The sequence below is a fragment of the Dendropsophus ebraccatus genome, chromosome 4 (genome assembly GCF_027789765.1).
Source record: "Dendropsophus ebraccatus isolate aDenEbr1 chromosome 4, aDenEbr1.pat, whole genome shotgun sequence".
NCBI lineage: Eukaryota > Metazoa > Chordata > Amphibia > Anura > Hylidae > Dendropsophus > Dendropsophus ebraccatus.
The window spans coordinates 148387394-148517922 of NC_091457.1; the positions used below are offsets into that span (position 1 = coordinate 148387394).

Consider the following 130529-nt stretch of genomic DNA (forward strand, 5'->3'; position numbering starts at 1 on the left):
CAGCGTCCTTTTGCATGCACTTACTAGTCATTGCTCCCACTAGCCAGAAACCTACTCCACACTGATGAGGGGCAAAAACCCCGAAACGGCTGTCTGTGGATGGATACCTTGCTGAGGTGGTTTCCTTGACTGGAGAACGCTTTGGCTTGGTTGTTCCTTCCCGGAGGGAAGGTCTGGCTAGTTCACTGACGTCGAGACATGTGATGGTGTCTCTGCAGTGTTCTTTTGCATATTCGATTTCCCAGGGGGCAATGTTCTAGAATACACTGACGTTGAGACACGTGATGGTGTCTCTGCGGTGTTTTGGTTGATCTCCCTGAGGTCAACCAGCGTCCTTTTGCATGCACTTACTAGTCATTGCTCCCACTAGCCAGAAACCTACTCCACACTGATGAGGGGCAAAAACCCCGAAACGGCTGTCTGTGGATGGATACCTTGCTGAGGTGGTTTCCTTGACTGGAGAACGCTTTGGCTTGGTTGTTCCTTCCCGGAGGGAAGGTCTGGCTAGTTCACTGACGTCGAGACATGTGATGGTGTCTCTGCAGTGTTCTTTTGCATATTCGATTTCCCAGGGGGCAATGTTCTAGAATACACTGACGTTGAGACACGTGATGGTGTCTCTGCGGTGTTTTGGTTGATCTCCCTGAGGTCAACCAGCGTCCTTTTGCATGCACTTACTAGTCATTGCTCCCACTAGCCAGAAACCTACTCCACACTGATGAGGGGCAAAAACCCCGAAACGGCTGTCTGTGGATGGATACCTTGCTGAGGTGGTTTCCTTGACTGGAGAACGCTTTGGCTTGGTTGTTCCTTCCCGGAGGGAAGGTCTGGCTAGTTCACTGACGTCGAGACATGTGATGGTGTCTCTGCAGTGTTCTTTTGCATATTCGATTTCCCAGGGGGCAATGTTCTAGAATACACTGACGTTGAGACACGTGATGGTGTCTCTGCGGTGTTTTGGTTGATCTCCCTGAGGTCAACCAGCGTCCTTTTGCATGCACTTACTAGTCATTGCTCCCACTAGCCAGAAACCTACTCCACACTGATGAGGGGCAAAAACCCCGAAACGGCTGTCTGTGGATGGATACCTTGCTGAGGTGGTTTCCTTGACTGGAGAACGCTTTGGCTTGGTTGTTCCTTCCCGGAGGGAAGGTCTGGCTAGTTCACTGACGTCGAGACATGTGATGGTGTCTCTGCAGTGTTCTTTTGCATATTCGATTTCCCAGGGGGCAATGTTCTAGAATACACTGACGTTGAGACACGTGATGGTGTCTCTGCGGTGTTTTGGTTGATCTCCCTGAGGTCAACCAGCGTCCTTTTGCATGCACTTACTAGTCATTGCTCCCACTAGCCAGAAACCTACTCCACACTGATGAGGGGCAAAAACCCCGAAACGGCTGTCTGTGGATGGATACCTTGCTGAGGTGGTTTCCTTGACTGGAGAACGCTTTGGCTTGGTTGTTCCTTCCCGGAGGGAAGGTCTGGCTAGTTCACTGACGTCGAGACATGTGATGGTGTCTCTGCAGTGTTCTTTTGCATATTCGATTTCCCAGGGGGCAATGTTCTAGAATACACTGACGTTGAGACACGTGATGGTGTCTCTGCGGTGTTTTGGTTGATCTCCCTGAGGTCAACCAGCGTCCTTTTGCATGCACTTACTAGTCATTGCTCCCACTAGCCAGAAACCTACTCCACACTGATGAGGGGCAAAAACCCCGAAACGGCTGTCTGTGGATGGATACCTTGCTGAGGTGGTTTCCTTGACTGGAGAACGCTTTGGCTTGGTTGTTCCTTCCCGAAGGGAAGGTCTGGCTAGTTCACTGACGTCGAGACATGTGATGGTGTCTCTGCAGTGTTCTTTTGCATATTCGATTTCCCAGGGGGCAATGTTCTAGAATACACTGACGTTGAGACACGTGATGGTGTCTCTGCGGTGTTTTGGTTGATCTCCCTGAGGTCAACCAGCGTCCTTTTCCTATGTGTGTATGACATGTCCTATGTGTGCGATGTGTCCTATGTGTGTATGATGTGTCCTATGTGTGTATGACGTGTGTCCTATGTGTGTATGACATGTGTCCTATGTGTGTGACATGTGTCCTATGTGTGTATGATGTGTCCTATGTGTGTATGACATGTGTCCTATGTGTGTGACGTGTCCTATGTGTGTATGACGTGTGTCCTATGTGTGTATGATGTGTCCTATGTGTGTGTGACATGTGTCCTATGTGTGTGTGACATATGTCCTGTGTGTATGACATGTGTCCTGTGTGTATGACATGTGTCCTATGTATATGACATGTGTCCTATGTGTGTGACATGTGTCCTATGTGTGTATGATGTGTCCTATGTGTGTGTGACATGTGTCCTATGTGTGTGTGACATGTGTCCTATGTGTGTATGACATGTGTCCTGTGTGTGTGTGACATGTGTCCTATGTGTGTGTGACATGTGTCCTATGTGTGTATGACATGTGTCATATGTGTGTGTGACATGTGTCCTATGTGTGTATGACATGTGTCCTATGTGTGTGACATGTGTCCTATGTGTGTATGATGTGTCCTATGTGTGTGTGACATGTGTCCTATGTGTGTGTGACATGTGTCCTATGTGTGTATGACATGTGTCCTATGTGTGTGTGACATGTGTCCTATGTGTGTATGACATGTGTCCTATGTGTGTGACATGTGTCCTATGTGTGTATGATGTGTCCTATGTGTGTATGATGTGTCCTGTGTGTATGACATGTGTCCTATGTGTGTATGATGTGTCCTATGTGTGTGATGTGTCCTATGTGTGTATGACATGTGTCCTGTGTGTATATGTGTCCTGTGTGTATGACATGTGTCCTATGTGTGTATGATGTGTCCTATGTGTGTATGACATGTGTCCTATGTGTGTGACGTGTCCTATGTGTGTATGATGTGTCCTATGTGTGTATGACTTGTCCTATGTGTGAATGACGTGTGTCCTATGTGTGTATGATGTGTCCTATGTGTGTATGACATGTGTCCTATGTGTGTATGATGTGTCCTATGTGTGTATGATGTGTCCTATGTGTGTATGACATGTGTCCTATGTGTATGTGACATGTGTCCTATGTGTGTATGATGTGTCCTATGTGTGTATGATGTGTCCAATGTGTATGACATGTGTCCTATGTGTGTATGACATGTGTCCTGTGTGTGTGACATGTGTCCTATGTGTGTGTGACATGTGTCCTATGTGTGTATGACATGTGTCCTATGTATGTATGATGTGTCCTGTGTGTATATGTGTCCTGTGTGTATATGTGTCCTGTGTGTATGACATGTGTCCTATGTGTGTATGACATGTGTCCTATGTGTGTATGACATGTGTCCTATGTGTGTATGACATGTGTCCTATGTGTGTGACATGTGTCCTATGTGTGTATGACATGTGTCCTATGTGTGCGATGTGTCCTATGTGTGTGTGATGTGTCCTATGTGTGTATGACATGTGTCCTATGTGTGTATGACATCTGTCCTATGTGTGTATGATGTGTCCTATGTGTGTATGATGTGTCCTATGTGTGTATGACGTGTGTCCTATGTGTGTATGACATGTGTCCTATGTGTGTATGACGTGTCCTATGTGTGCGATGTGTCCTATGTGTGTATGATGTGTCCTATGTGTGTATGACATGTGTCCTATGTGTGTATGACGTGTGTCCTATGTGTGTATGACGTGTGTCCTATGTGTGTATGACATGTGTCCTATGTGTGTGACATGTGTCCTATGTGTGTATGATGTGTCCTATGTGTGTATGACATGTGTCCTATGTGTGTATGACGTGTCCTATGTGTGTGACATGTGTCCTATGTGTGTGACATGTGTTCAGCATGTATTTGACACAACATGTTGTGTGCTGCTGACTATATAGCTTCATTGTGTACAATCTGCCTCATATACATGAATATGGATCTTTAGGCCGAGAATACAGTTACAGTTCATCTATAATTCATGTTGTTTAATAAAATTCTGTTTGACTTCAAAGTTTCCATGTCAAATGATATCATTGTTCTCTAACGTGTGTAAAGTGTGCCATGAAAACACATACAAAGTGTTTTTCCGACATCAATGACTATGCCATACACCTTACCTAAATAGTGTCCAATCTAAGAGACTTTAGCTGATGTTTGGAGAAAGAAGTGCAGTGTCCAACAGCGGTCGTGTCACTGCTGTTTCTAGCACATCTGTAGCTCGGTACTATTGTCTGGTATGCTCTGGGATGAAGGTCCTGTAATCTGTTCTCCCACCACTAGATGTCTCACTTTTGCCTTATGCACTTAGCACAGCTGAAGAGAAGCTTATCAAGGGTTAACTGTGAAGGTGTTTATTCTTATGTGTATGCCACTGTATGTTGTTAAACTGAGAGCCAATCCCTGAGCTGGGTGCTTCACAGCTTTCCTACCTTCCTGTGAACTATCACAGCACAGCTGTTTAGCCTTCCTACCCAATCAAGTAGCCCCTGGGGGTATAAGATGTGAGGTGAAGCCAGTTTGAGTTAGTCTAGTACTGTGTTCTAGTCGGTACTGTGTTTGGTAGTCGGTACTGTGTTCTAGTCGGCACTGTGTTTTAGTCGGTACTGTGTTCTAGTCGGTACTGTGTTTAATAGTAGGTACTGTGTTCTAGTAGGTACTGTGTTCGGTAGTCGGTACTGTGTTCTAGTAGGTACTGTGTTCGGTAGTCGGTACTGTATTCTAGTTGGCACTGTGTTCTAGTGGGTACTGTGTTCTAGTCAGTACTGTTCTCTAGTAGGTATGCGATGCCCTGGCCCCTGGGGGCCACTTCCGCAGTGCTGGTGTTATGAGCGGGCAATGACCGGGGCAGCTGCAGGGGTTATACTTGTCACGGTATAGGCCTGAGGGCGGCACAGCTGTAGGGCCGGTCTGTGGAATCTGCGGGTGATGATGGGCATGCGATTCTTCGCTGCACCTAGTCAGGGCACCAGTTAGTGGACACCAATGCCGGGGTTCAGTAACAGCGGTTTTATTATAGATGAGGTAACTAGTAGCAACAGTTCTGTCCGGATGCAACCGGGTATATAGCAGGCTTTGGCAAATAAAACAGGAGTGGTGCTGCATAGGCTGTGAGAATACGTGCCGGATGATGGGAGTAGGAGTATGAGAGGAATAGCGTTGCTGGGTGGATTAGCTTGAAAGTAATACTTGCTGTGAATCCTTGCAGCGATGAGGAGAGATAACGGAATGACACCCAGATGAGAGAGAAGACTCCGGACACTTGAGCAGGCAGACACAGCCGAAGACTTGAATATAGCAGAGCACCTGATCCACACTTCTAGTGGTGAAGTGGGAGCTGCAGAGAAGAAGCCCAACTCCTCTGAGGCAGGAGAGGGACGACACACATCCTCCTTGCTTGGAAGCAGGGGGAAGACTCACTTGTTAGGAGGAAGTGGGAGGTCACATGGTTGCTCCTGGCCAGAGCTAGTCGGCCATTGGAGGAACCATGGTTACAGGGCACTGGCACGGTCACGTGATCAACAGCCTTGCATACCACTGTACAATGTAATAATACACAGGAATACATGAGAATACACATGAGAATGCACATTACCAGAGAATACTAGGGGAAAACCAGCAGCAGTTGCAGTGCAAACACTTACCAGAACAGGCATTGACACAGCAAGAGAAATGGCCATAATACGAGTAGTAGTCTGCATGTTCTGGGACACTGCATACCTCCCTAGCAAATTTGAGCCAACCTCGGCGAATCTAGAAGGCAGCAAACATGGATAGACTGGACAATCAAACAACAGGAATGAATGATGAGAGTGAGTGTGATGAGGTGTGTGTTTCCCACGCCCAAGGCACAGGTGAGAAGAGAGAGAGAATGAGAAACCCTAGTGGCAGGACTTCACCTAGGGGTGCCTAACGTACTCTGGCGACCAGGTAGCTAGTGCGTGAACCATCTGACGTGTAAGCCAGGACAACTTAACTGCTGGCGGGTGACCCTCCATATTCCAGCCAGTTAGACAGTAGGTTTTCTGTTAAATGTGTTACCCTACTGGAAAAGAGAACTGTGAAGACCTGTGTACTACCTTGGTGTGTCTGAGTAGTGTCTTGGATACCTGGAAGAGAAAAGAACAAAATAATAAAAGCAAACATACATGGGGGCCCCTTACATACCGGTCAATCATACAACACAATTATCCAATAGGCCAAACACACGAAAGGGTATCCAAGGTGCAATATGTATGGACAAGTGTGAATGTTAGGTATGACTATGTGTGATAACTACTGTGTTGGGACAAGACAGAGGCGAACAAATACTGGAAACAAAAGGAAGGGAAACACAAGGGACAACAAATACTGCAAGGTCTTGAGGAGAACTGGCTCACATGAATCTGAATGAAACCTGAGAGAAATCTGAATGAAAATCTGAGAAAAATCTGCATACGAACTGGCTCAACTAAATCTTTCCAGCTATAGATATGATAATAATACACAATACTGAGACTGGATGAGAAAATACACTCCTACATAAACTGGACTTTCTCTGAGGTATATGTGAACTGACTTCTCTTACTCAGAGGAGGAGCTATCTGACTTAGTGTAACGCCCGGAGTAGTGGATCCACTGGACCGGCACCAGCGATGGCACAAACCTCACCAGGGAGCGGAGTCTAAGGGGCCGCTGGTTTTCACCAGAGCCCGCCGCAAGGCGGGATGGACTTGCTGCGGCAGGCGACCCCCAGGTCGCTACCCCTGGCTTGGTTGCTGGTGTCGGCAGGCGAGGCGTGGCAGGAGATGGCACAGGCAATAGTCTGCAGATGAGAGAGCACGTGACAGGCTGGACACGGGAACAGGTGGAGTGACAGGGGAACAGGAACCAGGAACGGGGACTTGGGACCAGGTAACGGACAGGACTCAGGAACAGGGACTTGGGACCAGGTAACGGACAGGACACAGGAACAACAGGGAGCTGGGCCAAACGCTATGGGAAGCATGTAGAGGCTCCAACACAGGGGACAGGGCATGCTGGGATTTATAGGGGAGTGATTGGGTGCAACTACCAATTAGGAGCGCACTGCCCCTTTAAATCTGAGACAGCCGGCGCGCGCGCGCCCTAGGAGGCGGGGACGCGCGCGCCGGCCGGCACAGCGAGAGACAGGAGCGTGGAGAGGTGAGGCGCCCCCCGGGGCCGAACGTGTAGCAGCGCCGGGTCCCTGCACAGGGACCCCGGCAGCTGCATGAGATGGAGGGAGGTCGCGGCGGCGGCCCGGAGCACGGGACGCCGCCGCGGCCGTGACACTTAGACACTGGAAAATATACTGTTTTACAAAAGAGGCGCTCTACTCTGAGGCAATCTATGTAACCTTTTGCTCACTCAGAGGAGGAAATACAAAGACTTCGATAACACTGGAATGCAATAGTAGAAAAAAAATGCAATAATGAAATAAGTGCAATAATACCCTGTGTGGAACACACAATCACAGGAAAGTGCATTAGGAATGGGTTAAGTGTCTCTGTTAGTTAGAGTCTCTTTTAGGCAATTAGACATCGTCCATGTAAAAGGCTCTGGGACAGGCACTAGAGAACCTTTTGTTATGGTAAGTGTCCATCAGCTCATGGCTGGTTAGTACAGGGAACTTGGTCAGGAGGACCAGGCACGAACCTTAAACGTTGCAGGAACTGGAACAAAACAGTTAGACAACAAAAACAGTTTAAGGGCTCTGGTCTCTGTAGCGAAGTGGAGGAATTCCTCTGGTAGAGCGCTCAGACCGTCTCAGCGGAGGATCCTCTTCAACAGTGATTGGTGCAGGTACAGGTCGAAGATCACCCCCAACGTCTGGTTGTAGAGATGGAGTTGTTGGAGGCACAATTGGAAGTGGAGGGGCCACTGGAATGGGTACAGGGACCGCTGGATAGCCTATGGCCATGAGGAACGGTTCAATTTGGAACATTTCTTCCAGAGAGAGAGGTTTAGCTGGAGCTGCTAGGGGAACCGGAGGCGTGGATGCAGGTACCAGACACGGTGCTGTAAGGCCCTGTAGGTCCTCCTTAGTGCAACGTTTTATCCTATTCCGGTGCACCGTCTGTGGGGCTAGCCCAGGCTTTTTGACTTCATACACATCAGTCTCTGGGTAAGGGATAGAAGAGATGACATAGGGCTCAGGCTCCCAAAGGCTTTCAAGTTTGTGAGAGCGATGATATTTCTTTAGCCAAACTTTATCTCCCACTTGTAGTGGTGTGGCATTCGCCCTTTGGTTGTAGGCATCCTCTTGGCGCTGTTGAGCCTCCCCCATCCTCCGGTCAACAATTTCCCGGGCATCCTGGATTCTCCTCTGATGCTCCCGAACCCAGTCAGTTTCAGGTAGGGGGTTGAAGGTGTCAGGAGCTTGGACTCCAAGAGCACAGTCCTGAGGAAGTTGGCCTTGGCGGCCGAACATCAGGTAGAACGGGGAGTAGCCAGTGGAACAATGAGTGGTATTGTAATAGATCTCCACCAGTTCATCCAACAAGTGGGGCCACTCTACTCTCTTCGTCACTGAAGCCGTTCGGAGCATGTTGATAAAGACCTGGTTAACTTTTTCACACAGACCATTCCCTTGAGGGTGATAGGCCGTGGTACGGAGCTTCTTACATTCGTGGTAGGCACACAGCTCCTGGAAAAGTTGCGACTCGAAGGCCGGACCCCGGTCCGTCAGCAGAGACTCTGGGCACCCATAGTGCTTTACATACTCCTTGTAAAAAGTAAGGGCGGTGGTCTTGGCGGTCAAGTCTCTGACAGGTACCACGACTACCCACTTGGAGTAATGGTCGACCATGGTGAGGGCGTAGGTATACCCGCATCTTGTAGGAGCCAGCTTCACATGGTCCAGGGCGACTAGCTGATTCGGCCGGTGGGAGGTGATTGGATGCAAAGGGGCCCTGACTTCTCTTCCCCCAGCTTTGGAGATATTACAGGCAGGGCACTCAGCACACCAGTTCTCGATGTCAGCCCTCATCCCGATCCAGTAGAACCGCTGTCGGATAGTGGCCTCCGTCTTGTGTACCCCGAAATGACCGGACCGGTCATGGTAGGCATCTAGCACCATCTTAGCGTCTCGTCGGGGAATGAGGATCTGGTGGCACCTCTCCCCAGAGACCGGGTCAAGAGAGTTCCGCAGGATCAGTCCCTTCTGTAGGAAGAGCCTCTTTCTTTGCCTCCAGAGTCGCCTTAGCTCGACATCAGGATAGGGCCTCTTTATCCGCATGGGGACCCGACCAGTAGAGAGGTAGTCATAGATCTCCCCCAGGACACGGGACTCTTCCTGGATGGTCTGCCACCTGGCCAAGTCTTGCGGGGCCCTAGGTGGAGGCGAAGGCGTTTCAGGCCTAGCTGCATCAATAGCACTCTGGGTAGCGAACCTTTGATAGAAGGGAGGCATTTCTACATCTTCCCAATCGCTGTCCTCTGGGGCCTCTTCGCCCTTGGGTAGTCGGGACAGGAGGTCTGCATTGACGTTAGCCTTGCCACTGCGGTACTTAATTTCAAACTGGAAATTGGCCAGTCGAGAAACCCACCGCTGTTCCAGGGCGCCCAGCCGAGCAGTGTTGAGATGCGCCAACGGGTTGTTATCCGTATAGATGGTAACAGGGGTGGCAGCCAGGTAGTCCTTGAACTTTTCGGTGACAGCCCACACTAGGGCTAGTAACTCCAACTTGAAGGAGCTATAATTGTTGTCGTTCTTTTCAGCGCCCCGAAGACTCCGGCTGGCATAAGCTACAACTCTCTCTTGGCCATCTTGAACCTGGGACAGCACAGCTCCCAGGCCTTGGAAGCTGGCGTCCGTGTAGAGCCGGAAAGGAAGGTTATAGTCCGGGTAGGCCAGGATAGGAGGCGTGGTCAACAGACGTTTCAGGGTTTGAAAGGCAACCTCCTGCCGTTCGGACCACTCGACGGGGAGTCGTCGGTTGTAGCTTTCTCGAGGGCAACCCCGGAGTAACTCATTGAGGGGCTCGGCCACTTGGGCAAAGTGGGGAATGAAGCGGCGGTAATAGCCGGCAAATCCCAGAAAGCTTCTCACCTCCTTGACGGTCTTAGGGGTATCCCAGTGTTCCACAGCCGAGATCTTCTCTGGATCGGGTCGTATCCCCTCAGCACTCACAACATGCCCCAGATAGTTCACTTGGGGTTTGAGAAGGTGGCACTTGGAAGGCTTGATTTTCAGGCCGTGATCGATTAGGACCTGGAACACTTCAGCCAGATGATGGACGTGATCTTCGTAGGTACGTGAATAGACAATCACATCATCTAGGTATAGCAGGACACTCTGAAAGTTGAGATGGCCGAGACACCTTTCCATCAACCGCTGGAAGGTAGCGGGGGCATTGCACAGACCAAAGGGCATGCTGGTGAATTCAAAGAGCCCCATAGGGGTGGTGAAGGCCGTCTTCTCACGGTCTTCGGGTGCCATGGGCACCTGCCAGTACCCACTGGTGAGGTCCAAGGTGGAGAAGTAGGCGGCTGACCCCAAAGCAGCAATAGACTCTTCGATCCGGGGCAAAGGATAGGCATCCTTGTGGGTGATTGTGTTTATCTTCCTATAATCCACACAGAACCGGATGTTACCGTCTTTCTTTTTCACGAGGACAATAGGGGCAGCCCACGGACTCTGACTTTCTTGGATAACGTTAGAGTCTTTCATCTCCTTGAGCAGTTTCTTGACCTGCTGATAGCTGGCAGGAGGGATTGGCCGATGTTTCTCTTTGATAGGCAAATGGCCCCCAGTGTTGATCCGATGCTGGACCAGATTGGTCTTCCCGAAATCGAGGGAGTGTTTGCTGAAGGCCTCGTGATACCTTTTGGCCACCTTGAGGATGCCGTGGAGGTATTCAAGTGGGGTATTGGCATCGCCAATATGGAGTTCGTCCCACCAAGGGGCGAGAGCCCTGTTTGAGTCCCTTTGAGTGCCACGGATGGATCTCTGATAGGCAATGGTTTCCTCACAGACGATGTCCTCAGGATCGAGTTGGTATAGCATGGCCACGGTGGTGAACTTGGGTAGGTCAGCTGGGGAGTCTCCAAGGTTCACCAGACGGACAGGGACCTGACCATTGGAGACGGTCACCAGGCTTCTAGCGGCCCTGACAAGAGGTTGCCCCTCAATTTCAATAGCATCCAGAAGGGCCACATAGTCAGCATTGTTGAGGCCCGGACGGACCCTGCACCAGATGAGGAACTCACTGTTAGCTGGGATGGTGATCGGACGAGCATCTCGAGGATTGGCAAACTTCCGCTGAGCGGTGAGCACTTTAATGGTCTTCTGGACGGCTTGCCTGTACTGAGGAGAAGCACAAGACATAGAGGCATTCAAGGCATCCAACACTTCAGTGAATACATGACGGATAATATTCATGCCTAATACCACGGTCCCACTATCTCCCTGAGCCTCAGTAACAATGATACCCTGACGTGCTAGCTCTCGCTTCCCTATGCAGACAGTGGGTTCCCAGTAACCTAGTTGCACAATAGGACGACCATTACTAGCAATAAGTTTCAGACGGTATTTCTCAACCGGACCTAGGGTTCTCAGATCCCAATGTTCTTCAAACACATGCCTCGGGATAGTGGTAACCTGGGAACCTGTATCTACCAGAGCCTCCAGGGGGACTCCGTCGTCCACCCAGAGAGTCACATGCGGGCATTGTGAGAGGAACCTTGAGAACCACTGTGCTTCCTGCGGGCCTGGATCTCGACCTCCTGGGTGTTGGCCCTCGGACCCAGGGGTTAGCCCGTTTAACTGATAGCACTGAGAGCGGTAGTGTCCATGTCGCCTACAGTGGCGGCAATAGGGGCGCTCAGGGGATCTAAGTCTCTGTGGAGGAGGCCGATCAGGAACTGAATACTCAGGGCAGGGGTCCTGTGGTGGTGGAGGTGTTGGATAGGCCCCTTGTAGCCCCCTTAGGGCTTGGCAGATGGAGTCAACCACTTGCGTAAGGAGAGCAGGGATCGCTGGTGAGCTAGCCGGGATAGACTGTTGGGCAGCTTGTATAGCGGAAACCGGCGGAACCATAGTGGGCACTGGAGGTGAGGGTATAGGTCCCACCGGGTCCGGGGAATCTGAACCCGGAGTACGGCCGGCACAGGGATTGTCAATGCCAACCACCCTTAGAGCCAGAGTCTTGAAGTCCAGGAAAGACATTGTAGGGTTTTGGGCAGCCAGCATACGCAGTTAGCTCTGGATGAGTCTAGAGTCCACCCCCTCTATGAAGCGATCAGTGATCATACTCTCCACGGCCGAGGGGTCTATGGTATCAACCTGTCTCAGGGCCCGGTAGGCAGATTGGAGTGCTAGTGCATAGTCTCTGAGGTTCTCACCTGGCCTTTGTCGTCGGTCATAAAACTTAAGGCGGACCTCCGTGGGTGACTGTACCTCAAATTCTTTACTCAGCCGGGCCAGGATCTGTTGTACATTAGCTTTCTCCGTAGCTGGCCAGGATCGCACCTCCTCTGCAGCGGGACCCTCAAGTTGTCCTAGCAGCAACTGCACCTGCTGAGTGGGAGAGAGTGAGACAAGTTCAAGGGTGCGGGAAATTTTTTCCTTGAAAGCAGCCAACGTGTGGGGTTCCCCTTTATAGCTGGGGAGATTGTTGGGCCCAATGAAGAACGGAACCGCTGTGGTAGCCATAGCAACGGGAGACGCGGGTGACGCCCGGGCCATCGGCGGACTGCCGGACCCGTCAGAGTCACTGTGATGGCCAGTGGACATGATGAGGGGTTCCGGTGTAAGGCGCCTGGAAGGGAGCAGAGACGAGGAGAACTCGCGGGAACAGCAGGCACCGATAGGCAGGGTGTCCGGGACCAGAGAGGGATAGGGCGGAAGTCAGCACCAACACTTCCGGCAGTCCGGGCACAATCTTCTTCCCTCCTGCAACAGAGGCTTGGGTACTGCAGGGCCGGGGCGGAGCTTGAGCGGAGCGCGCGCACTTGACCCCTTAGCAGGCCGCAGCGCGGCAATAGCAGAGTCTCTGAGGATGATGAGTGGTAGCAAATATGAACACCGCGGGGTGTACGTGATCCTGTTCGTGACGCCAAAAATGCAATGCCCTGGCCCCTGGGGGCCACTTCCGCAGTGCTGGTGTTATGAGCGGGCAATGACCGGGGCAGCTGCAGGGGTTATACTTGTCACGGTATAGGCCTGAGGGCGGCACAGCTGTAGGGCCGGTCTGTGGAATCTGCGGGTGATGATGGGCATGCGATTCTTCGCTGCACTTAGTCAGGGCACCAGTTAGTGGACACCAATGCCAGGGTTCAGTAACAGCGGTTTTATTATAGATGAGGTAACTAGTAGCAACAGTTCTGTCCGGATACAACCGGGTATATAGCAGGCTTTGACAAATAAAGCAGGAGTGGTGCTGCATAGGCTGTGAGAATACGTGCCGGATGATGGGAGTAGGAGTATGAGAGAAATAGCGTTGCTGGGTGGATTAGCTTGAAAGTAATACTTGCTGTGAATCCTTGCAGCGATGAGGAGAGATAACGGAATGACACCCAGATGAGAGAGAAGACTCCGAACACTTGAGCAGGCAGATACAGCCGAAGACTTGAATATAGCAGAGCACCTGATCCACACTTCTAGTGGCGAAGTGGGAGCTGCAGAGAAGAAGCCCAGCTCCTCTGAGGCAGGAGAGGGACGACACACATCCTCCTTGCTTGGAAGCAGGGGGAAGACTCACTTGTTAGGAGGAAGTGGGAGGTCACATGGTTGCTCCTGGCCAGAGCTAGTCGGCCATTGGAGGAACCATGGTTACAGGGCACTGGCACGGTCACGTGATCAACAGCCTTGCATACCACTGTACAATGTAATAATACACAGGAATACATGAGAATACACATGAGAATGCACATTACTAGAGAATACTAGGGGAAAACCAGCAGCAGTTGCAGTGCAAACACTTACCAGAACAGACATTGACACAGCAAGAGAAATGGCCATAATAGGAGTAGTAGTCTGCATGTTCTGGGACACTGCAGGTACTGTGTTCGGTAGTCGGTACTGTGTTCTAGTCGGTACTGTGTTCGGTAGTCGGTACTGTGTTCGATAGTCAGTACTGTGTTCGTTAGTCTGTACTGTGTTCTAGTCGGTACTGTGTTCGATAGTCGATACTGTGTTCTAGTCAGTACTGTGTTCGGTAGTCGGTACTGTGTTCTAGTCGGTACTGTGTTCGATAGTCGATACTGTGTTTGGTAGTCTGTACTGTGTTCTAGTCGGTACTGTGTTCTAGTCGGTACTGTGTTCGATAGTCGATACTGTGTTTGGTAGTCTGTACTGTGTTCTAGTCGGTACTGTGTTCTAGGCTGCACTAGAATGGGAAACCCTATACACACTGGGCGGACACCTTTTTTAAACCTGAAAACTGAGATGAAACAGTCAGTAGTTAGGTAATCACAACTAAAGCCAAAAACTCTACTGCTACTGTTTCATCAGTCGACGTTTTGCTGGTTGATTGCTGGACTCTGTGGTTCCTCACACTACACCTGCACCTCCAGCTGCTCTACGTTGGCTTCTTTGTAGCTTCTTTGTAATGCTGGTAGAATTAATCACAGTGAGTTCATCAGTAACTTGCCCTCAGAATAATCCTCACAGTATTACAAAGAAGATACAATGTGGCAGATACAGCCAGTCAGGGACTTGTTTACAAGCCGCCTGAGGGGGGAGGAGGGGGAGACAGAGATTAAAAGCTCATTCACATATTTTTGTGTTTTCAGCAGAAAGCAGCAGCTCAGAACTGGGGCAGGAGACTGAATAGATAATAGCAAGTATGGAATGAATTTTGAACTTTGTAATGTATGTTATGTTAGTGAATGGCCCCCTTCCCAGTGTTTCCCCCCACCCACGCTAGACCCGGAAGTGTGATGCACTATACTCATACTCATTAGCTGCTCAGCCGCGATTGGCTGAGCACAACTGTGCTCAGCCAATCGCGGCTGAGCAGCTGATGATGCGGCATAGGGGGGCCGGCATGAGGGACGGATGGAGCGGTTCAGCCGGCCCCCCGAAGATGACATCATTGTCCCAAGATGGCGGACGGGGGTCGACATGAATCAGGTGAGTATAGTGCATCACACATTTACTTCAATTGAGCAAAACAACTAAACCCCACACCTAAATTGAGGACAGGAGAGCTGCTGCTTCCATCAGAAGGTGGCCATTTTTTTCCCTAAGCCCGGACAACCCCTTTAAGATGTAACACTGCGACAGTTTTCTGCATGGGACAATAAAGTTCTCCCTTTTCTGTCCTCCATAAATCGGGAGGCATTCAGAGGTACAATATGGCTTTAATAGACTATATGGATCTGTACTACGGGTGTCTGCACCAGCTCTTAAAGGGGGGTAGTTCACCAAAAAGTGTTTTCTTTCAAATCAACTGGTGCCAGAAAGTGCCAGAGATTTGTAATTTACTTCTGTTAAAAAATCTCAAGTCTACCAGTACTTGTCAGCTGCTGTATGTCCTGCAGGAAGTGGTGTATTCTCTCCCGTCTGACACAGTGCTCTCTGCTGCTACCTCTGTCCATGTCAGGAACTGTCCAGAGCAGTAGCAAATCCCCATAAAAAAACTGATATTTTGGCGAACAACCCCTTTAAGGCAATAGGTCGCAGATTGTTTAAAACTAAATTTGGGCTCATGTTATAGAGTGAATGAAGGTAGAAAAAGGAATATCTTGCACTGTTCACCTCTGGTTATTACCAGTTTTTCCATGTGGAAATATCTGTTCATTTCCAGGCTTTGTATTTGTTTAATGTAATGAACCTTCGGACATGATTGGTCATTGGCAGGAAAGGCTTCTCACATCTGATCACGGCTTCTCACAGCCTAAGTGCCATAAAACGCTGTCTGCTGTGAAGCGCTTCCATTTACAGCTCTCTTAACGTCCCCTTAAAGCCTCTTAAGCTCCTTTAGAAGTGATGGACAATCGCTCTTTAAAATAGTTTCTAAATTGTGGCTTTATTTTCTCTATTCTTCTGTTTTTCCCCCTTTTTTTATTCTTAGGAAGAAGGAAAGAATAAATTAGAATATAAAGATTTTATCTGGGGGATTATGTACGGCTGAAATATTCGGCAGCAGAATACTGAGAATTTAATAATCCCCGTCAGTCTGTGTTGAAAAGGAGTTTACAATGTAAAGAGGAAATACTTTTAATAATGCTCCTCTATGAGGCCTCATTCACATGTCCTGTGTTTTTCACGGAGCGTGATTTTGTCCGATCCGTAAAAAACAGTCTTGCATACATTTGGATGTGCTGGGTTGGGGGGTCGGGGGAGCGGTGACAGGAGCAGTGACCGGAGCGGTGACAGGATCTGGGAAGACAGGAGTGGGGGAGATGGGAGCAGGTGACAAGAATGGGGAGAGATAGAAACTGGGGAGATGGGAGCGGGTGACAGGAGCTGGGGAGACAGGAGTGGTGGCAGGAATGGGGGAGACAGGGGCAGTGACAGGAGCTGGGGAGACAGGAGTGGTGGCAGGAATGGGGGAGACAGGGGCAGTGACAGGAGCGGGGGAGACCGGAGCGGTGACAGGATCTGGGAAGACAGGAGTGGGGGAGATGGGAGCGGGTGACAGGAATGGGGGAGAAATAGGAGCGGCGACAGGAACGAGGAGAGACAGGAGCGGTGACAGAAGCGGGGAGAGACAGGAACTGGGGAGATGGGAGCGGGTGACAGGAGCTGGGGAGACAGGAGTGGTGTCAGGAATGGGGGAGACAGGGGCAGTGACAGGAGCAGGGGAGACGGGAGCGGTGTCAGGAGCGGGGGAGACGGGGCAGTGACAGGAGCTGGGGAGACGGGAGCAGTGACAGGATCTGGGGAGACAGGAGTGGTGGCAGGAATGGGGGAGACAGGGGCAGTGACAGGAGCTGGGGAGACGGGAGCGGTGTCAGGAGTGGGGGAGACAGAGCTGGGGAGATGGGAGCAGTGACAGGATCTAGGGAGACAGGAGTGGTGGCAGGAATGGGGGAGATAGGGGCAGTGACAGGAGCTGGGGAGACGGGAGCGGTGTCAGGAGTGGGGGAAACGGGGAGCTGGGAGCAGTGACAGGATCTGGGGAGACAGGAGTGGGGGAGATGGGAGATGGTGACAGGAACAGGGGAGAGATAGGAGTGGCAACAGGAACGAGGAGAGACAGGAGTGGTGACAGAAGCGGGAGAGACAGGAGCGGGTGACAGGAATTGGGGAGATGGGAGCGGGTGACAGGAGCTGGGGAGACAGGGGTAGTGACAGGAGCTTGGGAGACAGGAGCGGTGACAGGAGCTGGGGAAACGGGGCAGTGACAGGAGCTGGGGAGACAGGAGCGGTGACAGGAGTGGGGGAGACGGGAGCGGTGACAGGAGTGGGGGAGACGGGGCAGTGACAGGAGCTGGGGAGACGGGAGCAGTGACAGGATCTGGGGAGACAGGAACGGGGGAGAGATAGGAGTGGCGACAGGAAGGAGGAGAGACAGGAGCAATGACACAAGCGGGGAGAGATAGGTGACAGAAGCGGCGAGAGACAGGAGCGGGTGACAGGAACTGGGGAGATGGGAGCGAGTGACAGGAACTGGGGAGACAGGAGCGGTGACCGGAGTGGGGGAGATGGGGCAGTGACAGGAGCTGGGGAGACGGGAGCGGTGACAGGAGTGGGGGAGATGGGGCAGTGACAGGAGCTGGGGAGACGGGAGAGGTGACAGGAGTGGGGGAGATGGGGCAGTGACAGGAGCTGGGGAGACGGGAGCGGTGACAGGAGTGGGGGAGACGGGAGTGGTGACAGGAGTGGGGGAGACGGGGCAGTGACAGGAGCTGGGGAGACAGGAGCGGTGATAGGAGCGGAGGGAGATGGGAGCGGTGACAGGAGCAGGGAGAGGCATCTGTGCACAAGCGGAGTCCTGTCTCGGGACGGGAGTACAGGGCGGCGCGATCCGGGAGGTGGCGCTGGAACTGGGGAGGTAAGTCACCGCCCTCCCCGGACAGATACGGATTACACAGGTGGCCCGGAGTACCCTTTTAATGCTGTTAGATTTAAACAGCAACAGCAATTAAAATGCTGCAGCTACGTACCCCTCCTCCATCTACATTGCTGTGTTATTGTTAGCAAACTTTTAGCTGAATGAAATCAGCTGGCAAGGAAGATACTGTAAAGCCTGGGCCCTAAATGTGGCTCCCAGTACTCAGTACCAGAAGGACATACAGGCTGAACTGTATGACATGTCAGTAGGAAGAAAAAACCTACAAAGCACGTAATAATACTGACATACAACATAGAACAACAATAGTGACTTACCGAGAGATGACAGGAAATGAGTGATGATGGAATGAATAAGATGATGGTAGAAATGGATGAAACTGATGAATAGGAACAAACTATAAAAGAACAAACCCTAGATTGCTATCCCTAAGCCTTTCCCTTCATCTATCACTGAACACTTAACACCAAACACCACTAAGTCATAATGTCCCTGCAATATCCCTATATTAATCTGCTTATGTTGCTGCTCATGGTGAGACTAACAATTCCTTCCATACTTGTTATTATCTATTCTGTCTCCTTCCTCCAGTTCTGAGCTGCTGCTTTCCGCTGAAGACACAAATATCTATGTGTGAGCTTTTCTCTCTGTCTCTCCCTCCTCCCCCTCCCTTCTGAGACAGCTAATGTAAACAAGTCCCAGACAGGCTTTATCTGCAACATTTTAGCTTCTTTGTAATGCTGGGAGGGTTATTCTGAGGTCAAGTTGCTGATAGGGACTTGTTACATCAGCAGTCTCAAAAGAGAGGGGGAGGAGGGGGAGACAGAGAGAAAAGCTCACACACAGATTTTTGTGTCTTCAGCAGAAAGCAGCAGCTGAGAACTGGGGGAAGGAGAGTGAATAGATAATAAAAAGTATGGAAGGAATTGTTAGTCTCATCATGGGCAGCAACATATGAAAAGTTATGTTTGAGTGGAATACCCCTTTAAATGATCCTATCAGAGAAGGCACTATGATCCAGAGACTAAAACAAAGCTGGGCATAAACTAAGCAAAAGGTAACAGCGACTTCACAATACAAATACAAGGACAACATGGAAACAAATAAGGATTTCCTGGCCTGATGATGTTTGGAGTCGTACTCCTCCTACATCTCATTCATCTATGTGGTTCCAGTTGTTTCCCCTCCTCAGAAGCTGCTAAAGGAGGAAATCACAATCCTTATAGAGAAGACTAAGATCTGAAAAAATACGGCAGGATTTGACATTGATTTAAAACTGACTGCAAAATCTTTTGAATGAGCTCATTGCTTCCTTACCCGATGATCATTGACAAAGTTGGGTTTACTGCAGGAAAGGAAAGTAAGGACAGAAATCTCAATTACTTCCTATTATTCAGAATGTCAAACAAATCTCATCCCCATGAGTCCTGCTGGGCACAGATGCATCAGAATCATAGAGGAAGGCGAAGTACAACGCTCTGTCTGCAGCTCTGTTTGATTTATATTTCATCTTTGCAACAGAGAACTTCAGAGCAGATAGATAGATAGATAGATAGATAGATAGATAGATGATAGATAGATAGATAGATAGATAGATAGGAGATAGATAGGAGATAGATAGATAGATAGATAGATAGACACAGGGGCGCCGCAATCATGAGGCGACCTGAGTCGTCTGCCTCAGGCGGCGCCACCAGCTATCTTCATGGGGGCGGCATTCAGGGCCGCTTTAACCAGAGGGCACATGGTGCACGTGCACCGGGCCCGCTGGTTAAAGGGGCCCCCCCGAGCAGGCCGGCCGTTGCTATGTGCGACCAATGCGGTCGCACAGGGCTCCGGCCACCAGCCTGTCAGGGGGGAGCGCCATGGATGGGTAATCTACTTACCCCTCCATGGCGCCCCCTGCAGGGCCCCCCCCGTCCGCCGCTGCCCCCGTCCGCTGCTGCTGCGGCGCGTCAGCGCTGCAGCAGCAGCGACACTGACAGAGAGAGAGCCATTGGCTCCCTCCCTGTCAGTCACTCTTGTGGCCGCACTTCCTGCAGTCACAAGAGGCCGCGCTCTCCCTCTAGCGGCCGACGTCACTGGAGCGTCGGCGCGAGGGTAAGGGGAGTGCAGCCTCTTGTGACCGGAGGAAGTGCGGCCACAGGAGGGAAGAGAAGAGGAACGCGTGGACCTAGGTGAGTAACAGTGTTTGTTTTTTTCAATGTTATATAGCAGGGGGAGCTATATACTACTGGGGAGCACAGGGGGCTATATACTATGGGGGAGCATAGGGGACTATATACTACTGGGGAGCACAGGGGGCTATATACTATTGGGGAGCACAGGGGGCTATATACTATGGGGGAGCACAGGGGGCTATATACTATGGGGGAGCATAGGGGACTATATACTACTGGGGAGCACAGGGGTCTATATACTATGGGGAGCACAGGGAAGCTATATACTATGGGGGAGCACAGGGGAGCTATATACTACTGGGGAGCACAGGGGAGCTATATACTACTGGGGAGCACAGGGGGCTATATACTACTGGGGAGCACAGGGGGCTATATACTATGGGGGAGCACAGGGGGCTATATACTATGGGGGAGCACAGGGGAGCTATATACTACGGGGGAGCACAGGGGACTATATACTACTGGGGAGCACAGGGGTCTATATACTATGGGGAGCACAGGGAAGCTATATACTATGGGGGAGCACAGGGGAGCTATATACTACTGGGGAGCACAGGGGAGCTATATACTACTGGGGAGCACAGGGGGCTATATACTACTGGGGAGCACAGGGGGCTATATACTATGGGGAGCACAGGGAAGCTATATACTATGGGGGAGCACAGGGGGCTATATACTATGGGGGAGCACAGGGGGCTATATACTATGGGGGAGCACAGGGGAGCTATATACTACTGGGGAGCACAGGGGAGCTATATACTATGGGGGAGGACAGGGGGCTATATACTATGGGGGAGCACAGGGGAGCTATATACTATGGGGGAGCACAGGGGGCTATATACTATGGGGAAGGACAGGGGGCTATATACTATTGGGGAGCACAGGGGAGCTATATACTATGGGGGAGCACAGGGGACTATATACTACTGGGGAGCACAGGGGTCTATATACTACTGGGGAGCACAGGGGTCTATATACTATTGGGGAGCACAGGGGGTCTATATACTATGGGGAGCACAGGGGAGCTATATACTATGGGGGAGCACAGGGGAGCTATATACTACTTGGGAGCACAGGGGACTATATACTACTGGGGAGCACAGGGGTCTATATACTATGGGGAGCACAGGGAAGCTATATACTATGGGGGAGCACAGGGGAGCTATATATTACTGGGGAGCACAGGGGAGCTATATACTACTGGGGAGCACAGGGGGCTATATACTACTGGGGAGCACAGGGGAGCTATATACTATGGGGGAGCACAGGGGGCTATATACTATGGGGGAGCACAGGGGGCTATATACTATGGGGGAGCACAGGGGGCTATATACTATGGGGGAGCACAGGGGAGCTATATACTATTGTGGGAGAGCACAGGGGGGGGCTATATACTACTGGGGAGAGTGCACAGGGGGGCTATATACTAATGGGGGAGCGGACAGGAGGGCTGTATATAACTGGAGGAGCACATGAGGGGCTATATACTACAGGGACACCTTAAAACTATGGAGGCACAGAGGGGTGTAACTACTGTATAGAGGTACAAGGGACCTAACTACTGTATGTGTTGGAGCCTAAAATATTTGTCTGGCAGATTCTGGAGAGAAGATTCACAGCCAGGGGAAGACTTCAAGGTGGCCCAGGCTGGATGGAGAGAAAAAGAAAAGGTGACAGACTCTGATTGGAGAAGACGCCCCCGGTGAGTCACTGGATGTAACTGCACTCTGTTATAGGATTGTAGTGTTAGGGGTCATGATGTGGCGGTATTATGTAATGGTATCATTGGTGATAACTTTCTGTTTTGTTTAGTGCAGTTTTTATGTAATATGTAATCACTGTATGGTGGAAATAGTGTTATAAGGTAACTACTGTATGTACTGGGGCTCTTGATACAGTGTGGGGGCAAATTCAGTACATTATACAATGTGCCGAAAGGGAAGGGGGGGCCCACTCTTGAGGGCTGTGCACTGGGCCCACCAATGTATTAAAACGGCCCTGCGGCATTCAGTGGCAGACTATAATATGAGAGGTTCGGCGGCCGCCCACATTACAATCCGCCACTGACTGTACCATGTACCGGAGCCCCCCCGCCCCCGGGCAGTATCTGTAATGAGATGCTGTGAGCGGGGGGGACTGTATTCATAAGCGCCGCGCTGTAATGAATCAGCCGCGCGGTGCTGTTACTACAGCGCGGCGCTTATGAACACAGTCTCCCCCGCTCACAGCATCTCATTACAGATGCTGTCCGGGCGCGGGGGGACTCCGGTAAATGCATTCCACGTCCGTGATCCGTCAGGATCACGGAACGTGGGAATGCAGCCTTAGTCCCCCGGCTGATGTGCGGCTGCCGGAGGTGTCCCATCCTGTCCCCGGCAGCGCGCGCATCAGAGAGATCCCCGTGCGCCGGAAGTCACAGCCACAGGCACACGGGGAGCTCTGTGATGCGCGCGCTGCCGGGGACAGGACGGGACACCCCGGGCAGCCGCACATCAGCCGGGACCAGACCAGAGAGGCTCGACGGGGGAACGGAGGGCAGGTGAGTTGTGTGCTGTTTTTTGTTTTTGTTTTATCTGCTGTGCAGGGGGGGGGGGAGAGGGGGACCATATATAAGGTAGGGGGGGGAAGAGGGGGACCATCTATAAGGTAGGGGGGGGAAGAGGGGGACCATCTATAAGGGAGGGGGAAAAGAGGGGGACCATCTATAAGGTAGGGGGGGAAGAGGGGGACGATCTATAAGGGGGGACCATCTATAAGGGAGGGGGAGAGGGAAGAGGGGGACCATCTATAAGGGGGGGCCATCTATAAGGGAGGGGGGAAAGAGGGGGACCATCTATAAGGGGGGGACCATCTATAAGGGAGGGGGACTGTCTATAAGGGGGGGGGAAGAGGGGGACCATCTATAAGGGGGGGGGAAGAGGGGGACCATCTATAAGGGGGCATCTATAAGGGAGGGGGGAGAGGGGGACCATGTATAAGGGGGGGAGGGGGACCATCTTTAAGGGAGAGGGGACCATCTATAAGGGAGGGGGAGAGGGGGACCATCTATAAGGGGGGGGGGAGAGGGGGACCATCTATAAGGGGGGGAGAGAGGGAAGAGGGGGACCATCTATAAGGGGGGGGAGAGGGGGACCATCTATAAGGGGGGGGGAGAGGGGGACCAACTATAAGGGGGGGGGAGAGGGGGACCATCTATAAGAGGGGGACCATCTATAAGGGGGGGGGAGAGGGGGACCATCTATAAGGGGGGGGGAGAGAGGGAAGAGGGGGACCATCTATAAGGGGGGGGGGGAAGAGGGGGACCATCTATAAGGGAGGGGAAAGAGGGGGACCATCTATAAGGGGGAAAGAGGGGAGAGGGGGACCATCTATAAGGGGGAAAGAGGGGGGAGGGGGACCATCTATAAGGGAGGGGAAAGAGGGGGACCATCTATAAGGGAGGGGGGAGAGGGGGACCATCTATAAGGGGGGGGGGACCATCTATAAGGGGGGGAAGAAGGGGACCATCTATAAGGGGGGAGGAGGGGGACCATCTCCTAAAAGATCAGCACCCTCCTCTCCTGACATTCTCTGTGCTGCTGTGACCTGTCCTAAAAGATCAGCACCCTCCTCTCCTGACATCCTCTGTGCTGCTGGGACTTCTCCTATAGGATTAGCACCCTCCTCTCCTGACATCCTCTGTGCTGCTGGGACCTCTCCTATAGGATTAGCACCCTCATCTCCTGACATCCTCTGTGCTGCTGGGACCTCTCCTATAGGATTAGCCCCCTCCTCTCCTGACATCCTCTGTGCTGCTGGGACCTCTCCTATAGGATTAGCCCCCTCCTCTCCTGACATCCTCTGTGCTGCTGGGACCTCTCCTATAGGATCAGCCCCCTCCTCTCCTGACATCCTCTGTGCAGGAAGGGACCAAACATTATGTTTATTGGGGACAGCAGTGGGGGGGGGGGGCAGTAGTGGATTATAATGTGGGCGGATTGACGGGGGGGGGGGGGGGGGGGGGGCGTCATTCTATAGTTCGCCTCGGGCAGCAGAGAGGCTAGAATCACCCCTGGATAGACAGGTAGGTGGATAGATAGATAGGAGATAGATAGATAGATAGATAGATAGATAGATAGATAGATAGATAGGAGATAGATAGATAGATAGATAGATAGATAGATAGATAGGAGATAGATAGATAGATAGATAGATAGATAGATAGATAGATAGATAGATAGATAGACAGACAGATAGATAGACAGGTAGGTGGATAGATAGATAGGAGATAGATAGATAGATAGATAGATAGATAGATAGATAGATAGATAGATAGATAGGAGATAGATAGATAGATAGATAGATAGATAGAGATAATAGATAGATAGATAGATAGATAGATAGATAGATAGATAGATAGATAGATAGATAGATAGATAGACAGACAGATAGATAGACAGGTAGGTGGATAGATAGATAGGAGATAGATAGATAGATAGATAGATAGATAGGAGATAGATAGATAGATAGATAGATAGATAGATAGATAGATAGAGAGGAGATAGATAGATAGATAGGAGATAGATAGATAGATAGGAGATAGATAGGAGATAGATAGATAGATAGATAGATAGATAGATAGATAGATAGATAGGAGATAGATAGATAGATAGATAGATAGATAGATAGATAGATAGGAGATAGATAGGAGATAGATAGAAGATAGATAAATAGATAGATAGATAGATAGATAGATAGATAGATAGATAGATAGATAGATAGATAGGAGATAGATAGGAGATAGATAGATAGATAGGAGATAGATAGATAGATAGATAGATAGATAGATAGATAGATAGATAGATAGATAGATAGATAGGAGATAGATAGATACTCCAAAGGATCGCACACAGCAGGTAAGTAGCAAAAAAAGATTTGGTGGAGACCACCTGCGGGCACCCAAAATTTATTGCTATTATTACTACATAGTCCTTCTCAAAGATACAAAGACTTGATACATATGTATATATATATATATATATTATATATATATATATATATATATATATATATATATATATATATGATAGGATATAGATAGAGGAGATGGATAGATATCAAATAAATAGGAGATAGAAAGAAAGATAGATAGATAGATAGATAGATAGATAGATAGATAGATAGATAGATAGATAGGAGATAGATAGATAAATAGGAGATAGATAGATAGATAGGAGATAGATAGATAGATAGGAGATAGATAGATAGATAGATAGATAGATAGATAGATAGATAGATAGATAGATAGGAGATAGATAGATAAATAGATAGGAGATAGATAGATAGGAGATAGATAGATAGATAGATAGATAGATAGATAGATAGATAGATAGTAGAAGAGAGTTCACGGCACACAAGATGATGGTGAAGAAAACTGTGATTTATTCAATTCATCAAAGTGCAGCAATTCATAGACGCAACGCTTTGATGGCTTTACGCCACCATTTTCAAGCATGAAATCTGCGACGTTTCGCTTTCACAATAAGAGCATGAAAAAGCTTTTGTGATGATGATGATGATGATAGCAGTCAGGAATGAAGAAGACTGACTCTCCTTAGTTGTCACTAATATTTTCCTAGATGTTTTTCTAAACCTTAAGCTAAAACCAGAACCACAAAGCCTTACTGTCCCTGCAAATAACCCTATGGAAACCCTGGACCAACTTACCCTAGCAGAAATAATAAAGCAGGCCCTAGGACCCAGAGACAAAAGACTGTGTAGTAGTACTAAGCAAGGAGAAAAGCAAAAAAAGGGGAAAGAAGAGAAGAAACCATAGCAACCTCAGAAACTAGAACTACTCAATAATAAACTAGAACCAATTGAACTGACTAGGAACAAGACTAGACTGGAGCAAAGTACTGGAGAAGCAAATGCGTAGATTAGATGTTACAATCTATAGCTAAGTGAACGCACCAGGGGATTTAAACTAAAGGTTAATGGGAGACAATTAAGAACTCTGCTTTAAGATGCACTGTCACAAATTTTTTTTTTTTTTTTTTTAGTTAAGAAATCAACAGGGTTTGTGATTGAGAGCACATTCACATTTATATTTGCTTATATACAGGGTGGTCCAAAAGTAGGTGGACAGTATGTGTAATAAGGTTATGAAGGGGGAGATTTATCAACATGGTGTAAAGTGAAACTGGCTCAGTTGCCCCTAGTAACCAATCAGATTCCACCTTTCATTTTCCAAAGAGTCTTTGAGGAATAAAAGGTGGAATCTGATTGGGGCAACTGAGCCAGTTTCACTTTACACAATGTTTGATAAATCTGCCCCTTCATAACCTTATTACACATACTGTCCACTTCTTTTGGACCACCCTGTATAAATATATATATATATATATATATATATATATATATATATATATATATAAAGCGATGTGAACAGCGATTGTTTTGTATCCTAATATCTCAATAACAGATATAGAATACATGAATGGCTAAACTTGCACTCACTACACTGTGGTTTATAGTAATAACTGTGATTATAGTCACAGACAAGATGAATACCTGTATTTTTTGCCTCCATCGCTTCTCCAGTAATGTGTGGATGCCATGCAGTTATCCCGTCCTTTATAAGCCTTATATGTTATATTACGCTGCCACTTACTATTCCCAGCAGTATTGCTGTGTTCCTTTATTCCGCATTGAACATTTCTGTGTGGTATATTACCAGCTTTACTGATGTTTTTAAGCAGAAGGCCGCAGAGAATAAAGCATTTGTCCTTTGGCTGAGCGGCGGCCGGTGCTGGCTTTATATACTCAAGGTTTTACTACAATGACAACAAACCTCAAAAAAGATTGTTTTGAGCTTGCGATATGGATAAAACACGCTTTTATTACAGTTATTGAAAATGAGAGGTAGTGCATCAAGGTCTGCAAACCGAAGCTGGCCATGCACAGAGAAGGCCGCCGAGTTCCATGGCATGAGCTGACGTCCTATGTTTATAGGGAGCAGCTTGTTCATGTGTATGTGTCAGTGATATAGTCCTCTCTTCTTGGCTACCATAACATATATATTTCATCACAAAACCAGTAGACACGTTTTGTCTACCTTCATCAGGGTCGGTTACCCCCTGATGAAGGTAGACGAAACACATGTCGGGACTTGGCAGCATCCCAGTCAGATGGCACATCACTTGATTGGTATGTAAGACTGTTGTTTACAATTGCACAAGCCTCTTTATGCAGGGCTGTGATTATCATCACGTGACATATAGAGCAGGATCGCTCTGCTAATGATATATAGTGTTTAGTATGTGGTCACTTTGGAGTGACATAGTTGGTCGAGGTTTGACTCCAGGGATAATTCTTGTGGGCTGATAATTAAAGAAGAGCGAGCTTAGAGCACACTCGGATTCATCCAAACCCCTATGCTCTGTATTGGATTACTGGTGGCTGCAGAAGTCCTGATGCAGTCCTAGGGAGTCCTGAAAAGCATTGATATAACCTATGGCCTATGGCTGTATCCATGTTTTTTCCAGGCAACCTTAGGGCTGCATCCAACTTGTTCAGCCACCGATATTGAAATGCAAAGCGTCTGCGTTCAGGTGAAGGTTCTCCGGGGGCGGATTAACTTTACCATAGGCCCCAGGCTGTTCACCAAGCCTGGGCCTCCTCAACCCACTGTAACAATGGCAGCAGTAGCCTGGTGTTCATAGCACAGGATAGATAATGTCATGATGCCCTGATTTGTGCAAAATTGAAGTAAAAAAGCAGCAATTGTTTGCAAATCATGGCAGTATTGTAGCCAGGAAACAATATACTACTGAAAGTATAAGTCTATTTGGGTGGCTATGGGCCCCCCAGGAGCTCTGGGCCCCAGGCTACCACCCGAAACGGACCTGTTATAATCCGCTACTGAGGTTTGCTCATCTATACAGATAAGGTACAAGAAGGTATAGGAAAAAAAAAACTTTTGGTCAGCTCTCCTTCAACACCATTCACACTAGGCAGGGGAACGTCTATGGCTGAAAATGCAGACACACAAAAACACAAAAGAATGCAAGAGCTCACCGCTAATGGCAAGGTACAGACACAATATAGATATGAAGATAACGAAAAGCAGCCATCTCCATAAAAATAATGAGGCTCTTGGTATACCATTTGCAAATGTTATGTACCATCCCACTACAGTAAGGTGGTCTCATGCACGGGATGGAACCAGCACTGTACTCTGGCCTCTCCTGGACTAAAAATAATACTGTATTGTACTGTACTGTAGGGTGGATCTCTCCATCATTCAGTTTCTACCATTTATTGGAGAGTTTCTATTGCTCTTGTTACCTGTTTGCATAGACACATTCATATACTTCTTCCTGTGATTGCTAGTTTTTGCCCTTTGTTAAAACCTGTGGCCAAATAATTTTTTTTTACACACTCTACCTTGAACCTCTGAGGACAGACTGAAGCTGCCACGAGTCCTGGAGTCTTTACCACGTCCTATTATATAACATTTTATATATATATATATATATATATATATATATAAAATATATTTTATATTCCCATTCTCTCTGCTGTTTAATGTAAGGGCCGGCAGCAGCAGGGACGACGCAATAATCGCTAACACTGACAGATTTATCAGCAATGCAGGAACGGCTACAACTTCTGGAGAGCTCAGCAGTGAGAACATTTCCATTCTTGGTTTTCTAAAATATCATTACCACCAGAGCCTTCCCTCGAAGAGAGTCTCATCAGGGGGTGGAATTATTACGGCCACACTTCTGTCGTATGGCTGGAGGCATCATCTTTTAGACCTGTGGATTTGATCACACAAGAGATTGCACCGCCTAAGCTTTCCTATGATCCACTTAGTCGCTTTGCTTTATTATTATTATTTTTTTCTCCTTTTATATTTTCTTTTTTTATTTATCTCCAGTTGCATCTTGTTTTGTTGCCAGGAGCTCAGCTAGTCTCATTTTCCAAGTTCTGGCCCTGTGATACATCATTCACTACAGTTCAGCTGGTTTTTAAAGGGAATGTCCACCTATTACCTCCAGTATAAACAGTATGCAGGATGCGCTATATATCCCCCTAGTGGTCGCTGCAGGGAGTGACAGTAACTCAATGGTGTTGCAGTTTTAAGACCTAATATTCTGTTTAACAATATCCTAATACCTTCTTTGCGGACAGGGTGAACACTGATACAATCTGCACAAGGGTTATAAATCTGTAAGGTAGTGGAGTAGGACCTTTGGCGTCAGACTGCTGCCATGACTATGACCATGTGCGCAGGCGCAAAGGTCTTACACCAAATTACACAGACTTCAGGAACACGGTGAGTATGCCGGACACGCCGCGCACCTACTAAAGAGGTAAGGGCCTTGAAACGCTTTATATCTTTGGACTTTTAAAAAAAAATGACTGGAGCATAGAGCCTGCGCTGACAGTGAGCATTTTTGGTTTATTTGGATTTCTACTTTATACCTTGTTGGTGTATAAACCTTGTTTCCCCAAAAATAAGACCTCCTCAGAAAATAAGTCATAGTGTAGGATTTACAGGATAGCTTAAAATAAGGCATCCCCCAAAAGTAAGACCCCCGCCGCCACCCTCAGCGACCATGACCCTAAGTGGAGGGGGTGGGTTGTCTGGTTATGATGGTTTGTGATGACAACTTCTATTATGTATATATATAAATATATATATATATATATATATATATATATATATACTGTATATATATATATATATATAATGTTCACTTTTTCTTCTTCATGGCGTATCTTAGGGAGCAAAAATTTATATAAGACACTGTCTTATTTTGGGGGAAACACTGTAGCATTGTGGAGCTGCGGCCTATATCCTTATGTTGTGGGTGGTCACAACCACACAAGTCGAGCCTTAATCTATAGACCTTGCCAATTACATCCAATTAATGCTCAAATATACTATTCCATGAGGAGCTCTGTCTGTCTTTTTTCTGTCTTTCCATTACTGTACACCGGGGAAGGCAGAGAAGCGAAGTCCAAGAAAGGCAAGAGGGCTGAGGCAGGCCCCACAGGTTCTGGTCAGCAATCCAGGTCAGGTACAGGAATGTCCATTTGGTGCACAAAATCAGGAGAGACAAGCACAGGTCATACAGAGACAACAGGGTCAGAGTCGGCACACATTTGCTATGGACACAATGGAACCACAATAATGCTCGGGCGATAAATAGGAGGAGTGATATCTTTAAAGTGATAGGGCCCTACCTAAGGTGCTGACAGTGTGCTGTAGCTGGCAGTCCCCTAGTGAGCATTACCTTTTGGTAATTTTCTGTGGAGTGGATTATGTACAATCTTAGGTCGTCTACTGTAATGAAGAGTCAAATAGGAGCTGCTTGTATATAAAAACCTAACCTTCATTTCTATCAGGGGATTTGAACCAGAGAATGAACTGTTGGTGGTCTCTAGAGTTACCCCTAGACCACAGCTCCAACACATTTGGGTTCAGAGATTCAACTATAAGTGTTTCTTTCAGACATAACCAGCCTAAAGAGTACTGATCTGCAATCAGAGACACTGGCTGACAGCTGAGCAGAGCAGGAGGCCGGGCAGCATTGATTATTCATGAAGAAGAGAGAGGAGGAAGGAGTGGTAGGGTGTGCCAGATTGCGGCACAAACAATTCTTCTTTGACTCTTCATTACAGTAGGAGATGTGAGATTGTACATAATCCACTGCACGGACAAATTACCAAAAGTCACCATGCTCACTAGGGGGATGCCAGCTACCGCACACTGTAAACACCTTAGGTAGGGCCTAGGAGGTGACAGATTCCCTTATTAATAGCTGACCCATGGAGATGGCTGGCTGAGGAAGGAGTGCATGCGCTGGCCTTTTAAGAGGCAAACATCATGCACTAAGCAGAGGGGTAGTGGATGCAGTAGAGATCAGGCCCTAAAGGTAATCCACACCAGAAGCAGCATTACAAATGTGGTGGCTGGGGAGTGGAGGCAATGAAGGTAAAAGGCTGCTGGTGGGAGAGGACTGATAGTGTTATAGACTTACAGGGGCTTGTCTGGGTTTATAACATTCATACCCTATCCACAGGATTGACCATCAATATCTGATCGGCAGAGTGCGCAGAAAATGGTGCAACATTTTGTAGTGGTGGCATGGTTTATTGCACCTCAACTCCCATTCAACTCAATAGGAGCTGAGCTGCAGTAACTCATACCACCAATGCACAAGCTTCTGGCACTGTTTGTTGTGTACTAATTCTAATCCTCCAAACAGCTGATCACTGGGTGTGCTGGGTGTGTGAGACGCTGCTGGGTATGGAGCAGGCAGGACCTCCTGATACACTCCTAATGACAGCATGACATACTGCTACATCATGGTGGCCTGAGGGGTTAAACAATAGGTACATATCCAATTACATATTCCCTTTAAGGCTATGTTCACACTATGTAAAAGTACGTCCGTTGTTGCAATCGGCAACAACGGCTGTACTTTGCACGTTTATACACATTGCCTCGGCTTCTATGGGTTCTCTGCCGGAGCGTATACACATCCTATACGCTCCGGCCGGGATCCCTCGCGGCGCCGCAAACAACTCACATGTCAGTTTTCTGCAGCCGCTATTCACTAAAGGGTAGGAAACCCTGTCAGTTCACACTACGAAGCGAGTGGCTCCGGCCGCTTGCTTCATAGTGTGCAGTGGCAAGTTCTGATGCAGGCGCGCGCTGATTCTACTGCAGTACCGGCCGGGATAACGGAACGGCCGGTCTCATAAGCCATGTGAACATGGCCTAAGGGTGCGTTCACACATACAGGATCTGCAGCAGATTTGATGCTGCAGATTTGAAGTTGCAGATTTGCTTTGAATCTAATGTGGGCCATCAAATCTGCTGCAGATCTGCTGCAGATTCAAATCTGCGCCATCAAATCTGCTGCGGATCCTGTACGTGTGAACGCACCATAAATAGGTATTCCACCCAAGAGATAAAACATAAAATGCTGCTAAACCTAGCTGGTCTTACTCGCCAAGTATTTTGAGACATCTCCATTATTTGTAGCTGCTGCCGTTCCTGACTTACAAGGTTTTCTAAAGCCAGTCTATATCCAAACTTCATTTCCCAACATGCATTGCACCTCAGCGACAACTTCTGGCTCAATCGGCTTCCCCTTTAGGCTATGTTCACACTACGTAAAGGTACGGCCGTTGTTGTTATCGGCAACAACGGCCGTACTTTGTACGGTGAACAATGCCTATTGTTCTATAGGATCCCGGCTGGAGCGTATACCCATCGTATGCACTCCGGCCGGGATCCTGCACGGGGCCGCAAATAACTGACATGTCAGTTTTCTGCGGCTGCAATTCAATGAATTGCGGCCGTAGGAAACCGTCAGTTCACACAGTGAAGCGAGCGGCTCCGGCTGCTCGCTTCACTGTGTGCTATGGGAGGTTCTGATGCGGGCGTGCGCTGATGCGCCTGCATCAAAACCCTGCGGCTGAAAGATCATCCGTCTATACGTTGTGTGAACATAGCTTTACACTGTAAACAAACTAATCTACCTACCCATCTACATAGATAGATAAGAAAGAGATGAAACAACTGTGTTTCCTTTTCCCCATACTTCTCAGGAGACTATCACTGTTCTGTTGTTTTCCCATCCCTTGGCTAGGAGCTTACTGATCGGTGAGATGTCAGTGGTGGGTGGGGTTAGAGATGAGGCATTTTAGCTTCCCTGGCAACAGAAGAGACAGAGATCATGTGACTTTGGTCTCAGAAAGGAGTGAAAGGACAGAGAAGTGAAGACAGAGTGGACCAGGAAGTGAAGATTTTCAGCAGCTTCTGGGTGTGATTTAGGATGTGCTGCAGACAAATGGCCCAATTCATGTACTAGAAACCTATTACAAACAAGCTAAGATTATGGGTTGGGATTGTACACAGTTAAATCTTTCTTAAGTGGAGTACCTCTTTAAATATAAAGATCTTTGATCTGTCCTATACATTTTTTTTCAGTTTTATTTGCCACATCTATAGACAGTGCTCTTCAGTGTTATGCTTCCACTCACTTTATAATCTATTTATTGCGCAGTATGACACATCTCCAGTCATGTCTCTTCTCTCTGTCCCTCGAAGCCAAATCCATTGAATCCCAAAGTGCAAACCTTGTCTGGTGCGTTCTCCGAGTGTCTCTGGATACGTTGCAGGTTTTTCAGCCTCTCCTCTATTACAGATCACAAATGGTTCAGTGCGATGGATGAGATATAATACAGGACACCTCGGGGGATAATTCCTCTAGTTTTTTTTTAAGACTATAGAGAGAACCCTCAGGTCCCGACTAATTGATGATAATAGAGGCTCCTAAATCTGCTATTGTTTCAGATGAACAATGATGGGGCTATTATACTGCAGACAGCATTAGACTGGAGGACCTCATAGATCTGGATTTCTTACAGAGCGTTTGATGCTGTTCCGGGTAAAATGAGAATATGTGACTGGGTTAGTAACTAGCTCAGTGATAGAACAGAGGGTGCTAGTGATGGGGTCATGGGGTGCATCCAACTGGGAAAAGATACACAGGACCATCTGACACCCAGTCCTGTTCATCAGAATGTATGGAGACCGCCTATTACCTAGGTTGTATTCCTGTTTTCCAGGCGGTACTCGGGCTGTCTCCACCTTCCCCATGGAACGGGAAGGCATCGGGAATCAAATGGCGAAGGTTCGAGTTTGACCGAACCTGAAAATCCCCTATGTTCGATCATCCCTATCCAGGACAGCACTTGAAGTATCAAATTAACGCAAGCCTTTATTCCACAGTGCAACGTTTCTCTGCTGTCTTGGATACTGTTTGCATTTTGAGATGTATGTGAATCTGTGCTGCTACAATTACTTCATATTGAGGCCACTCAGCCAATCACTGGCCGTGACGGCCGCAGCTAGTGATTGGCTGACAGGCCGCTCTGAAGCAGCAGTGCATAGGATCAGGGAGGAAGCAGAGCTCAGGAGACAGGGGAGGAAGCAGAGCTCAGGAGAAGACCGGGGAGGAAGCAGAGCTCAGGATGACCGGGGAGGAAGCAGAGCTCAGGAGAAGACCAGGGAGGAAGCAGAGTTTAGGAGAAGACCGGGGAGGAAGCAGAGCTCAGGAGAAGACCGGGGAGGAAGCAGAGCACAGAAGAAGACCGGGGAGGAAGCAGAGCTAAGGAGAGGATGGGGAGGAAGCAGAGCTCAGGAGAAGACCGGGGAGAAGGCAGGGCTCAGGAGAAGACTGGGGAGGAAGCAGAGCTCAGGAGAAGACTGGGGAGGAAGCAGAGCTCAGGAGAAGACCGGGGAGGAAGCAGAGCTCAGGAGAAGACCGGGGAGGAAGCAGAGCTCAGGAGAAGACCGGGGAGGAAGCAGAGCTCAGGAGAAGACCGGGGAGGAAGCAGAGCTCAGGAGAAAACCGGGGAGGAAGCAGAGCTCACGAGAAGACCTGGGTGGAAGTAGAGCTAAGGAGAAGACTGGGGAGGAAGCAGAGCTAAGGAGAAGACCAGGGAGGAAGCTGAGCTAAGGGGAAGACCGGGGAGGAAGCAAAGCTAAGGACGGGAAGGCAGAGCTAAGGAGAAGACCGGGGAGGAAGCAGAGCTAAGGACGGGGAGGAGGCAGATTTAAGGAGAAGACCGGGGAGGAAGCAGAGCTAAGTACAGGGAGGAAGCAAAGCTAAGGAGAAGACCGGGGAGGAAGCAGAGCTAAGCAGAAGACCTGGGAGGAGGCAGAGCTAAGGAGAGGACGGGGAGGAAGCAGAGCTATGGAGAAGACAGGGAAGGAAGCAGAGCTAAGGACGGGGGGAAGCAGAGCTAAGGAGAAGACCGGGGAGGAAGCAGAGCTAAGCAGAAAACCTGGGAGGAAGCAGAGCTAAGGAGAATACGGGGAGGAAGCAGAGCTATGGAGAAGACAGGGAAGGAAGCAGAGCTCAGGAGAAGACTGGGGAAGAAGCAGAGCTAAGGAGAAGACAGGGAAGGAAGCAGAGCTAAGGACGGGGAGGAAGCAGAGCTAAGGAGAAGATGGGGAGGAAGCAGAGCTAAGCAGAAGACCTGGGAGGAAGCAGAGCTAAGGAGTAGACAGCGAAGGAAGCAGAGCTCAGGAGAGGACGGGGAGGAAGCAGAGCTCAGGAGAAGACAGGGAAGGAAGCAGAGCTCAGGAGAAGACAGGGAAGGAAGCAGAGCTAAGGACGGGGAGGAAGCAGAGCTAAGGAGAAGATGGGGAGGAAGCAGAGCTAAGGACAGGGAGGAAGCAGAGCTAAGGAGAAGACCGGGGAGGAAGCAGAGCTAGGGAGAAGACAGGGAAGGAAGCAGAGCTAAGGACAGGGAGGAAGCAGAGCTAAGGAGAAGACCGGGGAGGAAGCAGAGCTAAGGAGAAGACAGGGAAGGAAGCAGAGCTAAGGACGGGGAGGAAGCAGAGCTAAGGAGAAGACAGGGAGGAAGCAGAGCTGAGGAGAAGACCAGGGAGGAAGCAGAGCTAAGGAGAAGACAGGGAAGGAAGCAGAGCTAAGGAGAAGACAGGGAAGGAAGCAGAGCTCAGGAGAAGACAGGGAAAGAAGCAGAGCTAAGGAGAAGACAGGGAAGGAAGCAGAGCTCAGGAGAAGACAGGGAAGGAAGCAGAGCTCAGGAAAAGACAGGGAAGGAAGCAGAGCTAAGGACGGGGAGGAAGCAGAGCTAAGGAGAAGACAGGGAGGAAGCAGAGCTAAGGAGAAGACCGGGGAGGAAGCAGAGCTAAGGAGAAGACAGGGAAGGAAGCAGAGCTAAGGACGGGGAGGAAGCAGAGTGCAGGAGCCCTGGAGCGTGGATGGGTAATGTACACTGTTATCGGGCTGTGTTATGGGACCCTTACGATGAAGACTGTCTAATGTTGTAAGATGTAAAAAGCAGAAAGCTGGGAGCAAAGCACTTACCCAGGTTCTTCTCCATGTTCTTGTGATCAGTGGAGAGCTGAACATCCAGACCCTGACAGACCAAAACTTTTAAAGTGGTACTCCGCAGAATTTTATTTTATTTTTTTCAAATCAACTGATGTCATTAAGTTATACAGAACGGTAAACTACTTGTAATTAAAATATGTCTTCCACTACTTATCAGCTGCTGTATGTCCTGCAGGAAGTGTATTCTTTCCAGTCTGACACAGCGCTCTATGCTGCTACCTCTGTCCATATCAGCAACTGTCCAGAGCAGTAGAAAGTCACCATAGAAAACTTCTCCTGCGCTGGACAGTTCCTGACATGGACAGAGGTGGCAGCAGAGAGCACTGTGTCAGACTGGAAAGAATACATCACTTCCTGCAGGACATAAAGCAGCTGATAAGTACTGGAAGACTTGGGATTTTTAAATAGAAGTAATTTACCAATCTGTCATCTGTAAAGTAATTTACCAATCAGAGTTGGGAAGAAAGTTTTAATCCAAGGAAAACTGGTGATTTTTGCTTTGCTGTGGATGAGACTAGTATGCTTTATGGCAATGCTGTAAGGGAATGATCGCTGTAGTCGGCACACTTGTAGTTTTTGTATTTTTTATTTCAAGTTTAAACAAAGGAAATCTTTTTTTTTCCAGGTTGCTTAGAAATCATCACACATTTGTTTCACAGGGAAATAAAAAAAAATATTTCCTGCCTGTCCCCTGCTTGCTTAGTAAGCAATACACATTTATACATTGACTTTGATAGGAATCCGTACCTTTAAGAAAATGATGGAGAGTACAGCTCCTTCTTTAAGCGGGCGATATAGAACCAAGGCATACGGAAATGTTTTAGGACCTGGGAGAACACATGAGGATTGGGATGGATGGAGTCATGGTCACTCGCTATGGGTCCATCTCGGCAGGGGGTCATTCTCACTTCTTTTTGTATCTACAGTTTCGCCATATTTACAGGTTTTCTGGAACTATTATATAGATTGTGTCAGTACTCTTTTTTTATATTGATATCTTCTATGTAAAACTGGATTGTCGACACATTGCCTTATTTATCTAGTGCTGGTCCTAAGTAGAGCCGCCCATACGCCCTCAATTGCTAGTGATGAGCGTTCAAACGCTGAGCGTTCAGGTTACGCCAGACCCAAACATTCGGTAAGATCACTCATCACTACTAGTGACCAGACACTGGTGAGCAGCTGTTTTTTCCTACCTCCTCCCCCCTGTACACGTGCACGCTCCGATTAGCTAAGCATGCGTCTGTTTTCAATAGGGAAGGTGCTGGCAGCAGTTTTTTCCCGGGAAAACAAAAGGATCAGACACATTTCCTATCCTGTAAACAGAGGATACATTTATAAGTTGGAATACCTTTTAAGGGGGGTACTTCAGCGATTTTTTTTATTATTTCAAATAAACTGGTTTCAAAAAGTTATATAGATTTACTTATATTTTAAAATCTCAAGTCTTCCAGTACTTATTAGCTGCTGTATGTCCTGCAGGAAGTGGTGTATTCTTTCCAGTCTGACACAGTGCTCTCTGCTGCCACCTCTGTCCATGTCAGGAACTGTCCGGAGCAGTAGCAAATCCCCATAGAAAACCTCTCCTGCTCTGGACAGTTCCTGACATAGCAGCAGAGAGGACTGTGTCAGACATGGAAAGAATACAGCACTTCCTGCAGGGCATAGAGCAGCTGATATGTACAAAAAGACTTGACATTTTTAAATAAAAGTAATTTACAAATCTGTATAACTTTATGACACCAGATGATTTGAAAGATTTTTTTTTCTATTAAGTACCCCTTTAAAACCCTATACACAACAGAGAAAAGTTAGTCAAATACACTGATTTCAGCAGAAACAGGTGACATCATGTGTATGGACTCTTTCCCAACAGTTTTGTTGTGTTCAACTTAAAGGGATTTTCCAGGGCTAAAAAATCACAGCTACTTTCTTCCAAAAGTGCATCACACTTGTGTGTGTGGTATTTAATCTGGGCTCCATGAACTTAAAGGGGTTATCCAGCGCTACAAAAACATGGCTACTTTCTTCCAGAGACAGCCCCACTCTTGTCTCTAGCTTGGGTGCAGGTTTTGATGCTCAGTTCCATTGAAGTGAATGGAGCTTAAAGGGGTTATCCAGCACTACAAAAACATGGCCACTTTCCCCCTACTGTTGTCTCCAGTTTGGGTGCAGGTTTTGAAACTCAGTTCCATTGAAGTAAATGGAGCTTAATTGCAAACTGCACCTGAACTGGAGACAACAGTAGGGGGAAAGTGGCCATGTTTTTGTAGCGCTGGATAACCCCTTTAATGGGAATTGACCTGCAATACCACAGACTAATAAGATTGGTGCTGTTTCTGGAAGTCCTGCTGAAATTGGTGGATTTGGCTAACTTTTCTGTATTGTGTATTGGGCCTTAAAGGGAATTTCAAATTACAAAGGAAAGGAAATGGGGGCCTGACTGAGGGGGTCCAACTTCTGGGGCCCGCATGATCTCAACAACAGGCACCTGGGTCTCTACTTGGAATGAAGCGGTGAAATGCATATGCTTGCCGCCACACCATTCATTATCTATAGAACTTCTCCATTTCAAGGTGGAAGTCAGGTGACCATTCTCAGGATTGGACACTTATCTCCTATCCTGTGGAAAAAATTATTAAAGGGGTAGCTAACAAAAAAAAATTCCTTCAAATCAACTGGTGTCAGAAAGTGTCAGAGATTTGTTATTTACTTCTATTAAAAGTCTTCCAGTATTTATCAGCTGCTGTATGTCCTCTAGGAAGTGGTGTATTCTTTCAAGTCTGGAGAGCAGGAGAGGAATTGCTACTGCTCTGGACAGTTCCTGACATGGACAGAGGTGGCAGCAGAGAGCACTGTGTCAGAATGGAGAGAAAACACCACTTCCTGTAGGACATACAGCAACTGATAAGTACTGGAAGACTGGATATTTTTTAATAGAAGTACATTGCAAATCTCTGGCACTTTCTGATTTGAAAGATTTTTTTTGTTGAACTATCCCATTTTTGGTGAACTATTAAAAAATGGACTACCCCTTTAACAGTTTACATTAGGCCTTGTGCACATAACCATGTTGCATCTCCATTCTTATGGAATCTGATAGGACAGACATTTAAGCATTTCCATGTGGGCCCAAAAGAATGAAGAATCCCATCAAATGGTGAATAACGGAGATCCCCCCTTTAGAAGCACTGCTCCCAAGAGAGAATAAAGCTGTATAACAACACCGTCCGGAGTACCATATGGCAGCACACAGACTGACTGGTTTATAGTATGGGGCACCATACAGCCACTGACATGACGTCTCATATCACGATCTGCATTCACGTTTTTGCAAGTTATTTTTGGAAAGAGTTGACACTAGAGATGAGTAATAATGAGTGAACTTAACGCTCGGCATTCGGTCTGGAGAAATTGGTTGACGCCCTAGGGAGCCCTGGAAAAGATGGATAAAGCCATTGGCCGTAGACGCCAGAAGTTCAATGCAGACTGTTCGACTTCGGCCACGTGGCCAAACCCGGACACTTTTTTAAAGTTCGCTCATCACTAGAGATGAGCAAATTTACAGTAAGTCTGGTTTTTAAATGCCTAAACCCTCAGCATTTGCCTCCCGGTGGCTGGAGAAGGCTCTAGAGCTGCATCCATCTTCTCCAGCCACCGGAGAAATGCAAATGCAGATCGTTCAGGGTAAATTTGTTTATTTCTAGTTGACGTGCTTGTTGACTGCTAGACCCCTAAGAGCTTCTCATGGCTCTTATAATGCACAGGTCTGCCTTCTGTGACATTTACTCTTTACTGCAAGAGATGACTGAACTTCAAGTTTTAAGGAGAAGTCTTGGGCAATAAAAAATGTTTAGTTCGGACAGGGGGGTGTGGGGAACATAATAAAGAACTTATACTTGCCAGTCCCAATGCCCTTGTAGCGCCGCGCCTACTGGGATTCTCCATCTCCCCCATTCCTGCTACGTCACAACTCGGCTGTCCGATGCCCCGCTCAGCCAGTCAGTAATTGGTGGGACACCTCTGCAGTCACTGATTGGCTGAGCAGGCTATCTCCCTCCCTATCCCACTTGTGACACACCAAGAAAAGGAGAAAAGACGACACCCAGTGTGATCATAGAGCCCGGTGATGCAGTACTGCAATGGCACAGGAACAGGTGAGTACAGGTTCTTTATTATGTCCCCCCCCCACACCCCTACATGCAGTGTAATTATCAGTTTTTCCAGACTTCTCTTGTAAGTCCGGGTTCAGCAACTTCTCCGAACCCGCTCGGTATTTAAAGGTAAAGTCCCATGGAAGTACAAAAACTGCAGGCAGGCTGGTGGGGGCAGGGATATAATAAACAACTGAACTCACCCGTCCTTGTGCTTCCGATGTGCCACTCCTGGGTCCTGTTCACATCAGCTAGCTCTGCTAGCTGCAACCTCACATCCCCGGCTGAGTTACCACCCGCCCAGCCAATTGGTAACTGCAACGATTGCTCAGCCAGGCCATGACGTTTCAGCTAAAGACGCCGGATACGTCACGTACCCGGTTTCCAGCTGAAGATGAATGCTGGCTGATGTGAACAGGATCTGCGGGTGGCGCCTCAGAGGCCGGAGGAGTTCAGTTGTTTATTATTTTCCTACCCCTACCAGCCTGCCTGCAGTTTTTGTTCTTCTGTAGGACTTCTCCTTTTCTGGCCCTAGGGCTGCCAACCAACTTTTTCAGACGCAGAGAGTCAAATGTTGAGCGTTTGGCCTCGGAGAAGTTGCCAAACCCGGACTCAGACTTGCAGTTCGCTTATCTCTATTTCCTGCATTACAGATCACTAGAGCCAGCTCTGTATAGACACATTGGGGGAGATTTATCAAACATGGGGAGACATTTATCAAACATGGTGTAAAGTAGAGTTGGCTTAGCAACCAATCAGATTCCACCTTTCATTTTCCAAAGAGTCTGTGAGGAATTAAAAGTGGAATCTGATTGGTTGCTAGGGGCAACTGAGCTTGTTTCACTTTACACCATATTTGATAAATCTCCCTCATGGTGTAAAGTGTAACTGGCTCAGTTGCCCCTAGCAACCAATCAGATTCCATCTTTAATTTTCCAAAGGGCCTGTGAAGAATGAAAGGTGGAATCTGATTGGTTGCTAGGGGCAACTGAGCCAGTTTCACTTTACACCATGTTTGATAAATCTCCCCCATTATATCCACGTACGTTTTATCTTTACGTTAACTAAAAAAAGCCATTAGGAGGACATATGCTGCAAACGTGGATCATCTGATAACGAAATGTATTAGCAATTCAGGCAACGCTATGTTTTCACGTATAATGGCATCTTCGGCTCGATCGCTGCCTTTTATTTAAGACTGAAACATCCGATTTGCGCCTCCACATTTTTTCTTTTTTTCAATCTTACATTGTATTGGTTAGGCAACACGTTCCGTTCCTTAATAAATTCCCTGGAACTGCATTCAACCAAAGTGATTCTTTAGAAATGCAAACAGCACCGCATACAAGGAGTTTAACCGATAGGAAAGTCATTAACTGAGCATCTGTTTATACTTCTGTTTGGCCACAGGCACTAAGAAACAGTTTCGGCAAATGCCTTTTTTTTTTTTTTTAAGTTCATTCGAATAAATAAATTGTATAAAATTTTAGCGCACATCCAAAAATGTGCGCAATAAATATTCACTGCAAAGAGCTGTGTCAGCATTGTCATCCCCATGCATCGTCCTGGAAGCTGAAAAGTAGCTTGAAAGTCCCTTGTTCTCCTCTTCTCCTTCTCGATACTCCATCCAGTCCTACTTAGGAGGAATAACTATTACCGGTTGCCCTCGTTTCGGCCTCCACATTAGCACCTGTGCGTCATTAGCATTAGGCTTTACCAGTGCATTAGGTGGGATCGGCTCCATGCGGCTTAAAATCCTTGGCTGCTCCTGCTGAGTCCTACCCACCAATCTGGCCCGTTTGCCCAGCAACTGGGTGGGATCCACCTCAATGTCTACCCTCATCCTCCATTTTATTGTTTGTAGAATGATCTTCTCCTTGGTGTTTGCGTTCATAGCTACCAACCAAGTCGTGAAACTTTGGTCTCTTTTGATTCTGGTGAGCATGGGCACGTTGCTCTCGCTCACAGGCACTGCCCACGTCACGCTGGGGTAGAAGTTGTCATTCATGCTGACGGAGAACCTGGAAATTTTGTTTGTGGGACCCATTAAGGTTACAGTCTCGGTGGTGTTTCCGTACCAAGGGTAGCTGACTCCGTCTGAATCGCTGATGGCTTTTACCCGTCCTTCTCGTAAGTCAGGGAGCTCCCAGCTAGACCTAGGGAGAAAGGAAAACGACATATTATTAGGTGATTAAATAATTAGATGATTAAATATATTATTAATGCTACCAAAACATTCACTGGCAAGGTGACCTACAAGTTGGTTTACAGATATGCATGTGATAAGGACGGTGAAGAGGTTCAAAACAACATCCCTGGTGGTCTAGGGTGGAGAGGTTCTAAATAATATCCCTGGCGGTCTAGGGTGGAGAGGTTCTAGATAATATTCCTGGTGGTCTAGGGTGGAGAGGTTCTAGATAATATCCCTGGTGGTCTAGGGTGGAGAGGTTCTAAATAATATTTCTGGTGGTCTAGGGTGGAGAGGCTCTAAATAATATTCCTGGTGGTCTAGGGTGGAGAGGTTCTAGATAATATTCCTGGTGGTCTAGGGTGGAGAGGTTCTAAATAATATTTCTGGTGGTCTAGGGTGGAGAGGTTCTAAATAATATTTCTGGTGGTCTAGGGTGGAGAGGCTCTAAATAATATTCCTGGTGGTCTAGGGTGAAGAGGTTCAAAGTAATATCCTTGGTGGTGTTGGGTGGTGAAGAGGTCTAGGGTGAAGAAATGGATGAAAGTAACAGTCCTTGTGGTCTTGGTGACATGGGCTTTCCAAGAAAAATTATAGTGTAGGTACACAACAACTCATGAAAAAATAATAATCACACAAAGTATAAAAAAAAAAATCATGGGCCATCAAATATGTGATCAGTATCAAACCCCAATATATATATATATATATATATATATATATATATATATATATATATATTTAGTGAAAGTACAATATGAACCTATGTAAACCTATAAAATTCAAGTATGAAAAGCGATATATATATATATATATATATAATGACATGACAGAAGGTTCCTTAAAAATCTTTGAGAAGACAAGGAGTGAAATGCGTTAAGTGGTGAGACTGAGATCACGTCAGCGTCCCCCTCCCCCGCACTGATGGCTGCACAGCTATATTAATTCGGGTCAGTATATTGAGAGTTTCTTATCACTTTTGATGTCATATTATTATATATAGCACTTTCCCTTTATAGTTTTTCTCGGTATACATGATTTTTTTGTTGCACACCGGTACTGCATTTGGCACTTTTACTTTTTATAAGTATTTATTTTTGTATATGAATTGGGATTTGACACTGACCGGAAGGGGGGGGGGGATATGTTTTAATGGGGGAATATATATATGTGTATATATATATATATATATATATATACACTACCGTTCAAAAGTTTGGGGTCACATTGAAATGTCCTTATTTTTGAAGGAAAAGCACTGTACTTTTTAATGAAGATAACTTTAAACTAGTCCTAACTTTAAACAAATCCACTCTATACATTGCTAATGTGGTAAATGACTATTCTAGCTGCAAATGTCTGGTTTTTGGTACAATATCTACATAGGTGTATAGAGGCCCATTTCCAGCAACTATCACTCCAGTGTTCTAATGGTACAATGTGTTTGCTCATTGGCTCAGAAGACTAATTGATGATTAGAAAACCCTTGTGCAATCATGTTAACACATCTGAAAACAGTCTAGCTCGTTACAGAAGCTACAAAACTGACCTTCCTTTGAGCAGATTGTGTTTCTGGAACATCACATTTGTGGGGTCAATTAAACGCTCAAAATGGCCAGAAAAAGAGAACTTTCATCTGAAACTCGACAGTCTATTCTTGTTCTTAGAAATGAAGGCTATTCCATGCGAGAAATTGCTAAGAAATTGAAGATTTCCTACAACAGTGTGTACTACTCCCTTCAGAGGACAGCACAAACAGGCTCTAACCAGAGTAGAAAAATAAGTGGGAGGCCGCTATGCACAACTAAGCAAGAAGATAAGCACATAAGAGTCTCTAGTTTGAGAAACAGACGCCTCACAGGTCCCCAACTGGCATCTTCATTAAATAGTTCCCGCAAAACACCAGTGTCAACATCTACAGTGAAGAGGCGGCTGCGGGATTTTGGGCTTCAGGGCAGAGTGGCAAAGAAAAAGCCATATCTGAGACTGGCCAATAAAAGAAAAAGATTAAGATGGGCAAAAGAACACAGACATTGGACAGAGGAAGACTGGAAAAAAGTGTTGTGGACGGATGAATCCAAGATTGAGGTGTTTGGATCACAAAGAAGAACGTTTGTGAGACGCAGAACAAATGAAAAGATGCTGGAAGAATGCCTGACGCCATCTGTTAGGCATGGTGGAGGTAATGGGATGGTCTGGGGTTGCTTTGGTGCTGGTAAGGTGGGAGATTTGTACAGGGTAAAAGGGATTCTGAATAAGGAAGGCTATCACTCTGCAACGCCATGCCATACCCAGTGGACATGGCTTGAGTGTGACAGTGGCTTGATTGGAGCCAATTTCATCCTACAACAGGACAATGACCCTAAACACACCTGCAAATTGTGCAAGAACTATTTACAGCAGAAGCGGCAGCTGGTATTCTATCATAGGTAATAGAGTGGCCAGCGCAGTCACCAGATCTGAACCCCATTGAGCTGTTGTGGGAGCAGCTTGACCGTATAGTACGCCAGAAGTGCCCATCCAACCAATCCAACTTGTGGGAGCTGCTTCTAGAAGCGTGGGGGGCAATTTCTCCAGCTTACCTCAACAGATTAATAGCTAGAATGCCAAAGGTGTGCAATGCTGGAATTGCTGCAAAAGGAGGATTCTATGACGAAAGCAAAGTGTGATGTAAAAACAATGTTATTTCAAATACAAATCATTATTTCTAACCTTGTCAATGTCTTGACTCTATTTTCTATTCATTTCACAATGTATGGTGGTGAAGAAGTGTGACTTTTCATGGAAAACACTAAATTGTTTGGGTGACCCCAAACTTTTAAACGGTAGTATATATATATATATATATATATATATATATATATATATATATATATATATAATATATACACATACACATATATATAGAGAGAGAGAGATCAACTCGGAAAATTTTGGAAAATATTTCTAATAACAATATTGCAAATAACAAATTGCTTGGTAGATGTGCTTTGTTTCCAAAAGACGTAGTCTACATCGGGATCCGTAGAGTGCCAACACCCAGCACCCTCACCAATCAGCTGTTTGACAGAATGGTGGTCCAACAAATCCCACACTCCCAATTTTGCAAAGTAAAATCATGTTTTCCTCCTAAGCTCAAGTGTCACAGATTTGAAGATTTTATTCAATAGATTCCACTAAGAGAACAGCTGGTCTGCAGAGACATCCCTGGTGTCCCAGCAAGGACTAGCCAACACAATGGCTGCAATGGCCACATCTGTCAACACAACACATAGGTAGAAGGTCCCGCCATGGGAGCACCAGAAGACTGAAAAAGATTCACAAAGGTGCAAATTCAAAAATATGGGGGAAAAAAAAATTCTGCATCATTTGTTGAGATCTGATCACATCTCATTCGCTTTGCTGCTCCTGTGTGCGCAGCAGATTTTCCATTTGCAAACCCAGACAGCGCACGGGGGTGGACTACAAATGTTATATTTAGCCAATTCTATCTTAATTTACAATACTGTTTGACAGATATGTGAACATGAACGTAGTCGCGGCTGCCCTTTTATTATTTCGTGACTATTCAAATATCAATAATGTAAAACTGCAATTTTCCCTATAGGCCACTAGGTGTCAGCAGAGAGGACTAATCTCCAGGCTGGTGAAGAGCAGAGTCTCGATTTACACCTTACAGCACGGAGTAATCTAATAACATGTTTGTCACCAGTAGGCGGAGGGTTAATGAGAGAAAAGCTCGTCTATTGTTCCGAACGAGACGACAATTGTATAACGCGTAATGATTTACATAAAGGTAATTGTTATATCTATGGGACCAAAACAATGGGTTCTAAATGAAGGAAATTTATTCCATGTCAAGTGCCAGAATGTTTTAGCTTCCTAGTGATTCACACAACTATGATAGTACATGGTATACAAACACTATAAGGAGCTGAGGAACGTCTCAGGGGATATATACCATAATACATCTATAGGGAGTCATGTGGGAAAAGCTTCTTCACACCTGTTTCTCTACTATTCTTTGCCATCTTCTCCAGGGGGATCCCAGTTATTTCTATGTGACACCTCCACATCCTCATAAGAAAATGTAAAAGTCTAATCGGCCAGAAAACTTAGATACAGCCCATGGCCTTCTCCATATTTTCCCAGACTTCCTAGGGCTGAATCCAACGTTTTTAACCACCGGTAATCAAATACCAATTGATGGGACTCGAACATGCTCCGGTTGCATCATCTCTAATGTTGTACTCCAGTCACTCCTAAAGCTGCATCAATACGAGGCGTAGGATAGGACACATTCACACAGGACAGAAATGCTGCAGATTTATAACAAGAATTTGTGCATGGAAAATCTGCAGCGGGGTATAGTAGTGCACAAGTAATTTAACTCTCATCCACATGCTATCAGGCCTGTGTTTTGGATTGTTAAACTGGCAATATGTTGTTTTATCTGAAGAAAAGGAATAAGGATTTGTTGCAGGATTTGTTCTATTTAAAAATCTCAAATCTTCCAGTACTTATCAGCTGCTGCATGTCCTGCAGGAAGTGGTGCATTCTTTACAGTCTGACACGGCGCTCTCTGCTGCCACCTCTGTACATACCAGGAACTGTCCAGAGCAGGGGAGGTTTTCTATGGGGATTTGCTCCTTCACAGAGGTGACAGACTGGAGAGAATATACCACTTCCTGCAGGACATACAGCAGATGATAAGTACTGGAAGGCTTGAGATTTTTAAATATTAGTTTTTTTTTTTGTTTTTTTTTGCTGGTTTACCCCATCTGCCCCTGATAACAGGTTAGTGTAGGTGACGTTTCTGCTAGATTCCCTGTAATGGTGGAGTCAAAATTTGCAAACAATTGCTAGTGTTGTGGATTCCTCTGCAGATTACTTATCGATAGACGGTAAAACCCGCAAGAGAAGATCCCCTGGTCAAGAGGAGAACGATCCATACACAGCACAGTCATACATGAATATGCCCAAGCTTGCATGTGATAAAGCAACTGGATGGTGGACTGAGAAGTGTGATAGATAGATAGATAGATAGATAGATAGATAGATAGATAGATAGATAGGAGATAGATAGATAGATAGATAGATAGATAGATAGATAGATAGATAGGAGATAGATAGGAGATAGATAGATAGATAGATAGATAGATAGATAGATAGATAGGAGATAGATAGATAGATAGATAGATAGATAGATAGATAGATAGATAGATAGGAGATAGATAGATAGATAGATAGGAGATAGATAGATAGGAGATAGATAAATAGAGAGATAGATAGATAGATAGATAGATAGATAGATAGATAGGAGATAGATAGATAGATAGATAGATAGATAGATAGATAGGAGATAGATAGATAGATAGATAGATAGATAGATAGATAGATGATAGATAGATAGAGAGATAGATAGATAGATAGATAGATAGATAGGAGATAGATAGATAGGAGATAGATAGATAGATAGATAGAGAGATAGATAGGAGATAGATAGATAGATAGGAGATAGATAGATAGAAGATAGATAGATAGATAGGAGATAGATAGATAGATAGATAGATAGATAGATAGATAGATAGAAGATAGATAGATAGATAGATAGATAGGAGATAGATAGATAGATAGATAGATAGATAGATAGATAGATAGGAGATAGATAGATAGATAGATAGATAGGAGATAGATAGAGAGATAGATAGATAGATAGATAGGAGATAGATAGAAGATAGATAGATAGATAGGAGATAGATAGATAGATAGATAGGAGATAGATAGATAGATAGGAGATAGATAGATAGATAGATAATAGATAGATAGATAGATAGATAGGAGATAGATAGATAGATAGATAGATAGATAGATAGATAGATAGATAGATAGATAATGAGATAGATAGATAGGAGATACATAGGAGATAGATAGATAGATAGGAGATAGATAGATAGATAGATAGATAGGAGATAGATAGATAGATAGATAGATAGATAGATAGATAGATAGATAGATAATGAGATAGATAGATAGATAGATAGATAGATAGGAGATACATAGGAGATAGATAGATAGATAGGAGATAGATAGATAGATAGATAGATAGATAGATAGATAGAAGATAGATAGATAGGTAGATATGAGATAGATAGATAGATAGATAGATAGATAGATAGATAGGAGATAGATAGATAGATAGATAGATAGATAGATAGATAGATAGATAGATAGATGCAACCAAGTATCATATAGAACATGGCCGCCCCATACACTGCAATAAGATACTGCTTCATGAATACTGAGTATAATGCGTACTCACCCTTTCCCTCCACATTACTGTGATTACCAATGTAAGGTCAAGCAGGCAGCGCCTCCATAATACAATACCCCCCCCCCCCCCCATAGTCTTCTACTGTACATCACACTTACTGGCTGTTTTATATATTAAAGGGGGGTTTAGAAGCTATTCTGTAGAATCTTTCTTCATACGCCATAGACCATGAAGAAAAGGAACATGCAATTCTAAGCGGTAAGAGGGAACATTCAGTTCTTAGCGGTAGAAGGCTTTTAATTTTTCTCATTATAAAAGCAATGCTGGAAATTACAATGTAAAATAAATGAGTTAAATCAATCAGCTACGAATCTCAAACTTCATAAACTTCTCCACTTAGAAATGAGAAAGTTTTCTTCTGTTAGAATTACAATATTTGGTTAAGAGCGAACATTTTCCAACACTGGATTAAAAAGAACCCCTCCCATGGAATACGCAGTGGGCAGCGGGTTAGAGTTCTAGGGGAAAATTCTATATATTTTGTAATTCATTAAAATTCCTTCTCATTCTGGATTTAGGAGTCCGGTGGGCGGTCTTATTGGTGACTGGCAGCCTTCCTGGTTCAGATATAGCTGCAAATCACTAAGTAGGACCGCCCACTGGACTCTGAAGCTCTAAAAGAGGCAGGAATTAGAATGCAAAAAGTGACTCTGGCCTTAAAGGGATTATCCAGCAAAAATCGTTTTCTCTGACATCAACTGGGGTCAGAAAGTTATATAGATTTGTAAATTACTTCGATTTAAAAATCTCAAGTCTTCTTGTACTTATCAGCTGCTGTATGTCCTGCAGGAAGTGGTGTATTCTTTTCAGTGTCACAAATTATTCATAATATTAATTAACTGCTAAATGTAAATAGGGCTTTTAAAGGGGTGGTTCACCAATAAATGTTTTCTTTCAAATTAACTGGTGCCAGAAAGTGCCAGAGATTTGTAATTTACTTCTATTTAAAAATCTCAAGTCTTCCAGTACTTATCAGCTGCTGTATGTCCAGCAGGAAGTGGTGTATTCTTTCCAGTCTGACACGATGCTCTCTGCTGCCACTACTGTCCAGAGCAGGAGAGGTTTTCTATCGGGATTTGCTACTGCTCTGGACAGTTCCTGACATGGACAGAGGTGGCAGCAGAGAGCACTGTGTCAGACTCGAAAGAAAACACCACTTCCTGCAGGACATACAGCAGCTGATAAGTACTGGCAGACATTTTTATATAGAAAGAAAAATACAAACCTGTATACCTCTCTGACATCAGTTGATGTGAAAGATAAAAAATTAGCTGGAGTACCCCTTTAAGCAACTTTTCCGCCCAGTACACATTTTCCTAGAGAACAGTCTCTAGGCGACCACCACACTAAGTCTTACACTAACATCGACAGCTGCTTGCCCTCTCCCTGTCTCCGCTAACCGCATCCAATAATATAAATGCACAAAGTAAAGTAATCATTCACCCATAATGCAAAGAAGGGGCCAAAGTGAACGAAGAGAAAGGAGAGCTATGGCCGTCCTGGTATCAGACTGACAATGAGGGTTTAATTACGATCCACTATAAGAGAGCAGATGAAGAGGAAACTCATGAGCAGCTACAGAGATGGGGCATGAGATGGCATCCAGCGCTGCCTGCAAGGCGGTTTAACCTTCTCACCTAGCAGCGCTGTGATATGTTAATGACTCCCCTGTCTCTGGAATAATATCGGAGCTGTCATATCTTTCCCGTCATGTAGCCAGTAAACAGGACCCCCTCCCTGCCGTCTAATCAAGTGTTGGATCAACTCGGAGTTCTCCACCGCTATTTATACACGCCAGCATATCCACCTGCACATAATCTTACTCAATTAGCTCGGCCAGAATTTCATATCCCAGCGTGGAAACACAGAGAAAAGGCTTAAAGGGGAATTCCGCCAATTTATTTTTCTTTCAAATCAACTGGTGTCAGAAAGTTATATAGATTTATAATTAATATCTATTTTAAAATCTCCAGTCTTCCATTACTTATCAGCTGCTGTATGTCCTGCAGGAAGTGGTGTATTTTTTCTAGTCTGACCCAGTGCTCTCTGCTCAGGAACTGTCCAGAGCAGTAGCAAATCCCCATAGAAAACACCTACTGCTCTGGACAGTTCCTGACATGGACAGAGGTGGCAGCAGAGAGCACTGTGTCAGACTGGAAAGAATACACCACTTCCTGCAGGACATACAGCAGCTGATAAGTACTGGAAGATGACATATTTTAATAAGCGTAATTTACAAATCTGTATAACTTCCTGACACCAATTGATTTGAAAACAAATTTGTTTCTGGAGTACCCCTTTAAGTCTACTGAAATGCTGGGTCCTCCAGACCAATAAATACACAGGTTTCCAAAATAACCAACTGGTCTTCAAACAGGTTAGCAATAACTACGCTACTCAAAAAAATAAAGGGAACAATTAAACAACACAATATAACTCCAAGTAAATCAAAGTTCTGTAAAATTAAACTGTCCACTTAGGAAGCAACACTGACTGACTGACAATCAATCAATCACAATCAATGTCACATGCAATTAGCAGAACACACTCAGTAAATCTGAAGGTGAGGACCACAGACCACTTCTCAGTAGCTATGCTTTCTGGCTGATGTTTTGGTCACTTTTAAATGTTGGTGGTGCTTTCACACTCGTGGTAGCATGAGGCGGACTCTACAACCAATACAAGTGTCTCAGGTAGTGCAGCTCATCCAGGATGGCACATCAATGCGAGCTGTGGCAAGAAGGTTTGCTGTTTCTGTCAGCGTAGTGTCCGCTCCCTCCGCCTTTGTGCAAGGAGGAACAGGAGGAGCACTGCCAGAGCCCTGCAAAGTGACCTCCAGCAGCCAACAAATTTGCACAAACGGTTAGAAACCGACTCCATGAGGATGGTATGAGGGCCCGATGTCCACAAATGGGGGTTAAACTCACAGCCCAACACCGTGCAGGACACTTGGCATTTGCCAGAGAACACCAGGCTTGGCAAATTTGCCACTGGCGCCCTGTGCTCTTCACAGATGAAAGCAGGTTCACACTGAGCACATGTGACAGAGTCTGGAGACGCCGAGGAGAGCGATCTGCTGCCTGCAACATCCTTCAGCATGACCAGTTTGGCAGTGGGTCAGTCATGGTGTGGGCTGGCATTTCTTTGGAGGGTCACACAGCCCTCCATGTGCTTCCAGATGAGATCCTCCGACCCCTTGTGAGACCATATGCTGGTGCGGTTGGTCCCGGGCTCCTCCTAATGCAGGACAATGCTAAAGGTCATACAGGCACCTCATCAGGAGCATGCCCGGGCCTTGTAGGGAGGTCATACAGGCACCTCATCAGGAGCATGCCCGGGCCTTGTAGGGAGGTCATACAGGCACCTCATCAGGAGCATGCCCGGGCCTTGTAGGGAGGTCATACAGACACCTCATCAGGAGCATGCCCAGGCCTTGTAGGGAGGTCATACAGGCACCTCATCAGGAGCATGCCTGGGCCTTGTAGGGAGGTCATACAGGCACCTCATCAGGAGCATGCCCGGGCCTTGTAGGGAGGTCATACAGGCACCTCATCAGGAGCATGCCCGGGCCTTGTAGGGAGGTCATACAGGCACCTCATCAGGAGCATGCCCGGGCCTTGTAGGGAGGTCATACAGACACCTCATCAGGAGCATGCCCGGGCCTTGTAGGGAGGTCATACAGACACCTCATCAGGAGCATGCCTGGGCCTTGTAGGGAGGTCATACAGGCACCTCATCAGGAGCATGCCCGGGCCTTGTAGGGAGGTCATACAGGCACCTCATCAGGAGCATGCCTGGGCCTTGTAGGGAGGTCATACAGACACCTCATCAGGAGCATGCCCGGGCCTTGTAGGGAGGTCATACAGGCACCTCATCAGGAGCATGCCCAGGCCTTGTAGGGAGGTCATACAGACACCTCATCAGGAGCATGCCTGGGCCTTGTAGGGAGGTCATACAGACACCTCATCAGGAGCATGCCCGGGCCTTGTAGGGAGGTCATACAGGCACCTCATCAGGAGCATGCCCGGGCCTTGTAGGGAGGTCATACAAGCACCTCATCAGGAGCATGCCCGGGCCTTGTAGGGAGGTCATACAGACACCTCATCAGGAGCATGCCCAGGCCTTGTAGGGAGGTCATACAGGCACCTCATCAGGAGCATGCCTGGGCCTTGTAGGGAGGTCATACAGGCACCTCATCAGGAGCATGCCCGGGCCTTGTAGGGAGGTCATACAGGCACCTCATCAGGAGCATGCCCGGGCCTTGTAGGGAGGTCATACAGGCACCTCATCAGGAGCATGCCCGGGCCTTGTAGGGAGGTCATACAGACACCTCATCAGGAGCATGCCCGGGCCTTGTAGGGAGGTCATACAGACACCTCATCAGGAGCATGCCTGGGCCTTGTAGGGAGGTCATACAGGCACCTCATCAGGAGCATGCCCGGGCCTTGTAGGGAGGTCATACAGGCACCTCATCAGGAGCATGCCTGGGCCTTGTAGGGAGGTCATACAGACACCTCATCAGGAGCATGCCCGGGCCTTGTAGGGAGGTCATACAGGCACCTCATCAGGAGCATGCCCAGGCCTTGTAGGGAGGTCATACAGACACCTCATCAGGAGCATGCCTGGGCCTTGTAGGGAGGTCATACAGACACCTCATCAGGAGCATGCCCGGGCCTTGTAGGGAGGTCATACAGGCACCTCATCAGGAGCATGCCCGGGCCTTGTAGGGAGGTCATACAGACACCTCATCAGGAGCATGCCCGGGCCTTGTAGGGAGGTCATACAGGCACCTCATCAGGAGCATGCCCGGGCCTTGTAGGGAGGTCATACAGGCACGTGGAGACACACACTATACTCAGCCTCAGTCTGACTTCTTTTAAGGACATTACATCAAAGGTGGATCAGCCTGGAGGGTGTTTTTCCACTTTCATTTTGTGTGTGACAAATCTGAATCCAGGCCTCCATTGCTTAATAAATGTGATTTCCATTGATTTTGTTGTCAGCGCATTCAACTTTGTACAGAACAAACTATTCAATGAGAAGATTTCATTCATTCAAATCTAGGACGTGTTATTTGAGTGTTCCCTTTATTTAATTTTTTTGAGCAGTGTATAATACTCTCTACATGTATTTACTTACGCCAGGGATGGGAAACCCTCGGCCCTCCAGCTGTTGCAAAACTACTATTTCCATCATGCCTGGAAAGCTAAAGCTTTGGCTGTCCAGGCATGATGAGAGTTGTAGTTTTGCAACAGCTGGAGGCCCAAAGGTTCCCCATCCCAGTCAGGATAAACAAAAAAAAACTCTGGATCCCCCGGCAGAGTCTCTAAACGCACTGTGAAACACTGAGGATGATCTTTTCGGAATAACAAAGCACTGATTGACCCATTTTATATTGCGTCGGATTCAGGTCTCCAGCAAATCTTGGCACGGCAGTAAAGAATTGGATTCCAATTGACCCTTTTCTCAATAATCGGATGTGAGACTATAAAACATTGGGAACAGACAGGAGCACAATTTTAATACTAAATCATCCATTATACAGAGCAACATAAATCTGATAATACAGGCTAAGAGATGAACGCTCTTACCAGGAAGCCCAGGCAGGCCGTCTATAATACCGCACTGTAGTTTACTGATACCACCGCGCTCAGCTCTATGTAAAACCCTTGGAAAATAAAGCTTTCCCTGTGAGTTACATCGGCATTTAATATAATATAATCTCCGGCATCTCTTATGTCGTTACTGTTTTTACATATTTTTCAGAGTATTTCAAGGATATACCATCAGCAAGCAGGGTACTAACTGCTGCTGATAGATCCTATTATAGCATTATATATACAGTAGTAGTGATCATGTGATCGCCGGAGCCAATCGCTGGCCTCTGAGATCATGTGCCGGACATGCCAGAAACTCCTTGTGCCTGGGATGGAAAGGTTTAATCCAGAATTTAAAAAAAAAAAAACAGCACCACCCTCTATTTAATTCAATGGAACTGTACTGCAAAACCCACACCCAAACTGAGGACAAGAGGGGTGCTGTTTCTGGAAGAAAGCGGCTGTGTTTTTCTAAGCCTGGACAGCCCCTTTAAATATACACAAATATGAAGGAGATCGGGGCATCTGTTGATTAGCTGCAAATTAGCTTAAATGATTTTCCGGCACTAATGGCCGGGATCGGAGAAAACTCAGGTCCTTGCTGTTTAACCCCTTAAAGTGGATCTAACATCATAATCATGTATGCTAACCCACTTTTATGAGTGTGTAGCCCAAAGCACCTAGTCTTCGAAATCAGCTATTCGGCAAAATCGAAAATTTAAAATCGTCAGTGGCATTCTGGAGCTTCTTTGGTGCACTGGGGGCAGTCCTGAGGTTTTCTAGGGGGATTTGCTACTTGCTCTGGACAGTTCCTCTCACAGGCAGAGATGGCAGCAGAGAGCGCTGTGTCAGACTGGAAAGAATACACCACTTTCTGCAGGACATACAGAAGCTGATAAGTACTGGAAGACTTGAGATTTTTAAATAGAAGTAAATTACAAATCTATGTAACTTTCTGGTACCAGTTGATTTGAAAATAATAATAATAATAATAATAATAATAATAATAATAATAATTATTATTATTATTATTATTATTATTATATTAAAAAAGTTCCCCTTTAAGGTGTTAAGAATCAAATCTTTTTATATTTACGTTGTTCCCATAATTACAAGTCATCCTCCCATAGAGGCAGCCAAGGCGCCATCACAGTGTTAGCAAACTGCTCCCCCATAAACAACGCCAGCAGAGTAACCCCCAAACAGTTACAAGCCAATTTATGTGTATGGGCACCTTTAGGTATTTTATTTTTCAAGTTTTTTGACAACTGAAATGATATATTAGATTTAAAAAAAAAAAAATTTCATTGCCATGTTTCTCACTGTTTCTTATCCAAGTATCCACTACACAGATTACAGTGCAATACTCCCACAGTTATTATCATAGCGTGTTGTTGTTTATTAAGCACATGACATGTACACCCTGGGGTCCGCATACTACAGGTATATAATCCTCGCTGCCACGTACATATTTATGAGTTTTTACTTCTAAGATGCTGAACCGAGGGAATCGATGAGGATTTTACGTGTGGATTTGAAGAGGGAGAATCCACCGAGGATTACAGCAACATGGGACTTTGCAAATCTCATCCATATGTTGCAGCCACTCTGCACAAAGCTTATTCTGTTGCGGATTCCCACTGAGGTTTTTACCAATTTCATTGTTGCAAGGGTTAAATCTGCAGCAAGTTTTCAGCAAACTCTGATTTCCACTTATTTTCTGAAACAGCACTGGCAAATTAATAAATATATATATAAATATAAAACAATGTTGAGGGAAAAAATTATGGAATCACCTTGCTTGTACTTTACTTTTCTAAACCAAACTCCCATTATAAGGCTGATGAGAGCTTACCGAGCTGTGGACTGAGCTTAGTGAAAGATAACATGACTCCAATGAGAGATATGTTTATTATAAAAAAGATTATAAAACATCAACAAAATGGAAATTCAACAGTAAAAGTGGCAAAAGATGTTGGTTGTTCCCAGTTAGATGTGTATACAATGTAGCACAAGTATATAGAAAATGGAAAGGCTATAAAGAAAAAAGCATGGGTAAACCAATGTCACAGTGTCCGCACAGAAAATAAAAAAAAAACTATGCTTGTTAAAAAAAAAAAGTATGTAACAGAACTTATGAAATCATGTAAACATACAAAAGAACTACCATCTGATCTGACACACCCCTCCCCCCCTTCTGTCATGTGACCGCACACATCTATGACAGCAGCCCTGCTTCTCTATTCTAGCCTGTTGTATTACGCTACTGCATTATGGGTATCTGCAGCTCCATCCTGTATCTACAAACTGCGTCCGTTTTTATGCACTTACTATATATTATACTCCACATGCTGATTGCTGTGTCAGGAACTGTCCAGAGCAGGAGAGGTTTTCTATGGGGATTTGCTGCTGCTCTGGACAGTTCCTGACATGGACAGAGGGGGCAACAGAGAGCACTGTGTCAGACTGGAAAGAAAACACCACTTGCTGCAGGACATACAGCAGCTGATACGTACTGAAAGACTAATTTATTTTTATTTTGCCGATCGCAGGTGACGACTGCGGACATAACATACGGTCGTGAGAAATGACTGAAGGTGTGAATGAGGCCTAAGTGCTGGGATAAGTTTTGGCCAGGAGTTGCATCATTCTCTCTGGAAGGTTACCCTGCTGACCCTGGAATAAGCAGTCAGCAAACCATTCTGATAGTAATAGGAGCTGACCGGGCAGTGATGGATGAGTTTATTAAATATGTGCTATATAAAGCTCCCGGGTCACTGACTATTATCCTTTTCAGTAACAATTTCCATTTCTTTCTTCCCACTATTTACCTTGGTGAAGCATGAAATTTCCCTTTTTACCTCAGCAGTTTCTGAACCGCTAATAAAATAGGTGACCCGGTAATTACTAGAGTTCACCGCCATTATGTCACCTATGAGCTCACTGAGCCGGACTATGGCTGAGAGTCACGTTCTTAACCAGCCATACAGAAGAATAAAGCTACAGAATTATAACGTGCTCTATGCCTGTACAGGAAAGCAAAGGGCTTCAGGTAAGAGTAACACAATGGGGGAGAGTTATCAAACATGGTGTAAAGTGGTTGCCCCTAGCAACCAATCAGATTCCACCTTTCATTTTCAAAAGAGTCTGTGAGGAATGAAAGGTGGAATCTGATTGGTTGCTAGGGGCAACTGAGACAGTTTCACTTTACACCATGTTTGATAAATCTTCCCCAATGTATGTGTAACACTTTCTGATCTCTTGCTTTACTATCATTGTATTGAAAAAAGGAGCATAGTTACTAACATGTCCCATACAAAGATGGGTCCGGAGAAGTTCTAAAGCAGGGATGGGGGAATCACTGGCCCTCCGCTGTTGTAAAACTACAATTCCCATCATGCTGGGACAGCCAAAGCTAAAGCTTTGGAGGGCTGCCATAAAGCATGTCACTAAATGCTGTAAGATACAGGTCAGACAAAATGGCTGCCCCCATGACAATGTACAAAACAGCAAAAAATACTAAGAAATATCAAGACAAGACATTTACTTTAATATATAGGGCCTAACTTGTTGTATTTAAGTTTTTTAGGCTTATACAGTATAGTATGTATGTATGGTTTTTAGGCTTATACAGTATAGTATGTATGTATGTATGTATTTTATGCTTATACAGTATAGTATAGTATGTACGTATGTTTTTTTAGGCTTATACAGTATAGTATGTATGTATGTTTTTTAGGCTTATACAGTATAGTATGTATGTATGTATGTATGTATGTATGTTTTCTAGGCTTATACAGTATAATATGTATGTATGTTTTTAGGCTTATACAGAATAGTATGTATGTATGGCTTTTAGGCTTATACCGTATAGTATGTATGGTTTTTAGGTTTATACAGTATAGTATGTATGGTTTTTAGGTTTTTACTGTATAGAATAAATGGTTTTTTAGGCTTATACAGTATAGTATGTATGGTGTTTAGGCTTATACCGTATAGTATGTTGTATGTATGGTTTTTATGCTTATACAGTATAGTATGTATGTTTTTTAGGTTTATACAGTATAGTATGTATGGTTTTTAGGTTTATACTGTATAGAATGTATGTTTTTTTTTAGGCTTATATAGTATAGTATGTATGGTGTTTTAGGCTTATACAGTATAGTATGTATGGTGTTTTGGGCTTATACAGTATAGTATGTATGATTTTTGGGCTTATACAGTATAGTATGTATGGTTTTTAGGCTTATACAGTATAGAATGTATGGTTTTTTAGGCTTATACAGTATAGTATGTATGGTTTTTTAGGCTTATACAGTATAGTATGTATGTTTTTAGGCTTATACAGTATAGTATGTATGGTTTTTAGGCTTATACAGTATAGTATGTATGTTTTTAGGCTTATACAGTATAGTATGTATGGTTTTTAGGCTTATACAGTATAGTATGTATGTTTTTAGGCTTATACAGTATAGTATGTATGGTTTTTAGGCTTATACAGTATAGTATGTATTATTATGTAGCAAACAGATTGGTTGCAATCATGTCTTGGCCTCTTAAATTGCTATTTTAGACACAGATTGTGACTTCCCAATCTAATATAAAAGGATTATATAAGTAAAAAAAAAAAACCTTATGAGGCAGAGAGTGACTGAACGTAGAGCAGGCAGAGGATGGACGGCGGGTGGGATGCAGAGATGTAAGAAGCATGTCACAGAGGAGAATTACATAGTAATGAAGCTGGACGGGAGGAGGATGGACTCTCATCAGCTTTTCCGCAGCTTTGGTGGATTGTGTAAGTGCTTTCTCTATCCCTGAGAGTCACGGTCTGGTTTCCCTTATCTAAGTATGAAACACAATGGCTGCAAACCAAGGAGGGAGAGTGAAGCGACAAATCACACAACGGCCGCTCCTGTCCACCCCGGCCATCCATCCTGATTATTATGATGGTGACATATCCAATATAACCTTATGTATTAGCACACCTCAAGATTTCAGCCCTCACTGTGGGGCCATTGGCTTCGACCACCTACCGTGATTTATGGCCGCCATTAGGGACCTTATTACTTATCATCCCCATAAAAACACAGCGCTACACAATATCGACTACATGGGGAATCCGGCAGCAACATGAAAGAAGGCAGAATTTTTTTTCTTCTTTTTGTGCTTCTTTAATGCAAATTTACTTTCCTCTAGGGGAATGAAAATCTTATATTAGCCAGGCTAAGTCTTCTCTGAAATAAAAGGTTGGCTGTAGACTGTTGTTTCGGGGGTTCCCATAAGTACAGGGCAGGGGACTGGTGGGCTGGAGAGATGGCTCTAGAGAAAATCTAATTTGCATATATTTTCCCATTAAGAGTTGCCTTTATAATAAGATTTTGTACTATGTTTTCCCGGCTTGAAAAACCATGTAGCATGAAACGGTACAGCCTCTTTTTTCTTTTAGTCCTAAACAGTGTCTTTAATGGGGATTTCTACATTTTTTATTTATGGCTGGGGGCAATAAAATAAGTTATACTCACTTACCCTGATCCCCCGCAGCTGCCATTCTATAGTCTCCAGCCCATTGCTACTTCTTTCTGGTTCTAAGACACAAGTTGTCCCAGTAGGAACTGCCTGCTCAGCCAATCACTGGCGGCAGCAGCATCCCATCTCACCACTGATTGGCCAAGTTAGTACTGAGATGTACAGTGAGAAGTGGTGACAAGTGGGGATTGGAGGCAGGGGAACGTCAGTTGTGGGGGGATCAGGGTAGGTGAGCATGCCTTATTTTTTATGTTTATGTATATTTTATGTACTCAAAGTAAAGGAGGTTCCTTAGATACCACTTACATGAATATGACTCTCTTGTACGCTCATTGTAAATTTTAGAATGTGCTGCTTAATCCACAGAATACCAGAATGTTGCAGATTTCATGTAGGGAAAATCTGTTGATCTTGTCTGATTTGTAATTTACTTCTATTAAAACAAACAAACAAACTCAAATCTTCCAGTACTTATCAGCTGCTGTATGTCCTGCAGGAAGTAGTGTATTCTTTCCAGTCTTACACAATGCTCTCTGCTGCCACCTCTGTCCATGTCAGGAACTGTCCAGTGCAGGAGAGGTTTTCTATGGGGATTTGCTACTGCTCTGGACAGTTCCTGACATGGACAGAGGTGGCAGCAAAGAGCACTGTGTCAGACTGGAAAGAATACAGAACTTACTGTAGGTCAGGGGTAGGGAACCTTGGCTCTTCAGCTGTTGCAAAACTACAACTCTCATCATGCGTGGACAGCTGGCATGATGGGAGTTGTAGTTTTGCAACAGCTGGAGAGCCAAGGTTCCATACCCCTGCTGTAGGACATACAGCAGTTGATAAGTACTGGAGCATTATTTAAAAAAAAAATAGAATTAAATTAACAACTGTATAACCAGCTGATTAAAAAAAATTCCCTCTGGAGTGCCCCTTTAACCATGACACTATCATACTACATTGCTTTACATAGATATAAATCAAATGGCAAACTAGTCATTGTTCATCACTGTAGCTTTCAGATGCATGTGGGCTCTCCGACTGTGAAGGGATCCAAAATATATGACTGGGATGAGCTGTAAAATTTAGCACCGACTAATCCTGGCAGGGGCTTGGGAGTGAGTTTCAGCAGGCCTCCCCGGCCCTGCAGGCAGCTTCACATCTTCATCATAATGAACAGGGGGATTGTGATGGGCAGTCATTGAAGACTTTCCTCCTAATCTGACCTGGCTGCCTGGAGGGATCCCGGCACTGACTGGGGAAGCACAGACCGTCACGTGCGGCCTGACAATGACATGGAGGGCAGCTGAGGACACTGCGATTTGCACAGATTTACACCATGTATCACTATGCACAGACTCGTCCTTTTATTGCCTCCTATGGCTGTTCTGTTCTCGCTCGCAGACGGAGTAGGATTTATTAGCCGCGGCTAAGAGGAAACGATGACAATTTACGAGATTATTTTTCTTCTGTTTGTCAGCTAAAATTTACTCCGATGTCTTCCGAAATGGATCGGTTTGTCACTTACATGGAAGCCTTGAGTGTACAGCTAAATGATGTGAGTAAGAATGGCTTCCGAGTCTGACTCTCTCAGGTGAGTCACCAATCCATAATCACTGTCTGACTACTAGAGCTGGCTGTACGACTGAACCATTGTTCCCCCCCCCCATAGCTATTACTGGCGATCCCCTATACATATGCATGCATGGCTCACTCCGCCATTGACAGAAGGGGAAACACTGCTGCCAGATGATACCTCTAACAGCAACGTCACATCTCCCAGGAGAAATCCAATGTGCCCGACCCATCTGCCATCGGCCATCAGTGGAGAAATTAGGACGCCATAAAGCGCATTAGACGGTGGTCAGTCCTGCCGATTTCAGCAGGTTCAGCCGACATTCATCTAATATGTATAACCACTTTAAGATATTAAAGGGGTACTCCAGCGAAAAATATTTTCCTTTCAAATCAACTGCTTTCAAAAACTTATATAGATCTGTAATTTACTTCTATTTAAAAATCGCAAGTCTTCCCATACTTATCAGCTGCAGTATGTACTGCAGGAAATGGTGTATTCTTTCCAGTATAACACAGTGCTCTCTGTTGCCACCTCTGTCCATGTCAGGAACTGTCCAGAGCAGTAGCCAATCCCCATAGAAAACCTCTCCTGCTCTGGACAGTTCCTGACATGGACAGAGGTGGCAGCAGAGAGCACTGTGTCAGACTGGAAAGAATCCACCATTTCCTGCAGGATATACAGCAGCTGATAAGTACTGGACGACTTAAGATTTTTAAATAGAAGTAAATTACAAATCTATATAACTTTTGGAAACCAGTCGATTTGAAAGAAAAAGATTGTCACTTGAGTACCCCTTTAATGGAAAATGAACTAGAAATAAGTCTGAACATGGCCCCTGTATATGTGGCAGACACTGTAACAGAGGAATGGCATGTAATAAAAGCCTCTGCAGAGATACAGGCACACTGTCGGGGGACAGATGGTTTACAATATAAAAGTCATAGAGGTTCTTCACCTAAATTTATCTGAAAACTGAGATTATTCCTGTAGGCTGAGATGGGGAACGGTATGACATGACTGCTGCCAAGACTCTCTCCTCTGCACTTAGCATAGTGCCAGCCGAGCTTGGAGTGCTGCGGATGAGAGATTGGAGACAGATTACTGGAGAAACAACATAACAGATACCGCATTGCTGTATATGGGGAATCTGTGCATCCGTATACGGTCAGCCAATATGGAGGCCGGATGACGTGCGGGGTGCTCTCGCATTATTACACTCTGGGGGGTCCAGTTGGTCGATGTTTTAGCAAAGTAATTTAAATTTGTACACGGCACAATTGTTATGTTGCTTCTTATCCTCAGTCCACAAAAAAGTCAAGAGAATCTTGCGTTCTCTTGGCAGCACTAGAAGTCCCACAATACCAATCAATATCCAGGTCATTAATGCCGCCTAACATTAGAACATTGCCGTATTAAGCAACCTGCTCTATTTCTGATAGATGAGCCGCAACGTCATCATTTATGCAGAAGTGATCAAATACTCCACTATTTATAACCGTTTCCATCACAATTTTTTTGCTTTCCGTTTGGACATTATCATGAGAAGCAATGATGCCGGGATCTGGGTGTACGATGGGCATGATGCCAGGATCTGGGTGTACGATGGGCATGACGCCAGGATCTGGGTGTACGATGGGCATGACGCCAGGATCTGGGTGTACGATGGGCATGACACCAGGATCTTGGTGTACGGTGGGCATGATGCCAAAATCTGGGTGTACGATGGGCATGCCGCCAGGATCTGGGTGTACGATGGGCATGACGCCAGGATCTGGGTGTACGATGGGCATGACGCCAGGATCTGGGTGTACAATGGGCATGACGCCGGGATCTGGGTGTACGATGGGCATGACGCCAGGATCTGGGTGTACGATGGGAATGACACCAGGATCTGGGTGTACGATGGGCATGACGCCAGGATCTGGGTGTACGATGGGCATGACGCCAGGATCTGGGTGTACGATGGGCATGACGCCAGGATCTGGGTGTACGATGGGCATGACGCCAGGATCTGGGTGTACGATGGGCATGACGCCAGGATCTGGGTGTACGATGGGCATGACGCCAGGATCTGGGTGTACGATGGGCATGACGCCAGGATCTGGGTGTACGATGGGCATGACGCCAGGATCTGGGTGTACGATGGGCATGACGCCAGGATCTGGGTGTACGATGGGCATGACGCCAGGATCTGGGTGTACGATGGGCCTCGGAGCTTCGCCCATATCCCAAAGACTCAACGGATAGGAATCTGCTGCGCTGCACCACTCAACCGGATTGCCTCTGGGCCACCCCGGGGGTGTTGTCTAAGAAACCCCTTGTTTCTTCTTGATCCATTCTATTCTATCTAATACTATTCTATTAGTCTCTGCTGCAGGGGTCTACCTGGTCGCAACCTCTGGAAGTGCTCCAGATGTAGGGGACGTCTGGTCTAGCAGGCCGTAAACAAGAGATTTGTCAGGGGACTAAGGGTGCTATTACAAGGGCCGATCAATACTGTAAACAAGCACTTATCTGTTAGATCGGCGATCGTTTACATCACTACCGATGTCCGTGCAGCCCTTGCCAAAGTATTATAGCGCCGTGTAGTAGGCCCACTATTACACGGCGCTATAATAGTTTAGCAAGATCTGCACGGACATCGGTAGTGATGTCTGTGCAGTTTTTGCCTTAACAGTTTACATTACCTGTCCACGTTCCCGGTGTCCTCCGTCGCTCTGCTTCCTCCCTGGTTCCGTGGGCTGCAGCTTCAGAGCCACCTGTCAGAGCTAACAGGCCCCTCAGCCAATCACTGGCCAGGAACGCTACAGCCAGTGATTGGCTGAGCGGCCAGTCAGCTGAGACAGGCGGCTCTGAAGCTGCATCGTGTGGTATCAGGGAGGAAGCAGAGCGACGGAGGACACCGGGAACGTAGACAGGTAATGTAAACTGTTGAATGGTCAGCTGCCGGCCGCACATTGCTATTACACATAGCGATGCACGGTCAGCACCCGATGATTTTAGGTCTGGGCCTAAATAAACGATCAGCCGATGATCGTCTCATCGGCTGATTATTGTCTCTATTACACGGAGCGATTATGCCTAACTGAGGTCTTGAGCTGCTGGCATCTGTGTACATAGTACAAGGGAGCAGGAAAACACGCACAAAGGGGGAGATTTATCAAACATGGTGTAAAGTGAAACTGGCTCAGTTGCCCCTAGCAACCAATCAGATTCCACCTTTCATTTTCCGAAGAGTCTGTGCGGAGCGAAAAGTGGAATCTGATTGGTTGCTAGGGGCAACTGAGCCAGTTTCACTTTACACCATGTTTGATAAATCTCCTCGACGGTCTGGGAGTCATTGTAGCAGAAACACAATCACCAAACACCCTTATCTGGATCACTAGAAACTATTGATCTTTCTGCATTTGATTACTAGTGGCTGAAGAAGTTGGATGCAGCTCTAAAGGCTGCCTTGAAGACACAGATACAGCCATAGGCCACAGTCTGTATCTATGTTTTTCTGGATTTCCTAGGGCTGCATCCAACTTCTTCAGCCACCGGTAATCAAATGCCGAATGGCTGGATTGGAGCATTCTTGAGTTGCGCTCATCTCTGCTAGAAACCCTTGGGGTCCTCCTCAGGCAAGGTTGAGTGGGTGTGGAGTGGGGTATACAAGTTAATGGAATATGATTAGAAAGAGGCAGGATTGGGTGCACACTGGCCCTTTAAGAAGCAGTGGATGAGCAAGTGCGCGTCCTATGGGCCGAGCCTGAAACAACAGACAGAAGAGAAAAGAGCATGAGCAGCAGATGAAGTAAAGGTAACCCATTACTTGGTATTACAGCCTCTATGGTCACGTCATAAGACCAGAACAGAGTTCTTAAAGGGGTTATCCAGCGCTACAAAAACATGGCCACTTTCTTTCAGGGACAGCCCCACTCTTGTCTCCAGCTTGGGCGGGGTTTTGCTGCTCCGTTCCATTGAAGTGAATGGAGCTTAACGGCAAACCGCACCTGAACTGGAGACAAGAGTCATGTTGTCTCTGAAAGAAAGTGGCCATGTTTTTTTTTTTTTTTTTATCAGAAAATGCATCAGAGAGAGAAAACTATTTATTAGGGCATGTACTGGGTCTTCCTATGTGAGGTGAGAACAGGTGCTCTGCATGCTAGGCTATATAGGAAAGTAGGGATTGATGGGGACATTTACTATCACATCTTTATTAGAATAAAGAACTATTTATTTTCATGTTTCCCTCAAGTGAAGCTGTGCAAACAAAATCATTACTTTTTTAAACAAAATATTTTCCACCCAACTGGTGTCGGCAAGTTATATTTACTTCTATTTAAAAAATCTCAGTTTTCCAGTACTTATCAGCTGCTGTAGGTCCTGTGGGAAGTGGTGTATTCTTTCCAGTCTGACACAGTGCTCTCTGCTGCCACCTCTGTCCATGTCAGGAACTGCCCAGAGCAGGAAAAGTTTTCTATTGGGATGTTACTGCTCTGGACAGTTCCTCACATGGACAGAGGTGGCAGCAGAGAGCAGTGTGTCAGACTGGAAAGAATACACCACTTACTGTAGGACATACAGAAGCTGATAAGTACTAGAAAATTAGGGATTTTTAAATAGAAGTAAATATAACTTGCCGACACTAGTTGCACATATCCAATTGCTATTATAGCCACATGTATAAGTACATGGCACCAATACCCTGACGTCTCTACTCCTGGCTGTCCAGGCATGATGGGAGTTGTAGTTTTGCAACAGCTGGAGAGACAAGGTTCCCTACCCCAGCTCTACTCTACCAGCCGCATTTCTAGGTGTCCAGGAATCTCAGCTTACTATAAGAATCCCCCTTTTTTTGCGTCGCCTTTCCAGGACTTGTTTAACCCCAGCAGAGGATTCCCCCAGCATCAGCTGGCGCAGCGCTCGGCCCGCTTCACATCCCGCTAACCCATGTTCTCCGGATGACTTGTTCAGCTCAATGTTTTCTATATTACACCTTGGCGTAATTGGCCAAACATGAAAATACTCTGCATGCTCTGCTGACCAGGCTGAATGCCGGCTACAATTCTCTCTTTTTAATCCAGGAGGATTTTTTCTTTTTCCAGCTCCGGCTCCGCAGCGTCCTCACAATAGAGACCTAGAGGAATCTAATGATATCCACCGGCTTCTGAAAGCACGGAGCATTCGGCATGACGCTGCAATCCTGACCGCTTGTGTATACACAGAACAAGCCTGGCATCAGGACCCGGTCAGCTGAGAGGACGGAGGTATTATGATAGATGACTGCGCAGTGTCCGGGGTATTGCTATATATACATTTGGAGAGCTGGGGTCAATGACCTGGATTATCTCATCTCATTGGCGCCTATCGAAGAGGGGGAAGTAGTAGGCGACAAGTGATCAGTCAGTTGCTGATGGCCGACACATTTAAGGATCTGGGGGGAGATTTATCAAACATGGTGTAAAGTAAAACTGGCTCAGTTGCCCCTAGCAACCAATCAGATTCCACCTTTCATTTTCCAAAGAGTCTGTGAGGAATGTAAGGTGGAATCTGATTGGTTGCTAGGGGCAAGTGAGCCAGTTTCACTTTACACCATGTTTGATCAATCTCCCCCCTGAGCTACAGAGACGAGGGCCAAACTGTGAACGCTAGACAACTGGGTCGGAGTGTCCCCACAATGGCCGGTCTTCTGGGGTGCTCGTCCAATAAGGGCAATCGGTGAACCAATGCTAAGCTCATTGATATAAAGATGACACAGACTTAGGGTCCTATTACATGGGCCGAATAATGCTGCATTTACACGGAGCGATAATTCCCCCAATCGATCGTTAAACGATTTTGAAGCAACGATTTGGTTTTTATAGAAAAATCGTTAAAAAATGAGTAAGAAAAATCGTTAATGCGATCACATGCGATCAATGCTTTCACACAGGGTGAATCTTTGAAAGACTGCTTACACGAAGCGATCTGCGAATTTTTTAGCGAACGACAAATGACGATTTGAGAACATGTTTAAAGATCAAAATGAACGATTTTTCGCTCGTCACTTGATTGTTCGCTGTGTTTACACGGAACGATTATCGCTCAAATGCGATCGTTATTGCGAAAATTCGAACAGTTATAGTTCTGTGTAAACGCAGCATAAGGCCGAATCATTTTAGTAAACGAACTCCGATCTGCTAGATTGGTGATCGTTTGCTGAGCCTATTGCAAGGCCCAATAATTGGGCAGTAAGGGCTGCGTGGACATCGTTAGCCCAAACACCCAACACCTTACCTCTCCCGGTCTTCTCTCCTGTGCTCCCGGTCCTGGCAGCAGCAGCAGCAGCATCTGAGCAGCAGCATCTGAGCGGCCTGTCAGCTGACAGGCCGCTCAGCCAAAGACAGGCCGGGATGTCAGCTGACAGGCCGCTCAGCCAAACACAGGCGGGATGTCAACTGACAGGCCGCTCAGCCAAAGACAGGCCGGGATGTCAGCTGACAGGCCGCTCAGCCGAACTCAGCTGACAGGACGCTCAGACGCTGCAGCCACCGGGAGTGGGGAGAGGTAAGGTATCAGGTGTTCAGAGAAATATTAGCCATCGGTCGGGCATCGCTATTACACATAGCAATGCACAGTCGGTGCCCGGTGATTTTAGGTCCAAACCTAAATCAACGATCAGCTGAATATCGTTGTCATCAACTGATTGTTGATCTATTACACGTTGATCTATTACATGGAGTGATAAACCTCCGAATCGGCCCAATTATCGCTCCATGTAATAGGCCGATTATTGCTCCATGTAATAGGGCCCTTAAAGTGGTTGCTTTGGTCTCCAAATTCTCCAGATTTCAATCTGCTTGAGCATCTGTAGAATGTGCTGAGAAAACAAGTCTGAGCCATTAAGGCCCCATCATATAATATACAGGACTTAATCCAAGATGACATGGAGGTTTATGACTACATTCAGCATCAAGTTAAAGGGGTACTCCAAAGAAAAAATCCCCATAGAAAACCTCTCCTGCTCTGGACAGTTCCTGACACGGTAAGAGGTGGCACTGTGTCATACTAGAGAGAATACACCACTTCTGCAGGGCATACAGCAGCTGATAAGTATCGGAAGACTTGAGATTTGAAATTACAAATCTATACAACTTTTTGAAACCAGTTCATCTGAAAGAAAAAGATTTTCACCGGAGAACCCCTTTAAAATCAATTTGACCTTAAAAAAAATTTTTAATGTTTAATTTTGCAACAAAGTATTCAGAACTGTATATGACCCAAATTTACTGTCAGGACATATAATATTCCTCCCATCAGACGGAGAACAATCCCTTGTAACATTGTCCTCTCGGCTTCATTTATTCATAATTTGCTTTAATATCAAAAAGTTTGGCGATAATAAAGCTATGAAGCGCGGAGGTGACAGGCAGCGCCGCTAATGAAGGAAAATAACAGATTTGGCGCCGGCTGTACGGGGAGGAAGGAAAGAGTTACTGCTTCTCTGGGCTTTTTCTCCCCCCCCCCCCCCCCCCCCCCCCCCCGCCCCCCTCTCAGAGTCAGCTGGTGGCTCAGGCGCAGGGAGCTGGCCAAATGCTGAAAATGCTTTGAATTCTTGCTGCTGTCCAATATCCCCGCTATAAGCTCCTTAATATCTGGGAGAGAAGATGAATCCTCGCTTTGGATGTCACTGATGGAGGTGGGAAGCAGCAGAGAGGATGCAGGCAGAAAGACAAGCCGGCTGCTTCTATAGTGCTAGATCTGCTGTGAACCAGGGAAGCTGTCAGGAGCTATTCAGTGACATGGGGAGCTGTCAGGTGACATGGGGAGCTGTCAGACGCATCTGTTTACATTGTCATCTTCACATCAGACACGTCCATAAGTGCTCCTGCGCTATAGCGCCGCTCCCATAAGACGCCTTAATGATTCCGGAAAACATCTGATGACCTTTTGTCTGAGTCTCGGCAGGAGATTTCTAAACTTCCACTAGACGACAATGCTCGTATATAGTTTTAATTGTCCATTTTTAACGCTGAACCATTTACACCCTGCGGAAAATTTTCAGAACAAAATCACTAAAAAAAAAATGCAGAAAATTCTGCAGCGGAGTCATTATGCCGAAAACAACGTATCTGGTCTAAAATATGAAAAAAAGAAACAAAAAAAAACAAAAAAAAACAATCCCCTGCCAATCTCTGTATACTCATCCTGGAGCAAAGAAGCATGTTAAAGGGGTACTCCAGAGAAACAAAAAAAATTCAAATCACCTGGTGCCTGAAAGTTACATAGATTTGTAATTTAATTGTATTTAAGAATCTCAACTCTTCCAGTACTTATCAGCTGTCGTATGTTCTGCGGGAAGTGGTATATTCTTTCCAATCTGACACAGTGATCTCTGCTGCCACCTCTTTCCATGTCCAGAGCAGTAGCAAATCCCCATAGAAAACCTCTCCTGCTCTGGACAGTTCCTGACATGGACAGAGGTGGCAGCAGAGAGCACTGTGTCAGACTGGAAAGAAAGCACCACTTCTTGTAGGACATACAGCAGCTGATAAGTACTGGAAGACTGGAGATTTTTAAATAGAAGTACCCCTTTAACAAGTTTTACTGCTACATTGACGCCTCATCACGCCCCTGCAAGCTCCCCCAGCCTGCCCATCGGGCGAGCCAGGCGTACGCCATGGAGAAGTGGGAAATCTGGCGTACTGTTCATAAATCCCCCCCATGTGACTGGCACACCAAACAGGAAAGCACAGGAGTGCCTGCACCCTTTACCGCCAAAATCATTGTATCCAAATAATGAACACGATATGAAAGAATATAAGAAAATGTTTGTGCACTTTGGGTTCTAGGATAATTCAGGGAAATGTAATATTCAACTGGGAAACATGAAATGGTAAAATCGGCAACTGATGAGGAGTAGAAAACAGAATGTAAAATCCATTGAAATGTCACAAGGATTAAGGAAGGTACTCAGGGTTTAGAAGTAGAAAAATAATGTTCTAGTATAACAGAATCCCTTCAAGTAATGTAGAAAAAGAAAAGCACTCCCTGTAACAGTTTCCTTCTAGGCATCTCTATTCTTCTACTAATAATAATTGGCGCTCAAGACTTTACCGATGCTATCTCAACCTGGCTTAGAAAAAAGTTATACTTACCTGTCCAGGAAGTAGTGTATTCTTTTCATCCGGACACAGTGCTCTCTGCTGCCACCTCTGTCCAAAGCAGGAGAGGTTTTCTATAGGAATTTGCTGCTGCTCTGGACAGTTCCTGACATGGACAGAGGTGGCAGCAGAGAGCACTGCGTCATACTGGAAAGAATACATCACTTCCTGCAGTACATACTGCAGCTGATAAGTACTGGAAAACTTTTGTCTTTTTCTTTTTTAGAGAGAGAAGTAATTTACAAATCTGTATAACTTTCAGACACCAGTTGATTTAAATTTTTTTTCTTAACTGGATTACTCCTTTAAGATGCAAAATCCAGCTGTCAGCTACAGAGCAGCTCTACGGCTGCAGGTTCTTTAGGGGGAGAGATTGACGTGGCGGCAGCAATGCCACTCATCTCCTACAGTATGTCCTCCCACACATTATAGTACATGCAAACAAGAGACAATTACTGCCCGCAGTGGTGACCTAGAATCTGGAGCGGACTGGCATGGGACAAGTAAATAGAACAGGTTTATTTTAAGGTCTAGTGCTGGTCAAGCCCTTCAAAATATTATAATATATATATATATATATATATATATATATATAATAGGGAAGGGGTTGGAATTACTAAGACGGGGGGTTAACATTCTTAAAGGGAAACTAACAGCAGGGTAGAAGACTCTAACCCAGGCAGGGAACCTTGGCTCGCCAAGTGTTGCAAAACTACAACTCCCATCATGCCTGGACAGCCAAAGCTTTAGCTTTGGCTGTCCAGACATGATGGGAGTTGTAGTTATATATCTATCTGGCGTCCTGCAGTGATGGAGTGACACCATTGCTGAGCCCCACCTCAATATTGGTGGAGTCGATCGGCGCACCCCTTCTCCATTATACATGTTGTAGTATGGTTTCCGCTCACTGTCCTACATGTATACAGCTTGTATTGCTGTTTTTCTCTTAATTAAATCCATTGAATTCACACCAGACTATAATACGGGCACCGCAGGCAGAGTTTTCACACCTAGCATTTACAGTCACTACCTATTAAAATCACTTCTAGAAATGACTTCCTTCAGTATCGTACCCTCGAGGAATCAACAGTAAACAGAAAGAGTAGGATCGGCACAGCTCATCCCTTCACTATGTAGGATGGTATAGTGCAGGGCTAGCTGGGTGCAGTAGTGCGTTGCATATGTCACATGGCAGGGTGGCGCTGCTAGCCTAATGTCTATACCAGAGCTTCTCAAACTCTTTCTACTGAAGCCTCACCCAACAGACCAAGGCAATGCCAGACTGACCAAGAGGGTGCCTGGGCCTCACCATCTGTGGTGAAAGTCCATTTAATGCTAGGGCTAGCTCTTACCCATCTCCCAAGCTCTATATTTTAATAAAGTAAGTACAAAACTTAATAGTGTTGCTAAAATGGAGATTTTAGCAAACAGCAAAAGGACTGTGCTGATCATAGTTACTTTAGTGAAAACTGGCTCCTCAGCTGGGCCTCACCAACAACTAGGGGGCGCCTCACAGTTTGAGAAACACTGGTCTATAGGTTATCCACACTCTTCTTGAGTTATACAAAGTGCAAGTGAATGAGAACTGTTAACTACAATGAACAGGTCTTGTTCAAAAATACAAGAATCATATATCCCTTATGGCACAAGGTTTAAAGGGGTACTTCGCTAAAAAAAATAAAATATTATTATTAAAAATAATATATATATATCAGCTAGTGTCAAAAAGTTACAGATTTGTAAATTACTTCTCAAGTCTTCCAGTACTTATCAGCTGCTGTATGTCCTGCAGGGAGTGGTGCATTCTTTCCAGTCTGACACAGTGCTCTCTGCTGCCACCTCTGTCCATGTCAGGAACTGTCCAGAGCAGGAGAAAATCCCCATAGGAAACTTTGCCTGCTCTGAACAGCTACTGTTACAGACAGAGGTGGCAGCAGAGATCTCTGTGTCAGACTCGAAAAAAATACACCACTTCCTGCAGGACATACAGCAGAGGGTAAGTACTGGAATATTGGAGATTTTTAAATGACAGCAGAGAGCACTGTGTCAGACTGAAAATAAAACATTTCCTGCAGGAAATACAGCAGCTATGGGAAGACTTGAGATTTTTTTAATAAAAGTAAATTACAAATCTATATTTGAAAGAAAAAGATTTTCGCTGGAGTCCCCCTTTAAAGGTGTTATCCAGCGCTACAAAAACATGGCCACTTTTCCCCCCTCTCTTTTCTCCAGGTCAGGTGTGGTTTGCAATTAAGCTACATTTACTTCAATGGAACTGAGGTTGAAACCCCACCCAAACTGTAGACAAGAGAGAGGGAAAAGTAGCCATGTTTTTGTAGTGCTGGATAACCCCTTTAAGCATATTCGGTGCTCCCATTCCATCAATTCCAGGACTTATATACACTGCTCCATTGTTGCTGTCAAAAATGATGGAAGCCTTTACGGCTGTCACCATTATAAGACAATTAGCGCTTGTGTCCATCATATCACCGCTCCAGTGTGAATATAAGCCGCGATACTGGTGTGAACAGAGCCGGAGAATGAACGGATACATCTGCTTCCCCACTTACACAGAAGACATTAGAGGCATTCATCTCCAGCACGGATCCTCGGAAGTGGAATACACAGGCTGAATGATTAAGCGGCAGGAAAATAAGGGTATGAGGAAGACGAACCTCCTTCTCCCTAATAATGATAGTGTAGATAGGATACAATGACAGGCAGCTGCTCAGGGGTGGACATGAAAGCCGGCTAAATGTCATCCATGATCCCAAGACTTCTATAACCCCCTCCTTATTATATGGCTGCTTATTGCATCTACATTTCATATACTCCAAAGCGAAGACGCAGGCTAATGTCTCCAGAATCAATAGCAGCGGAAAGTGATCCATGTTACATCATCTGCTGGAGGCAGGACACACATGAAATATACATGCTCTGTGCCTGACTGGCAATCCGCCAGCTCCCAATCTGTCCACGGATATGCGGCAAACGCCAGTAATTCCTATGTAGAGAGCCGAGCCGTAATTAACGCCGCAGATGATACACAATGTAGTGTGACATTCGGCCCATGCATCTTTCATGTGCATCTAGTACAGAAGGAAGGGAAATCTTTCTTATGCTATAGAGGATTCTCACTGGATTTGGCAATTATTCCGGTTCTTTTAAGGTCTGAGTGATCACAGTAAAAAGGGGGGAGTAGTCAGGAAAACATCTAGGCCGGGGAATATTTACCAAACATGGTGTAAAGTGAAACTGGCTCAGTTGCCCCTAGCAACCAATCAGATTTCACCTTTCATTCCTCACAGACTCTTTGGAAAATGAAAGGTGGAATCTGATTGGTTGCTAGGGGCGACTGAGCCAGTTTCACTTTACACCATGTTTGATAAATCTCCCCCATAACATCTTTAAAAGGGCTCAGACTGACTTAAAAGGGCAAATTAACAGTTTAAAGGAGTATTTTCACCACCTAAACATTTGTTAGGAGATGGGAAATGCAAAAGAAAGCAATTTTGCAAATGCATTGGATTAGCAAATTTGCTTTCTTTGGAAGATTGGTCCCTCTGTTTCGCTGTCATGTTAAAGGGGTGCTCCGGCAAAAATCTTTTCCTTTCAAATCAACTGATTTCAGAAAGTTATATAGATTTGTAATTTGCTTCTATATAATAAATCTCAAGTCTTTCCATACTTATCAGCTGCTGTATGTCCTGCAGGAAGTAATGTATTTTTTGCAGTCTGACACAGTGCTCTCTGCTGCCATCTCTGTCCATGTCAGGAACTGTCCAGAGCAGTAGCAAATCCCCATAGAAAACTCTGGACAGTTCCTGACATGGACAGAGGTGGCAGCAGAGAGCACTGTGTCAGACTGGAAAGAATACACCACTTCCTGCAGGGCATATAGCAGCTGATAAGTACTGGAAGACTTGAGATTTTTTAAATAGAAGTAAATTACAAATCTATATAACTTTCTGAAACCAGTTGATTTGAGAGAATAAAAAAAAAATTCCATCCTTCCTGTATGCGGCATTCCTACTATATGGTTGGCATTTCATCTGAAAGGCTGGCACATTATATCACCATTGTAGAGATACTATACGGCCAGCTGCAGCTTCCACGGTTTCTCTTGCAGAAGGGGTTGCTGTGAGGATACAGCCACTTTAGTAAAAATGCAGTCTATGATAGCGGAGTACTGCTCTTAGAGGACACGACGCCGCTATGGATATATATATATACATAGGAAATCTAAAAATAACATGAGATGAAACTCAATGGCAGATCCCTTCCCGCCGCCACTATCAAAGCATTCCAATACAGAAAGGGACCGATAGGATAGAATGACATCCATGAACACCTTCATATGTTATCACAACGGTAGCAAGAACAATAGCTAGACCACCCAAAAACACTATTCCCTTATCTCCAACACACTACATAAAGTCAATCCTAAAGTCTTAGGGTGTTATTACCCGGCCCAATAATAACTGTAAACAAGTGCCGATCTGCTAGATCGGCGCTCGTTTACTGGGCCTATTATGGTGCATTTACACAGAGAGATTTATCTGACAGATTTTGGAAGCCAAAGCCAGAAATGGAATTGAAAAGAGCAGAAATCTCAGTCTTTCCTTTAAGACCTGTTCCCTGTTTATGGTCTGTTCCTGGCTTTGGCTTCAAAGATCTGTCAGATAAATCTGTCTGTGTAAACGCACCATTACACAGCCCGATAATCGTTTAACAAGGGCTGCATGGACATCGTTATCGATGTCCTTGCAGCCCTTGCTTAAACTGCATACATTACCTATCCATGGTCCAGGGCTCCTCTTGCGGTCTGCTTCTCCCCAGGTCCCGTGCGCTGCAGCTTCAGAGCAGCCTGTCTTAGCTGACAGGCCGCTCAGCCAATCAGTAGCCGCGGCGGTCCCGGACAGTGATTGGCTTAGCGGCCTGTCAGCTCAGACAAGCCGCTCTGAAGCTGCAGCGCGTGGGACCCGGGGAGAACCAAAGCAGAAGAGGAGCCCTGCAGCATGGATAGGTAATGTATACAGTTTGCAAATCGTCAGGCGCTGGCCACGCATCGCTATTACACGTAGCGATGCGCGGTCGGTGCCCGACAATTATAGGTCTATACCTATATCAACGATCAGCTGATGACCGTTGTCATGATGGCCAGACATGATGGGAGTTGTAGTTTTGCAACAGCTGGAGAGCCAAGGTTTCCTACCCCTGACTTATGACTGTACCACCCGCTCCGGTCTGCTACCGCTACCTCCACTATTCAAAGAAATCTTATCTGTATCAATGAGAAGGTAAGCAGAAACTAGACGGGTGGCCTAGGATATAGTATATCTGGGCACCATCGCACTGGCCGCTGCAGACAAGTGAGGAGATGTAAATAAGGTTTATTGGTTTAGAAGGTAATGGAATGTAATTGGATTGAGAGCTGGTTCCACCACTATCTCCGGCAAGTTGTGGTTAATGATTCATGCTCTGAATACAAGTGCACTACCTGGCCGTTCAATGCTAGTGGCAAATGTCATAGCAGTTTTGATAAAAAAAAATAAATTAAAAAAAAGTAAAAAAAAAAACGTGAACTATGACAGGTTAGTATTAATAATATGAATCTTCTACAGCTAGTTATGGGTTGGGAGGGAAGAGATTACTGTAATTACAATCCAATGATGCCACACAGTGTGGTGGGTATTTCTGCAATGACCTATTTCCCTAGATGACACAGTACCCCCATCTCTCCTCTGTATATTACGCTTTTGTGTCTTGAAGACTAAACACATATGTTTGGGAAACAGACCGGACGTGGTCACTGGTAGACTAGATGGTCTGTTAGACGGCCACTGTCATTACGAGAAACCCTTGATATCTCAAAGAGACATTTTAAAAGTTTCGATCTCTAGAACGAACTGGGAGAAGTGCATGGTAATGGTGCGTTCACACGGAACGATTATCGTTCGAATTTTTCGCAATAACGATCACATTTGAGCGATAATCGCTCCGTGTAAACACAGCAAACGATCAAGCGATGAGCGAGAAATCGACATTCTCAAATCGTCGTTGGTCGTTCGCTAAACATTCGCAGATCCCTTCGTGTAAACAGTCCTTCAAAGATTCCCCCCTAGTGTGAGATAGGCTGAAGCGATCTTAAAAAAAAAAAAAAAACGCAAAATGATTTTTCTAACAAATTTTCTAACGATTTTTCTAATGATTTATTTGTCTAAATGCTGATCGTTATAAAAAGCAAATTGTTGCTTTAAAAACGTTAAACGATCGATTGGGCGAATTATCGCTTTGTGTAGACGGACCATTAGGGTCCTATTAGACTAAGCGATTTTTAATGAATTAGCGATAAACGATGGCAAATGAGATTGTTTATCGGTAACCTGAAATCATCCACCATATTACACAGAATGATAGTTGTGATGCTGCGTTTACACGAAACGATTAACTATTTCGAAGTAACAATTTGGCTTTTATAACAATCACGGTTTAGAATAAAATTCGTAAGAAAAATCGTTATTGAGATAGTTTTTACGATTGTTTAAGCCCATCTTTCACATAGGGTAAATCTGTGAAAGACTGTTTACACAAAGCGATCTGCGAATGTTTAGCGAACAACGAAGGACGATTTGAGAACATGTTGAAAGATCAAAATGAACGATTTCGCGCTCGTCACTTGATCATTCACTGTGTTTACACAAGCCGATTATCGATCAAATGCGATCGCTATTCCGAAAATTTGAACGATAATCGTTCCAACCCAGATGTGTAATTACAGCGAACTATTAACAATGATTTTAGGGTCAGATCTAAATCAACAATCAATGACACAAGAACGATTTTTCGATTGCTGTCTGCAATTACACGGATCAATTATCGTTTTAATTCAAACAATATAATGATTTTCTGCACGATAATCATCCCGTGTAATAGGGCCCTTACGCCGACTCTGTGTCACATGACCACGACGGGACTGTCTACGGGACAGCCAAGTAGGCACAGAGCAGACGCACGCTTTTGGGCACTTATTCTAGTGATCGGCCTTGGTCAGAACACTCAGCCCCGACAATAAAAATTTTTGACATGTAGTGTTGAGCAGAGTTGTTCATGTTCCCCCATGTTCTATAAACCTCACCGATCGACATTTGACTCCTGACATCTGGAGAAGTTGGAAGCCACTCTAGGACTGCCAGGAAAACATGGATATAGCCTATGGCTGTATCAATGTTTTCCTAGGGTGGCATGTAACGCCAGGAGTCAGATGCTGAGCGGTCGGGTCCAGAGAACGTTGCCGAACCTAAAGAGTTTGGGTACTATAACACAGAACGATAACAGAATTATCGTTCTGTGTAATAAAGACAACGATCAGCCAATGATCGTTGTCATCGGCTGATCGTTGATATAGGTTCTGACCTATAATTGTCAGGCGCCGACCGCGTACCGCTACGTGTAATAGCGGTGTGCGACCGGCAACTGACGACATACATTACCTATCCAGGCTGCAGGGCTCCTCTTCCTCTGTGCTTCTCCCCAGGTCCTGCGCGCTCCAGCTTCAGAGCAGCCTGTCTCAGCTGACAGGCCGCTCAGCCAATCACTGTCCGGGACCGCCGCGGCCACTGAGTGGCTGAGTGGCCTGTCAGCTGAGACAGGCTGCTCTGAAGCTCGAGCGCGCTGATCCGGGGAGAAGCACAGAGGAAGAGGAGACCTGCAGCCTGGATAGGTAATGTATAACGTTTAAACAAGGGCTGCAAGGACATCGGTAACGATGTCCCTGCAGCCCTTGTTAAATGATTATCGGGCCGTGTAATAGGCCCAGTAAACGAGCGCCGATCTAGCAGATTGGCGCTCGTTTACATTTATTATCAGGCCCCCAACGGCCCATCTAATAGTACCCTTTGGCAACTCCGCCAAACACTAGTCCCTAGGACAGGCATACTTTTAAAGGGGTTATCCAGCACTACAAAAACATGGCCACTTTCCCCCTACTGTTGTCTCCAGTTTGGGTGCAGGTTTTGAAACTCAGTTCCATAGAAGTAAATGGAGCTTAATTGCAAACTGCACCTGAACTGGAGACAACAGTAGGGGGAAAGTGGCCATGTTTTTGTAGCGCTGGATAACCCCTTTAAACTCCATTCACTTCAATGGAACTGAGCAGCAAAACCCCACCCAAGCTGGAGACAAGAGTTGTGCTGTCTCTGGAAGAAAGTGGCCATGTTTTTGTAGCGCTGGATAACCCCTTTAAGTCTATACCTTTGTAAAGGTATCACATTCCATACTGGGGACATCATATCATATGATACATATAAATACATGTATCTGTTCTACAACTCCCTTCCACGTCTCAGTTACAGTGTCAGTGCGAGAACCCTCTGTAACGTAACGCCGGCCTCACTTGTAAGCGAAACCTTTATCTATGTTCTTGCCAGTCGAATCTGGAAGTACACAGGAGATAAGAACCTGATACAATGTATACAGTCCTGCTCTGTGTATGGGTTTACATGAGGAAATTCGGAAGTCCTCGCATAGAATATGGACCCTGCCATTTTGCTAGGATATTGCTCTAATGTCAAATGGGGTTTAGCACATGTTCCCAGAGTTAAAGGGGTACTCCGGTAAAAATCTTTTTCTTTCAAATCAACTGGTTTCAGAAAGTTATATAGATTTGCAATTTACTTCGATTAAAAATCTCAAGTTTTCCTCTACTTTTAAGCTGCTGTATGTCCTACTGGAAGTGATGTATTCTCTCCAGTCTGACACAGTGCTCTCTGCTGCCACCTTTGTCCATGTCAGGGACTGTCCAGAGTGGACAGTTCCTGACATGGACAGAGGTGGCAGCAGAGAGCACTGTGTTAGACGGAAAAAGATTAGTATTAAAAAAGTAAATTACAAATCTATATAACTTTATGAAACCAGTTCATTTGAAGGAGAAATATTTTCGCTAGAGTTCCCCTATAAAACCTGGACGTTTTTACTCACCCCCAGAAATAGCACCTCTCCTGAGTTTGGGTGTGGAGTAGGGATGGTCCGAACCGAGTTCGGTTCGGGTTCGTACGAACCCGAACTCTCGGTAATGATTCCCGCTGTCTGCCCTCTCCGTGCAGCGGGCGGATCCAGCGGGAGGACCGCCTGGAAAACTGGGATACAGCCATAGCCATAGGCTGTATCCCAGTTTTCCTGGCGGTTCTCCCGCTGTATCCACCAGCTCCATGGAGCGGGCAGACAGCGGGAATCTGATGCCGAGCATTCGGGTTCTTACGAACTAGAACCTCGGAGGGTTCGGACCATCCCTAGTGTGGAGTTTTGCTGCTCAGTTCCATTGAAGTAAATGGTGCAGAGCTACAATACCGCACACAACCTGAGGACAGGGGTGGCGCTGTTTTTTGCAAGAAAGTACCTGTGTTTCTTCTAATCCTGGATAACTCTTTAAAAAAAAACATTTGCGTACACCCTCTTTCACCCCGTCAACTTTCATTGATCCATAGTATATCCGAATGTGCACATGTATGGGAGAATCAGGGAGGTTTATTTTCTGACCAAGAGATCAGATGTCCGTGTCTGATCTGATGTGACTGTTTAATAAGGACGGAGGCCGAGTATCCGGCCATGTTGTGGTCATGTAGTTTGCCTGACTGATGGCAGGAGATGTGTCAGGTGAAAGCTCTTTGCTATTTAGCCCGAGGCTTAAACAGCAAGGAGCTATATAAGGGATTCTTGTAAACCCTCGGTCTGACGCAGCACTACTACAGGAACGAGAAATCAATCGCAAGACTGAGTAATTGATAGGTGATTCCTGCAAGCCGCACAGCTTGTCATCCATTTAGAGGAGACTTTTATAGGTCAGCACGTAAGGGGGATGAACTGGAAACTCTCCCTTGCAGAGCTGTACGCTTTATAAATAGTTGCCTGTCACTTTAAATGGACGCTCTACATCTGAGCCACTGCTCAGTGATGTCTGTCTTGACTTTGTATATGTCTATACAGTATATAAAACCCATACCAATGCCGCCATATTGCAACAAAAGGCTTCTGGATTATTAAAGGGGTACTCCAGCAAAAAATCTTTTTCTTTCAAATCAACTGGTTTCAGAAAGTTATATAGATTTGTGATTTACTTCTGTTTAAAAATGTCAAGTCTTCCTATACTTATCAGGTGCTGTGCGTCCTGCAGGAAGTGGTGTTTTCTTTCCAGTCTGACACAGTGCTCTCTGCTGCCACCTCTGTCCGTGTCAGGAACTGTCCAGAGCAGCAGCAAATCCCCATAGAAATCTTCTCCTGCTTACTTCTTAAAGGGGTAGTTCGGCGGGGGGGCATTTTTTTTCTGACACCGGGGAGGAGGTGGCTTAGGGAAACGACATCCACTCACATCCCCGGTTCCAGCGGCGGGTCCCGCATTGCGGCGCTCCAGTTCCCGGGTGCTTCCTGGTGTCTGACGCGGGCCCGAGACGATACGTCCCAGACGAACAGGAGGGTGTACTGGCATTGCTCCAGGAGGAGTCTATGGTGAGGCCAAGGTGCTTTACAACCATACTAAAGGAGTGATTTGGCCTCCTAAAGAAAGAGTGTGGATACAGCCTTGACCATTGCCGATGATATATCCACAACTGGGAAATCCAGTAAGAAATGGACTCTATGGACGAGATTTATCAGACATAGTGTAAAGTGAAACTGGCTCAGTTACCCCTAGCAACCAATCAGATTTCACCTTTTATTCCTCACAGACTCTTTGGAAAATGAAAGGTGGAATCTGATTGGTTGCTAGGGGCAACTGAGCCAGATTCACTTTACACCATGTTTGATAAATCTGTGTTTTCCCCACAAGTTTTGCCCGGGAAACCCCTTTAAGCACAGCCCCACCCCCCTTCCTACACCTTTGATAATTACGGCGCATACTTGCCAAAAAGTTGCACATTTTTTGCACCAGATGCAGCGTTGATAAATTTCCCCTCTAAGTGCTCCCAAACCTCGTCTCTTTGTCTTCCTATTTTCCACAACCTTAAAAAAGTCATCAAAAAGCGAACAGATCTGTCGGTCTGTGCGGTGACAGAGTGAAGAGGATAATGATTTAATAAAAAATGAGGCTATTTGCACAGATATCAAGGACAGATATGACTCGGCTTTGGCAGCCGTCGCTGTCTAAGACCTTGTTCACATCAAGTTAATGGCCTCAGTCTGACATATACACCACTAAAAGCTAGCGATGCATACCTCCAGCAGAAGCCTGTATCATAGCTCATGTATAGGCATACATAAAGATGCAGCTACTGGGCTTTCCAGACATATATTTTCCAGTACAACTATGTATACCGGCCAAAAAGAAGCTGAAAGGACACTATGGACACACATATAGCATGTACATCATGGACACACATATAGCATGTACATTATGGACACATATATAGCATGTATATAAGTATGTACATATAGTATGTACACACATACAGCATGTACATAATGGACACACATATAGCATGTACATTATGGACACACACATATAGCATGTACATTATGGACACACATATAGCATGTACATTATGGACACACATATAGCATGTACATCACGGACACATATATAGCATGTACATTATGGACACACATATAGCATGTACTTCATGGACACACATATAGCATGTACATCATGGACACACATATAGCATGTACATTATGGACACACATATAGCATGTACATCATGGACACACATATAGCATGTACATCATGGACACACATATAGCATGTACAAATATGTAGCATGTACATCATAATAGTTGTGCAACCGATGATTGATTAAAGGGGTACTCTGGCGATGATATATAGAAAATAATAAAGATGTGTTATGCATACCTCTCTACACTTCCCTGGTGTCTGCAGCTGCACCCATCTCTGCAGTGACAGCCTGCTCAGCCAATCACTGATTGCGGCGCTGTCCCATCTCAGTAAGTGATTGGCTGAGCAGGCTGTCACTGCAGAGACAAGTTTGGCAGCGGCTGCAGTCAGCTGGGGACACAGAGACAGGAGGACAATAGGAGAGCACTGAGAGGTAAGTATAACAAATCTTTATTATTTTACCCCTTTAAAGCAAAGGCTGCACGGACATCGCTTACCACTTTTGAGCAGTGTAATAAGCTTGTTAAGTGAGCACCGATCTAGCAGACTGGCGCTCGCTTACCCCGCACATCGCTGCCATCTAATACGGCCTTTGGATATGATGCCCCCTACTGTTCATTTGTTTCCCTCTCATAATGTCCACATAATGGGATTAACAAATAACTATTACAAACTTGCACCTGATAAAATTGGTTTATATGGCTAGCGCTACAACTATTATATGTAATCCATTTTTACTAAAGGAGAAACCAGGCAGACCTCTTATTTCACAAATACCGGGGAGGATAAAAGAAATAACAGGCCCTCACCTCTCCAACTCCAGTACTAGTGGCCGCATACTGCTGATCTGGTCTGAATGGGGACCCGGGCCGTGACGTGTCAGATCCGTTGGGCCTGTCAGCGACTGAGGTGGGACCCCGCTACGGGGTAAGATTTCCAATAACCATAGCGCTACATTTATTATGAGTTATAGACACTTTTTAGCAGTGACTGACAATGGGGGGTGTGGCTTCTGTAAAGGGGTGTGGCTTAAGATGCGACACCTTGTGCAAAATTCTGGTGCAGTTGAAGCCAAGTGGTAGGTCATGTACCCTGTGCACGAGTAGGATTGTGTGGGTGGAAGGAAGGAGGTGTAAAAATGGGTGGTAGGGTTTGCATCCTGGGCACAGTTAGTCTTGAGGGTGGCAGGGTGTACACATGGGTGGTAGGGCTTGTCCCCTGGGCAAAGTTAGTATTAAGGGGGTGGGAGGGTGTACACATGGGTGGTAGGGCTTGTACCCTGGGCACAATTAGTATTACGGGGGTGGGAGGGTGTACACATGGGTGGTAGGGTTTGTACACTGGGCACAGTTAGTATTATGGGGGTGGGAGGGTGGTCACATGGGTGGTAGGGTTTGTACCCCAGGCACTGTTAGGATTGTAGGGGTGGAAGGAAGGGGGTGTATACATGGGTGGTAGGGTTTCCACCTGGGCACAGTTAGTATTATGAGGGTGGAGGGTGTATACATGGGTGGTAGGGCTTGTACCCCAGGCACTGTTAGTATTACGGGGTGGGAGGGTGTACACATGGGTGGTAGGGCTTGTACAGGCACAGTTAGTATTACGGGGGTGGGAGGGGGTGTACACATGGGTGTTAGGGCTTGTACCCCAGGCACTGTTAGGACTGTGGTAGGGCGAGCAGAGGTGGTGCAGGCTGTGTATGGATGCTGATGCGGCAGATGCCCGATACACTTACAGAATAATGAACTGTAATTGTGCTTGACTGCTGGGCCAGCACATCCACAAATCAGTGCTTTGTAATTGTACCAGTCAGCTGCTGCATAAGCTTGTTTCTTACAGTGACAGAGGTGTTCTTCTAGTATAATAAATTATCTGATGCGGAGTTGGCACCCTTACAGACAGCGAGTCCCACACCCATACTGCGCAGCCTTGGTGCACTACATGTCCTCTCAGACATACCATAGCTGGACGACCCCTATCTTCCTGTCGGCTCGGTGATCACTACTGAGGCTACCTCTTCATTCCTCCTAAACAACACTGGGTGACGTTAATATTTGCAGTGGCGACCTTGGACTCTTTACTTGGCTGACCTTGCATAAAATATTTTAGGTGGTTGTCTGGTGGAATCAAAAAAAAGCCATGAAAAGCTCGGTGCTAAGATAGCTGCACATTTCCCTCTGCACTTCAGTAAGTCCTGGATGTCAAGGAAACTAGTGTTTGTGGGTTTACATGATGGCTGGAGAAAATGGTAGAGCTGGGACGGTGGGCAGACACCACTGCAAACTTGGCCCAAGTGGGTGCAACCGGTGGCTTTGATGGCGCAAAAGAGCCATTGTTCACTCTTGTGCTTTAGGTCGGCTGCCAACATGAGGCCGGGAGTGGACAACAACTTCTGCCACCAACAAACAACAACATCACTCCATCATGTGATCTGCAACATAGCGGGGGAGGAAGAATACCCTACTACATGGAGTGAGAAGGTGAGTTGGTATTATTCGCTCTTTAATAGTGATGAGAGAGAACCTATCTACTAACGTACCTAAGAGGAGGGACCTACTTAACTACTCTGAGAACCTACCTAAGGAGGGGACCTACCTACCTTCTGAGGGTTTGGTGATGGGGGGCACCATTTGTCTTATCTGTCTAGGGCAGGAGGTGGTTTTATTTGCTGTATCTCTTTTTAATGTTGACGAGAGAGGACCTATCTACTAACCTACCCACGAGGAGGGGGAACTCTGAGAACCTACCTAAGGAGGGGACCTACATACGTACTGAGGGTTTGGTGATGGGGGGCACCATTTGTCTTATCTGTTTAGGGTAGTAGGTGGTATTATTTGCTGTAGTTCTTTTCAATGTTGAGAAGAGAGGACCTATCTACCTACCTGAAGGGGGGCACCATATAGTCTTATCTGTCTAGGGAACAAGATGCCTTGTCTCAGCACTAAAGAGACATATCTAGTCACATACCCCTCCATCTTTTGTCTTTTTTACAAGCTGGAACACTATGCGATCAGGGGGAAGGCTTTGCTAGAAAGGTGGCGTGACCTCACACAGCGAGAAAACTGTGCAGAACGTCTAATAAGTACACATCAGTAAGTCGCCTATAATTATTTTTTGCTAAGATTATCATTATAACGGCAAACCCCTTTAATCCTAGTAAGTGCTGAATGTGAGATGGGTTATTAATACTATGGAAATAACCCTGGGGAATAAGGCAGGAAGCCGCGGCATCACTATGGGAATGCTTTCTGAAAACCTATCCTGGAAGTGTAATAACATGACGGCACCCCGCCGTGACTCATTACGGCAGATCCTGCCCTTCAACCATGCGCGGGCTCAGGAAGCGCTCTCATTTTTAGTGTCCTACTCCGTATAAAACCAAGGAATATCATAAAGCGAGGGACTTGCTGCTAAAGGATTAGTAATAAACCGCCAACTCCTCCACCATAGCAACGAGTAAACATAGTAACAGGAGACTGCATAGCAACGCAATGGTCTAGTGACACAATAACACCCTTTACTGTCTTCTGGTGTTCACAGAAAACTATGTCAGATTATTCTATTATTATTCGCTGTATATTTTTATACATATCCTGACAAACCATCCGCATGCATTGGCAATAAGCAATTTCTATAGGTTAAGGTTTACAGTGAAAAATGGGAAGTTGTGGGCCCCATGCGTGTAAAGCCTATAGGAACAATCAGAGCAGTTTCCAGTTTTCCAGATCACTTTAAGGGTATGTTCACACTAAGTTAGGGTGGTATTACACGGGCCGATGGGGGCCCGATAATACCTGTAAACGAGCAGCGATCTGCTAGATCGTTGCTCGTTTACTTGGCCTATTACACGGCCCGATAATCGTTAAACAAGGGCTGCAGGGACATCGTTACCGATGTCCTTGCAGCCTTTGTTTAAACTGTATACATACCTAATCCATGGTCCAGGGTTCCTCTTCTTCTTAACTTCTCCCCGGGTCCGCGCACTTCAGCTTCACAGCGGCTTGTCTCTGCTGACAGGCCGCTCGGCCAATCACTGGCTGCGGCGGTTCCGGCCTGTGATTGGCCGAGGGGCCTGTCAGCTGACACAGGCCGATGAGAAGCCGGAGCGCACGGGACCCGGTAAGAAGCTCTGAGGAAGAGGAACCCTGGACCATGGATTAGGTATGTATTCTTCTTTGCTAATCGTCAGCATCGGCCGCGCACCGTTATTAGACGTAGCGGTGCACGGTCGGCGCCCGGCGATTATAGGTCTGAACTTATATCAACGATCAGCCGATCACAACGATCATCGGCTGATCGTTGTCTTTAGTACACGGAACGATAATCGTCCTAATCGGGCAGATTCGGCCGATTATCGTTCCGTGTAATAGTACCCTAAATCAGGCAGAACTTTTCGAAGCGGAATCCCACTTGTCTCAGTGTGCCATAGCCCGTCTATGGGAGAGAGCGCGCTCCTCCGCTGCCGCCACTCTCCGCTCAAAGAAGTGACATGTCACTTCTACCAGCGGAGAACGGCAGCAGAGGAGGAGCGCGCTCTCCTATAGAGAGGCAGTGTCACACTGAGGCAGGCGGGATTCCGAGGCGGAGAGTTCCGCCGCGGAATTCCACCTGATTTACTAAATGTGAACATACCCTAAGAAATTAAAGCTGCGCCTGAATTGGTTGCCAAGGACAACAAAGTCTAACTTACCATTAGACATCTATGTACCAGGAAAAGTTCAACTGCAGATACCCAATGTTCACACATTTGCAGCAGATTTGATGCTGCAGATATAATTTTTACTTACAGACTAAACACAGCATAAAATCTGCGTCATCAAATCTGCTGCAGATCCTGTACGTGTGAACGCACCCTAAAAAGGTGTTTTCTGGAACTGAAAATTAATGGCCTATACTAAGCATGGGGATTGGCGGAGTCTAAGTTTTGGCCACCCCACCGATCAGCTGATTGCCGTGCTTGTTAAGCGCTGCAGCCTTTTCGTTGCTTACTAAGCACAACTCTGTACATTTATTAACAGCTCAGTGAATAGAACAAACCTCTACAAACAGCAAAGCCACGGGTGTGCCATGATTAGGACGCCCACAGATCCGATATCTATGGCCTATCCTAAGGGTGCACCATCAGCATTAAATCCCTTTAAGAGCTGCAAAACTGTCATAGTTTCTTCTCAGAACAGAAGCCTTACGATGGCGCAAAAGTCATAAAATGGTCAGAAATACTTACAAACTTCTCTCTCAGTGCCTATACCCCGTATGATGCAGTGTTAAACCTTTAAAGAGTCACTGTCGTATTTTTTTTTTTTTTGCAGAAATCAATAGTCCAGGCGATTTTAAGAAACTTTGTAATTGGGTTTATTAGCCAAATCTGCCATTATCTGCATGTAAAAAGCCTTTTCCCAGGTCCCCCCCTCCTTCCTCTTTTTCATCCACTCTGAAAAATCTGAAAATTGTGACTTGTTGCAGGAGACGTCCCCTGTCTGTTCTAGGGAGAGGGGAGGGGGGAGGAGGAAGGAGGGAGTTAGCCGGCAGCAGAAAGCAGATAACAGAGGATTACAGGCACGGAGCTGGGTGACAGCTGTAATCTGAGCTCAGACAGGTCACTGGTGATGGTCAGAACAGATAACGGGTGAGGGATTTGTAGATTAACACTTTGTTGTCCTGTTTTGGTCTTTTCTTTAGCTCTCTCCATAGGAGAACAATGAAGACAGGGGGGAGAGCTTCAAACTGCTTTTTCATGATAAAAATGCATTTTTCGGATAATAAACCCAATTACAAAGTTTCTTAAAATCGCCTGGACTATTGATTTCTGCAAAAAAAAATTTCACGACAGTGACACTTTAAGGAGAGGACTAGTCAACAGATCACCTCAACCCATGCCCTGGACTAGGAGAAACAACAGTGCAGGAGAGTATCCACTAAAGAGCCAAAGAGCTAGGAACTAAACCAGGTGGAGCAAAGTTACTGTAAAAGTCTATGAACTCCATATCGCAGCGCGAGTGTCAGCCAGGGAACCCTCAGCACTCTGCTCATCCCAGGTAACAAGGTTTGAGGCCTGTGTCACCTATTAGTGCGGTTCAGCCAACGCTAGTGAGCATAAGGGGACTCACCACATAAAGACATTAACTTTTTCTAAAGGTTGCTTAAAGGGACTTAAAGGGGTTGTCCAGCGGAAAATTTTTCTTTCAAATTAATTGGTGTCAGAAAGTTATATATATTTGTAATTAACTTCTATTAAAAAATCTCAAGTCTTCCCATACCTATTAGCTGCTGTATGTCCTGCAGGAAGTACTCCTGCTTCCCAATGTGTTAATAAATAGCGGAGAATATTAGGAAATAAGAATTACCGAGTGCTCTGATATATTTATAGAACACGCCTGTCAACTATACTGCTGCGGATATTATAGTGCTAAATTACCACCTGTCAGAGGCAATGCACAAGAACTAGTGTATGTACTTGTACTAGGAGGAACGCTGCCTTAACCTCTCATGCTGACAAGACCTAAATACCCCTCATATAAGTGCACAACCCCCCAGCCATTTTAGTGTCGGGAATTCTGAGTGAAGTAGTAGTACTACCGATTTCACCTTCCATTAAACCTGCTTATTCCACTCAGAAAGTTCATTGAACTCCGCTTTGCTAAATATTCCGGCCATTTTATCAATTGCATCCGGGGATCCATAACGGAGACTAACAGAACGATCGCCCAGATCACAAATTGTCATTGAGAAATATTAAAAACACATTATTTTCTGCCCTCGGAGGTAATTTACACGGCGCATCTGTTCACACAGATATACGCGGGCAGCCGTACGTGTGAGAGACACGCTCACAAATCTCTATTAAATGTGTCACATGAGGGTTTCTACAGAAAGGCGAATGTTATGGAGGTGAGTTAATCCGCCATGCTGTTTATGTTTTGATTAGTACTGAGCTCCCATCCTCTATATCAGGGATACTGAGGTCCGGATCTAGATAGGAAACCCTGGTGTCAGGACCTGGAGTATAGAGATACAGGAGGGAAAGGGAAGAAACGGGAGGGAGATCTGGAGGATAGCAACCTGGGGGAGCAAGGGAAGACGCGGGAGGAGATCTGGTGTATGTGATCCAGGAGGACAAAGGAAGAAGCGGGAGGAGATTTAGTGTATGTGATCTAGAAGAAAAAGGGAAGATGCGGGAGGAGATCTGGTGAATGTGATACAGAAGGACAAGGGAAGAAGCAGGAGGAGATCTGGTGTATGTGATACAGGAAGACAAGGGAAGAAGCGGGAGGAGATCTGGTGTACGTGATCTAGAAGAAGAGAAGACGCGGGGGGAGATCTGGTGTATGTGATCCAGGAGGACAAGGGAAGAAGCAGGAGGAGATCTGGTGAATGTGATACAGAAGGACAAGGGAAGAAGCAGGAGGAGATCTGGTGTATGTGATCTAGAAGAAGAAGGGAAGAAGCGGGAGATCTGGAGGATAGCAATCTGGGGGAGCAAGGGAAGAAGCGGGAGGAGATCTGGTGTATGTGATCCAGGAGGACAAGGAAAGAAGCGGGAGGAGATCTGGTGGATAACAACCTGGGGGAGCAAGGGAAGAAGTGGGAAGAGATCTGGTGTATGTGATCCAAGAGGAAAAGGGAAGGAGCTGGTGGAGATCTAGAGTATGTGATACAGGAAGACAAGGGAAGAAGCGGGAGGAGATCTGGTGTATGTGATCCAAGAGAACAAGGGAAGAATCGGGAGGAGATCTGGAGTATGGTGATCCAAGAGAGAGAGGGAATGTGCAAGAAGAGTCCTGCAGTATGGTGATCCAATAGAGAGAATGTGCAGGAGGAGAGCTGGAGTATGGTGATCCAATAGAGAGAGAATGTGCAGGAGGAGTCCTGAGGTATGGTGATCCAGGAGAGCAGAGAGAAGAAGCAGGAGAGGACCTCTAGTACATTAGATGGGTGGTAAGGAGGAGAGGTTCCGAGCTGATGAAAGAGGACAGACAGCAGCAAGCAGTGCCAGAACATGAGAAATAGCAGCACAGATAGCACCTGTAACTGGCATAATTGTAACCCTTGCCGATTTGCTAATAATTTAACACCAGCCATTGCCTACCCATTAGTACCCATAGTGATATGCTAGGCCAAAGCTCCAACAGTGCCTAGCCAGGACTTGTTCATATATTACCTTCTGCAGTCTATGTACTGGGTAAAGCTCACAATATATAGCCACAAGGCTCCACTCTCCAAAAAGCTGGCAGCACAAACCAGGCCGTATACACACCAGTCCAGTAGAAAGCATTAGTGTCACACTACTCTAACACTCCCATAAAAATGACAAATATACCATGCTTATTTCTGGCACTGAAAGTCGTTTTCCACCAACCAACTGAGAGGCAATTAGAAATAACTCCATTATCACAGCTCCTTAAATAGCGGAGTAGAAAATATCAGGAGTGTCGGCTACTTGGCACCAGCGCCCTGTGTGGCCGCAGCTAAAGATGGTAAGCATGTGAGCTCGCTGAGGTCCATGCCAGACGCCCAGGATCACAACACAGGAAAACTGACAGCTCAGCAAGATAGACATGAATCTACCAATAAGCCATTTTCTATCAATATCTCATGCCATCAATGAAAGGGTAAGAGTAATGCATGCAGAAGTTGGATGCAGCCCCAAGGCTGCCTGGAAACCATTGATACAGTCATAGGCCATAGGTCATATCTATGTTTTCCAGGACTCCCTAGGGCTGCATCCAACTTCTTTAACCACCGGTAACCAAATGCTGCACGCTCAGGTTCAGGCTTGAGATTCACTCATCTCCAGTTACCAAGGGCCTATTATTCGGCTGAATATTGCTCTGTGTAATAGAGAGAATGATCAGCCAATGAGACGATTACTGGCTGATCGTTTCTTTAGGTCCAGATCTAAAATGATTGGGCGTCGGGCGCGCATCGCTACGTGTAATAATTAGAGATGAGCGAACTTTTCAAAAGTTCGTTCCGACCGGACTTCCGGATTTTTAAAAAAAGTTCGGTTCAACCGAATTTCGGATTTCTTCGGATTTCATAGTTTAAAGCATCTATATGATATGGGGGTAGTGTATTTGTTTGAATTTAGGGCTCTACATGTCAGTAAAATTATTATCTTTTCAATATCTCAAAGTCAATTTTTTTTTTTAGACTTCAGTAGTCACCATTACAGGGATATCTGTAGAGCACTTTTTTTTAGAGGTTTATTCTACAGACATGCACGAGGTATATATTTGTGCCTCAGGAAAACACCTATGTCATATACACTCTCGCAAGGGTGCCAGTATAGTACTTGGATATCTGTATAGCACATTTTTGTTCTGTGCACCCTTTGCTGTCCTATGCCTAGTCTATCTATCTTTCGCCCACTCTATTTTTCTCTCTCAATCACTATATGTTTCTCCTCTCCGCTTTCCTAATAATCTTTTTGTCTTTGCTTTTGTAGAATATCTTCTCAGTACAGCAGCGTGTCACTGACGAGCTGTGTGTACTGGTAACAGTCTCCTTCCTCTCTCTGTGCAGACTGCCTCATGCGGTCATGTGACCGCTCCTCTTAAAGCTATACCAACGTCACACAGGGGGTGGGCTAGTGCAACGTCCCTGCTGATTGGATGTGTTCTGGGCATCAAGGGAAAGCGCTTTTCCTGCCCGGACCTTCTTCCTGCTTTCTAAAATGGCGTCTGCCATTTTAGAAAGCAAGAAATAAAAAATTTGGATTGGACTTCCAAAAATCTGAATCTGATCGGACTCGGACTTTTTGGAAAATCCAACCCGGATCCCATACCGGCCGAACCGGTTCGCTCATCTCTAGTAATAATGATGCACGGATGATGATTGTAGTGTAAAATAATAAAATATTAACTTACTTTCCACGGTCTCCAGTGTCCTCAGAGGCCTTCCCTGCTGGCTGCAGCTCTGCCTTCTGTTCCGGCCTTTGCACTGACAGGTCGTAGCCCCCCTCTGCCAATCACTGGCCGAGTCAAGCCTCCACCCGCTCAGCCAATCACTGGCCGCGGCTTATCTGAGTGGCCACGACCTGTCAGTGCAAAGGCCGGAACAGAAGGCAAATCTGCAGACAGCGGGGAAACGCCTCCAAGGACACCCCGGTAACCTGGTAATGTAAGTTAATATTTTATTATTTTACACTAAAGGCAAGGGCTGCACGGACATCGCTAATGATATCTGTGCAGCCCTTGCTAAACGATTATCGGACCAGTAAACAAGCACCAATCTATCAGATTGGCATTCGTTTACAGTACTGATTGGGCCGCTATCGACCCATGTAATAGGACCCTGAAGCTCAGCTCCAAAGTGAATGTAAGCTGTAAAACTTATATAAAGGGTTAATTTCTCCTGATCATTAAGCGAAGCAACAAACGCCCAGCACACAGCGCGTCTCAAGTTAACGCAATTACTTGGCCAAATGTTAACATTCGCGGCGCTGTAAAATATATTCATCTGCAATTTAGACTTTGTTCATAATAATTTAAAGGTCATCCCTGGTTCCTTCTCCAGTCATTTCTAAGACTCCCTTTTCTTTTCTTACACCAATTAATAAGAAGAAAATGACTTTGCTGCCACAAATGGAGTCATTTACATACTTTACATTTATTATACCAGTTGTCAGGCTTGTTTTCATGAATGTTTCCTTTTAATCCTTGGGCGGCTCGGATCGACTCATTTCTACCATGTCAGTTTCTACAGAATAAATGGCCGCCTCATAATTGGCCTGTGAATTACAGGACTTCAAGGGGTTGTTATGTCTCGTGTTCAAGGGGTTTCTTGCTCATTTGTACTGGATGTGATGCGGTGTATTTTTGCTGCACTGAAATGGAAGTGCGAATGAAGCCGTAAGAGAATAAAGCACGTTAAACGCTGGTCTATTCCATCAATCCAGAACGTAATGGTCCAGAAAATCTGCTAATCCAGCATGAAATAAGGAGGCAGTCACAACGCTTTATTTTTGAATGTATAACTACATGTGTGCATATGTGCATGCATGTCAATATCGGCAGGATATTGAAGGGACTTTCTTGTCCTTAAAGGGAAACTAACAGCAGGTTGGATGCATCTAACCTTGTTATGTCCCGATAGGGCACAGGGGGCTGAGGATGAAGGGAGTTTGTAATTTGTAATTTTCTTCCCTATGCAAATGAGGTGGTGTGGTGCACTGGAGGCGAGGGTACTATCCTAGGTGCACCGATAATTCCCAGCCCTCCTAAGGAATAAAAGAAGTACAGCAGAAAGTTGAGGGCATTAACCGGATCGTTGTGATACTTCTTTATTTCAACATGAGTTAAAACTTTCGTTGACACATGTCATATTTCAGCAGACGCCATACCACTTCACATGTACAACACACACATGGTGGCCATTTCGGGCGCACACGTGCTTCATCAGTTCTAAGGAATAGTCATCCAGAGCTCTACAGCTAATATTCATTAGGAGAGGCGGGCTGACCAGGGTGATTTGGTGCATGGAAGATAGTAGCCCCGCCCCCAGTGCACCAAACTGCCTGGTGCACTATTGGGACATAACAGCAAGTTGGATGCATCTAACATGCTGTTAGTTTCCCTTTAAGGCATACTTTTAGTTTCCCTTTTTTTTTTTAATGAATACATAGTGCTGTCAGTAATTTTAGTTCTCTCACTTGTTACTGAGACCCTGAGAGTCAGCTCCATGATGCATAGCCATTTCCCAGTCTCTCTATTTCAAGAGACAGGACCAGAACTGGGCCAGCAGTACTCCCACCTGGACTCTCTTTCCCTTACTTCCCTGGCTAGTGGCAACACCCACTACTCTTTGCTATGCCATAACACAGTGCTAAAGAAAGTGCTCTAGACTGAATAGGTATGCACTGTGCTAGTGGATGGTTTACAGTAGACTCCTATAGATGGCATGCGGGTAGAGGGGTTATTCATGCACTGGGTGCTATGTGCTATGCCACTCTGGTCTAAGCAGTGAACTACTATTAACGTTAATGATCACAAGTAGGAAAACAGAGAGGTAGGAAGTGTATAAAAGCAAGGCAAGGGGTGCATCACAAAAGCAGACCTAATCTATGGGTTGAACTGTTGCTGCTAAGAAGATAATGACAAACGACTTTTGGGACAGCTGATAAGGACTTTATGGGTGGTCATATATAAGAGTAAAGCCTACTGGATCCTCTGGGGGAGGCAGACAGGCTCACAGATTGCAGGTATACAGTCCAGGTTCTCTCTTGCACATAGAACAAGCTAAGCCCCACCCCCACTTCCAGTGTTCTGTCTTGGTGTCTCTGTTACTACCAACAGAAGGAGCATAACAGGCAGTAAATAGTAAATTCAGTGGAAGTAAGACCCTCCGTGCCTGAAAGTTTGACATTTTAAGGGATAAGAAAGCTACATTTTTAGTACAGGTTTTTATATAATCACTTCTGCTGTTGGACATGTTACCGTTCATTTTAAGGTGTTTTCCATTGATGGCCAGCCTCAGTACAGCTCCATACATTGTGTAGGGGTCATGCTGGGTTACTGTAGCCCAGTTCTCATCCCTATCTAAACTATCTTGTAGAGCTCGTCGAGTTAAAGTGAATGTTAACTAAATAAAGGTTTCCATACCATCTGATCGGCACCACCGCACAGATTTTAACAGTGCCATCTGCCTGGAAAACGGATACAGCCATAGGCCATGGGCTGTATCTATGTTTTTCTGGACTCCTTAGGGCTGCATCCAACTTCTTCAGCCACCAGTAATCAAATGCAGAGTGTGTTCGCGTTTGGACAAACCTGAGCGTGCTCGAGATTTGCTCATCTGTCATTCCCGGCGATCAGTGGGGAAACATGGCAGTAAGCGTTAATTTCCCTGAAGCGCCATCACCAGCAAAATAAAGTATTATACAATTCCCATTCAAATCAGGGGCTTGTCTGTGTAATATAGGACAGAACAGGTCCTCCAGAGTGTGAGATACTCTTTGCAACAACGTTCCACTCTGGCCAATAGATGAGAAACTGGACTCCGTAATCCCCTCTATTAATTCATAATTCCCTAACAGAGTATATGAAAGTAGGTTTATAAACGAGAGAACTTATTTAACCATTGTTCTCTACCTACAGGATGTGCCCATACTGGTTGACAGGTTCCCCTTATTTGACTCACAAACGTATTACTCAGAGTATTACTATGTTCGGAGTTACCTACAATATAGTGTGTATATAGGTATTCCCCATTAAAAGGGTACTCCAGTGGAAAAAAAAAAAATATCAAGTCTTCCAGTAGTTATCAGCTACTGTATGTCCTGCAGGAAGTGGTGTATTCTCTCCAGTCTGACACAGTGCTCTCTGTTGCCGTCTCTGTCCATGTCAGGAACTGTCCAGAGCAGTAGAGGTTTTCTATGGGGATTTGCTGCTGCTCTGGACAGTCCCTGACATGGACAGAGGTGGCAGCAGAGATCACTGTGTCAGACTGGAGAGAATATACCACTTCCTGCAGGACATACAGTAGCTGATAAGTACTGGAAGTCTGTAAATCTATTATTCTATGATTTGAAAGAAAAAAAAAAAAAATCGCTGGAGTATTCCTTAAAGGGTGTGTTCACACGTACAGGATCTGCAGCAGATTTGATGGCCCAGAGTTACTTTGCATTAAATCTGCAACTTCAAATCTGCACCATCAAATCTGCTGCAGATACTGTGCGTGTGAACGCACCCTAAATAATAATCCATAATAGCGTAAGCAACCATGTTATTTTCTATCTACACCACAGTCGAAATCTAGCTACTGAATTAGCTTCAGAGTAATGTAATGGATGGCGCTGACCTTTTTAGTAAAGTGCATTAAATCTGATCGTCCCTATTTTTACAGAGTCAATTTTAGTAACATTGCCGGCTAGGTCTCGCCCAGACCTCCAGTGCACACTGTGCATTTTATTAATATAGAAATCACCTGCTTGTATATTGTGCAGAACAACATTCTAGCAGTGTGGGCACATTCCAGGCCCATTCTGTACATTCCTACACCGCCATAAGGAATGCAGCGTTCACACCTGCCATCCTGCTGCCGCATCCCAACGAGCTGTTCCTGGGCTGCCAGCACTGCCAGCCTGCAATCAGCTTCATTCAATGAAACTATGAAGAATAGTAATGTTTGGTGATGGCGCCATGCCAGGCATCTCTGCCTTCAAGGCTCAGCCTGGTATCTCGCTATCACATGGAGATTATGCGGATGCTGCTACAATCTACTAATGAGTTCTTACAACATCTTCGCTATAGGGACAATTGGATACGATCAATTCTATTCCTTACGAATCTCATATCCAAAATATTAAAGGATTAAAAAAAAAAAACACATTGTAACATTGCTAGTCAATGAGATAATTCAATGTGAGAATCTTGTTGCACTGCGGTTACTTGACTATATAAACGTGGATGACTGTCATCGCTACGATCACATGCTTGGCTTATAGGATGCAGGGTCCTGGTGAAATCATGCGGTCATCAGAAAATATCAAGCGCAGTATGGAGGTGGTTTTGACTGAGTCATGGGAATCCCTGAGGGTACGGGACCACGCAGAAAGACAGCCATCATCTGCTGACTTGATTTACAGTGCAAGCTCTGCTATGAGGGGGAGTTCAGATTATCTTAAAGGAAGCCCTACAGATTTAGGTGTAATATATATATATATATATATATATATATATATATATATATATATATATGTTCAAAAGTAGGTGGACAGTATGTGTAATAGGGTTGTGAAGGGGGAGATTGATCAAACATGGTGTAAATTGAGACTGGCTCAGTTGCCCCTAGCAACCAATCAGATTCCACCTTTCATTTTCCAAAGAGTCTGTGAGGGATGAAAGCTGGAATCTGATTTCAGTTTCACTTTACACCATGTTTGATAAATCTCCCCCCCCCCATACATATTAGATGGTCAAATTTTACTGGTTTGGGCCACATTAATCTAATATGTATGGAAAGCTTAAATTGGAAGTGACATGATAATAAAATGGACATATCATGGACAGTGATACTGCTGAGACTCTAGGAGAACAAGTCAGCCTACAGCAATCTCTGTCTAGGCAGCTCCATTATACAGTAGGGGTCCTATTACATTGGCAGATGAAGGCCCAGTCAATATTGTAAACAAGATCGGTGGTAGATTGGTGGTCGTTAACTGGGCCTATTACACGGCCCAATAATTGTTTAGCAAGGGCTGCACAGACTCATCAGCAATGTCCATGCAGCCCTTGCCTAAACAGTTACTACTTTACCTGTCCACATGTTTTTCTGCTTTCTGTATGTGTCCTGGCACCGCACGACCGCACGCTGCAGCTTCAGAGCAGCCTGTCTCAGCTGACAGGCCACTCAGCCAATCACTGGCTGCGGCGGTCCTGGACAGCTCAGACAGGCTGCTCTGAAGCTGCTCTGGGATGCATACAGAACTCCGGGAGCACGGACAGGTAACATATTACTGTTTGGGTAATTGTAAGCCATTGGCCGCACATCGCTATTACACGCAGTGATGTGCGGTTGGTGGCCGAAAAATTTTGGTCTGGGCCTAAAGAAACAATCAGCCGATGATCGCTTTATTGGCTGATTGTTGTCTCTATTAGATAATCAGTCGAATCAGGCCGAACTGGCCAATTATCGCTCCATGTAATAGGGCTATGGCCTAAGTCTATGGGGGGGGGGGGGGTTGATAATCAGTTCCATGGAAGTAAATGGAGCTTAATTGCAAACCACACCTGAACTGGAGACAACAGTAGGGGGAAAAGTGGCCATGTTTTTGTAGCGCTGGATAACCCCTTTAATGATGATCACGCTTTATAAATGACTAAATAAAGCTCCCTGGACAGAGTGTGCTGCTATACAGTGCCCACATCTGCCCTGCTCATTCCTTCATGCTCCCTACAGTCTCTGTCCTCCCTTGTGTTTCCCATCCTCTCCATACCTGCTATAATGTGCCTGCACTCACACTCAACTATACACACTGCTGCTATAATCTGCCTGCATTTACACTCAGCCATTCACACTGCTGTATATAAAGTTTCTGTCTCTGTCCTGCAGCACAGCTCTGTGATTCTCACTTCCTGATTGGTCCATACTGAACACACCTCCTTCCCCATTGCTGTCATGTGACCACACAGACCTCTGACAGCAGCCTTGCTTCTCTATTCTAGCCTGTTGTACTACACTACTGCATTGTGGGTATCTGTATCTCCATTCTGTATCTACAAACTGCTGCTGTTTATGCACTTACTATACATTATACACCACATGCTGATTGCTATACTGTACAGTAACTTATAATATCACATATTCAGCTGTTTCTCATGGTTTGTTTCATCTCTTCTACATGTTATTCAGAATAAAAAATCATTATTTTGGGGGTGTGGAACCAATTGTCTGCATATCAGTGATTTCATATAGGAAAATTAGCTTTGGTTTAAGAGTAGATTTGGATTACAAGCACGGTCCCGGAACGAATTATGCTCGTAATCCACTATATATATATATAACACCAACGTTAGTCAAACTTTTTGATTTTACCTGGACCGGCCAAACTATTTTATGTGCATTGGTGCTGTTGACGGACAGAATAGAATAAGCGAGTACTTTGTTCTCAAGGGAGATGAGAGGTGTCTGGCAGCAGATTATTTGCTTTCCCAACTGAGAACAGATGCATGCTCAGCTATACCTAGTGTGCACACTACAGACGCAGGATGAATAGCTCCCACTGCATCCATTAGCCTGGCTCCTGTGTGCCGAGAGACAAGAAGGCCCCCTGGGAAATGAAAGATTTAAAAAAAAATCAGGTTTTGACTGGAGTTTTTTTTTTTTTTTTTTTAATGTCTTAAATACAGAATGATTTCTGCCATCTTTCTTCCAGAGTAATAGTAATGGATTTTATTGCTGCTGAAAAATAACACGCTCAATTAAAGGAATTATTGCAAAAAAAAAAAAATTCATATTTCTCCCTTTTGTGTTTGGAAGCTCCACAGGAAGCGGCGTGCAAAGCAATTATCAATGGGTACTGCTATATAGTGTCTCTAGGTAAGGAAGCACTCATGTATGAAGTCATTGTGGAGAGCTACTAAGAAAATGGGCAATTGTAATGGGTGTTGGTAATATCATGCAAATGTGCCTGGCTGCAGATACTGTGCATTGTGATTGGAGGATTGAAGGTTCCCCGGTCTCTGCATTAGCTGGATGGTGGCCTAGCCCACCAGTTTTAAGGGGGTAAGTCCATCCACTTAAAGGGGGTTTGCCTAAGAATACCTGTATTGCTGGGACCCCCTGGAATCTCTAGGACAAGGAACTGCGTCTCCATTTATTCTCTATGGGAACTGCTAAAGCTAGTCGAGTACTGTGCTCCCATAGAAACTCCTCTCATTCTCAGGGGAGACCACTCTATTCTCACCGGAGATCTCAAAAGGTCTCAGCAGTCAAACACTCCCCCAATGTAAGGTAGTTCTCCTTATCCTGAGGAGTGTTAGGTTCTCCTGACAGATGATGGGGGAGAGAAGGATCGGGCATGTTGGACATCACCATTTTATCCAGGAAGTGACATCACCATGTTATCCAGGAAGTGACATCACCATGTTATCCAGGAAGTGACATCACCATGTTATCCAGGAAGTGACATCACCATGTTATCCAGGAAGTGAAGCCTTGATGCAGTAGTAAGTGCAGGGAAAAAAGCACTTTATAACCATTTCCCGTAATAAGTGTATATTGGTGATTTGTATAACTTTTAGGGGACAATACAATACTTTATTATAAATTTTAACTGGACTTCTCCTTTAATATTAGAAAGAAGAGGGCTGATAACTTTTCTGAACATATATATGGCTATACGGAGAAGAAACAAAAACTGTAACCTGAAAATAAAAGGAAACTTCCTTCCATTATTAGGCTATGTTCACACTACGTAAGTTTTGTAATAATCACGGCCGTTGTAACAACGGCCGTGATTACTACGAAACTTACATAGTGCTGCCTTCTAAGAAATCCCGGCTGGATTGTACACACATGGGGGGAGATTTATCAAACACGGTGTAAAGTGAAACTGGCTCAGTTGCCCCTAGCAACCAATCAGATTCCACATTTTATTCCTCACAGACTCTTTGGAAAATGAAAGGTGGAATCTGATTGGTTGCTAGGGGCGACTGAGCCAGTTTTACTTTACACCATGTTTGATAAATCTCCCACAGTATTTTTGCTCAGTATTTTTCAACCAAATCAAGAAGTCGATTGAAAACACAGAAGGGCTATGTTCACACACTGTTGATATTTAGTGGATGGCCGTCATTTAATGGTGAATTGTTGGCAGTTATTTTAAAATAACTGCCATTATTTGCCATTAAATAGCGGCCATACACTCGATTTTAACAGTGTGTGAACATAGCCTTTCTGTGTTTTCAATCCACTCCTGGTTTTGGTAAAAAAATACTGAATAAAATTCTGTATGTGAACATAGCCTTACGCTGAATGATTATTTCCCTAAACGGTCAGTAATCGGCCAAGTTACACAGATAATCGTTCAACGTAATAGGGCCTTTAAGAAGTGATACATGCCATAATGGAGTCTACCCAGCCGTGACACATAAAACAAACTGAATACATGATTACTACCCATATACTTCATACACACTCCCAATATCTCCAGTCAAAGCCACTAGGGAAAATACTATAGAAGGGTCCCGGCACTGGATCACAACTGTTTACTTTCCATATAATGTCCTCCCAATGCCACCCTATATATTCACTCTTAGATCTACACCTATTCTTAAAGGGGTTAATCCAGCGCTACAAAAACATGGCCACTTTCTTCCAGAGACAGTCCCACTCTTGTCTCCGGTTTGGGTGTGGTTTAATTACAAACCACACCTGAACTGGAAACAAGGGAGGGGCTGTCTCTGGAAGAAAGTGGCCATGTTTTTGTAGCGCTTGAGAACTCCTTTAATGGGGTAAAGGGAACAAGCCGCTGCCAGACACCACCAAGTGTCTTCTTTGAGAAGAAAGGACTAGGACTTGTCGAAATTCAACAAGCTCCGACAGGCTGCATGGATATTATTTGGCCAATTCCATTGAAATCTAACGTGTATGGAAACCTTTCCATTCCCCTGTCTGCTGCCATCACTGGAGGGGACAATCTGTACACAGGGATATACGGATAGTACTGACCTACATAGAAGCACCAGACAGATCTCCCCCATGGCAGTAGCAAGAAGTTGGAATATGTGTTTGGGAAACAGACGAGCGGTTCTCTGTACTGGAGAGGAGGCGCTCTGTATCCTTATCTGTGTATTAGGAAAAGGCTCCAAATAATGGATGCAATGGATTATGTCACGTAAGCTGTAGAAAAAGTAACATCAATTAAAGGGAATCTGTCAGCTGCAATTCACATTCCAAACTGCAGACACTGTCAGGGCAAGGAGACACATGGGACCTTTATATATCTATCTGGGCTTCCCAGGACATAGAAAAATGCTTTTATTCTCCTGTGCAGAGAGTAATGGTACTTTTACATGGAGTGATAATTCGCCCGATCGCACGATTAACGATTTTGAATGAACCATGTGTTTTTTATAATGATCAGCATTTAGACGGAACGATACATCGTACGGAAAAATCGTAATGCGATCGCTTAAGCCTATCTCACACATAGGTGAAATCGTTGAAAGAATGTTTACACAGAACGATCTGTGAATTTTTTGCGAACGATCAACGATAATTTAAAACATGTTGAAAGATCAAAATGAACGATTTCTCGCTTGTCGTTTGATCGTTTGCAGCGTTTACACGTGCGATTATCGTTCGAATTCGAACGATAAATCGTTCTGTGTAAAAGGACCATAAGAGGGTCATTCCCAAGCTCCAGGACTATTGAGGACTGTAACATCTCCTTGCTCCCCCTCCCCTCCCTACCCCTGCTTGATTGACAAGCTAAGCCTTGTTCCCAAATCTCACACCTGCACACAATTTCTATGCACAGCGCAGGAATTTTTAGATCCAGGGCTCAGTGCTGGAAGCTGACTGTCAATCAAGCAGGCATAGAAATGGGAGGGGGAGCAAGGGGATATTACACCCCTACACCACTTTGCACAAAAGAATGAAAGCATTGTTTTTACATTCTGACAGTACAGACAGATATATAAAAGGAAGCAGTTTGGAATGGGAATTGACAGATTCACTTTAAGGCCAGCATGGAGGGCTCTGTCAAAGATTCCCTCGAAATAAAATGGGGCAGTCTGCAACACTATTTTCTCAGGTAAAATGCTGGACACTGTGCTAGAAACCTGAGGTAAGTCATTAAAGTCAATGGGGGACATTTATGATACAAACGCCCGAGGCGTACGCCAGGGAGAAGATGCAGATTCGCCCCTTCTCCCTGGCGTACGCCCCGCTTGCCCATTGGGCGGGCTGGGGAAGCTTGTGTGTATGTGGGGGGGTGCGTAACAAGGCGGGAAGGAGGCGTGGCCTCCTCCCGCACCTCATTTATCATGATTTACGCCTGCTCACAGGCGTAAACCATGATCCAAAGCTACACCTGCTGGGAGCATGTGTAGATTTAGTACACCGGAGGCTCGGACTCCCGGCTGGCTGGATTCACTAAGAGTCATGCACCTCTTAGTGAATAAAAATTGCTGGATTTTTTTGCATCATTGATAGAATACAGACTTCCACAAACAGCCGCCTGAATTCTGCTTAATCTGGTGTCCTTACAAGGACAGACAAGGGAACACGCTCTTGAAGGCTTTAACTTTGGCTGGCCAGGCATGATGGGAATTGTAGTTCTGCAATAGCTAGAGAGCCAGGAAGTTCCCCGTCCCTGCAGTACATGGATGACAGGAAACAGGATTCCAGGTAATGCTGTAAGGACCGAATTGTCTGTCCAAACAAGCAATAACAGCTGAACATTTTGGTGTTAAACAATGTGGGCCCTTTAAGGATTGGTAGGGTACTGCTGGGGAATATGTTTTCTGTGCCTCATCATTGAGTTGGAACAATTTCTCTTTATAGTAGGACACTTGTACATAGGATTCTTAGGAGATATATATATATATATATATATATATATAAATTTATATTTATCTTTTTTTACTTGCAGGCAATTCCTATTACATCAGCACAATTCAGGGACCGTCACTGGCAGCACTAGACAGCACCAACCTCTGTCAGTGCAGCAGATGGCCATAAACAGTCCTAACATTCTGTAATGTACTGAATGACGCTGATAAGAACACTGCATTAAGCAATTGTTATAATTTCCCAATATAACAGATGCCCATGGCTTCATACAACTAAAAACGTAACGTTTCTTGGGGTGGGTTGGGGAGGGAGGAGATGTAATTGGTAATATGTTTTTTCTATATCACTGTTGGCTGAGTAAAAAATGTGATATGTTTATATATTAGTAGGGACTCCATGGTTATGAAGTCTCCTTTCTTTGTATGTACTGGTTTTCTATGGAAAAATTTAATTAAAAAAAAAACAACACGTAACGTTTCTATGGCTGCAGAGAAGCCGAGGTATATAGGCAAACCTGGATCAATACTAACAAGCCAGCATCTGCACCTTACAGCTGACATTCACCCAGCTCAGATGGCATTTACTGCCATCCCACTATCGCTCTGCCATGTGGGCAGCGAGACATTGCCAGCTTCCTATGTAATTGCTGCTTCATGGAGTATAATCCCACTTAATGTGTCCTTGACACCGGGGACATCAGCGGATGACTCCAACTTTGTAGCAGAGCCAGGCGCTGCATCCTGTTACCCTATTGATAAGATGGTCGCAGAACTATGGGCTAAAGGCAATGAAAAAAAGAAGAATAAAAAAAGAAGAAGAAGAGGAAGAAGAAGAGGAAGAAGCAGAGGAAGATGCAGAGGAAGAAGAAGAAGAAGAAGAAGAACTTGCAGATGACAGCATCCTGTTACCCTATTGATAAGACAGTAGCAGAACTATAGGCTAAAGGCAATGAAAATAAAAAGAAGAAGAAGAAGAAAAAGAAGAAGAAGACGAAGAAGAAGAAGAAGAAGAGGAAGAAGATGAAAAAAGCACGATATTGCAGATGACCCTGTTACCCTATTGGTAAGACGGTAGCAGAACTATGGGCTAAAGACAATGAAAATAAAAAGAAGAAGAAAAAGAAGAAAAAAAAGAGCACAATCTTGCAGATGACAGCATCTTGACCTGTCATTGAACCATAAGTTATGAGGCCAATGAGGCAGTACTTAATGGGGGGGCTTGGAGCCTCCATCACATTCTCATGGGGCTATGGCAGGGGTAGAGAACCTTGGCTCTCCAGCTGTTGCAAAACTACAACTCCCATCATGCCTGGACAGCCGAAGCATGATGGGAGTTGTAGTTTTGCAACAGCTGGAGAGCCAAGGTTCCCTACCCCTGGTACTGTATATGGTGATGGTTCCTAACCCATCTCTAGAACTTGATCTCTAGAGTTGATCTGGAACCCTTATTTACTATAGTATAAATACACAAATACAAACAGGAAACAAATTAGATACAAATAGAAAACAATTTGAATTCAAATAGGAAAAAAACGGTTCTTAACGGCTGCAGGGAGACGTTGCTGCAATAACCTTGGTCCCTGCACACACCAGACTGGCACAGATGACTTACATGCCCAGGTCGCTGTAGATGTTGAAGAACTCCATTTGGTTGCAGGCTTGGATCCATCCCACCACCCAGGTCTCATTCCTGGGCAGGGGGGGCATGACCACCCGGGCCGAGGCTTTGAAGTAGGGGGTCTTGTACCTTAAGACAATGGGCGAGTTCTCCTCTATGGAGGTCGGGCACTGGTCTATGGTGGCACACACGTCATACACGGTGATGTTCTCCCTCCTGATGCGGGACTTACAGGTGAGGCTCTGCAGACAGCCCATGATCGCCGCTTCGCTCGGGGGCAGGAGGGCAGAGGCATCAATTCCACGGAACAGGGCGATCGCCGCGGTGGGAAACAATGGGGAAGGATGCGGCGGCCGGATCCGGTGTCATGTGTAGCGATCCGCACATGCGGCGCCAGTGAGCAGGAGGAGGATGAGGAGTAGTCCTGGGAGTGCAGATGGTAATGTTATACAGCCGTATAGTGATGGATGGAAGCCCCCCTCCCCGCCCTTCCTCCTCCTCCCCTCTACCATGCTCTTCTCCAATGCCACCTGCCTCTGCTCCCCAACCTGTGCCCCCCGCCGCCCCCGGCCGATCCGTGCCCCTCTGCTCTGCCGGCCTCGCCACCTCTTGTCATGTCCCAGGTGGCCGGAGAAGCGGCTGTCAGAGAGCGGCACTCACCACCACCGAGCGCATCCGCTGTGGGCATGCCTCTGCCGCCGCCGCCGCCGCTGTGTGTGTCTGCTGGGGGAGGGGAGGAGGAGCTGCTGCTGCTGCTGACACTGACAGCGAGGCGGCCCCAGCAGCTCACACCCCGGCTACTGATTCCCGGCGATTACCGGGGTCACCAGCAGATTGTCCCTTCTCGGCCGCGGTAGGATTAGAAGGTGTAAATCCCCTCCTGCTGCTGCTGCTGTCACCTGCAGGTGGGGGAGGACGCACGGTGTGCACGGGGACATGCGGCCATGAGCGAGGGCTCCCCCTGCCCTCTATCACTGCCCCTGCCCTGTATCACTGTATACCCCCTGCCCTATATCACTGCATAGCCCCAGCCCCTGCCCTGTATCACTGTATACCCCCCAACCCTATATCACTGCATACCCCCTGCCCCTGCCCTGTATCACTGTATACCCCCCAACCCTATATCACTGCATACCCCCTGCCTTCTATCACTGCATACCCCCAGCCCTCTATCACTGCATACCCCCTGCCTTCTATCACTGCATACCCCCAGCCCTCTATCACTGCATACCCCCTGCCTTCTATCACTGCATACCCCCAGCCCTCTATCACTGCACACCCCCAGCCCCTGCCCTCTATCACTGCACACCCCCAGCCCCTGCCCTCTATCACTGCATACCCCCTGCCCTCTATCACTGCATACCCCCTGCCCTCTATCACTGCACACCCCCAGCCCCTGCCCTCTATCACTGCATACCCCCAGCCCCTGCCCTCTATCACTGCACACCCCCAGCCCCTGCCCTCTATCACTGCACACCCCCAGCCCCTGCCCTCTATCACTGCACACCCCCAGCCCCTGCCTTCTATCACTGCATACCCCCAGCCCTCTATCACTGCATACCCCCAGCCCCTGCCCTCTATTACTGCATACCCCCCTGCCAGGGACAGAGAGAGGTGCCAGCCATTTATATACAGTGTGACAGATGGCACTGCTGCCGCCATTAGAAATATATATATACTGTAGGGGTATTCCTATCTAGTAGGTGATGGCACATCCCTAATACAAGATCCCAAAACCTTGGCTCTTCAGCTGGAAACCACTACACCCATCATTCTCTGAAAGCCAACCTGTGAATTTCCAGTTATTGCAAAAGTACAACCAATACATCATATCCTGACAGCCAACCTGATGCTGCAAAACTACAACTCCCATCATGTCCTCATAGCCAACCTGCAACCACCCTATCATGTCCTGACAGCCAACCTGATGCTGCAAAACTACAACTCCCATCATGTCCTGAGAGTCAAAGGGTTTCAGGACATGATGGGGGTTGTAGTACACATTGAGCCACTAGGTTATACTATTACATTATGATCAGTGGGGATTGTGAGAATGAAGGATGTAGATGAGTGTTTGTCACAAGGATCTACGAGGGTGCGGTGGGCTTTTGGGAATTCCTTCCTGGAGGTGTAGGGGAGGTGTGTGTGACCATCAGGTTCTGCCCCTCCCTGCAACCTCAGCGCTCTGTGATGGAGAGAACAACCAGAGTCTTGTGATTCTTGGTGGACACTGGGGTGAAGGAAGCTAAAACCGTGCTCCAGTGGATGGGAGGCCATGGATCCTGGATTCTTGAAGATCTCTGGAAAGGAGAGGACCTGTGACCGACCACATCCTTGTCCAGGGTCTGGGGTAGCACTGCAGTTCACTGAACCATTGGGAAATACAGGGAAGAGGATGCAGCACTATGCGTCCTTCATCCTTCCAATCAGTAGGGGTCCCAGAGGATGGACCCCCCCCCCCCATGCATCACAGAATGAAGGCAAATTGTAATGGTACGCCATCACTTAAAGGGGCTATCTTAAGATAATATCCCCTAAGATGGTGCGTTGACACAGAACGATTATCGTTCAAATCTTCACAGTAACGATGGCATTTGATCGATAATCGGCTCGTGTAAACACAGCGAACGATCAAGCGACGAGCGAAAAATCGTTCACTGTGATCTTTCAACATGTTCTCAAAACGTCTTTGGTCGTTCGCTAAAAAATTCGCAGATGGTTTGTGTAAACAGTCTTTCAAAGATTCACCCCTATGTGTGAGACGGGCTTAAGCAATCTTAAAAACGATCGCAATAACGATTTTTCTAACGATTTATTCGTTTAAAGCTGATCTTTATAAAAACCAAATTGTTGCTTCAAAATCGGTAAACGATCGATTATCGCTTCGTGTAAAAGGACCATAAGGGTATAAACCCACACACCGTATAAGCAGCGTATTTACTGCTGCGATACGCAGCAAATACGCAGCAAACACGCAGCAAATACGCAGCAAAAACGCAGCAGATTATATCTAAATAACTGAACACAGCATCAAATCTGTACCAACAAATCTGCTGCGTATTTGCTGTGTATTTGTTGCGTATCTGCTGTGTATACGGTGTGTGGGTTTGTACCCTAAGTCTAAACAATGGGGGGCCTGGCAGTCAGACTAGAATCGGGGTCCTAAACACCACTCCATCTATTCACTACGAGACACCCGCTCAGTTATGTCCATCAGTTTGATAGGTAAGGGAATGGCCATACGCATGCTCCGCCAATTCTCCTTTCACATGGGGGGGCAGGACCCCCATTCTAGTGGTTGTTGAGAGTCCCTGCAGTCAGACTCCCCTTACTCATCACTTATGATGACCCCCTTCCCATATGCATGTATGCTAAGCTCAGCCAAACTGCAACTAGTATTGAAACAGCGTGCAGCTTCCATTATTGCAACATAGATAGGCTTCAGGATATCGATATCTGATTGGTGGGGACCTCATTGATCCCACCTGTCATTAGAAGCAACAATAGAGACATCTCTCCCTCCCTGTCACTATGGGACGTATTCTGGTCGGATCATTGTGAAGGTCACGTCCTGGACGTTAAACCGTTGCTGCAGTTGTCCTGCGTATAGATGAAGTTGTAATAAATAGCGCTGCCTGCTTCTTCTTGCTTTGGCACAGTCCCTGCCGCTTGTCATTCTGTCACGTTTACCGCACGCTTAGGACATTGCTGTTATGCCGTAGCCCGCCATGTCCGCCAGCTTTTACTGATTCATTTGGATATTTTGCAGAGCTTTTCCTTCTCCCACAGTGAAGTGGAATGAGAGAGGCTGCAAGTCATGGTGGAATCTTCTGACAGATTATAAATAGGCCAGGAATGTGCCCGGCTCTATCTGATACCCCCAACAGCTTCTGCTCCGAGAGGTCTGGACGTGGGGATGATGAATGTGTTTACTGGACTGACTCTTCTTCAGCATAGAAAACAAGCAGAAAACATCATTTACTCCTCCATGACTGACCCTGGCTACGATTCTTACTTGACTGATCTCATCTGCATTGGCAGTTTAGTTCACAGCCTCCTCAGATGACATCATGTTCGATGGGAATAGAGCAGCGTGCATTGCTGTGATTTCCTGGCAAAACGGCACCATGGCCGAACTCGACACACTCCATCAGTCCATTGTAGGTCCGTCGTGCTGGGGGTGCCCGTCGCGCCGGATGTACATAAAGGAGCAAGCTCCAAAAATAAGCGCCCTGAACTAAATTGACATATATTTATTCAACTTGTCCAACTGTATACTCACCTATCCCCAATCCCCTGCCGCTGATGCTATGATTCAAAGGTTACACTTAAAGTATCACTGTCGTTTTTTGGGTTTTTTTCTTTGCAGAAATCAATAGTCCGGGCGATTTTAAGAAACTTTGTACTTGGGTTTATTAGGCAAATATGCCATTATCTGCATTCAAAAAGACTTTCTCCAGGCCCCCCCCCTCCTTCCTCTCTCTCATCCACTGCTCATTATCAGGAAATCCCGACTCTTTAACATCAGTCGAGCCCTGTGTAACCTATGGAAAAAAGAAGGTGGGAGGAGGGAGATTAGTCGCCAGCAGAGAGCAGAGAATAAAGGATTACACAGCGGGACCTGTGTGAAAGCTGGTACTCAGAGGTCAGAGAGGTCAGTGCTGACTTCAGAGGAGATAGCCCGGTGATGTAGCTGTAAATTAACTCTTTGTTGTCTTGTTTTGGTTCCTCATTTCCCTCCACCCTCCCCTCTCCATAGAAAACCATGAAGATGGGGGAGAGCTTCAAACTGCTTTCTCATATAAATGCATTTGTCGGCTAATAAACCCAATTACAAAGTTTCTTAAAATCGCCTGTACTATTGATTTCTCCAAATAAAATTTAAACAACAGTGACACTTTAACCCAGTCCATTTTTCCCCACATTTATTCATATGGCATAAGGGCTTATTAAAAGGGGTATTCTAGCCCCAGAAATTAAAATTGATGAAAAAAATATTTAAAAAAGTATACTCGCCTGCCCTGATCCCCCATTGTTTCCTATGATGCGATGTATAGTCCACACAGGAATACCAACTGTGATTATTGGCTGAGGCATGTCATCACTGTGACACGCCCATGTCAGTGATTGGCTAAGTGGCATGTCACAGGGACCATGATGCACTGGCAGTTGGCAGGAACTGGGAGCCGTTGTGACAGCAGCAGCGGCAGGGGATCAGGAAAGATCAGTATGCTTTCTTTTTTTTATGTTTTATCAGCCTGACTTTTTTCTAGAGCTGGAATACCCCTTTAATCAGCCTCTATGCCCTATAAATAAATGGGATAAAGTGGAAAGGTTAAGAACAGCTTATTGATCAATATCCTCCCGATTGTGCTTGTTTTTCCGAACAGAGCAGAATTTATAAGGTAGGTGGTAACCAATATCTTGATTTTCTAAGATCTTGTTACGGGAAAACGACTAAGTGAGATTTATTTCACTGTAAAGAATGAGAATAACGTTAAATAAAGTGCTGATGCCACAAAAAGAGTAAAAAGGCGCTGTTAACATTACATTTGGGCCAACAGGTGGGGTAAAAAAAAACATTTACAAAATTTGTGAATTTTTCATGTTTGTGCATGAATTTGACCTGGAGGAAATTCAAGACCATTATAACCCTACTCAGGAGTGGCCAACCAACAAGGATCATGCCAAGAGCAAGGCAAATAATAGTCTGGAAGGTTCTCTCTAAGGGCCGCATTACACACGGTAAACAAGCGAGCTTGCTAAACCAATTCACAGCTCGATTATCGTGCAGCAGGGACTGTAAATATATAGTTAGCGATGTCCGTGCAGTCTTTGCTTTGGTGTAAAAATAATAAGCATTATACTTACCTGTCCAGGCTCCCCCTTGTGTTCTCCAACCTTGTTTCTGTGTTCTCCAGTCACCACAGCTGCCTCGGGGACTTCTGATCCACCCTCTGAAGTGAAAGGCCGCTTAGTCAATCACTGACTGAGACAGGACAGCACTGCAGCCAATGATTGGCTGAGCAGCCTGTCACTTCAGAGATGGGTCTAGAAGTGCCGGAGGCAGCTGCTGTGACTCAGGAACAAGGCTGGAGAACACAAGGGGGAGCCTGGACAGGTAAGTACTAACTTTATTATTTTATATACACAATCATCAGACATCAACCACACATTGCTATTACACACAGAAATGTATGGTTGGCAGTATAAAGGACAACAATTCTGATGATCATTATTTATGAGTTCTCCACCACCATCAGGGGGTGTGCATGGCAGGGTTGTAAGGAGAAAGCTGCTGCTCCCCAAAAAGAACATTGCTGCCCATCTGCAGCCTGGACAGGCTAGAAGACTATTGGAACAGAGTAGTATCAAATCCCCTTTGAAACCCTCTCCTGCTCTGGACAGTTCCTGACATAGACAGAGGTGGCAGCAGAGAGCACTGTGTCAGAATAAAAAGAATACACCACTTCCTGCAGGACATACAGCAGCTGATAAGTACTGGAAGACTGGAGATTTTTAAATAGAAGTTTCTGAGAACAGCTGGCTTGAAAACTTTTTTTTTTCTCTGGGGGTACCCCTTTAATCCAACAGAAATGCTGTGGAAGACCCTGCAGTGATCAGCTCTTAACAGACTTGACCACAGAGAACAGCGGCAGATCAGGAGAGGATGCTGAAGCTATAATGGTGTGCACAGGTTTCTGGTGGAACGTGGGTAGCAGATACTCTGATATACTAGAGGCCGCTTCTCCATCATGATAATTTGGTTACTGTATTTCAGGTCTAAAATACAAAATGTATTAAACGGCTTAAGGAAACCTCCAAAGGAAACATGATAACAACATTTGCAGTGATATATTCTCTATGGCAGGAGGAACACCTGCTCGTGCATAAAGCATTTTACTAGTTGAGAGGGTTCGATAATACTCGATGCTTTCCTCAGGTAATAAACACATATTTTTAATTGAATCCAGCAGAATGCATCCTTCACAGAGGAACAGAAGGCGGCATCGGCCTCCCCGAAAGTGACAACCACAAGGAATTTACATTTTTGACTCAGCAGTAAATTGAAGAAATGAGCAAAACTCCAAAGTGTTTGCCAAGCGGTGGGATTGTCACATACACGTTCAATTTTTATTTTTTTTTAAAGGTGTTATCAGGCTGGGAAAAAGATGAGAATAATAAGGATATCTGAATATCTTGTCTCCATTTTGCAATTTGATACAAGTTTAAGGGATACTCCAGCAAAAAAAAAAAAAAAAAAATGGAAGACTTAAGATTTTTAAATAGAAGTAAATTACAAATGCACCATATTTTCGAGCATTTAAGATGACTTTTTAACCCCGTAAAATCTTCTTAGTAGGTGGGGGTTGTCTTATACGCCGGGTATGGTCGCCCGGTATAAGGTGGGGGAGCTAAAAAATGGCCCACTATAAAAAAAAAACAAAAAAAAACAAAAAAAACAATTCTACTCACCTGTAACCCATTCCCGGCAGCCGCGTGTCTCATGTCCTGTTCCCGATGCAGGCAGTGTACTGCCTCCCACTTTAGGAGACAAAAATTCCATGCCTGTGTCTTACATTGTGTGTGTTTGCTGAGCACAGGCTGATGATGCAGAGAGGGGGGCAAGGCGTGATGTCACAGGAGGCTTGGCTAGATCCCCCAATCCCCTGAGTGATTCACCTTCTCTGTCCAGCCAGAAGCAGGTGCTGCAACTTCGCTGATTGTGCAAAAGTCTGCAGTGAAATTAGGGCTGTGTTCACACATGTTTGTCACATGTTTTTGTCAATGACATGAGTGTCATTGCAGTACTGCTGTGTATTCACAGACATGATGCAGTAACACAAGTAAATGATGCTAAACGGCTGAGAGGATCAGAGCCAGCGCTGCCAATCCCAACTGGAGAAAAAACAAGGCATAAACAGTATATGCTTGATCATAATATGTGCGAGGAGATGAAAATAAAAAAAAAATAAAAAATTTCTTTACTTTATTCCAATATCAGTGTTACAAGTAGAGAATACAGCGTGCTGTGTGTTGTTACAGGTAGAGAATATAGTGTGCTGTGTGGAGTTACAGGTAAAGAATACAGTGCTGTGTGGTGTTACAGGTAGAGGATACAGTGTGCTGTGTGGTGTTACAGGTAGAGAATACAGTGTGCTGTGTGAGATTACAGGTAGAGAATACAGTGTACTATGTGGTGTTACAGGTAGAGAATACAGCGTGCTGTGTGGTGTTACAGGTAGAGAATACAGCGTGCTGTGTGGTGTTACAGATAGAGAATACAGTGTGCTGTGTGGTGTTACAGGTAGAGAATACAGCGTGCTGTGTGGTGTTACAGGTAGAGAATACAGCGTGCTGTGTGGTGTTACAGGTAGAGAATACAGCGCGCTGTGTGGTGTTACAGGTAGAGAATACAGTGTGCTGTGTGGTGTTACAGGTAGAGAATACAGCGCGCTGTGTGGTGTTACAGGTAGAGAATACAGTGTGCTGTGTGGTGTTACAGGTAGAGAATACAGCGCACTGTGTGGTGTTACAGGTAGAGAATACAGCGTGCTGTGTGGTGTTACAGGTAGAGAATACAGTGTGCTGTGTGGTGTTACATATAGAGAATACAGCGCGCTGTGTGGTGTTACAGGTAGAGAATACAGCGTGCTGTGTGGTGTTACAGATAGAGAATACAGTGTGCTGTGTGGTGTTACAGGTAGAGAATACAGTGTGCTGTGTGGTGTTACAGGTAGAGAATACAGTGTGCTGTGTGGTGTTACAGGTAGAGAATACAGCGTGCTGTGTGGTGTTACAGGTAGAGAATACAGTGTGCTGTGTGGTGTTACAGGTAGAGAATACAGTGTGCTGTGTGGTGTTACAGGTAGAGAATACAGCGTGCTAGGTGGTGTTACAGGTAGAGAATACAGCGCTGTGTGGTGTTACAGGTAGAGAATACAGCGCTGTGTGGTGTTACAGGTAGAGAATACAGTGTGCTGTGTGGTGTTACAGGTAGAGAATACAGTGTGCTGTGTGGTGTTACAGGTAGAGAATACAGCGTGCTGTGTGGTGTTACAGGTAGAGAATACAGCGCGCTGTGTGGTGTTACAGGTAGAGAATACAGCGTGCTGTGTGGTGTTACAGGTAGAGAATACAGGGTGCTGTGTGGTGTTACAGGTAGAGACTACAGTGCTGTGTGGTGTTACAGGTAGAGAATACAGCGTGCTGTGTGGTGTTACAGGTAGAGAATACAGTGTATTCTCTACCTGTAACACCACACAGCACACTGTATTCTCTACCTGTAACACCACACAGCACAGTGTGCTGTGTGGTGTTACATATAGAGAATACAGTGTGCTGTGTGGTGTTACAGGTAGAGAATACAGCGCGCTGTGTGGTGTTACAGGTAGAGAATACAGCGCGCTGTGTGGTGTTACAGGTAGAGAATACAGTGTGCTGTGTGGTGTTACAGGTAGAGAATACAGCGCGCTGTGTGGTGTTACAGGTAGATAATACAGCGTGCTGTGTGGTGTTACAGGTAGAGAATACAGTGTGCTGTGTGGTGTTACATATAGAGAATACAGCGCGCTGTGTGGTGTTACAGGTAGAGAATACAGCGCGCTGTGTGGTGTTACAGGTAGAGAATACAGCGTGCTGTGTGGTGTTACAGATAGAGAATACAGTGTGCTGTGTGGTGTTACAGGTAGAGAATACAGCGTGCTGTGTGGTGTTACAGGTAGAGAATACAGCGTGCTGTGTGGTGTTACAGGTAGGGAATACAGTGTGCTGTGTGGTGTTACAGGTAGAGAATACAGCGTGCTGTGTGGTGTTACAGGTAGAGAATACAGCGTGCTGTGTGGTGTTGCAGGTAGAGAATACAGCGTGCTGTGTGGTGTTACAGGTAGAGAATACAGCGTGCTGTGTGGTGTTACAGGTAGAGAATACAGCGTGCTGTGTGGTGTTACAGGTAGAGAATACAGTGTGCTGTGTGGGGTTACAGGTAGAGAATACAGCGTGCTGTGTGGTGTTACAGGTAGAGAATACAGTGCTGTGTGGTGTTACAGGTAGAGAATACAGTGTGCTGTGTGGTGTTACAGGTAGAGAATACAGCGTGCTGTGTGGTGTTACAGGTAGAGAATACAGTGTGCTGTGTGGGGTTACAGGTAGAGAATACAGCGTGCTGTGTGGTGTTACAGGTAGAGAATACAGTGCTGTGTGGTGTTACAGGTAGAGAATACAGTGTGCTGTGTGGTGTTACAGGTAGAGAATACAGCGTGCTGTGTGGTGTTACAGGTAGAGAATACAGCGTGCTGTGTGGTGTTACAGGTAGAGAATAGAGTGTGCTGTGTGGGGTTACAGGTAGAGAATACAGCGTGCTGTGTGGGGTTACAGGTAATAACTGTGCGCTGTGTGAGTGGAAACAATGAAATGATAAAGTACTGCAAATAATTCAGTAACACAATGAAACTGCAATGTGTGAACACAGCCTAGATGTTCTGCAACAGCTATGGGCAGGGTGGAGGACTGTGATGAACAGCTGAGGGAAAGCATTGCATTTTTTCCCCTCTATCTGGAGTTCCCCTTTCAGGTAGTAAAATGCATAGCGCTTGGGTTCGGAGAGGTTGCCAAACCCAGACATGTTCATAATGTTTGCTCAACACTAGCCGCAATCTCTACAAGGAAGTTATTAGTGCCTATTATGCTGCTACTATAGCTGAGTGATGCCAAAAGTATTGGTGAAGTACATACAAACCATATGTCTCACCTGTACCTGACACATAGCCAACTACTACATTGCAAAACCATATACATTTACAATAAAATCCTGGCATGCTAGATGTACAGACACACTTACAGATGACAGCCTAAATGGGTTGTATGATATCAGAAGAAGGTTAAGTGCCACTTGTCCGTAGGCCGAGTCTGCTATTCCAGCAATCACTTGACCCAGACCCAGAAAAGTGGGACTTCCCAAATAGCAGACACGTCTTTCTAATCTCATATAACTCATTCTCTGCTTTGGAAATCCTTACCTGTCAGAGGGGGCCCTTGGCAATACGACTAGGTTCACATTCGCGTTGTTATTCTAGACAAAAAAAAAAATTAAAATATTAAAATATCTGAGAAAATCCTGCAAAATAAAAAACACAAGATGAGATCTCCTAGGATCAGTTGGGGTCTGTTGTGGAACAGAAAGCCCTTCTACATTTTCCGGAACCTGGGACAGTGTGTACCTAGATATCAAAGTGTCCTCCGGTTGGGATCTCTAGTGATGCTGTGGCGAGTGCTCGACTGGTCACTTGCTAGATGGTACAGTGCGACGCCACTACCGTGGTGGTTAGTCTGTGGAATATAGCACAGCCAGGTGGTAGGTTGTCGCGATGCCAGTGCCGTCCGGGCACACAGGTGTGGGGGCACACCTGTTTTTATTTTAAAGCGGCTGGCTATACCCTTTCCCCTATGATCGGTGACCTGCCGGGATGTGAGGGTTCCCTTGGGTACTTATGACGGTGGTCCGGAGTGGAGTTGTGACCCACCCGGACTATCAATACTGCCACCCACAGAAAGGGTAGTTGACCAAGAATGGTGCAACGTCTGTGTAGGTGCCTGAACAATAATCACTGAGTCCTGTAACCATAAATAAAATCTTCTTTACTGCAAGAATACTTAATAAACCAACTGACAATAGGCTTCTGACTTGACACTATGGTGCTAAGAGCTTTAGAGGCAGAAGAGCTGTGCTGGCTTAGTTGCATGCTGAGAAGTAAAGTGAGTTCAGTGTAGCAGAGAGGAGTTTGTCTTGAGAGTTCAGAGTAGCAGAGAGGAGTTTTGTCCCAGGAATCCCAACCCAGGGTAGAAGTGTGCTCTGCCGGAACTCTAAAAGAAGAAGTAGGATACTTAATAATACTTCAAAGTAGAAGACTACTTGTGCCTGTGTTTCGACCTCTGTCGTAATACCACCTATTGCCCTACAGTGTCGGGTGACCCGTCCTCCTAGGGTGACACAAGCCCCATACCTTGTTACCTGAGTTGAGCAGGGTGGCCTAAATTACCTGGTTACACCCGCACTGCGAGATAGAGTACATAGGCTTGTAGCAACTTTGCTCTATCCGCATCAGTTCCTCTTGTTTCAGCATACTGTCCTGCACTTTTAGGGATGTTCACAGTGTGGGTTGGGGTGATCTCTGACTTGTCCTCTCTCGAGTGGTTTAACACTGCATAACAACAATAAGAGTTCTTTTTAGAAAGAAAGTCTCTGCGTCTCCCATGTGTGTCCGTCCACTACCACACTCCAGACTAGACTACAGTGGACTTTTTACTTCGTCCCTGACAGGGGACCTAGCCAAGCCAAGCCCAGCTAAACTACAGCAGGGACTGTCTCGTCTTGCGTCCTCTCTCTACCAAGACTTGGATAAGACTCCCTAAGTGTGGGTGTGTACTTCCTCTCCCCATGTGACAACATCCTACAGGGTGTGTAATAACTCCTGTGAGTGGTGAAGAGAGTGCAGAGAAAAGAAAGGATAACAGAGATAGGTGGAGAATAGAAAAGAGCTCTTATTGGTGCACAGATTACAAACAAACAATAACCCCTTGTTCACTACAGCTGTGCAATATACAAGTGCATAGACAAATAATAGCGACATCTAGTGGCAAAACTTAGGCATAACTTCATTACCACTTTACTTAAAGTACAGACTTTTGTGAGGGGTGTATAGACTAGCAACACCCGTGGTGGGATACCACAATGTACTGAAATCTGTGGGGAAACCTAAAAGCTAGTGTTTACTTTTCCTGCAGCACCACCACAGGAATAATTAAAGGGGAACTATCAGCAGTTTAGACTAATCTAACCTGCTGACCCCCTCCCAGCACTCATACCAGCTCCCTGCCCAGAGCTGTTATGGAAAATCTCATTTTATTGCAGACTATTGCACAATCAGTGAGGTTGCAGCACCTGCTGCATTATTCAGCACAGGGCAGAATGCTGTAATCACACCTCACTCTCCCTAAATGTCCCTATAAAGATATATATGTATCTGGGTATATGACAAGGAGGTGGAGGCTGGAGGGCCTAGTCAGAGAGGGTGACAGCCCTCAGAAATGCGAGGCTAGAGCTCAGAGATAAAATCCAAGCCAGCCTCTTGTAATATCAGAGGATGATGAGCTGTCTACCCAGCAGGAGAGAGGGGTGGAGCCGGAGACAATACACATTCTGTAGTTCTTCTACTTTCAACTTCCCATCAGGGGTGAACAACAAAAAAGACGGTAAGGCCAGTACTATTAGTGATAACAATCTATTTGTAAATTATATATCTTTTGGTCATAGTTTTAATAAATTACAATTTTCTGACATCAGAGTACCCCTTTAATGCATACATCACCTATTAACTGGTTTCAGAAAGTTATATAGATTTGCAATTTACTTCCATTAAAAAATCTCGTTTTCCAGTATTTATCAGCTGCTGTATGTCCTGCAGGAAGTGGTGCGTTTTTCCAGTCTGACACACTGCTCTCAACTGCCATCTCTGTCCATATCAGGAACTGTCCATAGCAGTATAAAATCCCCATAGGAAACCTCTCCTGCTCTGGACAGTACCAGCACTTATCAGCTGCTGCACGTCCTACAGGAAATCTTGTTTTCTTCTTAGTCTGACACAGTGCTCTCTGCTGCCACCTCTGTCCAATGCAGGAACTGTCCAGAGCAGGAGAGGCTTTCTATGGGCACAGTTCCTGACATGGACAGGGGTGGCAGCAGAGAGCACTGCGTCAGACTGGAAAGAATACACCACTTCCAGCAGCTGTTAAGTACTGGAAGACTTGAGATTTTTAAACAGAAGCAAATTACAAATCTATATAACTTTATGAAACCAGTTGATTTGAAATATATATATATTTTTTTTTTTGCTGGAGTACCCCTTTAATCCAGAAGCCTAAATAAATGTCTTGCACATACAAGCCTGTTCTTTTTGGAATATTTAAAATTACTGCAGGATTTAATTAGAAGACGTTCAGACCCATTAACAATCGGGGGCGCCGTCACCTCTTTTGATAGCGGATCGGAGCTTCAGTGTTTGATGGTGGAATCATCTTTCCTGCAGTCAGACTGGATGTTTCTTCTCAGCTACAAAGAAGTAAATCGGAGAAGCTCATTAGGCAAATCTATCATCAAGTCCAATTCGACCCGTCATTAAATTGTTACGTATCAGATCTAAATCCCCGTCCTGGATGTGAGCTGTTGAGTGCCGCCATTACGTCTGCATCACGTCCATCTCGCTTCCCTTCTTCTTCTGGAGAAGAAGAGAAACGACCGGAGACAAATCTGTCATTCCAGCCGGCAACTCTGACCCCTCCAAGACACAATGACAGCCGCATCTCCACAACTTTTTGCTCCACAAGTTTTTGTTATTTTTGTTGTTGTTGTTGTTATTCCTTAGTTTACGTTATCTTGCCGCGGATAATAAATAATCCAGAGGGAACATGAAAGAACGGGCCCCGGCGGATCCGGCAGATATGAAAAACTATATGGCTGCCTTATTTCTCTCGAGGGCTTTTGAACCTTTACAAATGTACCGTTGTGTCGCCATCAATTTTGTGCAGTGTCGGCATCAGGTACACGAGTTGGAAAGTTTGGTTATTGATCGTATATCCCCCTCGGGAGGCGATGTGCAGAGGAATCATTTGTTATTATGTCGAGAAACCCTCGGGATTGTGGGACGGATACATCTACAGAGATGTTAACCAAAGCCTGGGTGCATGGAGATGGGATTAGTCATGCCGAGATTTTATTTGCTTCTGGACCATTTATTTTCTTATTAATCTTTATAAATAATCAGTTTTAAGTGATTTCTAAAAATTAAGGTGGTCTGCCGACTTAAAGGGCGATTTTTATTTTTCCTTTTAAATCAACTGGTGTCAAAAAATTATAGATTTGTAATTAACATCTATTTAAAAAATCTCCAGATTTTCAGTACTTATCAGCTGCTGTATGTCCTGAAGGAAGTGGTGTGTTTTTCCAGTCTGACACAGTGCTCTCTGCTGCCACCTCTGTCTTTGACAAGAACTGTCCAGAACAGTAGTAAATCCCCATAGGAAACATCTCCTCATCTGGACAGTTCCTGACATGGACAGAGGTGGCAGCAGAGAGCACTGTGTCAGACTGGAAAGAATACATCACTTTCTTCAGGACATACAGCAGCTGATAAGTACTGGAAGACTTAAGATTTTTAAACATAAGTCATTTACAAATCTATCTAACTTTCTGATACCTGCTGATTTACAGAAAATGTTTTTTTTTTTTTTTTTTTTTTTTTTCCGGAGTTCAACTTTAAATGAGTACTGTTATAAAAGAAAAGAAAACAAAACCTCTCCTGCTCTTGACAGTTCCTGACATGGACAGAGGTGGCAGCAGAGAGCACTGTGTCAGACTGGAAAGAATACATCACTTCCTGCAGGACGCACAGCAGCTGACAAGTACTGGAATGCTTGTGATTCTTTAATAGAAGTAGTAATTTACTGACACCTAATGCCTGATATGCTAATGGGGGCTCATTAGCCTAAGGGGTGGGCACTACCTCTACCCCCTTAAGAACTGAGCAGTGCCCCTTGGCTATCTAGGCAGAATTGTAAGGGTCTGCTTCAGCTTTCTGTTGTGAATTGTCTTGACTCACATAACAGAGGTGTGAACATATCCTTGTCCAGAGAACAGTGTCTGCCCTGAGTCACATGCCCCCTGACTGATGTGTGTAATGTCACAGGAGGCCATGTGCTGTGATCTCTCTTCATAGTAACATTCAATCCTGGGGCAACAAATAGCCTGAGCCTTGTGTCACCGCCATCTGTAAGCCAGTATAGTACCATGTGGCTGCTGAAGACGCCCATACACAATGCAGACATACTGGCAGATCCCGACCACTTATGGGTTTGCTAATAGCGGAAACTGGAGGAAACAAAGAAGTGTTCGGTTCTATTTCAACATTGTAGGTCAAATCCTATGTTGTAAAGGGAAAAGAGCCGCCATCTTATGTATAGGACCATGTTAAATGGGTGATCGCTATATTATAACTTGGGATTACATTTCTAATACTGGAATCCTATGGCTGGGACTCCCGATCCCTTGTGCCCCAAGCCGATGCAGCTTTCTGATTCCTTTAGCGGCTCCATATGAATGGAGCTACGTCGCACATGTGCGGCCCAGAGCTTTATTCTGCAAGGATTACAGGGTCTTCATTCTTAAGATCGCAGGGTCCCTCAGGTGGGATCACACCTATAAGGCCTCATTTACATGTCCAGTGTTTTTCATGGAGCTTGATTTTGTGTGCTCAGTGAAAAACAGTCTTGCATGCGTTTGGATGTGCTGGGTTGGGGATCAGGGGAGCGGTGACAGGAGCGGGGGAGGCGGGAGCAGTGACGGGAGCTGGGGAGAGACGAGAGAGGGGGAGAGACAGGAGCAGTGACAGGAGCGGGGGACAGGCGGAAGTTGGGGAAAGACGTGAGTGGGTGACAGGAGCAGGGGAGAGACGGGAGCGGGGGAGAGACGGGAGCAGGGGAGAGACAGGAGTGGGTGACAAGAGCAGGGGAGAGACGGGAGTGGGTAACAGGAGAGGGGAGAGACAAGAGCAGGTGATATTGGAGCGGATGACAGGAGGGAGAGATGGGAGCGGGTGACAGGAGCGGGAGACAGGAGTGGGTGACAGGAGCAGGGGAGAGACGGGAGTGGGTAACAGGAGCGGAGAGAGGGGAGAGACAGGAGCAGGGGATATTGGAGCGGATGACAGGAGTGAGGGAGAGATGGGAGCGGGTGACAAGAGTGAGGGAGAGATGGGAGCGGGTGACAGGAGCGGGAGACAGGAGTGGGTGACAGGAGCGGGGGAGAGACCAGAGCAGTGATGGAAGCGGGGGAGAGACCGGAGCAGTGACAGGAGTGGGGCAGAGATGGGACCAGTGACAGGAGCCGGGGGGGGGGGGGAGCGGGGGTAGTGGGTGACAGGAGTGGGGGACAGACAGGAGCAGGGGAGAGACGGGATTGGGTGACAGGAGCAGGGAGAGACAGGAGCAGGGGATATTGGAGCGGGTGATAAGAGGGAGGGAGAGATGGGAGCAGGTAACAGGAGCAGGAGATGAGAATGGGTGACAGGAGCGTGGAAGAGACGGGAGCGGTGACAGGAGCTGGAGAGAGACAGGAGCTGGGGAGAGACGGGAGCGGTGACAGGAGCGGGAGAGAGACGGGAACGGTGACAGGAGTGGGGGAGAGACGGAAGCGGTGACAGGAGTGGGGGAGAGATGGGAGTGGGTGACAGGAGTGGGGGAGAGATGGGAGTGGGTGACAGGAGTGAGGGAGAGATGGGAGTGGGTGACAGGAGTGAGGGAGAGATGGGAGCGGGTGACAGGAGTGAGGGAGAGACGTCCTATTTTTTCACGGCAAGGATGACGGCACGGATGGTATGAATGGGCACATAGGATTTAATGTGGCCTAAAATTGTCAATGGTCGTGGATCTGCAACCACAGACAATTTTACGGGACGTGTGAATAAGGCCTAAGGGTCCACCTTCTGGCTTACATTTGCAGTTTATAGTCCGGCTAGCGCACCCATTAGCTGTGTATTTTTTAGTCAGATTTTCCGCCTGTTTAATGTTTTATGTTCATACTGTCCAGTATTTGGTATTGGGAAGTGATTAACCTTCAGAGATTTCCCCAGTGAGATTTTGCTTACCGATTTCTCCTGCTCTAATGCTCTTAGCTCGTCTCCCCTGAGATAGTGCTGTCCTGTTTGTCTGTTATTTTCCACCCTGTTTGTCATTTATATCAGTTTGAACTATCCTGCAAGCCCCTACTATCAGTTCCTGTCAACTAATGGTGAGTTATCATTTATATTATTGTTTCTGACATTGATCTTCTTGTCCTGTCCTACCATAACTTCTAGGGGTATCTGAGTACTGGGAGCCAGTGTTAGGATGCCAGAAAGATGACTGCTGTTTGGCAACCCATCAGCATCATTACACAGAGACTCAGAGGCACTGAATGATCTAATAAACATTGTATCTCACCTTAATGTCAGATCCACAGCTACACTGCTCACTATTGCTCTATAATGTCCTCAATGCTACTGCTGCCACTTCTGAGCAACTAAGAAAGAATTGAAGGACCAGGGTCTTTTTATATGTGCTCATAAGGGAAACATAAAGCAGTTATTCTCTTTTTTTTTTTTTTAAGAAATCAAAACGGGTTGTTATGGAAAACAGTTTTGCAATACACCCTATTTTTTTTTTTAATGTTTAAATTAACATTATAAATATGGCCACTAGGTGTCTCCCTTCACGGCACATGTGTACAGCCGCTGCATGTCCACATTCAGTAGCAGAGAATCCTGGGGGTCCTTGCATTGTATGGTCAGCTCTCCTGTCACACAGCATTAAAACCTCTGTAGCCACAAAGTGACATTATACTGACTGAATTGTTGCATAACAAAGAGCATTGTCTCCTGGTAACTTGCAAAGATGATAATATAATTAGCAAAAATTAATAATATAATTAGCCTGAGTTAATTTCCCTTAGTTCACTTTAAGAATTTTTGGTGTTTTTTTTCCCCTCTCATTTTTCATTTTACTATCCATGTCATAACATAGTTCTTAAATCTTGCAGTTTCTATTCTGGCCACTAAGCTGAGACTTTCTGTTCGGTACAGAACATTTCCCAGCAGTGCCCAGTGCAGTAGCACAGTGACAGGTGACAATGCTAACCGCCTGGTGATCCCACAGGAGTTGTCACTGAGTGGATCAATAGCGTGATTTCCATCAATGTCTAAGTGTGACAACCTCCATCGATCAGCCGGGCCATGGAGAACCCTTCTTCTATCCTCGTGTGTGTGTGTGCTGGGTGACAGGCATGTGTCAGGGACATTGATCCTAAATGTACAGCTGCCGGTGAGAAGGAGAGACGGATGCAACGTGCAGCACATATTTTCCAGCATCTTTTGAGAGTGCATGTAGCGAGGAGTAAAAGGGTCAGATTCCCAGCTGGCAGACCAGGGATAATGTACTGGAGACCTATATAATTATACAGAGGAGGGGGATGTCTCACTCCCAAGCTTTTAATAGTAAACATTTCCCTGTGGCTGGCAACACAAGTTTATTGTGGGGGCATAGAGAAGATCACAATGGTGGAATGCCCTCCCTGGTATGGAGCCTATGGCATCAGCAGATAGGAGGGAGAACTGGGAAGGATCAGTGCAATGACCAGATTCTTATATTGTAAATAGTAAATTAATTTTCAGTGCAATGTATGTACTGCATAAACCAGATCACTTGTCAGATTGATAGAGCTCCTTACAGCGCCACCTAGTGTTCATCTCTGATTATTGCCTTAGAGGTTGTGCTGAACTGAAGATTATTTTACCACCCATTACACTGCCTGTAATATCTAGGGGTTGTGGGGGGACAAAAAGAAAAAAATTAGATATGGATGGGGGCACATTAAACGTAATAAAAAGTCATACTTGCCTACTCTGATCCACATAGCTGCTTTCTACCATCTCCCGGATCCTGCTTTTTCCTGGCTCGGAGCTGGGGGCATGTCAAACGTTGGGGTCTGGGTGATCAGCCCTGGTTGATTGCTAGACATAATCATTAGGGTTCTCTACGCATCTTGTTGCATAGACCTTCTATTCTATGAGATAAAGAAAGCAGCAGGGTAAAGCGCTCAGCTGCATGCTTCTCTGGGCCAGTTCCTCAGCAAACTCATCCATCTTGAGATGGATTTTTAGCAATTTCTAAGAATAAATGAGTTTAGAAATAAGAAGGAGGAGGGAAAGAAAATAATCGGTGGAGAAAGGCATTTTTCTCTAATAAGATATATTACAAAGTTTCATATATTCAGCAGAGAAAGAAGCATTTTTCTCTAATAAGATATATTTTAAAAAAAATTATATTCACTTGTAATGTTAATTTATACAAAGTTTGTTGAAAGGTTAGTGACCATGTAATTCATAATTTTAAAAAGTCACTGTAATTTTGGTCCTAACATTTTTGTAAATCACTTTGTGTGATTTAAATCAACAGTAAGTCAACAGTAGATGTGATATAAAGTAAATTTGCAATATACATTATTTTTTTTTATATCATGCTGTAAAACAAAGCTGTACTTACCAGAAATCCAGGTCCAGTCTGCCGGAAGTGTCATGCAGCCTCTGTCATGAACTTTAGAGGCTGCAGGGACACCCAGAACAGTCAGTGTCTGTATACCCTGCTGCCCGTTCCGGAGGATGAAGGGAGTGCGCGCTCTGCTTGGACCGGCAGACAGGTAAGTTACTGCCTTGCTGTTTTGCTTACACCCAATATAATGCGGGACACTGGGTGCCGTTCCGGGACAGCACCCCGAAAACGGGACTGTCCTGCCGGATCCGGGACAGTTGGGAGATATGTGAATTCTGCAATCCACTCTCCACTGCCTGTATTTAGAGGAAATCTGTCCCTAGTAACAGCTGGGTTTGGCTACATGTCTCTGAGGAGAGTGAGCTTTGGACATGTACCTGTATTCTGTGAATGACCAGAAGATTTGCACACTAAATCACAGCTTCCTTCTCATCATATCAGCAGGAGTGCTTACTGTAACCCTTTGCTTGCATTGCTGTTGCTGTTTATTTCCTTTCAGCTGACAGCACCTTGAAAAGCCAGTGCATCAGTAACCTTCTCCCCCCATGTCATCTATAGAATTGTACAGCTTACGCTACCCCCCCAGCACAGTGGCAGCCTGTTTAGTGCTTATGGTTACCCCTTTCTTGCTATCCTACAGTTTCTTAAATTTCTGTTCATATAGCACCTTGCAAAAATGCAGTGCCTCAGTAACTCTTTCTTCCCCCACATTCCATCTATAGTGGTGTACTGCATAAATCATCAGCCCAGAACAATGCACACCGTTCACCAGCCGTTGTCTTTGTCTGTCTTTGTATTGTGGAGAGGAATATGGGGCACGTGTATGATCTTTTTTGCGCAATTATTTTTTTTTTGGGGGGGGGGGGTGATCCGTTCTACAAATTATGCCACTGCACCGACGGACAGACCGCACGTCAGAGCGCTACATGCAGCATTCTAACGTACGGCCAGCTCAGCTATTCATTACGCATCCATTATGCATCCTCCGGCTTTTGGTTCCGGCGCTCCATAGAGAAGTCCCTGTCCCTGCCCCCCCATTAACCCTTTTGACCCTGGCTCTTGCAGGGGGGCAGCTCCTCTGTACAGGTGCAGCACTATAGGAGAGGGGAAAGGAACCTTGCCTCTCCAGCTGTTGCAAAACTACAACTCTTATCATGTCTGGGATATCTGGGGCATGATGGGAGTTGTAGTTTTGCAACAGCTGGAGAGCCAAGGTTCCCTACCCCTGCTCTAGTATATGTCCCCATGTACTGCCACCTAAGGTAGAGGGCTTTGGCGTGCTGCTGCCCCCTATGTAGATCGCCCCCTGTAATGCCATTGAGGAAATAAATGATGATAACTGATGAAATAAACTAATGGCAACTGATATAACTGATAGAACGGATAGAAAACCTGATGACAACTGATGCCTTTTTAGCATCAGTTGTGACATCAGTTGTGGTCAATATCTTACAAAAAAACGGAAGCGCATGCAACTAATATATGTAAACTAGGCCTTACAGATTTGTGCAAGTTGCACAAAGTCCTAGAAAATTGTCAGCAGTCAAGATTAGATTGTGAACGTAAAGGATGTAAAGTCTGCTATCTGCGGAGATTAGGGACTTTAAAAGACTTAATCTTGATTTAGGTTTTGAGAACAGTAAGAAATAAAGCTTTGGTTAATGCAAAGTCTGTTGTTAGGGCCTGATCAGGGTTCATATTTAGAACATAGGCAGAATAGCCCATTAGGGTTATTACATTAGGGTTAGTTAAGGTAAAGTCAAAGCAGCTTGGACAGCGTCTCCACCGTGACTTTACTAGATGAGTTTCTAGACTTTGTAAGGAAGTGTTCTCCAACCTGCGGCCATCCAGCTAATGCAAAACTACAGCTCCCAGCATGCCTGGACCCAGGGGAGCCAGATGGTGTTAGCTAGGGCAGATGTCAGTGTACCGCTTAGGCACTTGTCACGGTGGCCGGGAGTGGTAGGTGCCTACCCCCACATATACAGACACACGCCCGTTAAAGTTGGTGTAGTGCAGAGGAACTACTAAGTTTAGGTTTGTACGAACCTGAACCTCGGCAGGTTCGGACCATCCCTACCTGAGACCGAAATAATCACTGCTTGACTGGCATTTACACTTCAGAATAATACAACAAAGAATATGTTTACACAGTCTTTGATTACTTGGATGATGGGAAGTAGACTTGAAATATACAATGAATAGACTTGGCTTAACTTTACTTGATTTAGACTTGGACTAGCGGTGGTGACAGTGGACGGCCTGCAGGGTGGGGTGAGAGATGGGTCTTGTCAAGACACTCAGGTACTGTAGAAAAGAAGTACCTGCATCCACGAATATGAACTTCTACCTAATGCTGTCCATGGGCAACAAGTGACACAAATCCAGGAACGCAGGCCCTGCCTAGTGGGTTAAGTTAGCCATCAGAGATTCCCCTAAATAAACCTAGCACATTGCATCAGAGTTCTTGGCTTTATTTTGTGCTTACCTAGATGCTGACCTGCTGAAATGACCATCCTGCTTCTCTCAGATCAATGACTTACCTCCTCAAAGTCTCCCCCAAAATGTCTGAAGTGCATGTCTAGCTGTCAGCGATTTCTCACCAAGAGGCACACTAACCATAAGTAGCCTTAGAGAGTCTTTTTAAAGGGTGGCTTGGGGGAAGTACTTGTACACCCTCTTGTGGCAAAACCCAGTGTGTTATCAGACCTTACATGTAATCATTTACATAACTGAGATTTATGTGATATATATATATATATATATATATATATATATAAATCCCATTCTTTCTGGAGAGCAGGAAAGGTTTTATATAGTGATTTGCTACTGCTCTGCACAGTTATTGACATTGACAGAGGTGGTGGCAGGGAGCACTGTGTCAGACTGGAAAGAATACACCACTTCCTGCAGGACATACAGCAGCTGATAAGTACTGGAAAAGTTTTTTTTTTTTTTTTTTTTTTTTTTTTTTTAGAAGTAATTTACAATTCGGATTTTTTTTTACACCAGTTGATTTGAATTTTTTTTTATTTTGCTAGAGTATCCCTTTAACATACCGAATGTAGCATGAAATCAATGTAAAAAATTACATGAATACAATAAATGACATACTGGTACATAGGGAGAGAGGACCCTGGCCACCAAGGCTTACAATCTACAAGTAATGGATCAAAAGGAAAAAAAAGTCTACTCTCCTTTCCAGCCTTGTAGCCATAGATTGTCACATGGTCTTATTAAATAACACCTGTCAAAAAGTGATCCGTTCCAGTGGCGACGTGTTGCACTGAGAACCAGAGGCACCGACATGAAGTATATGTCATCGGAGCTTATTTCCAGCTTCTTGCTCGGCTCTTCAAGGAAAGAAGAGGCTGACTTCTTGTTTCTTAGTAACATCCACCTACAGGGTGAGAGAGAAGACGTGTAATCTAATATTTATATGGCTGTAGCATGTAGCCGGGGCTTCTGATTAGACGTTCACTGTAGGAATCACCAGGATCCAGCACTATGCAAATATGGCTCCACACCAGTGATCTCTAACATGTGGCTCTCCACAGGAGCTGACGCTCCGCAACACATACACAGCCAAAGGTTGGAGATCGCTGCCCTAAGCTATCCGAGCGGAAATGGACTATTTATATTACATAGAGTTCATGGCAGATCTTCACACCTCAACTAGAAATAAGCGAAGAACGGTTCACATGTCACTGGATATTCCTGGCACGTTATAGCTTTAAAAGCTGTAAATGGAATATATATATATACTTTCTATTAAAGGAGTATTCCTGGGAAATAAAAAAATAAAAAAAAAAATAAATAAAGACATATATATATATATATATATATATATATATATATATATATGTCTTTATTTTTTATTTGTATTTCCCAGGAATACTCCTTTAATAGAAATAGTATATATTATATATATATATATATATATATATATATATATATATATATATATACATTTATTATACATAAACATATATGTGTGTATATATATATATATATATATATATATATATATAGTGGTACCTTGGTTTAAAAATAACTTGGTTTAAGAGCATTTTGGTTTAGGAGCTCACAGTTATCAAAATTGTGACTTGGTTTAAGACCATTGCTTTGGTTTAAGAGCTCCCTGTACTGGGTGGGAGGGGGAGTGGAGGAGGGGCATGGTCTGCATAGCGGGGTATACAGCCCTGTACTCTGACCCAGGAAGTCTCCCTCACCTTCCAAATCATAGCAGATCCACTTCAGGCTGGGGCTTACATCAGGGGACAGGACTGTGGGGGTAATCTCTCCATAGCTGTAACCCCTCTCTCCCTCTGGACAGAGAGTGCTGCTATACTGTGCCCACATCTGCCCTGCTTATTCCTTCATGCTCCCTGCAGTCTCTATCAGCCCCTGTGTTTCCCATCCTCTCCATTCCTGTACAGTAACTTATAATATCACATATTCTGCTGTTTATCAATGTTTGTTTCATCTGTTTCACATGTTATTCAGAATAATAAATCATTATTTTTTTGGGTGTGGAACCAATTCTATTTCTAATTCTATTCCATTTCTATGATTTCTTATGGGAAAATTTGCTTTGGTTTAAGAGTGGATTTGGATTACAAGCGCGGTCCCGGAACAAATTATGCTTGTAATCCAAGGCACCACTGTATATACATACAGTCAGAGTGCAGGGCTGTAGACCCCGCTATTCAGACCATGCCCTCCTCCACTCACGCTCCCACCCAGTACAGGAAGCTCTTAAACCAAGTCACAATTTTGACAAACTGAGCTCTTAAACCAAAATGTTCTTAAACCAAGTTACCACTGTATATTTATTTATTTATAATTATTTTATTTATTTATTTTTTAACGTTTAAACATTGAGTGGCAGCAGAAAGGGGCTTAAGGGATTTAAAGGGGTACTCCACAGATGTTTTTTTTTTGTTTTTTTTTAAATCAACTGGTGTCAGAAAGTTATTTAGATTTCTAATTTACATCTATAAAAAAAGAATCAAGTTTTCCAGTACTTATCAGCTGCTGCATGTCCTACAGGAAGTGGTGTATTCTTTCCAGTCTGACACAGTGTTCTCTGCTGCCACCTCTGTCCATGTCAGGAACTATCCAGGGCAGGAGAGGTTTTCTATGGGGATTTGCTACTGCTTTGGACAATTCCTGACATGGACAGAGGTGGCAGCAGAGAGCACTGTGTCAGACTGGAAAGAATACACCACTTCCTGCAGGGCATGCAGCAGCTGATAAGTACTGGAGGGCTTGATATTTTTAAATAGAAATAAATTACAAATCTATATAAGTTTCTGATAAAAGTTGATTTGAAAGGAAAAAACAATTGCTGGCATACCCCTCTATGGACAGATCTCATCTGACTTGCAGCTTACCTTATGGTATAATTTTATTAAAGAAAATGTAATGAAAATGGTGCTGCCTGTGTCGGGAAATGCAGGGCTGCTCAAGCCCTGCTCCAGTTAGATATAACTAGTGCACACAAGATAGGGAGAAGTTCAATCGTCACTCTCATCTAATATTAGGCATACATTGTATAGTGACCAGCCTTGTATACAGAATAG

At 45.4% G+C, this 130529-nt stretch overlaps 1 protein-coding gene across 4 annotated transcripts; it reads right to left on the reverse strand.

Annotated features, from left to right (window-relative positions):
- Window positions 1-41687: 41687 nt before the first annotated feature.
- On the reverse strand, window positions 41688-105625 carry FAM78B (family with sequence similarity 78 member B). 4 transcript variants are annotated; one of them, XM_069968962.1, is made up of 3 exons: window positions 105472-105625; window positions 104806-105235; window positions 41688-42387 (listed from the first exon to the last, which is right to left on the reverse strand). In XM_069968962.1, the coding sequence occupies exons 2-3, from the start codon at window positions 105066-105068 to the stop codon at window positions 41865-41867; spliced, it is 786 nt and encodes a 261-aa protein (XP_069825063.1). In that variant the 5' UTR covers window positions 105069-105235; window positions 105472-105625; the 3' UTR covers window positions 41688-41864. The 4 variants fall into 4 exon arrangements, with proteins under 4 accessions (XP_069825063.1, XP_069825064.1, XP_069825062.1 ...); XM_069968963.1 differs by lacking the exon at window positions 105472-105625 and having other exon boundaries at window positions 104941-105288; XM_069968961.1 differs by lacking the exon at window positions 105472-105625 and having other exon boundaries at window positions 104806-105288.
- Between the last annotated feature and the right edge of the window lie 24904 nt (window positions 105626-130529).

Excerpts from the sequence above, each read along its gene's own strand:
- FAM78B (XM_069968962.1), bottom strand. The coding sequence starts at position 105,068 with ATGGGCTGTCTGCAGAGCCTCACCTGTAAGTCCCGCATCAGGAGGGAG. Across the intron at positions 42,388-104,805 it reads ATCTACAGCGACCTGGGCAT|GTCTAGCTGGGAGCTCCCTG; the intron begins GTAAGTCATCTG and ends CTTTCTCCCTAG.